Genomic DNA, 102,701 nt, shown 5'->3' on the forward strand with positions numbered 1-102,701 from the left:
TCAGTAGTTCAAGCGCTATCATTATAAAGGTTATGAGATTCGAAACTTTGCCACCGTGGGGCGCTAGTGAGCATAGAATTTTTGTTTTGCGGATAGCTCAGGATCCTGACCACTTAGAAAGATGGCGCCTTCGGCAAAGTTGTTCAGTAGCTCAAGGACTATCATTATTCTTCGGCAAAGTTGTTCAGTAGCTCAAGGACTAACATTCTAGTCAAGAGATTCGAGATTTTGCCACCAGGCGGCGCTATTGGGCATAGAATTTTTGTTTTGCGGATATCTCAGGATCCTGACCACTTAGAGGGATGGCGTCTTCGACAAAGTTGTTCAGTAGCTCAAGGACTATCATTATAAACGCTATGAGGTTCAAAATTTTGCCACCAGGCGGCGCTAGTGAGCATGAAACTTTTGTTTTGCGGATATCTCAGGATCCTGACCACTTAGAAAGATGGCGTCTTCGGTAAAGTTATTCAGTAGCTCAAGGACTATCATTATTCTAGCTAAGAGATTCGAGATTTTGCCACCAGGCGGCGCTATTGGGCATAGAATTTTTGTTTTGCGGATAGCTCAGGATCCTGACCACTTAGAAAGATGGCGCCTTCGACAAAGTTGTTCAGTATTTCAAGCGCTATCATTATAAAGGTTATGAGATTCGAAACTTTGCCACCATGGGGCGCTAGTGAGCATAGAATTTTTGTTTTGCGGATAGCTCAGGATCCTGACCACTTAGAAAGATGGCGCCTTCGGCAAAGTTGTTCAGTAGCTCAAGGACTATCATTATTCTTCGGCAAAGTTGTTCAGTAGCTCAAGGACTAACATTATTCTAGCTAAGAGATTCGAGATTTTGCCACCAGGCGGCGCTATTGGGCATAGAATTTTTGTTTTGTGGATAGCTCAGGATCCTGACCACTTAGAAAGATGGCGCCTTCGGCAAAGTTGTTCAGTAGCTCAAGCGCTATCATTATAAAGGTTATGAGATTCGAAATTTTGCCACCATGGGGCGCTAGTGAGCATAGAATTTTTGTTTTGCGGATATCTCAGGATCCTGGCCACTTAGAAAGATGGCGTCTTCGGCAAAGTTGTTCAGTAGCTCAAGGACTATCATTATTCTAACCAAGAGATTCGAGATTTGGCCACCAGACGGCGCTAGTGAGCGGATTCTGATATACCTAAAATACAAAAGTTTCATGCTCACTAGTGCCGCCTGGTGACAAAATTTTAAATCTCATGGCTTTTATAATGATAGTCCTTGAGCTATTGAACAGTTCTGCCGAAGACGCTATCTTTCTAAGTGGTCAGGATCCTTAGATAACCGCAAAACAAAAGTTTCATGCTTACTAGCGCCCCATGGTGGCAAAATTTTGAATCTTATAGCTTTTATAATGATAGCGCTTGAGCTACTGAACAACTTTGCCGAAGGCGCCATCTTTCTAAGTGGTCAGGATCCTGAGCTATCCGCAAAACAAAAATTCTATGCCCAATAGCGCCGCCTGGTGGCAAAATCTCGAATCTCTTGACTAGAATAATGATAGCCCTTGAGCTACTGAATAACTTTGCCGAAGAATAATGATAGTCCTTGAGCTACTGAATAACTTTGCCGAAGACGCCATCTTTCTAAGTGGTCAGGATCCTGAGCTATCCGCAAAACAAAAATTCTATGCTCACTAGCGCCGCCTGGTGGCCAAATCTCGAATCTCTTGGCTAGAATAATGATAGTCTTTGAGCTACTGAACAACTTTGCCGAAGACGCCATCTTTCTAAGTGGCCAGGATCCTGAGCTATCCGCAAAACAAAAATTATATGCTCACTAGCGCCCCATGGTGGCAAAATTTCGAATCTCATAACCTTTATAATGATAGCGCTTGAGCTACTGAACAACTTTGCCGAAGACGCCATCTTTCTAAGTGGTCAGGATCCTGAGCTATCCGCAAAACAAAAATTCTATGCTCACTAGCGCCGCCTGGTGGCCAAATCTTGAATCTCTTGGCGAGAATAATGATAGTCCTTGAGCTACTGAACAACTTTGCCGAAGACGCCATCTTTCTAAATGGCCAGGATCCTGAGCGATCCGCAAAACAAAAATTCTATGCTCACTAGCGCCCCATGGTGGCAAAATTTCGAATCTCATAACCTTTATAATGATAGCGCTTGAGCTACTGAACAACTTTGCCGAAGACGCCATCCCTCTAAGTGGCCAGGATCCTGAGCTATTCGCAAAACAAAAACTCTATGCTCACTAGCTCCGCCTGGTGGCAAAATTCCGAATCTCTTAGTTAGAATAATGGTAGCGCTTGAGCTACTGAACAACTTTGCCGAAGACGCCATCTTTCTAAGTGGTCAGGATCCTGAGCTATCCGCAAAACAAAAATTCTATGCTCACTAGCGCCGCCTGGTGGCCAAATCTCGAATGTCTTGGCGAGAATAATGATAGTCCTTGAGCTACTGAACAACTTTGCCGAAGATGCCATCTCTCTAAGTGGTCAGGATCCTGAGCTATCCGCAAAACAAAAATTCTATGCTCACTTCTATGCTTTTATTCATGGGGCCCAGATAGCCGTAGCGGTAAACGCGCAGCTATTCAGCAAGACCAAGCTGAGGGTCGTGGGTTCGAATCCCACCGGTCGAGGATCTTTTCGGGTTGGAAATTTTCTCGACTTCCCAGGGCATAGAGTATCTTCGTACCTGCCACACGATATACGCATGCAAAAATGGTCATTGGCATAGTAAGCTCTCAGTTAATAACTGTGGAAGTGCTCATAAGAACACTAAGCTGAGTAGCAGGCTCAGTCCCAGTGGGGACGTAACGCCAGAAAGAAGAAGAAGAAGAACTTTTATAATGATAGTCCTTAAGCTACTGAACAACTTTGCCGAAGACGCCATCCCTCTAAATGGCCAGGATCCTGAGCTATTCGCAAAACTAAAATTCTATGCTCACTAGCTCCGCCTGGTGGCAAAATTCCGAATCTCTTAGTTAGAATAATGATAGTCCTTGAGCTACTGAACAACTTTGCCGAAGACGCCATCTCTCTAAGTGGTCAGGATCTTGAGCTATACGCAAAACAAAAACTCTATGCTCACTAGCGCCGCCTGGTGGCCAAATCTCGAATCTCTTGGCGAGAATAATGATAGTCCTTGGGCTACTGAACAACTTTGCCGAAGACGCCATCTTTCTAAGTGGTCAGGATCCTGAGCTATCCGCAAAACAAAAATTCTACGCTTACTAGCGCCGCCTGGTGGTAAAATCTCGAATCTCTTGGCGAGAATAATGATAGTCCTTGAGCTACTGAACAACTTTGCCGAAGACGCCACCTTTCTAAGTGGCCAGGATCCTGAGCTATCCGCAAAACAAAAATTCTATGCTCACTAGCGCCGCCTGGTGGCAAAATTTCGTATCTCATAACCTTTATAATGATAGCGCTTGAGCTACTGAACAACTTTGCCGAAGACGCCATCCCTCTAAGTGGCCAGGATCCTGAGCTATTCGCAAAACAAAAACTCTATGCTCACTAGCTCCGCCTGGTGGCAAAATTCCGAATCTCTTAGTTAGAATAATGGTAGCGCTTGAGCTACTGAACAACTTTGCCGAAGACGCCATCTCTCTAAGTGGTCAGGATCCTGAGCTATCCGCAAAACAAAAATTCTACGCTTACTAGCGCCGCCTGGTGGTAAAATCTCGAATCTCTTGGTGAGAATAATGATAGTCCTTGAGCTACTGAACAACTTTGCCGAAGACGCCATCTTTCTAAGTGGCCAGGATCCTGAGCTATCCGCAAAACAAAAATTCTATGCTCACTAGCGCCGCCTGGTGGCAAAATTTCGAATCTCATAACTTTTATAATGATAGTCCTTAAGCTACTGAACAACTTTGCCGAAGGCGCCATCCCTCTAAGTGGCTAGGATCCTAAGATAACCGCAAAACAAAATTTTCATGCTCACTAGCTCCACCTGGTGGCAAAATTTTGAATCTCATAGCTTTGATAATAAAAGTCCTTGAGCTACTGAACATCTTTGCCGAAGACGCCATCTTTCTAAGTGATCAGGATCCTGAGATATCCGCAACTGCCTGATGGCGCAATTTCACTTAAGCAGTGTTGCCAGCTACGAAAAAAAATGTTGAACCCTTCATGAAAAACTGGATTACAGATGAAGAGTATTGCTATGTTGCTAAGCATTATATATTTCTGTTCCGCTCAAGTTTGATGGTTTTGATCTTTACTTTATTCTCCCTAAACAGTGTTGCCAGCCACATGAACATTTGTGATTCGGCCGACTGTATAGCACGCAATACTTCCTTCAACTTTGGTGAACATTCGGTATCGTTATCTTTAAACTTTTTTGGTATTTGCATATTATACCCCCATAAAATTGGCTCTTTTGATAACAATCGATCAGTGTTGCCATCTATTACCAAAATATGAAAATTTGAATGGCCATTTTGGAAAGTTCTCAAACCATGCTTCAACTTTGCCGAATATGTCGAATCAGTATTTCCGCATCTAGACGTTGCATTTTTCAAAAACACAATTATAACCCTGATTTTTTTTACGACCGATTTTTTTTACGACCCCCCGATAACGGTCGTAAAAAGAGGCTGGGGTGTATCACGTTTCGGTATATCACTCCAAAATATTTTCGATCCGTGATATAAACGAGAAATTACTGTACTCTTTACAAGAGTATTCGACAGCAAGTACAAAAATGATAATGAAAATGCCGTTCAACGTCCAGATTTATTCGCGATCATGCTCCATCCACCACATCGCTCACAGCATAAGCAAAGCATGTTTATGTCATTTTTTTCCCTGAGCGACCCAATCTCTCGCTCTCTGAGTGCCCGGTGCCAAAATATTTATGTTGACATGTTGTCCTTTTTTGTGCCGAATGATAACATTGCTGCCTATTGATTTGTACAATGCATATTGCATTTTTAGTGTGATCGTTCACTTATCATATTGACTTGTAATCTGTATCGCCCTGACCACTGGATCCCAAGCGGCTTAAAAAGCTCGCTGTCACTGAACATGGTCAGCGAGGTGACGACAGCAAGACCACGAAGCAATGCTCTTATGATTGAATATATGATCGTAATCATTGACAAAAGTTTATTAATTTGCATTCATGAATGTGTTAAAACATATTAAAATTTTTGCTTAACAAGAATGATACAAGACACCATACCGGGAGCGACACCACTCAAAAACGGTCGCTCAAACTCTCGCATTCTCTTGCCTCACTCTTGTGTGACTCTGAGGCGGTCGATTTCCGAACCGCTGACACTGCGAAGTCTTCCGTTCCGTCGCTCTGCCATCAGTCTAGTGAGTCGATTACTGGAGTAAGCATCTGGCGCGACGTTGTTTTATCGGCATAGTCGTTGTTTTCCCCGTACCAAAGAAAAAAGGTGTCAAAAAATAGTGAAATTGATTGCTGTTTTGATTTCACTTCAGTGTGCACAGACCTGTGCAGGCGTGTCAAAACGTTGTCGTTTAGTGTCGCACTCCGCAGGTTGCTTCGATTGATCGAATTAGCATCTTCCGTCGTGCGAAAAGTGTGAAAATTAGCATTTGGAGTGAACTGCTCCGGGTTTTTTGCTCACGGAACGAATGAATGGACGGATGCATGGCGTGTTGACTTGAACTGATACCTACCTACCTGGCCACATAATTTCGATTCTACATGCGTAGTCGGTATCGGTCCGGTCCGGTCGACGTCGGGTGTGCCGTCAGGATTTTCGTAAACCAGCGGTTTTTAGTGGTCTGGTTTGATGATGTATAAGTGAACAACGAGAGGAAAGAAGGTGGAAATTTTTCGCCCATCGCACTAGTGCAGCGTTTCTCAATTCGACAATGGATTTCATTCATGTTTTTTTTAAAGTTATACTTAGCGCCAAAAATTTGATAAAAAAAATAATCATGCGCGTTTCTTACAAAAATCGCCATGTATTGAGGTGAATTTAAATCAGAGCCACATCTCAAATCTTTAGAAGCACAGTTCTGAAGAACCAAACATCCATTCCATTGACATGACTTAAAGTTGCAAATACTAACATGTTCTCGTTTTGCCAATAAATTACAATTACAATTCAAGCTGAAAACTTTATCGATTGGTCACTTGCTAGTGATGACAAATCGATCCAAATTTCAGCTTGATCCGCTGTATTGTTCATGAAAATGTGAAGTATTGCTTAGATGCATCTTTACCATATTTTTTTGTGATATTCATTTAAATGTAAAAGTGGCATTGAGAGGCCCATTTTGATTTTTTTCTGTTTTGACAAAACTTAAACTTCGCAGGTCAAAACCAAAAATTAATCCAAATATATTGAAAAACTGAAAATAACACTTGTTTTTAATTATGAATCGTGGTTTACGGCCAACCAGCCGAGTGGAAGTTTAACAACTACCGAAAAGCTAAACATTACATATAATTTGCAATTGGATTAGATGGACATATTGATGTGAATCAATTCACATAAATTTGTCCATCTAATCCAATTGAAAATTATATGTAATGTTTAGCTTTTCGGTAGTTGAAAATAACAGTTGTTTCAAATTGAGCAAAAACCTCATAGTTTTGAAATATAAAAATAACTATATTATGTAGCTTATTGTCATTAAAAAACCAAAGAATTGCAGAAAATGAGCTTTTTCTCTTTGATGAGGTAGTTTTTTGGACTGTTCTCCAGCACGCCAATTCGTCATGTGACACTTTCTTTACTACACTCTATTATTGTATCATAAAAGTGCATTACGCATCTGACAATAGAGTCCTAAAGCCCTGTCCCAATTTTAGTGCCAAACGCTTAAGTTTAGACCAAAAACACATGTTTACTCAATTTTTTAATGTTTTCTGTTTGTTTAAGCCCAATAAACATTATTTTTATGTTATGTTAGATTTTGTCACACCCCTTGGCTTAAACTCAAATTTTGGGTGTATTTTGTTTTCCGTGTCCCTTCCGAAATGTCAGATAGGAACAACCCCACTGTTGAAACTAAAACCCCTGTGGTGTTTTTGTCGACTAAGTGAACGTCAAACATGATCAAAAGTGTCAAGGTTCATTTATGGACCCAATGTTCAAATTAATGTTTAAAGTTGCAGTAACTTGCACTTTCGTGTTATTGAATAAAAACAAGATTTCATTAAACATTTTAGGACCCTATTTCGTAAAAAAATATTACGCGAACTAGCGATTTGATAGCGTAGCTCACTTGAGTTACGAAATCATTTATTACACAATGATTTCCAGAAATTCAAAAAAAATTTTTACCCTGCTTGATATAATTTCTGATATTTTTTATAGGGCACTTTAAAAATTGAAAAATACATTGTACGCAACAAGCTGCAGAACTCGAATTTTACAACTCTTGGCAAGCCTCGTCCGATAAATATAAGACTCGTTCTCAGAGTTGGTAACGACAAAGTGTCTTAAATATAGGATCTTTAGCTATCTCAATCCTGAAAAAAAAATCCAAAGAGACTAAATACAAAACAGAAAGAGGCATGACAGGACCAGGAAATCAAAAAGGAATCTTATTTCATTAGGTGTTCATAATGACTCTCCAGATAATCTTACCAGACATGCGTCCAATCATATTTCTAATTATTTTTTGGAAATATCTTGTGACATTACGTGTGAGTTTTTTTTCGCGATTTTGTCCAAGTTTAATTCATTCATTGATTTTATGGACTTCATAAGGATTTTCTCTAACGTTGAAGACATCTCCAGGAATTTAACCTGTTTTTTTTTTTCTAATGCTAACGTCAGAAATTACTTGAGAGAATTGTAATTTTTGGAATACTTACAAAGATTTTTCTAGAAACTTTTCAAGCAACTCCTGAATTGTCCAGGAATTCATCCAGTGATTCTTACATCGATGTCCCTAGGATTCAATCCAAAATTTCCGTTTAGATTTTCTGCAACATTTCAACCAGTTATTTTTCTAGGGATTGAAATTATCCCAGATATGCCACCAGGAATGCTTTAGATTACCTCCAGGAATACTTCAGAGATTCCTCCTGTGATTCCTTCAGAAATTATTTTTTGCAATGAGGAGGTAGTCCTCAAAGATTATTTAAGAACTGTTAATTTTTTTTGCAATACTTTGTGAAAAATTGCTCAAACATTTCGAAATGTATTCCTAGAGGAAATACTAAAGTTGTCCCTGGTGGAACTAATGTAGAAATACTCTATTAACTCCTTGGAGGACCTCAGAAAAGATCTCCTTGCAGATGTAATCTAAATTTGAAAAACTCCAAAAGAAATTTCAGAAAGAACTTCATGAGAGGTCTCTGATCGAATTTATTTTAGAAATGTTTTTAATAGATTTCCAACAATAATCCCACAGGAGATTTAGGAGTAACTCCTGGGACAAACCATGCATGCATTCTCGTAGGAATCCTTGTGAAAATGGCTGGAATAATAACTGATCAAATCATGTGGAAATCATCGATTTAAATGTGCTGTAGGATTTTTCAAAGCAAATTATCCCTCTAAGTATTCCTGAGGAAATCTCTAGAGGAACTTTTGAGGGTATTTAGAGACTTCTTAAAATTATTCCAGAAGAAATTTTTGGCAAGACAACTTGAAAATTTCTGAAATGTTTCCTTAAGGAATCTAAGAAGATATTTTTGTCGAACCTATTGATTAGTTACGCAAGGATTTCTGAAGCTATTTCCACAGTCTCTAAAATTTTGAATTAGGATACACTATATAAAACAACATAAAAGTGACTTTGAAGACCGTTATGAAAATAAAAAAAAGGTGTTTATTAAAATGATTTTTGAGATTCAGATGAGATTGTGATGAGATAGTTTAAATAGTGTCCATGTTTCTGAAAAGAGACCAGCTACCATCCCTAGAAGTGTTTTACGAATTCGAGTTTTGCAACTACTATAGTAGTACTTATAGGTACAAGAGTTTGCGTATAACTCGTTTTTTGTAATTTCGTCAAATGTTTCTTGAGACTACCTGAAACAGTGTTGTTAAATATCCAAACTTTGGAAGAATGACATGTTTAGTGGGCTTCGTAGCCGTGCGGTTAGCGGCGTCAGTCGTTAAGGCGTATTGTGCTACGGAGTATGGGTTCGATTCCCGCCCCAGCCGAAGAAAACTTTTCGTCAAACGAAAAATTCTTCACTGGTCCACTGGTCGTTCCGTGTGTCCGTTGTCTAATTAGTTATGTTCAGTCTGTGCAGCCTATGGCTGAAGACGGTGTAAATTGTTATGTCTTTATAGCACGTTTTCAAGCGAAATATGTCATTCCATCAGCTAGTGTAACCAATAGATAGTAATGAAGAATTGGTCACGAAAACAGGAATATTTCGATGACGATTTCCACGATGAGGAATAATATTACATAGCAATATTCAGCTGTCAAAGTGACGTGATATTCATGACATTTAACAGCACTGATTCAGAAATCATATTGAGTTACGCAAATGATGAGTTAGCAAATGGTTATAAGCTTGATAAATAGCAGGGGCGAAGGAGCGCCCCAAAGAGGGAGCGATGATAAAACCCATTTTTTGCACTTATTTACCATTAGGGGTAGGTGTTCTGCTTTACTGGCATGATAAACAATCTCCGAACATTCTATATATCAATACTGCCCCCAGGTTTGAAACTTGTTTAGATGGGTTTTATCATGCATTCCTCCTGTTATCCTTCCGATATAATCAGAGCTGTAGTAGTAGACGAGAAACAGATTGTCATGGATGTCTTGTGGATCAAGATTGTAATAGTGAGCGATACGTGAGAGATACTCCAGGAAGATTTCCCCGTGTAAAATATCATAGGAAAATATTTTTCTGTGACTATTTAATTGTTTGCTGATTATATATTCCGCATAGCAAATAATTGTTACCCATTTTTTTTTTTCAAAAGTTTGATTTTTAACAACATTGATCATGACATCAACTGAAATCAGTTGCATAATGAACTGTCCATGACGAATTGGTGTGATGGAAATCAGATAAAAGCTGTAGGTACTAAGTTTTGTAAGCTCGCTACCAACTACCGATTGACAACCGCTGCACTAGTGCATACCTACAACTACAACACCTACACTTAGCGGATGACTATTATTGCATCGTCTTCGTAAAGCACTGTGTGCTGCGCTGAGCTGAAACGAACCACCCGCAGCATCCCCTATTGTCGCCGTCGGCGTCGTTTGCCGTTTTCATCGCAATCATCACTACATCATCAATATGGATCGAGCAGTGGAAACATCAGGAGTGCGTTTCAAGTTTCTATCGGTGGTGTTTTAGAAAATAGTGCTTCCCTATAACGAATGGATCTATGGTGCTGGCAAAAATAAAATAAAAATAGTTGATCCAATCAGTTCATATTCGCGAATAAGAAAGTGATTGTGAAATCTTCGATACTGCATCCTGTTTCGAGCAACGAATAGAAAGTGAAAAATTCGCAACTCATCACGCTGTAAATACAACACATGCCTATTTGCCCCTGGTGAAACATTAGAGTGAAAGCAAGAAAAAGAGGATATTGCGCTCTTGCTGGTGCATGGGGTTACAGGAAAAAAAAAGACCAAAGTAACAGTGCAGGAGAATCCGGAAAAGTTGGTGGCGTTTTTCTATCCATAATCTTGTATTGATTTTTCCTTCCTCGGCACAACAGTGCAGAACACTTTTATGATGTAGATTTCGCTGCATGGTTCGTAGCATGGTTTTGTTATGATACATAGCCCCTCTCCATATATCCCTGGCCCCCCTTCTATATGGCCTTGCCACTTTTGCTTATGCGTCGTCGTCGTTGTCCCCTATTCCATGCATGGTGACCTTGTGCTTTTCTCTCTCGTGTGACGCGGCGCAGGCAACGCGCCTAATTGGAAAGCACTCAGTAGTGAAGCAATAACATGAAAGTAGTTCCGGTTAATTGCATGAACTTTCATTGCAGTCATGAAGCAATCGAGGGAATGGGCTAAAAATTGTGCAATTATCTGTTACACTATGCAAAGTCGTATCAAATCGTTTTTAGTTAAAAATAGTTTGACTAAGATCAAAGAGGTGATCTGGATTGTGTAATGTATTTTTGTAGTAAATAGCTGCATAGCTTGTTTCAGCATGTGAATTGCAGTGCGTAGTTGAAGATCTTCGCACAAAAGAGTATTTTGTATTCCCTTCAAAACATGAAACATGAGGTTCCAAACAAACTGAGTGAATTTTGAAACTATTAACACAAAGTACCTACACCATTATGAAATTTCAATGCTCTCAAATTCAAATTTCTGTGAAGTGATTTCTAGAATGTGCCCATAATTGAACGTGATTAAATAACATATTCTTCTTCTTAGTCCTGTCACTAGTGTCCGTAATGGGACAGAGCCTGCTTCTCAGCTTATTGTTCTTATGAGCACCTCCACAGTTTTTAACAGAGAGCTTTATTCACCAATGACCATTTTTGCATGTGTATAGCATGTGGCAAGTACAAAAAACTGTATGCCCTGGGAAATCGTAAACATTTTCATTACGAAAAGATCTTTTACCGGCGGGGATTCCAACCCACGATCCTCAGCTTTGTCTTGCTGAATAGCTGCGCGTTTACCGGTTATTTGGGTCTCCGATATTGCACTTCCATCCCACGAGATAACTTAACTCAAAATGGTCTATTAGCAGTCGTCTCCCGGTAAAAACACTGATCGAACAAACTGATTTTCGATATTTTTGGATTTTTTTTATTGATTATTTATATGTAATCAGATTTACGTGCAAAAGAATCCTAAATATCGTAAAAACGAAGTGGGGCGTTTGCCCCGTTGGGGCGTATTACACCAAGTTACCTTACATACGGAGACGAACCTAACTCGTGTTGAAAATGTCGTGTATGAAGTTGATAATAACGGTAGTACATATTTAAATTATGTCAGAAATTCCCCATTATCAATATTTTATTATTTTTAAATTGCCATGAACATGAGTATTCCTGATTTCATGAATAATTTTCGTGGTTTCAGGAACAAATTTTCACCCGTGTAGAGCATTACGTAATTTGTGGACGGCGCCTTTAGTTTTGATGGCAAGAATTTGGTCCAATGGTACCGGAGTTATTCCGGATTCCGTTATATCATTTATAGATAGATTATTTTGGATTACATAATTTTGATTGTCAATTCCATGATGTATACCTTTTTGAATCTGTTCATTGTTCCAAAATGCGTGTAAAATAATTGAATGTATATGTTAGAAATCAAGAAAATTGTTGTGAATGTCGTAGCTTACTTTGGCATCACCTGGGTTAGCTCACGGATTTCGTGACCCGGGGAAGTGGCCACTTGTCGCCCTGAAACAAAACCTAGTATGCGACCCATCGAATTTCATGAATTTTTGCGCCAATTCTTTGGTGATCAACACAACTACATTTTCCCATACTTGGAACCACCTGGCCATGTTACAAATTTGAGCACCCAAGAAAGTAGCTAATTGTCAACATGTGGCCCTTCAAATTTCATAAATTATCAGTGCCAATTTATTGGTGATCAAAGCAATCACTTTTCTTTCATACTTGGAACCACCCGGTCATGTCACGGATTCGTTGCTCTCAGGGAAAGGGACCACTTGTAGACCCATCCAATTTCATGAATTTTCAGCGCCAATCCATTGGTGATCGTGGCACACATATCTTTTCATACTTGGAATCACTTGGCTATGTCACGGATTCGATGCCCCAGAGATGTGGCTTCCTACCGTAACGGCCAAAAACTTTATTGAGTGGCTCATCAAATGTCATTCATGAATTTACAGGACCGGTTCACTAGTGATCAAATCAAATACACCTTTTCGTACTTTGAATCACCTGGTTATGCCACGGATGCCCTCAGAGATGTGGCCATTTATCGACCTGGGCAAAGCCCTAGCATGTGACACATCAAATTTCACGAATTCTCAGCGCCAATTCATCGGTGATAATAGAAAAGATATTTTCATACTTGGAACCACCTGGGTCATGTCACAGATTCGATGTCCCCAGGAAAGTGGCAAATTATGGACTTGGAGCAAACCCTACCATGTGACGCACTATGTTTAATGAATTTTCCTAGCCTAAGCCTAGTGTTAACGTCTACGACTACAAAGCGAAACCATGCTAAAAGTGTCTGGGCTCATTTTCCGGTCAGTCCAGGATCGTAATGAAAAGTTCCTGAACTTTTCGTGGAATGAACTATTACTATTATACACAGATATATTTGAAAATATATTATAAATATTTGAATTTCAATGTGTAAACTGAAGAATATAGTAAAAACGAACCAAATTCATCTATTGTTACAGCATCATGTTAAATTTTCAACTAAAATGCTTGAATGTCACATTATCGTGTAAATTTAAACTGCATTCGATTGAAAAAGAAGAGATTGACCGTTGACATTTTAGTTTATTTTGATGCTCCAAATATGTACACTAAAAAACTGAAATTTACATCATGTTTTAGTTGTGTAGTTCCTGCCACATGATATACGAATGCGAAAGTGGTAAATTTGGCAAGGAATGATCTCAGTTAACTGTGTAAGAGCTCTTGGAAAACTAAGCAGAGAAGCAGGCTCTGTCGCAGTTAGGACGTTATGTTAGGACGCAGTTAGGATGTTTTCATACATGGAACAACTCTGCAACTATTTGAATAAAAAATATCGACAGTGAGCAATGTTTTTATTTCATAAATTTTTATATCAAAGACAAACATTTGCAACTTTGTGTGAATCCATATAGAAAGTAGCTTATTCCAACAGTTAACAATGTTTCCCATTAATCTAAATCAGAGAGATTTTTAACGAATAATTTATGGTAGTGCTCATTTTGGTGCAATTCTTGGAGAAATTCTGAATTGATGTAATGCCCTAATAAATTCCTGATTTGAATTTTAGAAGAACCATTGAATAAGTACTTGGTAGAATTTCGGTTAAAGTAACAACATCACTCTGATCAATGCCTGAAGGTTTCATATGTAAATCTCTGTTGAAAGTGTTTTCAATATTTTTCTCTGAAACGCATGGAGTACTACTCTTTTAAGAATTTTCTATAAAGAAAAATCTGACACAATTGTAGTTTCGTTGATCACCAATGAACTGGCGTTGAAAATTCATGAAATTTGATAGGTTACATGTTAGGGTTTGCTTAAGATCTACAAGTGGCCACTCTCTCGGAGCATGCATACCTGGAACCACGATATTATCGATTTTATGAACCTTATATTTGCCTTCGCAGGGTCTTAGTTTATGGACTAACCTTTCGAAGTACCATTGGCTCAAAATATTTTATCGGTGAGACATTAAAAAATCTAATTTTAATGATACAGGTCGGACTCGATTATCCGGAGTATCGTTTTTTTTCACTCCGGATAATCGAATCCTCCGGATAATCGAATCACTTAAAGAAAAATTAAAATTAACAATAAAAGAACTTAAATATTATCTTTTATTGTTGTTTGATTTATGTGATGCAGTGGCGTAGCCAGAAATTATTTCTAGGAACGTTTGGGGAATTGAGAAAAAAAAATTGTTTTGACCGGCATACACAAAAACCCTTTTTAGGCCCCCTTTTTCTTACCTACGTCCAAAACTGCAAAACCATTCACATTGTATATTGCAATACCAAATTATCTTCAATTTATGCATAAAAACTGAAAAACATGAATATCAAAAATCAAATTCCGGATAATCGAGTCTAAAATTCCGGATAATCGAATCCCGGATAATCGAGTTGCCGGATAATCGAGTCTCCGGATAATCGAGTCCGACCTGTAATAAAGTACAAAAGATCTTAAAAGAAAGGAAACGAATATTACTTTTTTTCTTTAAGAGTCATCGTTCATGCAGCATATGACATAGAATCTATATATAAATAAAAATGGAATGGTGTTTGTATGCCACGAAATGGCTTACGAACGGGTCAACGAATTTGAATGATTCTTTATCCGTTTTGTTCGTCAAGGGTTCCGACGTGTTTGTGTGTATAAAAATCCCAGGATATTCACCAGGACAGTTGGAAAAACAAGAGTGCACGGAACTGTCATTTTGTATTGCGATCCATAGCGTTTTTCAACAGCCTACTTGATGGCAAGACGAAGTTTGCCGGGACCTGCGAGGGAGAAACCGATACAAAATTTCTGTACGTCATAGTGAGCCGGGATTCCGCTGTCACGAACTGTCACTGTGAGCCCACATCTCAAACATTGGACTAACATGGAAAAAGCGCGTAACTGATTAAAACACATTTTCGCATTTCATCAAAAATGACAAAAATCGAATGAAAATCAATTCATGCACATAATTCAAGTAATGTCACGTGAGCACCTTTCAATCTGATTGAAAATAAAGCATTGAAAAACGCATCGTTTTCCTTTTTTCAATTAAAATGCATATTGTACGGAGATTTCCAGATTAGACACGGTGGTTCTAAACCGCCGTTCCTCAAATCGCCGTCCAAATCGTCGGTCGATGAAAGAAAGAGATGTATTCGAAATCGACTGATTCTCTGACATTTTTGTATACACCGTTGCCGTTGGTGCAACACTGCAAGGCTGGTAGCGAGTCACTTTTTAGTGACTTGGTCACTTTTTTTGAGCCAGTCACTTTAAAGTCTCTTTTTCGAAGCCATTTCCACTAAAGTCACTTTTTTCGTCGAAAAGTCTCTTTTTTTCAACTATTTTGAGCTAAATTTTTGGAAGAAAATTATGAAAAGACCTTTTTTAATTAAGGCTAAGTTTTATGTTAGGTCATCACCAGAACAACTTCATGTTAATATCAAAATATGGTTCATGGTTTTCGCGTGGTATTAAAGTATTTTTTATTACGTAGTTTATAACAATTCGACCAACTATAACCCTCTATGTCAAGTAAATTATGAAAGTATCCTAGCAATTTTGATTGAAATATAAGAAGCTTAGTACCAATAACTACTACTTTAATAGCATAACTCAGAAGAACAGCCTATTAGGCCTGTCGTCTTTATGTTAAATATCTATTCGGCCAAACGTACCTCCCATTAAACTTACTGATGGAAAATAGAAATGTCGCTCAGGCTTATATCAACTATTTTTTCTCTCTTAGTAGGCGTCTGTGATATATTGGTTTTGAACAGTATTTCAATCATATTCGAGCTTCTATCATTATTTTAATTTAAAATATTTATTAATGTCCAAGTATAACATTTTCCTTAATCTTGATCTAGTTACACAAAATAGAAAGAAGAAACGTTAAAGTAGAATCTAATCAAGCTAAATAGAAAGTATTCTTCTGTAAATATTAGATTTGACGGAACTTCATCTATACGCTTTTAATGATTCTAGACTGAATCTTTAACTCTTATTAACTTGAATTAATGTAAACATTTTGGGATCTACACAGTTTACAATGAATTCAATTTTAGTGAAGACATTTTTTAAGAGTTTGGATGAAAATGTGAAATGACAATTTTTTTGATTTTACGGGAATTTGGAAAGATAGGAAATCTGCTAAGAAAAGGATTATTTGCCTAAATGTTATTTCGTCTGTTTGAAAAATATGTTAGTAATAGGAAAAGTGTACCAGTTATGGCCATAGTGGTTCCCTATTTGGCCATATGCATTATTTCGATAACTTTCACATTTTCAATGTTTTTGAATGTTTCAACATCAAGATATATCCTATATCTTACTGCTAAAACACACAAAACTTTTTAAAATGTGTAGACATTCAAGTTATCACGTATGGCGAAATAGGGAACCACTATGGCCATAACTGGTACACTCACCCTATCTTCAAATTTTGGAATTACAATATTTTTTTTAAATATGATAGTCAATTAGACCTACTATCTGCAGTAGATAATATTGAATATTCTCTATTATATTGATCGTAAAACAGTGTAGTAGAATTGAAATAAAACTGATTACGGTTTGATTTTCAAGTCACTTTTATTCACTTTTTCGAGAATCGAAAGTCACTTTTTAGTCACTTATTTCTCAAATCTGATCACTAAAATAACTTTTTTTCGGTACCGCTTCTTGCTACCAGCCCTGAACACGTACGTTAGATTGCCTTTTCACTGCCACGATTTTTGTGTGGTTTGTTTTGATTCCTTTTGACAATTTTTTTATGTTGCTTATGCTACGAGCTGGAGGAAAGCATATTTTAAGGGGTGTTTTGATGCATATTTGGAAAATTTTATTTTGGTAAAGTTTTCAATTACTTAAATTTCAGTCAAATATTTAGAAATGTGTTCGAAACTGGACTTCAATGTAATGGATATATCTAGAATTGTCTATTAACAGATGTTTTATGTGAATTGTGAGTAACTGCGAGCCACAATCCTATTGAGTTAGAGGATTATCATACCACCTAAATGTATTGGAGTGCCCCTTGAAATTTACCGCTGATTTCATACCAGCTGAAGCAATATCGCTTCAAATCCATCTTCCAAGAAAATTCACAATATTTAGTGCATAGAAAACTGTGGCCCTTTTTCCATGTTTGTCAGGAAAGATCGAAAGTACACAACAAAAGAAAACTAGCGATTTTCCCCAAGTTTGCCTTGATTGTTGTTGGCAAGCTGGAGTTTTCTTGCAGTTCAAACCAACGTTGTTTTATATTTCGTGTGTAGTATCTGTGGCTCCCTCCCAGGCCGGGACCACTAGTTTATAAATAATTTATCATGATAACATTGTAACTTTGACGATAATATTGGGAATCTATTCACAGTCGACTCCCACATCTCGATGCAACATCTATTATCACAATGTTCTATATCTCTACTTTACAAAAAGTACTCAAAATGCGCTAGTATCCATACTCTGGGTGATACTAGTGCACCTAAAATACAATGATATGAATCAAAAATATCTGATTCCTTAAAAAACAAAATCATAAATAGCATAATAATAATAAATTATTTAGCAATGTTTACACTGCGGAACACGTTTTTGTCTCAAGCATCAAAATACCGCTATTTACTTAATTAAGGGTTGCTGAATCCATTGCCGCTTTCAAAAATATCATAGCACGTCTAGTTTTTGAGATATTGGCTGTTGAAAATGCTAAATTTATAAGCCAACTTGCATACAAGTTTGCCAGCTTGTAAGGCAATATGTTAGCTTAATTTGTCGCTGTATTCAAACTTTATGTGTATAACAAATACTTATCAACAAAGTTCATAATACTTTCGATGCTCAAAAGTTAGTTTTTAGTGTTTTAGAAAAGTATTGTATTTTGCCATATAAGAGAAACGAAGAGTTATGTATAGAGACTGCATGCATCTTGAAACAATAGGTTTATTCTTAATTTTATCATGAAATTTCAACCAAATTATATCTGAAACGAAAGTTGAAGTCCTATTTGGTATGTTTGGTGGATTAGATCACAAAAAAGTTTGATAAATTACACCTTAAATTTTTTGTAAATATCAATAAAACCACTGTTTTATACAACTTTGACGATCTGTAGCTAAAAATTGTGACGTGCAGGGACATTTCTGAGAACGACATCAGATTCAGCGACCCCAAATCTACTGGAGACACATAATTTGATCCTTGAGACACGCAAAAATGTCATTTTTGTTGCGCTGTGTTATCCAACACTTAATGTATTCGAAGCAGCACCAAACAAGGTAGTTTGTGTGTTGATAATCAATATTATAACTGAAATTATTGCTGTTTTTGATTCCTATACAATAAAAATACGAGGCTGGAGAACGCTGAATAAACACAAATCGAAACATAATTGAAGGTAGAGGGATGATGGGTTATTACATGTTTTTCAAACAAATAGTTATAGTAATTGCCGAAATAAAAGTTTAAGTTATAATGTGTCACAACATAAATAAGAATCATGGTTCCCATCATGATTGAAAATATAAATATAACAATATAATTGGGCTCTGAAAGCCGTAGTTGTAAACGCGCAGCTATTTAGCAAAGCCATGCTAAGGGTTCAAATCCCACCGGTCGAGAATCTCTTCGTAATGGAAATTTTCACGACATCCCAAAGCATAGACTATCTTCGTGCTTGTCATACGATAAACGGATGCAAAAATGGTCAGTTGGACAAGAAAACTCTCAGTTTTGAAGGTAGCCCAAAGGCATTGAAGGTTTATCTGAAAAATTTAAATGAAGAAACTAAAATAATACTTCTAACAGCAGTAGAAGGATTGTACCCATGTTGATGCTAGTACATAAGAATTATCAAACATTATTATTTAAACTTTATTGAAGAATGAAAAGAAGCCCTTTTTACTTAATTTTGTTAGATATTTTTGCAGAAGTTTAACGGACTATAATCCCACTTGAAGCTAAAATAGCGAACAAACTTATGAATATCTATTCACCCTTTATTCAAAAAACTTCCTTTGTTATGCTTTTAACAATGAATTTTCCTTTTGAAATGATAAGTTTGTAAATCACTAACAAAAATTCTGAACAAGTCATGCAGCACTATTTATATAGAAGCATTATTAAGAAGATGTGGGAGATTGGATTTTCAACCCTTTTTTGTTTTTTGGATCACCCTAGTCATTCATAATTATGCAAATTAGTGATCATATAAGAACACTTAGTCTAATGATAACTTAAATATGGAGAAGTCGAACCGATTTCCATTCGCTGATCAATAATGCCCGGTTTTACAGTAGCTACTTATCTTATTAGTGCCTAAGTGCTTTGCGTATCCTCCAACTTTCAGTCGCTTAACCGCTTTCCTCTATCCACTAACCACTAACAAAAATACGACCTGATCTAACAAACCGCCCCCACAAAAACCTTCCAGTTGATGTGCGAAATCCTAAGCCGCCTCCGCTAGAGTCGCCGAGTGCGCCCTTCTCGTAGAAAGCAGCATGGATGAACCGATCCACGACCCAGATGATGGAACAGCCTCAGCGAACGACAGTGAACAATTTCTCAGAGCATCGTCGCCAACTTTTCTACTGCCGGTCACCACCGCCAACTCTGCCGGCAGAAACAGCCCCCCTTCAGCAGGATCGCTGGGGTCTATCGCGCCAACGAAAGCGAAAGCGCACTCCATCTGTGACCTAGATTTGCACTCGCCGGTGATCGGCCCCTATCACCACCATCTGCTGGTAAAACACCACCACCAACACCATTACCACCACCTGCAGCTTAGCGGCTCTGTCAAAAACGGCAGCATTAGTAAATCTCCCACCGTCACCAAAGCCAGTATCGAAATGCGGGACAACTACTGCTTCTACCGGTTGCAGCGGTTCGTATCGCGCAATCCAGTGCTCAACTACCTGCTGCCGCTGTGTGCGATAGCGGTGCTAGTGTTTGTGATCTATGCCTTCCGGGACTATGCCAAAACCATGCTTTACTGGATCGAGACGCAAAACTCGTGGATCATCTTCTGCATCTTCCTGTGTTTGTTCACGATCGTCAGCTTTCCGGTAACGGTTGGCTACCTGGTGCTGATCATCACCAGCGGCTATCTGTTCGGCTTCATCAAGGGCCTGCTGACGGTGGTCATCGGCGCTAACCTGGGGGTGGCCATCGCGCACAACACCATCAAGGGGATGCAGTCGAAGCTGCCGTTGCATAAGTGAGTATTAACCAATGTCTTTATCATTTTCTTTGCTGTTATCATTCTCGATGTTATCTATAATTTGACCAACGGTTTAGTAACAGCATTGCCTTCTTACAATCAAACTGAAAAGACAGGATTGAACAAATGCAAGATATTTGAGGACACAATAAGGTTCAATGAACTCGTCGTTGCTTTGTTGTTATTGTTTAATTACCTTAAAATTTAAAAGAGGAAAAAGGCCCTTTTTTGTTTATTTTTAATCTATCTCAAACCAATATTAACATGTATGGTAAGAAATTGGTTTCCCAAAACATCACGAACAGACACAAGAATAACTAACTCTAAACTATGATGTTAAAAAAATATTAAAGCGAGAACATTTCAAAACAATATGATCAGTGCTTTCAAAAGTTTCATTGCATTCACAAATATTTGAATCAATGATATTCATCTGGATCAAATAACTATTACAAATATAATGGTTGGACATCAATCTAGAAAAGAAACAAACGAAAGTATGTCCAATATAAAAGTATTTGAAGCAGGGAACAATCTTTATCTTCGGGCAAATAGTGTAGCAATAACGTTTTTGGATACTTGTATTCCATAAATGTTGTCAATAATAGTCAACGATTTTTTTTTTTTTTCGAATGTTGATTGAATATTATTCATATTACGAGAAACACCCAATTTTGTCAGTAAATCAGCCCATTCATTACCATAAATATTACAATAAGCTGGAACCCAAACGGATTTCATTACATATTATCGAGAATATAAATTATGTCATGAGCCTCAAAAACAGTATGATGTGTTTTAAATGAAAGTTATTGGAATTCAAACATGAAGACAACATGAAGGCTTTCAGAATACATCATGCTGGAAGTAGAGTTTTCAATTAAACTGCATGCAAAATGCAGAGCAGCTAAATCAGATGCGAGAAAACTCCTGTAAATAATCAAAGATTTTTCACGGCATTTATGAAAGTATTTATTGATGACGTCACAGCTGAAAGATTTTTTACGAAATTCTTGCAAACATGTCGCAATTTGATGCATTACTATTTAGTCAATCAATTAAATCCATTGAAACCTCTATTTATTAATGAATTTCTAATGCATATCTGGTAGCAATTGTCGTGAGATTGCAACCAATCTGGCAGAATTGGTTTCCTGGCAGAACACCTACAAGACATTCTGTATGGATACTGAGAAAAGATAATTTCAGTTAAATAAATATAATTACACTCGTCAAAATTTCACAATTTTAGCTATGTATGTATAATTACCGATCATATTTGAAATGTATTTCAAACATTATTCGTTTAAAAGTTCAAGGCGGAATAGATTGGGCATACTTGAATAGATTAATAGATATATTCATGGTGCTTTGGTAAAAGATTGAGTGTTCCCTGACCTAATTTGTGGTGTACATTTGAAAAAAATATGAAGGAAGTTCTAGAGAAATTTGTGAAAGCAGTTCGAAGTACTGTAGCAAGTAATTTCATCTAGAACTGCCTGTAGAATACATTAATGGATACTCGGCAGAATTCCTAGTAGATAGCCTGATTGGATTTCTGATAGAATTCTGGTGAGTTTCCCTTATGAATTCTTGGAAATTTGTATCTTGTTTTTTTTTTTGTTTTAGTTAATTTTTAGATTTACTGACGGAATTCCAGGAGGAATTTTAGGAAAAATGATCCTGAAGAATAAAATCAAAATGTTGAATGTATAGAATAACACCCTACAATTATGCAGTTCAGGTATTATAAATGTTTAAAACAAACTATCAAATTAAAAAATTTAATTACCGCGCTTTTAACTTTTTCACAACAAAATGTTAAAAAGCCCTCACTAAAAAATTCGCGAACAGTGACAATGAAGTGGCAATTTATATTTTTAACCTCCTAATTCAACACTTAAAATTGTAGTCTACATGACTAAACTAATGCCATGTACTTTGGAACCAATCATTATATTTTCTCGTTTTCAAAATCATGAAAATTTCAGGAGGCGGCCTACAGGGTTCTAGGGGGAGGAATTGTATAATAATTATGAATGTCGACGTACTTTTTTAATCCTATGCCAATCTCTATGAATATATTTTCACCATGAGACAAAAACGCAAAACTAGTTTTATGTATGAGTCGTATTTTATCTCTTTATTCGTGCATCGCATCACCGATCAAAGGTAATCAACACTCTCCACGTGGAAATGCAGAGGTATTCTCGGTCTCTAGTGTCGCTACTACCCGAGGAGGAAAGAATAACTCACAATAACTTATGCATACCATATTTTGGTATCATACCATAATTAGGTATTGTTCAGTTGTTAATACCTCATTTTGGTATAATAATGGTATTTGAAAAAAAAAAATGTTTAAAACAATTAAAAATACTTCATTTTGGTATTCGATAGGTATTGAGGACTGCTGGAGGTATTGAACTATTATTGAAAAAATCACTTTTATATGAAAATCCATCATGTTTTTTTTTCTATCTTTATTAACGAGATTTTTAGCCCTGGGCTAGTTCATCTCGGGAAATCCATCATGTATTATTTAGGTATCACAATACCTGATCTAAGTATCAGCTTGGTATTTGTAGAATATGCAGAAGGTATTATTTGAGGTATTTCACCTCTTATGCAGGGCTCATTCATACCTCCTTCAGATTGTAAGTATTGGAAATTATCTGGTATGGAATACCTCAATTTGGTACTCAGTAGTTATTTTCTTCTGCTCGGGTAGTGACGCACACCAGTTTGTTTCAACTCAAGACAAAAAATATCTCTTGAAACTAATTACCTAAACTAATCAATTGTTGAAAATATGACTTACAACTCAACAAACAATTGACTTACCTTACCAGTCAGGCTAAGGCCTGGGTGGCCTCTGCTGTACGTAGGAGACGTCTCCATTCGACTCGGTCCATGGCTGCCCGTTGCCAGCCACGCATTCTGCGAAGGGTCCGCAGATCGTCCTCAACTTGATCGACCCATCTTGCTCGCTGCGCACCACGTCGTCTTGTGCCGGTCGGATTGTTTTCGAGAACCATTTTCACCGGGTTGGTATCCGACATTCTGGTGACATGCCCGGCCCACCACAGCCTCCCAATTTTTGCGAGGTGGACAATGGTTGGTTCTCCCAGCAGCTGGTGCAATTCATGGTTCATCCGCCTTCTCCACGTTCCGTCTTCCATCTGCACTCCGCCGTAGATGGTCCGCAACACCTTCCGTTCGAAAACACCAAGGGCGCGTTGATCCTCTGCACGTAGGGTCCATGTTTCGTGCCCATAGAGGAGTACCGGTCTAATCAGCGTCTTGTAGATGGTCAACTTCGTGCGATGGCGAACTTTGCTCGATCGGAGCGTTCTGCGGAGTCCAAAGTAGGCACGATTTCCAGCAACGATGCGTCTCTGGATTTCTCTGCTGGTGTCGTTGTCGGCGGTCACCAGTGAGCCCAAGTACACGAATTCTTCGACAACCTCGATTTCATCACCGTCAATATGAACTCGAGGTGGGGGGCGTGCCGTGTCTTCTCTTGAGCCCCTCGCTATCATGTACTTCGTCTTTGACACATTGATGTTCAGTCCGATTCGCCTAGCTTCAGCCCTTAGTCGGATGTACGTATCCGCCATCGTCTCAAAGTTCCGTGCTACGATATCAATGTCGTCGGCGAAACCAAGTAACTGAACGGACTTTCTGAAAATCGTGCCACTCGTGTCTATCCCCGCTCTTCTTATCACACCCTCTAAAGCAATGTTGAACAGTAAACACGAAAGGCCATCACCTTGCCGTAACCCTCTGCGAGATTCGAAGGGACTCGAGAGTGTCCCTGATACTCGGACTACGCACATCACTCGCTCCATCGTCGCCTTGATCAATCTTATCAGTTTGTCCGGGAAACCGTATTCGTGCATAATCTGCCATAGCTGTTCTCGATCGATTGTATCATAGGCCGATTTAAAATCGATGAATAAATGATGTGTGGGTACATTGTATTCGCGGCATTTCTGCAACACCTGGCGGATGGCGAATATCTGGTCCGTTGTTGCTCGTTCGCCCATAAATCCTGCCTGATATTGTCCAACGAATTCTCTAGCAATTGGTGATAGACGGCGGCATAGAATTTGGGAGAGTACCTTGTAGGCGGCGCTCAAAATTGTGATCGCACGATAATTGGCGCAATCCAACTTGTCGCCCTTTTTGTAGATGGGACACACGACACCTTCCATCCACTCCTCCGGCAATACTTCCTCCTCCCAAATCTTGGAAATAACCCAGTGCAGCGCTCTTGCCAGTGCATCACCACCGTATTTTAGCAACTCGCTAGGAAGTTGGTCCACTCCAGCGGCTTTGTTGTTTTTCAACCGTCTAATCTCCGTTTCTACCTCTTGGAGATCTGGAGGCGGAAGTCTTTCGTCGTCCGCGCGTGCTCCCAAAGTTATTTCCGTGCCACCTCCGCTACTGGCCACATCACCATTAAGGTGCTCGTCGTAGTGCTGCCGCCACCTTTCGACCACCTCACGTTCGTTCGTGAGAAGATTTCCGTCAAAGTCTCTGCACATGTCGGCTTGTGGCACAAAGCCTTTGCGCGAACGGTTAAGCTTCTCGTAGAACTTCCGTGTGTCTTTAGCGCGGAACAGCTCTTCCATCGCTTCGCGATCTCGTTCTTCTTGATGGCGCTTTTTTCTTCGGAAGATCGAGTTTTGTCTGTTCCGCGCCTGTTTATACCGTGCCTCGTTCGCTCTCGTGCGGTGTTGCAGCATTCTCTCCCATGCTGCATTCTTCTCATTCTTCAACCGCTCGCATTCGCCGTCGTACCAGTCATTTCTCTGATTCGGGGCCGCTGGACCTAGTGCTGCTGTTGCGGTGCTACCTATGGCGGATCTTATGTGCCTCCAGCCATCTTCAAGAGTGGCGGCGCCGAGCTGCTCTTCCGTTGGTAGGGCCACTTCCAACTGCTGCGCGTATTCTTGGGCTACTTCTGAGTCCCGTAGCCGCTCGATGTTAAGCCGCGGCGTTCGGCTTCGACGCGAGTTTGTCACCGTCGAAAGTTTTGAGCGCATGCATATAGCAACTAGGTAGTGATCCGAATCTATATTCGCACTGCGGTATGTGCGAACATTGGTAATGTCAGAGAAGAATTTTCCGTCGATTAGAACGTGGTCGATTTGGTTCTCGGTTAGGTTATCGGGTGATCTCCAGGTGGTCTTATGGATATCTTTACGGGGGAAGAAGGTGCTTCAGACTACCATACCACGAGAGGCTGCAAAGTTGACGCATCGTTGGCCGTTGTCGTTAGATACGGCGTGCAGACTGTTCCGCCCGATCACCGGTCTGTACATCTCCTCTCGTCCTACCTGTGCGTTCATGTCGCCAACAACGATTTTCACGTCACGCGGCGAGCATCCGTCATAAATCTGCTCCAGCTGTGCGTAAAACGTCTCCTTCTCGTCGTCGGGTCTCCCTTCGTGTGGGCAGTGTACGTTGATGATGCTGTAGTTGAAGAAACGGCCTTTTATCCTCATCTTGCACATCCTTGCGTTGATCGGCTGCCACCCGATAACGCGTTGTCGCATCTTGCCCAACACTATGAAGCCAGTTCCTAGCTCATTTGTGGTGCCACAGCTTTGGTAGAAGGTAGCCGCTCGATGCCCGCTTTTCCACACCTTCTGTCCAGTCCAACAAAGTTCCTGCAGCACTACGATATCGAAGTTACGGGGATGTAGTTCGTCATAGATTATCCTGTCGCAACCTGCGAAACCAAGTGACTTGCAGTTCCATGTTCCAAGTTTCCAATCGTAATCCTTATTTCGTCGCTTGGGTCTTTGCCGATTGTTCCGGGTCGTATTATCTCCTATGTTATTCGCAATAAGGTTTTTTACGGGTGGCTTATTGGGCCTACGCCAACACTCCTGTCTCGCCGGAGCGCCATCGTGCCAGCTCTGTTTAACGTCCCAACTAACACTAGGACGATCGCGCTGATGGGGCTACCACCTTGGATTTAGCTGTGCGCGATTCAGCATTTCTTGCTCAGCCGCTGGATACCAGAACAGACGCTGTTTGAGCCGCACCTCCTGGTGAACAGACGCTCGAGACATACCTCCTCAATCTAGCTGATGTCAGAAGGACAACAGTGCCCAGGCTGCACTACCAGCTATGTTCGCAACTCTTAGCTGGCGGTCTTTGTCATCGTTTGACCCGTGGAAGCGTGAGGTAGGAACTTGTGAGGACCAGAGCTGTGTTGAACGCTCCTTCCTTGTTGTCGACTCACCGTTTTGCAGCCCAAAACAAACAATTGAAGGCGATTAATAAACTTGTCTGCTCAATTAAAGCTTCACAACAGCCATGACAGTTCAACAAAGGTATAAGTTGTATAAAGTGATGATCAAATGTTGCATATATTCTTAGCTGCGCTTTTGTTCCTCACTTTCATGGCATTTTAATAGCAAGTAAAACCAGAAGTTGTAGCAGCGTTGGTTGATAATTTAGTTTGGTTGTCTAACAGCCTCTCTATAAAAATTGAAGATGACTTTGGTGTTCCATATGCGACATACAATTGAATAACAAGCTTTTACAATTTTTAGCAACACTTGTTTCGTCACTTTTTCAACAATACTTAAACGGGTCAAAACGGCAGTGAAGATATGTTTGCTTTGAAAAGCTTTGAATTCAAGTTTTCAACCTTTCATAATATAAAAGCTCTTAAACATAGTTGTAGGTAAATTGTTGTTCAAAAATTGCAGAAGTGTGGTAGTAACCATTATTACCGATTAAGATTAAAATTCCCAATCACAAGTTTTCAACTTCCCAAGAAACAATTGCTTCCTTGAGAAAAGTTTCTGAGAGCTATGTTTCAGCTATTTGTTGTTTAATAGTTGCCTTAGTAAAAATAAAACTATTATTCAAGTTTTGTTTGCGCAGAAATAGAGAATTTATTCAATAATAAACCATTTGAGTAACGTAATATAGTACGTGTTTATTCAATATTGTTACCTTGGCTTTTAAACATTAAAAACATCTTTAAACAATGATCTTTATCTGCTGATCTATATAACCAAGGTTGGAACATTTGTGAAGCATGCGCCTGTAAGTCGGAAGGTCCTGAGTTCAAGCCTCGGCATCGCAACAATGTTTGATTAATTGAAATTTTATAATGAAGCGTCAAATTCCTAGGCATCCAGATATGAGTATTTGACGAAGTGCACAAATAACTAAGGTAACCCGGGGCAAATGGGACATAAAAAACGATAGTTCAAACAGATTGTTCAATATAATTTAAAAATGACAATATTTTGCAAATCCAACTATATGGTCACATTTTGGCAACATATTTGCTGGTGTGTGCATGAATTTTATCTAATAATTTCGAAATTGTGAAAACCTTAGTAGAAGGATGGACAATGAGCCATTAGACGCAGTTACCTCGCTAAACGGGGCAAGTGGGACACATCCAGTTTCATGCGTCAAACCACATCAGTGAGTCAACCATTGCAATAATAGTATTGATAAGTCATAGATTTTCAATTTTGAGTACATATTTGATGTTCATAAGGGATCAACCATAAAATACGTACCGTTTCAGGAAAAAAGCGTAAATGTAAGGTTATGTCACACCGCTTTTAATGTTAACTGAAAATTCCTCACTAAAAGCGTAAAGAGGTATAAAACATGTTCCAAATATATTATTTATAAGTTATCAATCGAAATGCAGCACGTAAATTATCAATAATTGACGAACTTTTAAATACTTTATTATTATTTGTTATTACTGTTATGCATGGCGGAAAACCACTTATTGGGATGGAACTGTTTTCCGTAACTACTGAATTTGGTAGAAATATCAAATAAAAATAGTATAGTCAACGGTCTCATGATTTATTTTATATTTTATCTCTGTTTTCGTTCAATTTTAAAATCATATTTCAAAAATAAAAATAGAAATAAATATTTAGGTAAATTAGTTTTTTTTCCCAATTCAACAATTACGTAATCAAAGATTGATTTCTTTGATAAAAAACATTCGTTTGAATGTTTTAGTGCTACTCGCTAGGAAAATGTTTGAAACGTGTAGGAAAAGTTTTGATTCTGGTGCTTGTTTCGATAGGTCCCACTTACCCCGGATATAAAAATATTTTGGGGTAAGTTAGACCATAGAAATTTTCATATGATATAAAAACAAAATACCTGTTTATCGTAAGCAGTTTGCAAAAATATTTTATGTTGTAGCTTTCCGATGGTAATTTGATTTACAGCACAATTATTTTTGCAAGCCAATGAAGAACGTGGAACGTGTCACAATTTATCATGCAAATGGTGCTGTGCTGACAGCTATTACATGGAGCACATGGTATTGAAAATAACAATAATTTTTGTACTAAATAATTTCCTTATTATTGTATCTTCAACTTTCTAGAAGAATACCCCCTTGAAAAAATTTCCTAATTGAGCTATGACGGAATAACCCACTTACTCCTGATTCTCACTTGCCCCGGGGTGCTTTACCAATGTTTTTGTTGTTTCCATTATAAAATAAATGTTGAAGAAACATCGAACAAATCTCTTTTTGTACGTTTATACAAATAATTATATAAATAAATATGATGTCTACTTCAATTGGTCGGGGTTCTGCTAAACCGCACCAAACACCATTTTTTTCAAAAATGAGTTATTTACACTAGAGGATTCAGATTATCATAACCTATCTACATTTAAGATATCGAATAATTTGAACCATCCCTCGTTGAGTAAATTCAAAATTTTTCTCTAGCAGGATATGTAAAACTGAAATTGTATCCAACCAGAGCGAACCATAAACCTCAGCTTGTCATTGGAGGTTATTTAGTATTCTGATTAAAGACGGCATTTTTTTAAATTCTTCCTTTAATATTGCTAAGTGGCCGTTCCGGACAACATAAAGTAACAACACCAAAGGATTTTAGTATGTCATGTAAGTTAACGGCTTTGTAAAATACAGTATTGTTTCGGTGGTGCTGATATCATTGAAACTTTGTTCAGCCACACCGCACCAAGTACCATTTATATAAAAATCGTGTTTTTGTATGAAGAAAAGATATCAACATTCGCAAGACGCTTACACACTCAATCTGTTCGGTAAAAATAACTGGGTTTTGGAACTACCGAAAAAGTCAGTAAACTAAAAATATATGTCAAAAATCGAAAAACAAAGATTTTTCACTGAAATTTTGTAGAGAGCTTTCTTTTTATATCATATATCGATAAAAAATAAAACATGGTGAAATTTGCTTTTCAATTACCCGTGGCGACAGTTTTCATTTTACTGACTTTTTCGGTAGTTCCAAAACCCAGTAAAATTTTACCGACCCCAGTAATTTAATCTAAGTGTGTACCTTCGCTTTATATATAATATATCGATGGGTCCATGCAGGTGTCGTGATGAAATAACAAGACCTTTAAATTTGATGTTGTCTGAATAATTTGGAAACACTTGGTGCGCTTTAGCTGTTCAGAAAATGACGTTTTCATCTGTTTTCATCATCAAGCCTTGTAGATCAGATCGCGCACAGCTTGTTTCGAGTTATTCGCTCTCAATTCAACAGTTCTAAATGACCGAGAGCTAGCACGCCTTATCACCACTCGAAGGACACGAGTTCGAATCCCGATTAATATTTTTTTACGTTTTCCCTAACAGGGAGTCATATAAAATTAATCAACTTTCAGCTTTTATGACTATTTTTGAACAATAAAACACAAGCAGTTTCATGTACAACGGGAATGATGAAACGCATGCCATTCTTGGTATCCACTTCACATAAAATTTAATAATCGTGAACTTGTTCAGCCAAAGTGTATTAAATGCGAGTAACTTGGTGCGCTCTGGCAGAACTGATTCATGGTTTTCTTCGATCGGCACATTCTATATCATTATTGTCTTTTTCGAATCTTCGAATGCGTGAGGGACTTGGTTCGATAACTCTTCTGTTGAAATAGATAACCCATCAAGAGAAAGTCGGTAGAATTGGCTTGTACCAGTTCATATCACTACATTGTGGACAGATCGATGGAAAATTACAAATCTTTTCTGTTCACAGTGCATAAACATTTGTGACAAACATTCCAACATGCATGGCGATGATACGAACCCTTTTTATTTCTTTCTTTATCCTGTGTTCCTGGAAATCATGAAACACATTCAGCCATACCGAACTGAAAACCATTTTCTTCAATTTTTGGTCAGCCAGAGTGAACTGAGTACATCTTGATTTCAAATTAAATCTAATTAAATGGAAAATATTTGACGATTTTTTTGAATATTCTATCTTGAGTTACTTCTTGGACGCTGTTAGTCATTTGTGAACGGTGAAATTTTCAAAAGAGTTATTTGCGATTTACTCGCAGATGAGTGAACTTTAAAGTTAAATATCTCCAAATAATGCTTTTGGCACTTGGTGCGGTTTAGCAGAACCCCGACCAATTGAACCAAACACTTAAACGTACTGTGTTCAGCATGTGTTTTTGTTGAACTAATGGTGAACAAAGCCTACTATTTTTATCATAACAATGCAGTATAAAAACGACCACATTGTCTATTAATCAAAGCTTGTTGCTTATAAGCAATTAACTTTATAACTATAAGTTATAACTTTACTGAACCCTCCGGAATACAAGCTTACTACTGACGAATTAAGGCCTGAAAAAATCTAAAGTTTTTGCAAAAAACTTTCGCGTAAAACATGAGAAAAACTTAATGAACTTTTGGTATTAATATGCAACCGAACTAGAACTAGGTAAGTTACACATGCTTTTATTGATACGTGGTTGAAACCTTTTTTGGAAAGCATCTCTTTGGAAGATGTTTCGCGTGCTACTTGGGCACTTACATTCCTTCCCCATCCCAACTGACCGTAAGGACCTGATCAGCGTATATTTCGAGAGTAACCGAAAAGTCCCATCCCTCATCCATTTGGGTCGAAGTGCAATTCTTAGCAGTTCCGATCAATCACGGAGTAGCAATCATTGACTTGTACAGTCAGTCTCAATTTTAACAAATAGATAGTCAGATATACAATTTTAACAAATAGATAAATCACTACCGCCGTGCGAGGTGACATTGGTCCTAGGGGGTGACTTTGACCGCCCTTTTCGATGCATCTCTTGACTAGCACGGGAGGCAAAAAACTAATCCATGACCATCCAGTGGCTATTTATAACGTATTCTTGAAGCTTGCCACATTGTTTTCATTATTCTGGTTTTAGTTTGCTGTAAAAATCTTGGCCCAAAGTCACCCTTATGGACCAATGTCACCTCGCACGACGGTACCTAAATGACAGGCAGCCTTCTCATCAAGGTATCTAGAAGGGAACAAACATTGAACAAACCTTGCTTCTCATAAACGATCCAACATTCAAAATAATAAAATTTTAATTTAAATGTCGGTCTATAATTATAGATCCTGTACCATTGGTTATATAACGTCACCAAGAGTATAAAATGGAGAAGGAACAGTGTTCAAGATAGTTTGAAGTTCCTGTAGAGAAAATCTTGTTTGGGGAGGAAAAACAAGCAAGAATCTAAGAAAGAACAAACAAAAATCGAAAATTCATTTCGTCGTTTGTGCTTCAGAATGTTTATGTTTTAATGCAACTTATAAACGCATTTTCAGATCTGTATTTGATTGCAAAGATGAAACTTCATTTATCTGAATTTCTGTAGCCTCAATCTATCGCATTTATCCTAAAATAACCGCAACTCGTGCGAATATGAGATTCTATCTCCCTCAGTGCTTCTCAATTAAGCTCAATCAAAAATTCAACTTAACCAACAGACCGTTTATTGGAGCTACACTATCAGCTGATTTAGGTTGCGATATAGGGGAAGTTGTGCTGTTTATGGCTGTTCTCTTCCCTTCGACATGGTACTTTTATGCAAAAGTCTAATACAGTACTGTATTCATATAAACTACAACCATCCTTTGACAGATACGCATTATTCGACGTAAACTGTCGTGTACTTGACTCGACTTGGTCATATGCAGTTATGGCTACATGGTGTATATATGCACTTAATCACTTGGACTCCTCATATCATGTGCTGTATCAATTGCTTCATGCCCTCTCCATTACCACTGTAGAAGAAAAGTGAGCCCATTGAGACTAAATGCCGATTGATTGAAGTCAATCAAGAGCACTGATGTTAATATTGCCTTCTTCGTTCTAATTCTTCTTAATATTGCCTTATCGGTGGTTTTAACGTCATCGTAAGTTTGTTAAAACTAAAATAAGAAGGGAATAGAGCCAGAAATTCGGTCAAGGCTAGTTTGGGCTTAATAATCACGTCAATTCAGACTAGGATTCAAATTGTTTAAAATCTACCCGTTTCATACGAACATTGTAAATAATTCGCTGAAGCTGTTATTTAGTCAATTGAGTAATTAAGTATTATTTCTGATCACAGTATATGATTGACAGGTTTTTGAGATTTTAATACTTTACGTAACTAATATCTTGGACAACGCTGTTTTCCACATTGATAAAATAAATCTTTTTACTTTGCAAATTTCGATTGCCCGCACATGAGGGTTGGCAAATTATTTCGGCACGTCGTAAATGTGAAACACGTTTTCGCGGTCCACATGCGAACGCAAATGAAAAAAAAACGAGAGCAACGTCGCGAGGAAGAAAACTCCCGTATACCGATCGGAAGTTCATGTCAGGAGGTTGTTTACCATTTGGGTCGATGTTCGGTGCTCGGTTCGGCACTTTCGGTATATGTTTATTGATCCAAGGATGAATCGAAGCTATGCGATAAGCAGAATTCAAACTGAAAAACCTTGAATGTTTGTTGTTTTGGAATACACAGAGTAGAATGATGTTTGGTAACGGTCTGTTCAAGCGACCAAACAACGTTTTTTTGTCTAAGATATATAGTGATACATCTTAGGTAACAACAAGTTTATTCATTCCAAATCTAAGTGGGCCACACCTTATCGACTTACAGAACACAAAACTAGTGTAACTGCGTTCCAAGGGACCATCGAGTTATCCAAGGAAACCAACTTTTTTAGTTCTCTAACCAGATATCGTGATACGGAATATCGAGTAAGGGGAAGTCGACTGTAACTGAATAGTACATGAATGCACAATATTAAACTATGAAAGTAACGATAGGATGTGTCAACCTGAAAAACGATTCAGAATCTTTATGTCGTATTGTGTATTTTCAATAATTCTCTATAATAATAGACTAACTAGTTACATCTGCTTCTATTGAGAAATATCGGATCCAGTGTGGTCCAATTAAATATAAACCAAAATCAATCCAACAGGACGTCGCGACGCCACCATCTGCCACGCGTATCCAGCCAGTCAAGAGATCTTACCCTTGTAACGGTGCCAATTCGAACGAAGCAATCGGAATGCATCGAAAATTGTTCGCCACTAGTTTTGGATCGAAGCCAAACAGTCGGGAAGCGCTGATTGACGCTATGCATGCTGATTTTCCGGCGGTACGTTGTACCTAAACGGTATTAGGGTGATTAATTTTCATTTGAGAATTACAGTCAAATATCTCTTACTCGATATTCCGTAACTCGATACTTTTCTTAACTCGATGAAATATGCGGTCCCTCCGATTTAGCATACTCTGATCCCCCTGTATGTCGTTACCTTCTTAATTCGATGTTCCAGTTGCCTATGCAAGTTTGCCTCTCTAACCCGATATTTTCATAAACAGTTTCCAGGAAATTCAAATTTAATTTTTTTTGAACAGTTTTCTAAAAGTGTCACTATATTTCGATACCTTCCTTACCCGAAACTCGATGGTCCATTCAACATTAGGGAGAGCTGACTGTATTCTAATGGATAGTATCACTAGGGCGTATCGTAAAGCTCTATTCCTAAGCATTCTTTTTTAAAAGGGTCATGTTTTTGGTAAGGCCCTCTCTCGTCTTTTATCTCTGTACTGCATTTGATAATCGTGTTGTAAATGCAATTTTAGTCAACTGTTGGCATTTTTGATAAAGGTTATAATTGAATTGTGTTCTGTCAATTGGAAATAGATGTTGACGTTGTCAGTACTGGAGCCGATCAGATCACAATAATTAATTTTGAATCATGGCGTCAGCTCAAGTTGTGACCAAGGTTGAAAATTTGTTGCAACTTTCCAACTCAACGCAGGTGAAATGAAGGTATCTTTCTCCCTATTTGCTGCTGAGCTGAGCAGGCTGAGATCGTTTTATTATGCACCGCCGACTTTGATTCGAATTGAATTAGGTACAGTTTTCCTCGTTCGGTTCAGTTGCTTTCCGCAATCGAAGAATCAGCCTACGTTGTTGCGGACAGTGCTCGAATTGATAATTAGCTTTACGCTGCACTGCCTGTATGCTGTACTCCACTTGCCTTGCGTTGTTTGCCCGAGTCAGGAATTGACCATGAAAGCATATCAAGTTCAGTAGCTAGCTACTGACGATGACGAGCCGGCAGGTGGGTATGCGAGTTCAAGGCAATAGTCACTTGTTTTGTTTCTACGTCATATGTGGGTCATAGTGTGGTCTCATAGCACCGTTCATCTTGTTTCCATTACCTAAACAGGGTCTTATCCATTCAACTTGAACATCTGCTATCGGTGACACAGAGATTGATATCTATTGTCTGAATGCTTAGTACTTGTCACCTGTCGTTTCACAAGGAAGTAAACTGCCTTGAACCCAGAAATATATAAAAGTTGAAAGCTGTGATTGGTAGAAATACCGGTTTTGCGCATTGGAACGGTGTTCCCTAATACTGTTTTCCGATTTACCGTAAAGAATCTTTGACAGCTTACTCATACATAATTGGATTAGTAGATGTAGAACTTGTATGTTATAATAAAAGCAAATGACTCACTGGTGATTTTTGAGCTTTACTCTGTGTTTTAATTTAATTGTGTAAATGAAAGATATCGCTTTCATTTGGGCTTATTTCAGTACAATTTTGTATTTATTTTTTCATCATTCTCATTATCATTAGTTAGATTATGGAACTGTTTTTCACACAAAATTTATAATTCATTCGATAAAATGTTGAGTCGAACATATTTTTATTTGAAGGCTAACTAACATTTTTATTGAATTCATTACGAAATTTTGTGGATTTGATAATTCAAGCGTGTGTGAATCAAATAGTGATCGTAAAACAGCTTGTTTTTTTTTTTTTTTTTTTTTTTTTTTTTTTTTTTTTTTTTTTTTTTTTTTTTTTTTTTTTTTTTTTTTGGGGGCACTCCGTGCTCGTGGCCACTACTGTGCCGGAATCAGTTTATCTGTATCTTCCTTACCGATACAGTTCTATTTTTAACTAATCTATATTTACATCTGCTTTCACTCTCTTCTGCTCTTTTGCTCTCACACCGAGCAGGTAGGAGAGTGCTCTGCTGTTGGTCCAATCGATTTCCATAAGCCATAGTCCATTTTGCTCTCGCGGTGGTTCGTTTTGCCGTGTTCCTGAGTCGTTTGAGGCTAGCTGCCTGCGAAGTGGGTCAGTTTGTCTCAGTCACCATCTGAAACTGACGGAGGATGGATGTGCTCCCCTCCTAAGCACGGTCCTCCGTGCGGCGTCTTCTGGTGGCTGGACGGGTTATTTTTTGGAGGGGCTGGGAATTGAATCCATGACCTTCCGCTTATGAAGCGAAAGCGTAACCTCAAGGCTACGGACCCCCCTAAAAAACAGCTTGTTAAACGTTTCAAAAATACTGAAATCTCATCAATTTTCAATATTCGAATATAAAGCATTAAATTTTTTCGCTTTCAACGAAAATTGCTCTGATATGAAGTGTCATACGAATACTCTTCACTTTTGCATTCTTTTTGTTTTTTATTCACAAAATCACGAAGTTTATTTTTTTTATATTTTCCGTTTTGTATCCCGAACACTTGAAGATTACAGTGACTTTAAATATATGTAGTGGGCATGAGTAAGCTTAAAAATTGTTATCTCTTTGCAAAATCAAACGGTAAATTATTGAGTTTGCTGAGGAAAATAATGTTTTATCATGTTTTCCGGTTATTTCTACCCAAAAGTATGGAGCAACATTTTCTTTCAAATGCCGAACACTGTTCTTATTCTGTCTAATATTCCGAACACCTTGATTAAAGCTCCGAATGGCATGAATAATTATAATGCAAATTATTAAAATCACAAATAAATTCATTCGTACTAGTTGTTACAATCTAGATTTAAAAGCTTTAAACTTGGGGTGAAAATTACCGTCCTTTCCAGGAAATTCGATGAAATGTTTCAACGAAGTCAATAAAAATTTTGATTGTTCGGATATGAGTCTGCACGGAATTTGAGACAAAACAGTATCATAAAACTAAGCATGAGACAAATTTTACTGAATAAAATTGTGTATTGTTGATTGATGGCTATGGCTCTAGATGATAACTTTTTGAAGTTTATTCGTTTTCTCTCTTGATGGTGAGCTCCTTATCTGCGTCTTCGTGAAAAGATTTATTAGTTCCAACACTTTCTGAGATGGAAGACTTACTCATGAGTCATTTATGAAAGTCGACTCATTAAAATGAGAGAATGAATCACGATTCTTTTGAAAATACAGTTTACTCTCCCTTACTCGATATTCTGTATCTCGATATCGAGTTAGATAACCATAGTGAAAATTGATTTTCATGGCTAACTCGATGGTCCCTTGCATCGCAGTTGCACTGGTTTTGTGTTCTGTAACTCGATGGTCCCTTCAATATCGAGTTATGGAGAGTTGACTGTAATCACGATTCACGAGCATCGTAATTTTCGGAAGAGAGCTTACATATTTTTTGAAGAATATTTTTCTTGAGTTGTATTTATCATAGTTAATTACGTGTATCTATAAGAAAATATAACCTTCCAAAATCTGAATTATTTTCCGTTTTTTATGAGAGATTATTGATTTATTTTTGATTTATTGAATTTGATATGCATTGATCAAAAGAGTCGAAATAGTGTAAACCACGATTTGAAAGAGTTTATGATTCTATCCCAAAATGAGACCAATTTGACCATCTGTACTAATTTATACGCATAAAAGAATCAATATAAAATTCTTCGCTTTCAACTGTTTACCGTTGCGCAACCGTTGCGAAAAGATCCTGGACTGATCGGGAATCGAACTCAGACACCTTCAGCATAGCTTTGCTTTGTAGCCGCGGACTCTAAGCATGCGTCCAAGGAAGGTTCCTTTAGGTTTATATGTAAGTTACGATGTTCTATATCACCATAACCCTTCCTTATGTCGATGCTTTCTTCGGTCCCTCCCATTCTACATACAATTTCACTCTCCGTAATTCGATATCTCCCTATATCATGGTTTCTCAACCGGTGGTCCGCGGACCCCTAGGGTGCGTGACGAATTTTCAGGGGGCCCGCGAAGAAATTGAGAGTAAGTGCCGTTTTTCTTGATTGATGAATAAATATAAGATATCTCATACTGATCTTGTTACAAGAAAGCATTTGATATAGGGCACCATGCTTCGGAACCATGCGACTATTATCGGCAACCAAATTTCAAACGCCAAATACACAGTATTTTTCTATCAAAACACACCAAACATTCAGATGATTCCTTCTTCTGTCAGCTGACGAGATTTTCGAGACGACACAAACAATTTCGCCAGAGATGTCATCAAATCAAATGAACACGCCTTAAAATGCGACTGATTTGGAGCTGCCGAACAGATTCACCTGCAGCGCTTATGGGAAAGTTGCCGAAGAGAATGAGGCTGCCGACAATAGTCACACTGACAAGAGATGTTCGCAGCGTTGCAAAAACATTTCCAGAAAGTTGTTAACAAGTCTGTCGGTGTGAATCGATAGAGGATTGAGCAGCGCATAAATATAAACTAACAAACACGTAATTTGTCTGCTGATGTCCGAGAAAATTACAAAAGAAGCGGCTTAGACTGCCCAGAATACGTAAGTTCCCCTATCAAATATTATTGAAACATAACTTATTTGTTCTTTTATAACTACGCAAATATTGACAAACTACTTTTGATGTCATCCTATCATTTGAAAGCTTTCAAAGGGAGATTGCACATGAAAGTTCATTGTTCTGCTTACAGTCATTGTTATTCTATTTTACAGATGTTGCTAAATTTTTCTGCTATGTGAGCTTGAAAGTGAAACTGGGATCGTTACTAAAGGTACCCTTAGGAAATTTTTGAAATATTGGCTGCTTATTTCTTGTCAGTTATAATTTTGCAATTTTACTGATGAGATCATCGAAAAATTTCTCCGTACCCGTAGTTATCGGCTGGACTAAAAAAACATTTACTTTTCCGTTGAAAAAAAAAAAATAAAAACACATCGATTGATATTTTTAATAGTGATCCTTGGTAGGTTTCTCCGAAGTTACTTAACGGATAAGTGACAAGCTTTTCAGAGAGTCCATTGAAAAATTGCTCTCGAATTGATCCCACGACCGATAAGTTACCCCAGAAGCCAAAAAGAAAGTCCTTTAAAATATCAACTAAAAAACTAATTGATACAGATCAGGGGGGTGGCATGAGCCAATATTTACCAACCCAACATAAATTCAACATGGCGTCCAGTGTTCTTGTTTTGATTATTTTGGTAGGGACAAAACATATGTTTTTATGGGTAGGAGACATCAATGATGCCTCGCTGATGCGTAAAGCATTAAACAAAATGATGAACTAATGAAAAGCGTCAGCAAATACGACGATTCAATGCGATTTGTTTAATTGCCAGAATCTAGCACTAGCAGCGTATGAGCCGTATACTCGAAAATCAGGAGCAAGCTTAGGGCAAACTGACCAGAAAGTGGGTACCAAAACGCGAAGTACCAAAACGATGTGAGGAAGAGCCGAAATGTATGCAGGATGACAGCCGTGTCAGTCCCCTGATACAGATAACATGTTTTGCGCCATCTTCTTGAGCTTCTAATGAAGTCCTTGAGTTAATCTTGAGAAAATTTTCAGACAATTAGACAAATGAAACTCGAGCCAATTTTTAATGGACTGCTGTGAATATCTTATTTCCGGCATTTTTGATTTTCTTTGGCTGGTGATTTTTTGAAAGCTACAGCGGTGGTGGAAAAGTTCACATCACGCAACAGCTCACGAAACCAAACCAACGTAAACCAACGCATAACAAACATGACAGACTCGCCAAGAGTCTGCTCGGAAGAACATGTCAAAAGAAGTAGCAACAAGTTCGGGAACGTTTACTCGCGAGTAACCGAACAAGGTGTGATTTATTATGATTTCGACAGACAAATTAACTGTATAACCTTCAAATCGACAGTAAACTACCAGTTTGTAGTCAGAAAAACCTTGAAAACCAGAAATCTTGGAAGGGAAGTAGCTTTTTTCCCAAAAACACAGCTCCGAACGCGTTCACGAATCACTTTTGCTTCTGTTACTCGGGAGCACGACAGAAGCCAGTAAATCAACACTCTGACGCTCGAGTGCTACAGGGCTCATATTTTGCAAATATATGTACTGTTTGATCCAATTGTTAAGTTTCAAACTATTTTACCGAGAAAACCAAAATGAATTATGAAGGTAACTAAAAACTGTCCAATTGCTATCGATGTGTGGATAAATTTCTGTTCGATTGATACTACAATTGATATTGTTTGTACATAAACAACTGAGTTATTAACGTTTAAAATCTTCTCCAATTTTATAACACGTCCCAATCTCCGTACTCTCAAAGTGCACCCCAATTCTTTGCCCCAATATAGTAATCAATGACTTGGCCCTACGTCAAAAGATACTCAATGAATCATAACAGAATGGTGAATTTCAAACGTGATTTTTAGTACGCCTGCCAATTGAAAAAATATATCTGACAAATCATTCTGAGATCTTTGGGAGGTTTGTTGAACATTGATTTGAAAAGCATCCATTTCTGGAGGTCCGCGGGTTATTTATAAAACTTTGAAGGGGGTCGCAGTTTCAAAAAGGTTGAGAACCACTGCCCTATCTCGATGTGTTCCTGGTTGATTTTGGTTCCCGATTTCCTCTCCGTATGTCGATAAGTCCATTATCAAAGGTTACTAGACCCGATTGCACCCGAATCAACACAGTTTGAGAACACGAAGCGACGTCTGTTTATTTATTATTTTTCTAGTAACGGAGTGATTTTCAATCTATTATTCAATTCATTAATAGTGGTAAGCTCCATCGAAGTTGATACGCGATCGGCGTATTAACTTCGATGGAGCTTACCACCATAAGAGTGTTTTGTTTGTCTCGATCTCTCGCTTTCTCGATGGTCTCTTCAATATCGAGATGTAGAGAGCCGATATAGTTTGTCAAACTGTCGCCTAAAATTACATCAAGCATCTCGACAGAAACTACCAACAGGAATCCTTTTAAAATCTACTAAAGGTCTCTATATCCATTTATCTCTTTAGTCTAGGAAATCTCGCCAACAATGTATCGATGATTTTAAAAGAAATCTGCAAAGTCATATTCAAAAGTATATTTCATAGAATCTAAAAAAAACATTTGAAATCTACTTGAAGTTTTTTCAGAGATTTATCAAAGATCATACTAGGAAATATCGCTTGGATTCTTTGAATTATGGTTTCTAAAGAGAAATCTGGCAAAAATCTTCACTAGAAACCGACAGCTTTTCCAACACGATTCTAAGAGTCATTTGTTTAGTATCTATCCAGAAACTCACGGAGTGTTCACCTAGTTTAATTTTGTAGTTTCGGCCATGGTTTTAATTAATAGTAACTTGAGATGATAGCTTTTGTGTTGGTTCTAGCTTAAATGATTCTATTAATAACATATCGTCAAACATTGACTGAATTTGGAGGTGTTGTGATACAGCATGAATCACATCCCTAACTTTCTATGTGGCAAAAGTCGATTTCTGAATTACAAAACTCAACATAGATTTTGGGATAGATTCTATTTAAAGATTCTTGCTGTTTTTTGGTATTAGGATAGCTTTTCCTAATTCGAAATAATTATGTCATTCCACGGTGTTCGCCAAGCAAGAAAAATCATAACAAAATTTGAAATATGAAATATAACCCAGAACGCCTTAAAAGAATCTTAACAGCAGGACATGTCCAGCTAAAAAAGGACGGATGGTAACCCTAATTGATGCTCTTCATTTATGAAAACTTCATGTTACTTGATAATATTGCAGATACTGCAGCATCCAACATTATGAAACCTTTTAAATGCTTTTAGAACTCTTTTTTATGTATTCGATGTATTTTTCATGAGCATAGATGACCATTAGAGTGATGCAAATTTTGAAATTTGAGCTCCCCTATGCTTAAACGATTTATATTATGGTAAATAGCATCCTCCCAAAGTTTGAAATGAATCGGAAGAAATTTGACTGTGCACAGGCCATTTGAAGTTTATATGGAGATTACTATGGAAAATGCCAACCTCTTGTGTTCAGCCCTATATCTCTTCGTCATAATGTTATATGGAAAAGTGAACACAACCTTCTCATGTGAAATCCTTTCGGCTACAACTTTGCCGAAGACCACATTTTGATTGGACGTCAGGATAAATTGCTATTCATAATCATAAACTGGGTATGCATTTTGCATGCTGAACCAACTGCCCGGCAGGCAACAGTGGTGCTCCTGGTGGGTAGCATAGATCAAAGTAGTCCAGGCTACTATGTTCTACAGCAAAAAAGCAGTGTTGCTCTGAAAGTAAGTGAATGATCATCTCAGCATGGTTTGGACTTCAATAATAACAAATTATCCTTATGTCCCATCAAAATGTGGTCTTCGGCAAAGTTGTAGCTGGGAAGATTACACATGAGAAGAGTTTGTTCATTTTTCCATAGATTGTTATTTCGAGCAGTTAGAGGACTGAACATAAAAGCTTTGTCTTTTCCATAGTAATTTCCATATAAACTTCAAATGGCGTGTGCACAACCAAATTTCTCCCAAATCACTTCAAATTTTGGGAGAATGATTTTTATCATAATTGACACCGTTTAAGCATAGAGGAACAAAAATTTCCAAATTTGCATCTGTCTAATGACCATACAATTCGTAGTTGCTACTCTGTGATTGACCAGAGCAATCGAAGTTGCACATAGATTTAATGAATGGGGCTAGCTTACCAATGTGCTTAATGTGCACAAATCGAGAGCTCAAATTTCAAAAGTCTATAACGGCGCCCACCACGTCCTTACGGTCATCGGGGAAAGGAGAGAATGTTAGTTAGACAACCGTTGTTACTAGAGACCGAGTATACCTCTGCATCTCCACAGTTGTCGTGGAAAGGATATTGGGTTAGTGGGATAAGGTAAAGATGTTAGAGTTACCAATGGTGATGCGATCCATGATATAATCACGCCTAATCAGATTCGCGATATAATTGGATAATCGCATTGTACGCCGGACAAGTGTTCATCCCTCGCCCACGCTAGAGCAAGCAACGCGATCAATAGATCACTACTCAACCGACGCGCGACATGTTTGATCATGCCCTCATTATCATGATCTAATTATGCTTTTGGCCTATTAGCAGTTCGTTGATCAAATTGACGAAGCTCCATCAACCTTGGGCTCAAGTAACGCTAATGGTATGGTTTGAAAACCTTCCGATGAATATGCGAATCGCATAATCTACTGGTAACAACATGTCGTGTATTGGAGCATCCGTACGATAATTGTGCCATATTTAGACTATACTGTTGACACAAGTGTTCGCAAATACAATTCAACGTACAAATGATTATCGACACATCGCCAGGCGCAAACAATTTTTGCTCGAGTGTATTGCACTACTGTAGTGCTAAATGCCTTAATAAACTTACAGTCACAGTACAATGCTCTTCTCCTTCAATTCTTATCCTTCTTGGTGAATTTCGGGTTAACTTTTAGCAAAATGGAAACGCAATCAAGCTTGTTCTGCCTAAGTAACGTCGTGACATCATTTTTTTTTATCTGAGCCGCCACTGAGTACTGACGTCGTAAGACACTTTGTCTACACCCAACAGCTAAGTATAATTCAACCGACATGGCACACAGCCTTCGGGGTAAACGGAAAAAAATAAAGCACTTGCGAACATAGCCGACACCGTGCACATTTCGTGCTAGCGGGCAATTACATCAATAGTCAGAAGTAGTTTTTAGACGAATTCATTCCAACACCATCATTCCAAGTTGAAGTGCGACGTTGTTTTCTCCGGTCGGATAGAGAAGCGCACTCACCAACGACAGCGAGTTGGGTATTAAGAAATTACTAAAGTATGAAAAGGGGTACCCGAGCAGTACCCTAGCAGAAGAAAATTGCTGCTGGATGCAAAACTAAGGTATTTCATACCAGTTAATTTCCAATGTTTACTACCTGAATAAAACATAAGAGGAAAAGAACCTCAACAAAATAGTTCATACATGTTCTACAAACAACAAACTGATAATTGAACCAGGTATTGCAATATCTCAAAAATTATGAATGAATTTTAATATACAGTGATGAATTCACTGTACCACTGTCAACTCTCTCTAACTTGGTATTGAAGGGACGAGTTGGGGAGGTATCGAGTTACAGAACACAAAATAATTAATCAAATTATTTAATCCAAAAATATTGAATTGCGCTTGAAAATGACTCCGACCCATCTTGCCCTCTGACTCATCTTGTTCCTTCTTACCCTACATGGAAAGTATAAAAATAGCCGAAGTCGATGCATTGCCTCTCCATATGTTGCAAGAGAGATTAAAAATTTAAGGGCGTCTGCTGCCACTTAGCTTAGAGATAAGACACAAGGTCTGGTTAAGCAGTCGATGATGATTCACTTATGCTACTCGAAGCCATAGCCATTGATATCCAGCCATTGAAGGGTTCCCAATATTCCATCAGGTATCAAACTAGGCGGCGCACTCGACTAAATTGTTATTTTTTTTCGTTTCTTTCTTGTAGGTTGATAAAAAATGAGACTGGCCGTGCCATCCTGCGGGTGATATCAGGACCACGAGCATTTAAAATAGTATTATTCGCGAGACTGACACCCATTCCGTTCGGACTGCAGAACACCATCTTCGGGGTAAGTTACTGTTTGATTTGATACGTATCCATCTACAAACAATCTGAATATATACTCCCGTGCAAAAGTTTGGGGTCACCCCCTAAAAACATACAAAAGTGTTCTGTCCAGAGCCGCACGCACATCATTTTTGTCTTCAACCGATTTTAATAGTTTAAAGCTTTTTTGAGCGCAAATAATGGCGCGTACATGATTGGTTTGAGATTTCACAGATTTAAGTAAGTTCAGGTGTACCCAAACTTTTGCACGATACACCATACTGAGGGGTGAACCCAAACTTTTGCACGATGACTTGACTGACTGTTTCATTGATTTTGAATACTTTTCAGATTTTTCCGCCAAAATTTCGCGGGGTCTCTTCAAACAATATAAGATTACGATTCTAATGACGCTTTGATTTAAAATTTTGGTCGATCCAATGCTGAAAAATGTCACAACTGTTAGTAAAAATTTAGTATACAAAATTCCAAAAATGTTTTTGGAAAAATACATACGGAGTAAGAATAACTCTTTGCCTTTCGAATGCGGCTTAAAGAGTTTCAATTGGACGTGTAATCACAGAGATATGGACTGAACACTTTTGCATGTTTTTAAGGGGGTGAACCCAAACTTATGCACGGGAGTGTATGCTTCCGTATTCAAATGAGCCGGTGCTTTGCCGCAAAACCGGATTACAAGGAAAAAAGCTCCAAATATTAGACGGCATGGCACAAATCCTTCTTTTCGCTACACTTTCGTGCAAAAGTTTGGAGCCACGCCGTAAAATCATATAAAAGTGTTTTGTCCATATCTCTGTGAATTCATATCTAATTAAAACTCATGACTCTCTACGGACAAAACACTTTTGTGCAAGTAAATTAAAAACCGAATTTAATAATATACCATTTAATTCCACTGGTATTTGTATCCTTTCACAGATACGCGTGTTTTGACCTCAACTGTAAGGCCGTCTTCAGTGTCGTGTACTAAACTCGACACTGAAGACGGCCTTACAGATGAAGTCTCTAGTGAAATTAAATGGTGTAGTACTAACTAAACTCTATTTTCATTTACTTATTGGCATTCCACTAAAAAGCTCGATGATTTATTTTCACCTTTACTTGTTTTATGGGGTGGCCCCAAACTTATGCCCGGGAGTGTATGTCGAATGCATGTCATAGCATTGCGTAAAACAACCAGATGAGCTATTAGTGGTTTTGGTTGTGCGAGTCGTACGATCCATGTTACACAACGTTGTTTAGCATTTTGCAATTGTGTTCGACGAGCGATTCCAAATTAGAACAAGGCTTGAAGACATAACGGGCTAGTAGTACTTGTCCTCAAACCCATATGTCTACTAAAGAACTCACGTGGGGATACCTTTGTCGCGTTTCTTATCGGTATTGATTGGTCACCCGCCATGTGGCCATGAATCTTACCGTGGAACGAGGAAAAGAAACTGCTTCCAAAACATCGTAAGACGACGCCACGTTATTCATCGTCACATTGGAGGTGTTGAGTTGAGACATCGTTTAGTGAGTGAACAATGTATTTTCACGGTTGATCCGACCCACTTTCGAACACAATCCGCGGCGGGGCGGCGGGGAATGTTTGGCGTATTTCACTTGGCGGCATCAAACGTTGCGGATTTATTGCACGTTTTTTGTTGCTCAGACTGGGCAGCGTGCTCAAAAGCAGACGCCGAGTTGAACGCAGCGTGATGTCGTTTTTTTTTTCTTGAGGGAGAACAGTACAAAGCAAACAAAAAATGATATATGCTAACTTCTATTCCTCCTAATTGATTTGGATATATGATATGATTTTATAAATTAAATTGAGCAGAAATCAGCGCAAAAGTGATTATCGAAGATGTGTTAAAATTAAACACATAGCTGTTGGTAAAGAAGGGCCCAATTTTGTGAAACATTGTTTTAGATATTAAGAATTGGATGCTTGTCTCCGATTCATGTCTATCTTAAGGATAAAGATAGTTAAGGTACCGCGGGGCAAGTGAGAATACGGGGTAAGTGGGACATTTCGTCATAGCTCAACGAGGAAAAGTTTTTCATGGGGGTATTCCTATAGAAAGTTGAAGATACAATGACAAGGAATGTATTTAGCACTAAACATATTGTTATTTTTATTACCATGTGGTTCATGTAACAGTTGTCAGTTCAGCGCCATTTTCAACTTGCATGACAAATTGTGACACGTTCCACGTCTTGCATTGACTCGCAAAAAATAAATGTGTTTTAAATCAAATTTCCATCAGTATGCTATAATTTTGAGTATTATTACAAGCTGCTAACGATAAACCAGTATTTTGTTTTCATTTCATATGAAATTTTCGATGGTCTATCTTACCCCAGAATATATTTGTACCTGGGGTAAGTGGGACCTATCAAAACAAAAACCAGAATCAAAACTTTTCGTACACGTTTCATACATTCTCCTAGAGAGTAGCACTAAAACATTCAAACAAATGATTTTTATCAAAAAATATCAACCTCAAATTACGTAATTGCATAGGAGGGAGAAGAAAAGTGTTATTATTCTTTATTTTTTAATTTATTTTTTATTTTTGAAATACGACTTCAAAATTGAACAAACACACAGCTGAAATTTGAAATGCATCATGAGAACGATTACTTTTCTATTTTATTTGAACTTTATTTGTTATTTCTACCAAATTAAGTAGAGATGGAAAACAATTCCACCCCATAAGGTGGTTCTCTGCCATGCATATAAATAATAACAAAACATATTTATAATTTCGTCAATTATTGATTGTTTATGTTCTACATTTTAATTAACAACTTATAAATGATATATTTTGAACATGTTTAATACCTCTTTACGCTTTTATTGAGGAAGTTTCAGTTAATATTAAATGTGAGGTGACATACTATTAAATAAAGGGTTTCTTCTTAAAACGTAACGTATTTTATGGTTGATCCCTTATGTACATCAAAAAAACTTAAAATTAAAAATCTATGAATTATCAATCCTATTATTCTAATGGTTGACTTACTGATGTGGATTGACGCATGAAACTGGACGCTTAGCGAGGCAAGTGGGACCAATGGCTCATTCTAAAACTTTCTTCCAAGGTTTTCACAATTTCGAAATTATTCGATTAGTTTCATGCACACACCAGCAAATATGTTGCCAAAACGTGATTGTGTTGTTGGATTTGAAAAATATTGACATTTGAAAATTTGATTGAACAATTTGTTTGAACTATCGTTTTTTTCGTTCCCACTTGCCCCGCGGTACCTTATTAGAAAAAAACCTTAATGAAACGACAAAAGGAAGAAAACGATACCTAAGTTCCTTCTATCGATCAAAAAGTAATCATCGAAAACCGTACCTTATGCAATCTGTTACACCCTCCCCCATTTCGCTATTTCAGAATGAAAAACATTTCACCGCTTTTCATTCGGTCATGCTGCGGTGCAAAGCGAAGATGTAAACAATTCGATAAAAGTCGCTCTGGTTTTCACGCGATCTTTAAGCCACAAATGAGCCGAAAACAGCGCCTCGTCTGTTTGGATTTGATTTGTTTTCGCTGAAAACAGATTATAAATCTATAAACGGATTCTGTTTATTCAAGTGTAAACGATTACGCAAGGGTTACAATGACCTAAAATAAGGAAAAACATGTTGATTGTGATGAATCGAGATTTTCATTTATATTTTAGTGGGGATAATGTGCCTATTTTAGTTGTAAGTATCTCCTATAATCTTCTTCTTTAATACGTCCGAACCGAGAGTCTTATTATCCGCTTAGTGATCTACGACCACTTTCACAGTGTTTAAACGAGATACTTCTTCGTCAATTAGGATGTTTAGAAGAATATAGTTTTGAAATATATGTTAAATCTGACTTAAAAAAACAAACTAGAACCCAGGTTTCCATAATTGTTCGGAAATTCCAAACTTTACTGCTAAAATCCCATTTTCAACAAAAATGAAAAATAAGCTCTCGTCAACTTTTCGATGATATCTTTGTACCATCTATGTAAGTATGAGGAAAATACGAAACAAAAGAGACATTCATATTATGAGCAAAAACTATCTTTTTAAACCTCCCATGAATTTTATTGAACAAACTTGTCGTGATATAGTTATTTAAGCTATAAGATGCGAAATGATGATTTTAGCACGAGTCGAGTCTAGTACACGACACTGAAGACGGCCTTACAGTTGAGGTCGAAATACGCGTATCTGTCAAAGGATACAAACTCTAGTGGAATTAAATGGTATAGTACTAAATTCGGTTTTTTCATCTACTTACGAGTCTTATGTTTATACAACGATGAGTGCTGAAAACAACACAGTTTTGCAATGAAATGCATACATTTGTTGCTATTACGAAAATTATCGTTGCAATTGGATTATTTATAGAAGCATTTCTATAGGGATGATACAAAACATTTGTCAATTTTAGACCCCCTCCCTCCCCCACGTGACAGCTTGCTAACAGTGAATTTGTTCACATCCATTTTACAACAATATTCTGCTCAAAACGTGAACGGTTTCGATCGACGAAAATGCCAAGAAACTTGTAGCAAACTTCTTTAGCATGATGAGATGACAGTGAGATGTCGGACGCGGCTTTTATTCGCTAGATCATGGTTCAAATCCCACTCAAACTTTACAACTTTATTTTCAATATGTTTTGCAACATATTTCATAGAGAACTTTAAATGCCTTACAATTCTTTAAGCAACCTTTTTATCCACACCTGATAGGACTCTGAATTGCGAAAGGATAAAACCTAACTCCTTCTGTTATTTCGGTTCAAATTATTGCTTTATAAGAAAATTCTAAACTTTTTTTTTCATTTTTTTTGTCTTTAAAACGAAATGATGATGATGATGATGATTTCCCTTATAAGATTATACTAAAGAAATTCATACATTAACTATACTGCCCATAACTGCATATTTGTCACATTCGACATTTTTGAAGAATTCGAGTTAATACCGTGAAACATCATCAAATCATCAATACTTTCGACTAACTGAATAAAATCTGTGAAATTGTTCTAGAAAGTTCGGAAAAATTACCGAGCTGTTTTGTTACTTTGTTTAATATAACCGCATAACAGGTACATTGAGATTATACATGGGCCTCGTAATGTTGTGGCAAAGATATTCCTATCAGAATTATTTTCAGACTATACACTCAATATGTGAGATGAGCTGTACAAAATTTCAGCTTCATATGAGCATTGTTGAGTTCTCGGTATTTTTTTGAAATTTTGGGGCCTTTCCATACTGACGAGAAATTCACACTTGGTACTCCATTTACTCAGTGCCTACTTTTGTCGAATGTTACAAATATGCAGTTATGGGCAGTATATAACTTGTATAATATTCAGTAAAATTAAAAAATAAGCGGAATCACTAAAGGAATTCCTTAAACAATAAGTATCAGGAATTTTTGGAAGGCTTAACTTATAACAGATCTCGCTTATCTGCAGTGATTGATTTCTCTTCGCCAATTTTCTCTTTGCTTTGGTACACAAAGTTCAATCGATATACGCAATATTTTGCGATGTAGCCTGATGAAGGACGAAAAGTACTTTTTTCTGTATCAAACATACCAGCCGAAAACATGTACCCGGCAAACTTATTTGTTAAAGAGAAAATCGACGAAGATCACTACAGTTATGCCCTTATGAAATTGTACACGAGAGATCTTTTCAAGTATTTAAAACCTGACTATGTTTCCTTCAGATGGATAGCAGATCTTTAACCTGGTGCGAAAAAGTCCTATAATTTATTTTTTAAGTAATTTCGCATGAATAAATTTATTGCTTACACACTAAACTATTTATGTTTTTTCATGAAAATGTATGTGTAATTTCCAACAAATTTGTAGCAAAATTTGTGATGCTTCCCTTTGATATTCCTTGAAGAATTTAGAATAAACAAACTCCTCAAAGAAAATTGGAGGGTGGCTTCAGAATTTCAGCTACAAATCTCTTGGAAATTAGTCAAATAATATTGCGAGATTTGTTTATACCTTCAACATGAACTCTTCCTGGAGGACAGCCATTCCTTCTATGTACTTTCTATCCACAAATTAATTCCGGAATATGTTCCCGAACTCAATTAAAAAAATACTTTACTTTTCAAAAGTTAAACGTTTACCCTCGCAATTCCTCCAAAAAATCATAGATTCTGTCAAATCTACTGCTGAAATATTTAACTGAAAGTTTTCCCAGAAATTTCTCGGTGAGTTCCTCTGAATATTTTTCAAAAGATTTTACTCCAATTTTTTCACTAAGTGCATCAAAAGTCCTTTAAATAATTTACCCTGGATTATACAAGAATTATCTACGAAAATTGTTTTCGAAACGTCTTTTGCTTTCGAAATCTTTCGAATACTTTTGTTTCCGTCAAAGGAGGAGTCAAATCTAAATAACAGGGAAGGTGAAAGGAATTTTTCAAGGATCAAAGGATCTTCCTCAAAACTTTCCACACTCTGGGATTGAATTTTTGGACAATAGGGTCCTAAAGCCCTGTCCCAATTTTGGTGCCAAACGCTTAAGTTTAGTTCAAAAACATATGTTTACTCAATTTTCTAATGTTTTCCGATGGTTTAAGTCCAAAAAACATTTTTTTAAGTTTTTTTTTAAATTTTGTCACACCCCTTGGTTTAAACTCAAATTTTGGGTGTATTTTGTTTTCCGTGTCCCTTCCGAAATGTCAGAAAGGAACAACCCCGGTGTTAAAAAGTTGAACCCCTGTGGCATTTTTGTCGACTAAGCGAACGTCAAACATGATCTCAAATGTCAAGGTTCATTTATGGATCAAATTTTTGAATTAAAGTTTCAATATGATATATCCGTTATTTGAGCTGGAAAAAATGCTAAAGTAGTTGCAGTAACATGCTCTTTCGTGATATTAAATGAAAACAAGATTTCATTAAACATTTTAGGACCCTATTCCAGGGTTGCCTGCTTCAACATTTTGTTGTTTCTCCTTCCTTCGCATGACGCTTTCTTGAGGAACTTCGTACAAACATGTTTTCATACTCATTCATTTAAGCTGAATTTTTATCCAATATATTTCATTAGAAGTTCTTCAAAAAATTGTTTGTGTGTGTCTAGAAATCTGATACGAATGGTATATGGATATGCAGTGATTCGTAGAGTCATTTGCAAAGAAACCAGGATTAGTTCTTGAACTAATGTGGATGTTATTTATGGAAGAATCCCGGAGTTCACATTATGAATAATTTATGGATCAATTTCTAGTACCTGAAGCATACCTGATGGATTTGCTGGAGAATAGTATGTAAAGTTCAAGAAAGAACTTATTTAAAAAAAAAATCCAGTAGAATCGCTAGTACTGTTCAAAGAAAAAAAATCTATGAAAAAAACTTGCATGAATCTCTGTACAATTTTAAGGAAGAATTGTAGGACGATATTCCAGAGGAAAAATAATTTAATGATTCAAAGAAAATGTTTTTGAATATTTTTTTTTAAATTTATTTTAGCAATATGATAGAGATCCATTGTGAAATTTTCTGCTAAGATCAGAAAACCCAATAAAGCTTAAGGAAAATCGGTTTAATAATCCTGCAAATGATTTTTCGTGGGAATCCCAGGAGAACTGGTAAAGGAGCACTTGGAGAAAACACTGAAAAAATAACGGATGGATTCTTAGAAGAATCAATATCTTAAAAGCACATGGTTAAATAGCTAAAAAGTAAGTGAAAGAATTACTAGCTACGCCAATGCTTAATTGACTTACAATCAGGTATCAGGTATCAGAAGGCCGGCTCCAAAGGCACGTTCCCCACCAGTTGGGAGATTTGTGCCATCGCCATATTTGAGCCTATTTCATCATCTACCCGATGGGAGAGGAAAGGGAAGGGAAAGATGGGAGGAAATAGGAGTGGGGTCCCTTGAAGAGGGAAGATCGCATAAGCGAAATGAGAGCATGTAGCTCCATACCACAATGGGTTCGAACAGCGCCCTAAAAAGGGCACTGCAAAACGCATGAGCGTAAAGAGAGCCTATAGCTCATTACCACAGCGGGTTAAGAATAACAGAATGTCCTGAAGATTCAGGCTTCTGAATTCAGTTTCACTTAATAAGTATTTACCAAGTAATTGGAATCGCATTTGCGCAAAAACTGGACAGTTACATATCAGGTGATACGAAGTTCCATAATCGGAGTCACAACTATCACACACAAATGAGTCAGCACGCTGAATATTTGCCATGTGATAGTTGAGTCGGCAGTGGCCTGTCAACGCTCTGACCAAGAGACTGCAATTCTGCTTTGACAGATTTGTTAAATACTTCGCCACCTTTGGAGATGGCTCAGTAATATACAATTTTGTTTGACGACACGACTCCAAACTATTCCAATATTGCTTGTGCTGAGTTGCCGCCCAAGAGTTTATCTGAAGCATCACCCAGCACTTCGAAATTGGAATAGCCGGCTCAGGGCCAATGAAGTCATGCGATGCTCCATCGCGAGCTAGCTCATCAGCCAATTCATTTCCAGCGATGGAAGAATGGCCTGGTACCCATACAAGGTTTACAGAGTTGACTGAATTCAGTTCCTCAATTTGAGTTCGACATGCGATAACAAGCTTCGACCTTGAGTTGGCCGAAGCGAGAGCTTTTATAGCAGCCTGACTATCTGAACAGAAGTATATGACTTTACCCATTACGCGCTGTTGGAGTGCTGATTGCACTCCACACATAAGAGCAAATATTTCCGCCTGAAAAACGGTGCAGTTTCTACCAAGTGAGTAAAACTGATTCAGCCTTAGCTCACGAGAATATACTCCTGCACCAGCTCTACCTTCAAGAAGGGAGCCATCAGTGTAACATACTATATTGCTTGATATACTTCTTTCCAAATAGCCAGACGTCCACTCTTCCCGTGAAGGGAATTGTGTGGTAAATGTCCTGTAAGGAAAGTTACAAGCAATTGTGAGATCACTTGGAGCAAGGACAATTTTGTCCCAATTCACCAAAAGTGGAAACAACGAAGTGTGTGTAGATCTACGATTCACTGGATTTTTCTCCAGTAGATCCAGTACCCATAAACGGTAAGAGCAAGAAAGTGCTTCTTGTTTAAGATATATGTGTAGTGGCGCAACGTCGAAAAGGGCCTCGAGCGCTGCTGTGGGAGTTGTAGAGAACGCACCAGACATCGCCATCAAGCACATCCTTTGGAGATGGCCCAATTTTGATTGGATTGTTCTCACTTCGCCCTTTTGCCACCACACAAGACATCCATATGCCAATATTGGCCGAACAACTGTTGTGTAAATCCATTTGATATATTTGGGTTTGAGGCCCCAAGTTTTACCAAAGGTTCGCCGGCATTGACCGAAGGCCATGCAAGCTTTTTTGACTCTGAAATCAATGTGAGGTGTCCATGAAAGTTTGGAATCTAGAATGACTCCAACATACTTTACTTGATCAGTCACATTAATCTCAGTGCCAAAAAGACGTAAAGGTCGAATTCCATCGCGGTTTCGTCTTTCCGTAAAAAGAACAATAGATGTTTTATTCGGGTTAACCGAAAGGCCATATTGGCGACACCAACTCTCGACTACCTGAAGAGCACTTTGCATCAGGTCGAATAGGGTGCTTATGCACATACCAACTATCAGAGCTAGATAGTCGTCGGCAAATCCATAAGTTGGAAAACCGCAATTATTGAGTTGCCTCAATAGCGTATCTGCTACGAGATTCCACAAAAGTGGTGACAAGACTCCCCCTTGGGGGCATCCGCAAACACTCAATTTTCGAATCGCTGCTTGACGCAATGTCGAGAAGAGATGTCGGTTTTTGAGCATTTGATGAATCCAATTGGTAATCATTGTAGGTAGCCCATGGTTTCGTGCGGCTTCCAATATGGCATCGAAAGACACGTTATCAAAGGCACCCTCAATATCCAAGAAAACACCCAAGCAGGATTGCTTCTGAGCGAATGCTTTCTCGATATCGTATACAACTTTGTGTAAGAGAGTCACAGTGGACTTTCCAGATTGGTAAGCATGTTGATTCACATGAAGAGGCATGTTTGCCAAATAAACAACACGGATGTGATGATCGATAATGCGTTCCAGACATTTCAGAAGAAAAGAGGTCAGACTGATTGGTCTAAAACTCTTCGCTTCCTCATACGACGCACGTCCTCCTTTTGGGATAAACTTTACAGTAATATCACGCCAGGATTTGGGAATGTACCCGGTAGCAAAACTGCTTACAAGTAGCTTTTTCAAAACATGTTTGATAGACTCAAATCCCTTTTGGAGCAGAACAGGATAAATCCCATCCGCTCCTGGAGATTTGAAAGGAGCAAAACTATTAAGTGCCCATTGAATCGATTCAGTAGTTACGATACTGCGAGCCGAGGCCAGAGACTCGTAACTACATGAAAAGACATTTGGTTCATCCGTAGATGCTTTGTCCACACATCCGGGGAAGTGTGTATTGAATAAACATTCTAAAACTTCTTCATCGGAAGAAGTAAAGTCACCATTAGGTAAGCGAATTTCGTTCACTTGGAAATCCTTAGATTTTGCAAGAATTTTGTTCAACCGACTGACTTCACTCAAACTGGAAACCTTTGTACAAAGGTTTTTCCAGCCGGATCGTTCAGCAGAATGAAGAGCCTTCTTGTAAGCCTTGCGAGCTGACTTGAACGACTCTGATCCAGCTGAACGGCGTCTGTTCCAACTCCTTCTACATTGTTTCCTGAGTCTAGTCAGATCGGAATTCCACCATGGGGTCCCTCTTGTAGTCTTTACAGACCGCAGAGGACATGCTTCTTCAAAAGCTTCCATAATGTAGGATGTTGTAGTATCAACGGCATCATCCAGATCACTTGGATTTTCAATGGACGGAGAATATCCATGAAATTTGGTCGCAACCAATTCAATGTAGAGTTCCCAGTTTGTTGACCGGGGATTCCTAAAACGCAAAGTCTGCGCAGTTACATTTGAATGTTCAAAGAAGATGTAGCGATGATCAGATAATGATTCCTCATCTGATACATGCCAATTCGTCAACTCGTGACTGATTCTATTCGAGCAGAGCGTTATGTCTAACACTTCTTCTCTATTAGAAACTATGAAGGTTGGGCGATTGCCTATGTTAAGTAATCCAAGGTCTGTACTACTTAAGTATTCCATCAGACTGGAGCCTCTCAAATTGATATCCGAGCTGCCCCAGATGATGTGATGAGCATTGGCATCACTGCCCACAATCAGCGGAAGGCCTTTTGTTACGCAGTGTACGACAACTCGTTTGAAGTCATCCGTTGGGGATGGTTCATCATGTGGTAAATATACCGAACAATAGACGTATTTCCTGTTGAGGTCACCAACAGAAACATCGATTGTGACAGCACATACATCTCTGGTAGTTAACTCAGAAATGAGTGTAGCAACGATTGCTTTATTAACGAGCACGCATGCGCGGGGCATGGAGCGCGAGTTTGCCATTTCAAGTTTGCTAAAAGTAGCAAAAACTGGGTCCACAAGGTTACCTAGATAGAAGTTCCCTCTACGAAAGTAGGGTTCTTGAACTAGCGCCACTTGGGCTGCACCATTTTGCATGAGTCTGCAAAGATTGATCGTTGCTGTTCTTTTATGCTGAAGATTGATCTGAGCTAACCTAACCGTAGCCACTACCCAAACTAGGCAGGATTAAGCTTTTTGCAATCTCAGCACGAAAAAGACCAGCAACGAAAAAACCAGATCGGTATCTATTTAAAGTCGCCAAAGGCGAAAGAGCACAGAATACACTGTGTAAAACGCATAATGCGAATCCATATAGGTGATAATTTAAATTAAATGTCAACATATTCATAATCCCACCCTTATTAAGCCTCAGGATAGAGACTGAAGAAGGGCAGCCGATTATCTCGGAGAAACACAAGGTCACCTGCACCATTGCTCCGGGTAGCACAGGAAGGACTCAATACTGTGGAGGGCGCCCTGGTACCCCACAGGCTCCGTTTGCGGTTAGGTTTTATTTAGACCCCCCTAACCATTCATTCTTAGGCACGGTACGCATCACACCATAAATTAGGGGTCACCTGTGAGGTGGACTTTTACCACCGGAACAGGCAGTCCGTAGTGTTAATTCTTAGCCAGTTGAAACAACCGCTACCGACACTACGCGGCTATCTAGGCTGCTCGGGAAAAGGAGGTTAATATTGATGATTAACTCCTGACGTGCCCAAGCAGCCATTAAATGAAAACAAGATTTCATTAAACATTTTAGGACCCTATTCCAGGGTTGCCTGCTTCAACATTTTGTTGTTTCTCCTTCCTTCGCATGACGCTTTCTTGAGGAACTTCGTACAAACATGTTTTCATACTCATTCATTTAAGCTGAATTTTTATCCAATATATTTCATTAGAAGTTCTTCAAAAAATTGTTTGTGTGTGTCTAGAAATCTGATACGAATGGTATATGGATATGCAGTGATTCGTAGAGTCATTTGCAAAGAAACCAGGATTAGTTCTTGAACTAATGTGGATGTTATTTATGGAAGAATCCCGGAGTTCACATTATGAATAATTTATGGATCAATTTCTAGTACCTGAAGCATACCTGATGGATTTGCTGGAGAATAGTATGTAAAGTTCAAGAAAGAACTTATTTAAAAAAAAATCCAGTAGAATCGCTAGTACTGTTCAAAGAAAAAAATCTATGAAAAAAACTTGCATGAATCTCTGTACAATTTTAAGGAAGAATTGTAGGACGATATTCCAGAGGAAAAATAATTTAATGATTCAAAGAAAATGTTTTTGAATATTTTTTTTTAAATTTATTTTAGCAATATGATAGAGATCCATTGTGAAATTTTCTGCTAAGATCAGAAAACCCAATAAAGCTTAAGGAAAATCGGTTTAATAATCCTGCAAATGATTTTTCGTGGGAATCCCAGGAGAACTGGTAAAGGAGCACTTGGAGAAAACACTGAAAAAATAACGGATGGATTCTTAGAAGAATCAATATCTTAAAAGCACATGGTTAAATAGCTAAAAAGTAAGTGAAAGAATTACTAGCTACGCCAATGCTTAATTGACTTACAAACAAGAAGTAGTCAAAATGTCACCGAGTACGAAGGATAAATGTCGAGTTACAGAAAGATAGTTAAGCGTACCATAATATCGACTTGAAGTTACCTGGAGTTATGAAAATATCGACTTATGGAGAGCATGATGAATTCGAAGGGACTAAAATCCATACAATAATAAGACATATCGAGTTGTGAAGAGTCGATTTTATGGTGCAATGAATAGGTGGATGGGATTTAATATAATTTAATTTTAATCTGAAAAAGATTTTTATTTTTTATTTGTAAAAGGTGTATTTAAAAAAACATTTATAACGGATGTTCGTTAAAAAATGAGAATATTTTCAGTCGTATAGCAAAAAAATCAACGAATTCAGTATTTTTTATTAAAAACATAATGCTTATTCTTCAAAAAATGCCGTAGGACGAAACTTAGTCGCGATGCTCTTACAAGAGCGCTGGACGGCACTGACGTCCATCCTACGGATACAATTTCGAATCCTCGTGGTCAACTGCTTCGAATCCTTGGCCCGCCAATTATTTTTGTACTCTAGAGCACTGAGGGAGCCGAAAAAGTTGGACGGGTTCCTTTCTTTCGGCACTTAGGGCGTTTAGAAAAAACCGTACAACACGCTCGCGGAGTGCTTGCTGTTTCGACGCCATCTTCAATTGAACTGACAGCACCCGAGCGAAAAGAAACATGCCACCCATTTTTAGGGAGTCCACAGAGCAATTCTCTTTTAGAGAAAAAAATACGCTCTTCACTTTAATTGCAGAACGGTATTGAAATCATTCTCATTTTTACTGAACACCCATTATAATCAATTTTTGATGCTCTGCCAAATACATCCCAATGATATAGAGTGCCATTTTCTGCTTACGTTATACTTTATAATTAGAGAAAAGTGGGCAAAAGTTCGAGTGGGATTTTCGTGATTGCTCGCTTAATTCAATACAGTAAGTTGAACGTTGAAAAAAGTTGAAATTGAGCGTGACATAATTTGTGTGCTATCCCTTAACCCTTTTTTTGAGCAAAATTTGGTGTGTATTTTTATGCAAACATAATTTTACTATTAGCCAATGACATTCTTGATACAAAAGTATCAATGTTTTATGTTTCAGTCAGCGAACTTTTGCCCCACCCTTGATCCAAACTCTTATCCCACCGGTGGGTCAAAAGTTCGTTTAAAGTAATCAATTCTGAAACTGTTATAATTAGAAATGGGGAAATATTTTGAGCTCGGGTTTGTTTAGAAAAATTGTAGCCAATATGTTGAAGATGCACTGTGTGGTATTTATTACTTTTAAACTGTTATGTGTTTTTTTTTATTTGAAATGATTGATTATACCACTAAGGCCCCACCTTACTCTATGTACAGAAACATTTCCAATCAAAAACATATTTTTACTTCATTAGAAGTAGGAGTATTTTGTTAGTGATGGATGAAAAAATCGACCGTATTAGGATACCACCACTTGTGGTAAGCAGTTAAGTCGATTCATTCAATTCTAGCGATAGATTGAACTGATGATGTTTGATGTCATTATCAAGGATGACGTAGCGACATATCTATTCGGAAGAATGTTACAAACATGTGAAATGGACGGGCCTGGGATTGAACCCACGACCATCTTCTTGGGAAGCATAAGCGGTAGGCATTAGACTACCAAACCCCGTCTTCCAGTCGATATTGCCATTCACGTGTATAAACATAATATCAATAAACTAGGTCCTTACAAATCCGTTTTTTTTCAATGCTATCGAATGCTTATTAATTACTTTTTTTCAACACTTCAGTCACAGACAAACAGACGTAACACATTTTCATCATACAGCAGAATAACACCCAATTCAAATATTTGGTAGTTGGCCGACGCGATGGGCCACTCGTGGCGTTTGCATCACTTTTGTTCGAGTTTGACGTTTGCTCACTACCGCCATCTATTTCACGGTTGGCCAAATGAAGTATTTTTAGCATTGGACGTAAATGTTTACGTGACTATATTTAAATTGATAATTGTTCTAGCTGTTACGTCTGTTTGTCTGTGCTTCAGTCGTCGCGCTGTTGTATTTTGTACAACAGTGGTGAAAAAACCACGCTTATTGTACACAATATCAGCGTGATGGTTTTGACGGCCATAGTAACGCGTCCGCGTTCGCGAACGCGATGCGATCAAAGGGATTCCTGTTGTTGATATTCTGCTTTGCGGGCTCGCACACGCGCACGCATCGCTCGACGCGTTTACTATGGCAGCGCCCTGACGGTGGCAAACCACGCGACGACTGAAAGGTTAATTTTTTTTTCACGATGTCATGAGAAATGTGCCAAAGAATATAATAGCACAAAATTTCACACATATTTTTACATATCAATTTTTTGAAAGGTGTGCAAAATTTTCAAAGCCATCTGTTAGTTATTTGAAAAATTTTAATACATTACATACCTGTTACATAAGCGTGCATATAATGAAGAAGTATTTTCTTACCATATGATCTCATCAAAACCTCTCTAAAACAAAGCAAAAAATCAAAGGGTGAATCAAATGAACAGTTTATAAGAAAATCATCAATCATCAGATTATTTCTGAGTTATCGATCAATGTTAAATTAATGAAAATTATAAAACTACCGTGCCCTGATATAATCGAACAACATAAGGTGGGATAAAAATAAGCAGTGATAAAATCGAGAAATTGCTGTACTTCCTCTAAGAGCTAGTGTTGCTCAAAGCAACAATATGGAACGAATATTGTACAATATTGTCCATCTGATTTTCCTGTGTTACATCTGAGATATAAAAATATTTGTTTGTGGATAACACAGGCCTCTTCACCAAAGCTTGCTTATCATCTGTACTAGATTGCAAAAAATACATTTATGCTTCCAGAACTTAACTTATAATATTCTCACATAAACCAAAAGCTCTTAATTTGAAACCTTTAAGTAGATATGTTGTCACGATGAGAGGTGTTTCAATAAATTGATCATGTGTAGTAAAGTGAAGTACAACTACTGAATGATTCATATCCAATGTTGAAACACTTGAGCAAAAAATATTACTACATTGTGACAAGAGTCTTCTGTTGTCACGATAAGTGCTTTGTGGGATTATAATATGAACTACACTGGATGTAAAAACGAAATGTTGAAGACAACGAGTTATATGACAAAAAAGCGAAAATATTTAGAATTATCTGCCCTTTCGGAAACTTTTCCTCTTAAAAATGTAGGCGACCATTGAGGCGTTCCTCCATTTTTCTGCTTAAAGTTTTTACCGTTTTGACCTCTTGAATTGCGTTCAGTTTGTTTGTGATTTAGTCACAAACTTGACAAAATCATCAATAACTTTTAGTTAAAATGCCTTTTTGTATCAATTCATTATCGTTTATCTATATTAGACCCCTCAGTTGTACTCATTCCCATTTTCGCCTTATCTTCCTAACCGCAGATCAGCGCTGTGAATTCTCGCAGTTACCACACCGGTACGGTGATAGGTCTGCTACCGGCACAAACAATCAACGTCTATCTGGGATCCAAGCTGCGCTCGATCCACGAAGTGCTGAATGATCACAACGCTGCCCTTGGACTCGCTGGCTACGGAGTGTTTGTTGTAGAGGTAAGTAAACGCTGATCGTTCGTTTCATGCATACATATCGACGTGTTTAATTTTTGTTTGGACTGTCGTTGTCCATAATTAGTCGAGTAATCAACTGTTTTTTTTCTTCGATTGCCAATCTGGTGTTTACCCGACCGTAGGTTGTGGTTGGTGCAGCTTTAATGGTATGGGTCATACAGAAGGCCCGGACGGAACTATCAGCGGCTTTGCTGTCCGATATGGACTCAGACGAGAAGATCCTGATCGAAGTGGAAGCGTAGGATCGAAAAGATTTTCGTCAAAGTCGAAAGTCTGGCTACATCAGCATTCGTTGTGAGAATAATAGGTATTTATTCGTTAACCATTTGTATAGAAAGTAGATTAAGTATAGGGAACGAAAAAAAAAAAAACAAAGAACGAATCAAGTCGTATATTTTAAGAATGTTTTGATGGTTAGATGTATCCAAAAACTTGAGAGAACTATTTTAGGAAAGAAAACGGTTTAAAGATGGTGTTTTGTTCCTATGAAACAAACAAGCTGAGAGAATGGTAAATCAGCAGTAGAATCTTTTAATTAATATCAATCAATTGATCCACTGTCTATTGTTATGTTATAACCTGAAAACCGTCCATAAATCAAGAATTACTCCGAATCTACTACAGTCAAACCAGAATGAATCGAAAAAAAGGTAATCTTTGCGTAGGGTCATGCAGAAAAACAGTCTTCAGTCCCGGCAGCTAACACATGAGGTCATATAACTTTAACTTAACTGATTTCTTCCAGCAGGAACGTTCACTTAAGGCGTGTTGAAGGTGTGCCCTGGCGTTATCGAAACCACACAAAGTGAAATAATTGCGAGTAATTGCGATAAGTTGTGTACTTATGGTATTGCATATACTTGTTCAATGCATTATGTATGGTTTTGAAGACTCTCGGTCTATACATAAGGGAGCGTCGTTACATCATGTCAAGAACGTTGCTTAAATACATCAAAAGTTGACACGCTTCACGCTATGTCTGAACCAGACGATTATGAATATCGAATGTACATCAGGTTTTTTCACGCTAGAGAGCAGCATTTGGACTATATTTTTATATTCGGAAAGTTTTAGAATATTCTATCGGTGAATTTTTTTCCATACATTTTGTTTGTGCTGAAATACGTTGATAAATGGGATTTTCATGAGTTGTAGTATGAAAAATAGCTAAAAAGTAGAAAAAATCAAAATTTCACTGATAGAATATTTTTAAACATTCCGGGATCCTCGAAATGCTAACTTAACTTCCGAGCTTTCGAGCCAATACTTACAATTCATCATTTGCACATTAGGTACTACTTAGTCAGGCAACCACCACGAGGCAAGATGAAGCGATAAGAACGATTGACTTATTCTAACCACCACCGACGATTAAAACGTATAGGGAATTCCCCTCGACACGACCAATTCCAAATGCTTCGCGATAATTCACATCATTCATACGATAGCCGTATAAACTGAGGTGAAAATACTTCGGTTTTCCATAAATAGTGACCTATGAACCAGTCAAATTATGGTTTAATTGAACACTTGACCTTTTCGGAAATGAAATCATAAGTTTCATAAGTGAGATCTATAATTTAAATAATTATATCTATAATTTAAAGAGCATGTTCTAACATAACTGCTCCGTTATCGAACATGGGTTCAACGAATTCTATATGATTAGAAACATGACAATTTTTGTAGTTGCCTGACATACTGCCCATAAAAGCATAACTGTCCCATATTGATTTTCGAACCAACACCTTTTTTAATCACAACATTTATGTTGTAATATGCACTTCATTAGGCATATGAAAATTTACACACTTTGTTTGAAAATGTTGTGGAAAAATATGAAGTTGATGCAGTCCCATATTGAAAATAAAGGCATGACAGTCTCTACATGAACTTTGAACCCCAATAGCAACTGCAAAATTGGAATTATTTAAATTAACTTTATATTTTTTACTGATCAATATTAGCAAACTGAGTATTCTGTGGAGTGGAGCTAAATAAATATTGCATTCAAAAATTTACTAGAAAATTATAAACATTTGTATGGAAATGCAAACTTCAAACTTTGAGCACTGTTTTCTCAATGCCTACTAATTCCATATGGGACAGTTATGCCTTTATGGGCAGCATAATAGACACACGTTCACAGCTATCACCTAGATCAGCTACTGATTTTTATGGTGTTTGGTTGAGCAAATCATAGAGTGACTTATGAAATTAAAAGTAAAATTTACAACTTTCAACAATAATCATTGTGACGACAAATTGTAATTATTTCTTCTGAAATTGTTGAGTATTTGTTCCTCAGTGTACTATTTTGACGATTAATAGCTTGAATGTGGAACCTTCCTTTACAATAAAACCTTTCAGAAAGAGTGGGTTAGGCAACGTACCTATGTTGACACTTTTTTGTATAGAAATGCTAAAATTACAAAGCTACGCCATTCATAGCTTTTTTTTTGGCTATATTGTGTTATGCCAGGATGTGAAACATTATGACAAAAATAGATTTCTGACAATTTTTTTGCATTTTCGGTGATGATTTAAAAATGATTCGAGAACTGTGTAGATGAAGGAAATTACTATGGAGAAATTCAGAAAAAAAAAATTGTAAATACGGTGATACTTTAATGTGAGTGCAAACTTATCAACTATAAGTGAAACTAATTCTTCAAACCATAATAAAGGATGTTGTTGAAAAGAGCAATTCAATTTGATGGATAGGGAAGCATAAGTCTATCAATAAACTTGGCCCCGTATAAGATTACGACCCTGGGATCTTCTGCAAAAACCGTAGATAAATTATTACTAAATGGATTTGTTTGTTGAGCACTTTTCTTCACCAAAGCCAGAGTAATAGTTTTATACTTGCATCATTTTGAATATGATAGTTCTACCGAAGGTAAAAGTGTTTTATTAAATCATCTTTAAATCCTCACCTAAATGTATGCAAATTTGGTAGAACTCTACTTTCATCAAATGAACGGAAAAATAGGCATGGGGTATAGAATTTCCTAACTCTAGAAGCAACTAACGACATCAACCAACGAAAAACATCCTTCAAAAGTGAATCTTATGTTATAGAGCAAGATGATATTTTTACAAACAAATCCCCATTCGCCCAAAGGCGCTACAACACTTTGTTTACAGTAAAATAAAACACTACACTACAATACAGTATCTTAATCAGGAGGTAGGGATAGTACAAAACCAACAGCCACACATATTTGAGCAATTTGTTTTATACGCCAGTTATATTTTCATGAAAAAATGAGAAATTTTTAAACAAATCTTTCCACGGGCATTTTTAACATGTATGCAACTTATACACTATATTTTGCCGGCACTACTTCTATTGCGAATGTATACAAGTGATGTGATAACAGTAATGTTCGTCAGTTTTGTTATAAATTTATATTATCGTACGGTAGAAAGCGATGATGCTAGAAGAAAGTACGTTTTAAATGTTCCCTTCCTTTATGGATTATTTATTGTTTTGTATGATATAATACGGTAACTATCCAAGAGTAGGTGTATATTTTGTTCTGTAGAAGATAATTAGGTACCTTAAGGCACTGAAAAGACTATGAATCTGATTAAAAATGTTAATGATGAAGCAATTTGTCTTTATTACCATTGCATATCCGATAGCCATTGCAAGGAAGAATCGAAACTCATTGTACGAAACATTGCACGCTGTCGCCACCTAGCGGACAGTAGATTGAATAGTACTTGCATGCAAGTGAATACATGGTCTTATCCACTGGTGTACTAAACTGACTCGGTCGAAGAATTTTGACACTAGAGCGGGTCCAGATCCCGTGGAGATCATACGGGAGCGTGCCCCGCTCAAGTGTCACAATTCTCAGACTGAGTGAATTTAGTACCCCGGTGGATTAGACCATAGCCCAAATAGAAATTTAGATTCAGTGAACATTAGCCGGCTCAACCATCATAATTCATTTACACTGAAACCTCTATTTACGTATTGGCTCGATGGCTCGATGATTTATTAAAATCTACTTACGTTAATGTAATTCTCGTCATCGGAATGAAGTTTTATTGAGCATGAGCATTAACATAGATAACCGCTTCGTAGTTGCACTCCATGATTGACCAGAACAATCGAAGTTGCATAGAGATTTAATGAATAGGGATTGGGATTAGCTAACCATTCTCAAAGTGCACAAATCAAGAGCTTAAAGTTTAAAAGTCAAGAATGGCGTCGGCCACGCCCAATGCGGTTATTGGGGAAGGGAAGGAATGTTAGTTAAACAACCATTATTACTAGAGACCGATTACAACTCTGCATCTCCGCAGTTGTCATGCAAAGAATATCTGGTTAGTGGGATAAGGTGGTGATAATGGTGATGCGATCCCTGATATAATTATGCCTAACCGGATTCCCGACATTACTCAATTACGCATTGCGTGTCAAACTAATGTATTCTCGGTCCCATCGCTGGAGCAAGGGACACAATCGATGGACCAAAAAAAAATGCTTGAAGCTAAGTTAGCTACATACCCATTTACTTTAGTACTCACGAAAGCCATGGACTTCATGAAATACAAGCCTGCGAATCTATTCGTTCCCAATACGACAATTCGTCCGGTGGGGTGTGCTGCTGTCGTCATGATGATGGTTGACGAGAGCAATGTCAAACTCATTCATGGTTTCAAAACATTCGGAACAAAATATTTATTTTCTCCGCTTACTTCACTTATGTATGAAATTGAATGAGATCCAATGGTAGAGAACTCATTTATCTACCCAATGGTATTTTTAGGGGCAGCGGAGAATGTCCCGAAGCGTGTTTTATTCAAGCGCAAAAATCGCTCAGGCGAAAGTTCCAATGAAACTAACCTCACATATCCTGGTTTTCCAACCTCAAACTAGTGCTCCTACCAGCCGGATCTCATTTTTTATGAAACTAGTGCAATAATACAAAAAACAAACGTATGTAGAACATAGAGAATGGATATTCCTACCTTTGCCGCCTAACTGTTTCACTGTGAACCGTCTTATATCAGGAAAATAAAACATTTTTCCCCACAGCGGCATGTAATGGATGCGTGAAAAATCAAATCTCTCATCATCTGACAAGTTGCGCTACCAAAGTATAGATGGCTAACAGTATGTTGCGTTTTGCGATTGGAAGCGTATATACGTTACCGATGAGCTCTGAAATGTGTTTGCACCGCAACGTCCTTATATAGGGTGGTACAAAGTTGGCTGCGTTCGTGGGAGCTTCTTGGACGTTCTATTTTTATCTTTATTCCTCGCATACTCTGAGATAACGCCCTAAAAGCCATTGGTAGCCACGTGTGTAGCTCTTTGTTTCTGAGCAAATGAAAAAATAAGCATCCAAACCAACATCACGGGCAGGTAGATAATGATCCTTTCTTCCCCATAGCGTTGTTAAATAACATGAAAATCCATTCAAATGCTCAGAAACAACGAGCTACACACATGGTTACCAATGGCTTTTAGGGCGAGATCAGAAGTTATGCGAAATTTAAGCGTTTTCTTTTTGCTTCACACATGATTTATGAACTACACACGACAAATCTCATCAACACTAGACATCGCACTGACACTGGTTACAAAGATCTTGAAGCGTAATAAATGATCTTATGATAGATTGTGAACAAGAATAATACGCATACAGCTTACGTACACTCTTAAAAATAATGGAAATTACTGTGGACGTAATTCATAGTATGACTGAATGACACATGATGATGTAAATGATAAAACAACACAAAAAGTTGTCCTTGAATATGTATTGAACAAAAAATGTAATTTTACACGATAATGGACGCGAAAACGATGGCACTATGATCGGCATTTCCCGAATCAGACGCTATGGTATTTGAAATGTGACATAAATTCACGTCAATCGGCTCGCTTCTTTTATGTGCATCCAAAAGACGTAAAATCACATGATTTTTTTTGGAGTGTGTAACTACTGATTCTTTTTAGGTTAAAGGCTTAGGTTTATAGGTTAATGCATAAGATGTTTCATTTCATTCATTTAATTTGTTTTGTTAACATCTAAACAGATAACACTGAATCAACAATTTCACGTCATAATACTCGGTTCGTGCCCCATGCTCGACAAATCGACGCGCACTTGATCCGCCCACTTAACTCGCTGCGCTCCACGCCTTCTTGTACCAACCGAATCCGAAGTAATCACCATCTTTTCAGGATTGCTGTCCGGCATTCTTGCAACATGCCCTGGCCATCGTTTCCTTCAGGCTTAGGCCACCTTCTGGATACTGGATTCGCCGTAGAGTTGGGCGAGCTCGTGGTACATCCTTCACCGCCACACATCGTTTTTTCTGCACACCACCAAAGATTGTCCTAAGCATCCGGCGTTCGAAGACTCCAAGTGCTTGTAGGTCCACGAGCATCGTCAACGTTTCATACCCGTAGAGGACTACCGGTCATATGAGCGTTTTGTACATGGTACATTTGGTGCGGGTGTGAATCTTTTTTGACCGCAGCTTCTTGTGGAGGCCATAGTCGGCCCGACTTCCACTGATGATGCGCCTTCGTATTTCACGGCTAACGTTATTGTCAAGCAGTCGGCAAGGATCCAAGGTAGACGAACTCGTCGACCACCTCGGACGCATCCCCGTCTATCGTAACACTGCTTCCTAGGCGAGCCCTGTCGCGCTCGGCCCCACCAGCTAGCATGTACTTTGTCTTGGCCGCATTCACCACAGTCCAGCGTTTGCTGCCTCGCGTTTCAGGCGGGTGTACAGGTCTGCCACTTTTTCAAATGTTCGGCCGACAATGTCCATATCATCCGCGAAGCAAACAAATTGACTGGATCTACTAAAAATCGTACCTCGGCTGTTGCTTAAGCCCGGTTCTCCGCATAACGCCTTCTAGCGCAATATTGAACAACAGGCACGAAAGTCCATCACCTTGTCGTAGTCCCCGGCGGAATCCAAACGAACTGAAGTGTTCGCCTGAAACCTTCACACAATTTTGCACACCTTCCATCGTTGCTCTTATCAGTCTCGTGAGCTTCCCGGGAAAGCTGTTCTCGTCCATGTCGATCGGCCATCAACGAAGCTAGCTTGATAACTTCCCACGAACTCGTTTATTACAGGTGACAGATAAAGGATGATGATCTGGGATAATAGTTTGCAGGCCGCATTAAGAAAGGGGTTCGCTCGGAAGTTCGCACAATCTAACTTGTCAGCTTTCTTATAGATGGGGCATATTACCCCTTGCTTCCACTCCTCCGTTAGCTGTTCTGTTTTCCAGATTGTGCCTATCAGCTGATGTAGACAAAAGCTTCTCCGAGCCCATCTTTATGAGCTCAGCTCCGATACCATCTTTACCAGCAGCTTTATTGTTCTTGAGCTGGTGAATGACATCCTTAACCTCCCTCAAAGTGACTGACGAAGGCATTTCATTCGTTGTCTCGATCTTCATTGCCTGTGCATTCAACGCCATTCAGGTGTTCGTCGAAGTGCTGCTTCCACCTTTCGTTCACCTCACGCTCGTCCATCAAGACGCTCCCATCCCAGCATATCTCGGCTCGTGGCACGAAGCCATTGCGGGATGAGTTTGAGCTTTTGATAGAACTTGCGGATAGAACGGTACTGGATGCAGTCCATCGGGGATAATGTTTAATTTGAACTTCTAGTCACACTACGAACAACAGAAAATTGTGCTTCTAGTCATCCCTTGATGTCTTCTTGATGTTTTGATTCTGCGTTCCGTTCCACAGCGTTCCATTTCAATTTACTCTGTTCCATGAGCTAAATCACGTTTGAACCATTTTTAATCCGAACGATGTGCAAATAGACCATTTCCGTCAGATCTAACCCCCAGTTTTTGTATTTTTCTTCGAAAGACAATAATTTTTAATGAATATTAACGCTTTCCGATTTTGTTTATATGCACTCCTAATTTTATTATGAATTTTTGAAAACATGGTTACTCACCACATTTTGAAAAATAATTCGGCAGATGCGGCACAGTTGGTTCAACCCTATGGGTATCAGCGTAGGGGCCCAGATAGCCGTAGCGGTAAACGCGTAGCTATTCAGCAAGACCAAGCTGAGGGTCGTGGGTTCGAATCCCACCGGTCGAGGATCTTTTCGAGTTGGAAATTTTATCGACTTTCCAGGGCATAGAGTATCTTCGTACCTGCCACACGTTATACGCATGCAAAAATAGTCATTGGCACAGTAGGCTCTCAGTTAATAACTGTGGAAGCTGAGAAGCAGGCTCTGTCCCAGTGGGGACGTAATGCCAGAAAGATGCTGGTGATTTTTCAACAGATTTTCGATTCCACCCCTGCATTGGAATGCTTGTTTAAATTTGGAAACGCAAATCAGATGCGCGCTCAAACTGACCGTGATCCCGGTCAGGGAGCCCCACACAGAAGCGCCAACGCCAACTAACCTCGAATTACTGAAACAAATGTTTTTGAACCAGGTTGGAACTGGCACAACCCGTTCTGAATCACAGTTTTAACCCCAACCCGTTTCAGGTTTTCTTGTAGGAAAATATATTTTCCTCCATAGATTCAAAATTCAAAACCACCCCCCTAACAACAAATCTCTAATCCACCCAACAGGTACAGTATCGCTAGTTCTATTAGAGACTATTTTTTACTATTCATGCCAACAAATGACTAAATGTTGGCAGTTGATCCGGAAGATTCCCGCCTTGAGGCAGCAACAGCCGCGCAAGGAAATTTTGAGCAGCTGTTGCTGCCTCATGTCGGGAATCTTCCGGCTTATTCAAACCTCGTCAGCACAAAGATCAGGCATCAGAGAGATCAGGCATCTGTTGACTACAATCCTTGCGTTGCAGAACCGCGGTTCTACACTACACGCGTGTAGTGTTCGCCGCGTGCAGGATTCTACCCCATTACCCCGTATCCCATTACTCCGAATGCCATTAACCCGAACGCCATTACCCCGAATGACATTACCCCGAATTCCAATATGATGGGGAAATGTCATCAATATCCTTATGTCAAGATAATTGTGAATTCGGGGAAATAGCATTCGGGGTGATGGAATTCGAGGTAATCGTACATTCGGGGTAATGGAATTCGGGATGATGGCATTCGGGGAAATGGCATTCGGGGAAATGGCATTCGGGGTAATGGGGTAGAATCGCGGAGCCCATTATGATGAATGAAAACATAAACATAAATCATCTGGTCATGAGCCTATGCATGCTATAAAACGTTTGACTTTTACTGTGCGCAGCACTGAACGAAAGCTTCTGCCGTTAAATGAATGATTTGTAATTCACATTGATCCCAAACTCCATATTCTTCAATTTGAATGAATATGAAGGAATATGCTGCATCCATCGTCAATTGAATAAAAATCATCCAATTCTAAGATGAAGTCCAATCTATTTTCGTATGACTATAATCAGGTAGTTGAGTTATGCTAATCAAAATGAATAACATCAGACTTTTGACGGATTGTAATTTCTGCTACGACCCAAATCGAAAATCATTCAATTATTGTCTTAACTATCATACAGAAGATTAATGATCCTAGATAGAAAATCATCCTTGTTGACAGTTTTAGTTTAATGGCGGCAGCAGCGTGATCACTTCGAAACTTCTTCGTGAATTCTACAGCTAATTGCACTTTACGATGGTATAATCAACATTTATATCGTTTCATAGCATTTGTTCAACCGCTTAAGTTCGAGGATTTCGGTTCCAGAATCAACAACTCTTAGCATGTACGCTTCAGCATTGTTTTTTTTTTTTTTTTTTTTTTTTTTTTTTTTCATTCATTTCTTATATCTAGGTGTTCTGTGTTATTAGACAACACTATCATCCTAATTTGGTAAAACAAATTTAAGATTTAATTAACATTTTGTTAACAACATATTACATTTCATTTGCCGTAGCAGTTCAGTTTTTTTTTACAGGTGAGTTGATTTCACCTGCTTATAAGAGAAAAAAAAAACGTTTTTAATATACTTAACCTAACTTAACCTAAACATATAACGCATTAATCGTGGCAATAGAAGATTGTAACGATTTTTGCCTGAAATTATTGATTATTTTATTTGACATTTGTTCCAATGTTTCAACATTGGATATTCTATGTAACTCATTGGTACTATACCAGGGAGGAAGCTTCAGAATCATTTTCAAAATTTTATTTTGAATTCTCTGCAGAGCTTTCTTCCTGGTATTACAACAGCTAGTCCATATTGGTACAGCATACAACATGGCTGGCCTGAAAATTTGTTTGAATATCAAAAGCTTGTTCTTAAGACAAAGTTTTGATTTTCTATTAATAAGGGGATAGAGACATTTTACATATTTATTACATTTGGCTTGAATGCCCTCAATGTGATTTTTAAAAGTTAAATTCTTATCTAGCATGAGCCCTAGATACTTAACTTCATCTGACCAATTTATTGGAACCCCTCTCATCGTGACAACATGTCTACTTGAAGGTTTCAAATAAAAAGCTTTTGGTTTATGTGGGAATATTATTAGTTGAGTTTTGGAAGCATTAGGAGAAATCTTCCATTTTTGCAAGTATGAAGAAAAAATATCCAAACTTTTTTGCAATCGACTACAGATGACACGCAGGCTTCGTCCTTTGGCGGAGAGGCCTGTGTCATCCGCAAACAAAGATTTTTGACATCCCTGAGGTAGCTCAGGTAAGTCAGATGTGAAAATATTGTATAATATTATTATTATTATTATTATTATTATTTTATTATTATTATTATTATTTAGTATTATTATTACGCTTCAGCATCTTTTCCAGCAACTAAGAACAGTTATTGTGTTATGACCACTTATTTGTTACAGTGCCAATAAAACTGCATAGAAATGGGGAAAATTCGACTATCTGTTTTATTTATTTGTTTTAAATTATAAACTACCATGCAATGAGGTTTGTTTACATCATTGAATGATAATCATTCGATTTTTTGCAGCTTCTAGAGGGATTGAAATCATATCAAGATTGGATGATTTTCATTCGGGGCGATATGTAAACAGATGATTTCAACGCAGATGAAAATCATCCTGAATGTGTCTGAAAATAGGTATGGTGCTCGGATGAGGCAGAAATCATTCAATTTGTTGCGGGAGATTTCGTTCAGTGAGTGAATCAAATTATCATCAAAATAGACGAAAAACAAACAACAAAGCAAGCTCGCTCACAACCGTTTGTCACAACTGTTGCGGATAAGGACACAATTAGAAGCAGAATTGATTGAATTGAAGGTGATGACAAACTCATGTTGCGGAATAAAATTGTTGCAACAAGAATAGGAGGTTACAATGTCTTTGTTGCTGCGTGTTGGGTGACAATTTATTCACTGACTGTGCGCCCTGTTTTCAAATTGCCCGTGAGAGAGAACGAAACAGCACCAACACACGGCGCACAGTAAAAGTCAAAAGAACAAAAGGATTTATGGCACGTACAGAGGCTCATACCAGCTGATCATAAATTCACCACAACGTGGTGGCAAAACCATAGGGGGAAAAGGGGTCTGCATTTTTTCGAGGTGAAACAAATTGTAGGGGACCGAGGGGTGAACTAACGTGCCGCAAGTTTTTCATTGTTTTCTAATAGTTAAAGGCTCCAAAACATATCGGTTCCTTTGGAAAGTTTGTTCAGTAAATTGACAGAAAGCATCCCGAGCAAAGTCGAATAACAACCGCATAACATAGTGATAACAAGATGTACATCATGATTTCATTTAGTTATTTTTTGTTATCAATACGAAGACTCTGGTTATCAACGAATTTTGAGCTGTCAGATCGAGGATGTCACCGACTGGTGAATGATGTCAAATGTGTGTTATCATAATTCGATCTTTGTAACTAATTGATAACATAATGAGTTATCAATTAGGAAAACTGGCTGGATAACAAAACTTGTTATCAATGTGTTTCAAATGATAACACAATGAGATATTTATATGATATCTTTAGTATAAACTTTTGTTATCGCGTTTGTTATGTTGCCTGCTTATTCAACCAAAATGAAAACAAACTTTGTTATCAAATGCTTGCTATCCGATAACACAACTTATTATCTTTTTGTTACCCAACTTTGCTCGGGATATAAGCCAACAATTTTTTTTTTCACGGAAATGGTCTATTAGCAGGGTACAAATTTAATGTGGTCAAACCAACGGGGGTCCCCGGCATTCTTCTCCTCCAGAACCTGCGTACGTTCCTCGTCGAACCAATCGTTCCGTTCACTTCATCCCACGTACCCGACGTTGCTTTCAGCTGCATCGTTGATGGCTGCTTTCACCGGTGCTTTCATCGGTACCGTACGTTATTAAAGACGGAGAGTTTTGGGCACAGTTTGATTATCACCAGATAGTGGTCAGAGTCGATGTTAGCGCCACGATAAGTCCTGACGTCGATAATATCGGAGAAGTGCCGTCCAGCAATAGGCCTTTTCATGTGACAGATCCGTCTATGCATTTGTTTACATCGGTGGAGGACCGGTGCTAACACGGGCCTGTCATTTTCATAGAAGAAATGTCAAAGTGCTTCCCGATCAGCTGATTTGAGACGTCATGTGAATAGGCCTATCAGAACGTGGTCGATTTGTGATTCATAGAGCCGTTTTATTTCGTCAGCCGGTGGGCGGTGAACTTTCCAATTTTAACGTCATGGCTTGGGCAGCTGTCGTACTCGCATTCGAGCTGCGTGTAAAAACCGTATTTATGATCATCAATGCTTCCGGAGTGAAGGCTGTGCACGTTTATTATGCTGAAATTGAAGAACCGGCATTTGATCCTCAAGATGTACATTCTCTCATTGATCGACCCTCACCCGATCACGAGCCACCTATAAAAGCTGTTCCCAGCTCGTGTGTGTTGCCGCAGCTCTTGTAGATGGTATGGTTACCTTTAAACGATCGCAACAATCCTCAGAATGATAAAACTATGGCTCGCGAACACTTAATCGCTAGCCCACATGCAGAACGATGGATTAATCGCGGAGCGTAGTTTGTTGTGATATCTTAACGACAAAAGGTTAATCGTTGTTGCTATGATCGCACGATAAAGAACAACCGGGATGCATCGTGGATTTTGTCATGATCACTAGATTTCCATCCCTGACGATGCCGAATCCGCGGTCCTTCAGCACATCGGCGAGTATGCGTGTGGTCCCGATGAAGTTGAGAGATTTACAGGGTGTTCGTAAATTATCCGAACAACAATATATGGGAAAGATGATCTCACATTTAAAACAATAAAAAATCAATGTCCATGTATCATTTTTAATACATCCATATGTTGACGCAAAAAAAAATTTCAAATAGTTTAGAAATTATTGCTTTCTTCTGAGATAGGCAAATTTTAATTTTTCGGAGATGTTATTCCTGAGGGCCGCTAGGGGACCGTTCAAATATTACGTAACGCAACAGGGTGAGGGAGGGGGTCTGGCATTGTTTTACGGTTCATACAAAAAAATAAAATTTCCCATACAAAAGCTGTTACGTGGGGGTGGGAGGGGGTCTAAAATTGACCAATTTTGCGTTACGTAATATTTGAATGAACCCTAGGCATTTAAGAGATGTTTTCTCTCTGAAATCTGAAACAGATTAATTCAAATTTTCTATTATTGTTTGAAGTAACCTACAGATCCTTGGCTTCAAGTAAGGCTGGAAATAGAAAATTAATCGGTTCAAATCTTGTGAGTTCTATGGACTTTTATCTTCCGTCAAAAAGCTCGAAAAACGGCTCTCTCTAAGACCTTTCAACACTTTTGGCTTGGTTTCACAAATATTTGAAATCGGAGATGTGTGAAACTTACTGCTAAAGAATATAATAGGTCAATGTATAATACCATGCAAGAATACTGAAATTATTCCGCTCGATTGCATAGAGCCATGCCTTCAAAGTTTGTACGGATAATTTGCGGACACCCTGTACAGTTCCACGTACCGAGCTTCCAATAGCTAGTCCCTTTACGTCGCTGTGGTCTTCACCGATTGTCCCGGTTAGTATTATTCCATTGATTATTTGTTGCTTGATCTTTTACGGCTGGCTTGCTGGGCCTGACAACAACACCTTAGATTTCCGGAGGACCATTCCCCCTAAATGTTCGGAGGGCCATAGTGTACAGTTAAGCTTAGAGCCCTTCTCTGGCACGACGACGATGATCAGCCGCCCCTGACATAGAGAACAGACGCTGTTGTGAGCCGCTCCTAACATGTAGTACAGACGCTCTAGGTTTGCAGAAGCAAAAGCAAACCCCACCCCCCCCTTCCCTGTCAGCATACGACCAAAGTTTCCACCGGGGTTGATTACCCGATCTTTCCTAAGGTTCTTGTTCCCCGACCAGTACAACGAAGAGATAGGGATAGGAATTGCTGAGCAGGAGGATAAGGACCACAAAAGGGGTCTATTTTATTCCTGCAGGTACGCGAGACCCAATGGTACGCCATGGCCAGCATTTACCGTGCCATATTTCATCATTAGCCATAAATGTTTTGGATCGCGGTACGAAGTTTTTTTTTTCGAGAAGCTTGAGCAGAGATGATCAATCTCTGGAGCAGTAGCGCTAGTGCTTTGTTCAACAAGTGAACTTTTCCGTGCGCCTATATTGAGGTTAGTAGCGGATAGTTGCGTCACAGTTTTGGACCCGTGGCTAAATCACGACATACCATTTTATCAGAGAAGTACCGTCCTTAAATCAAAACGTAATCGGCTTTTGAATTTACGAAACAAATTTTCAAATTTTTCAAAGATTTTTGCTATTGTTTGCTGAATTATTGGATATTGCTGGAATAACTTTCGGATCTCATGAAAATTTTATACTACGCATATTCAAAAGGTTAAAATCATATTTTTGTTGTATTCTAAATGGAATGCATTTGTTACGTTTCAGAATGATAGATTGCACTGCTTGAACTTTATAGCTTATGTCTGACCATTGTGGCCAATAAAATGATGGTCATATCTTAGGCTCTTCGACGATTCACATTTTCCATAAATTGTATTGGCAATATGTGCGAATCGCCGTTTATAGTTACTCTATTATCATGAATCACAGTACTAGTCGAAGAATGGAATGACTTCTTACATCTACTATATGTACTTATAAACTAGAAATTTTCCATTCATTTTTTTTTAAATCACAGAGCTTCCGGAATGCACACAACGATGTTTTCTAAACTAACTCTTTCTGCAGCCACGTTTCCGCTTATTCTGGTAGGCTTGGCAGGCATAGTCAAACACGGTTAGGGCGTATTCTGCATCGGACATATTGACGCACATGGGGGGTTTCAGTCTTATAACCTGAAATGGAAATCGTAGTTTAGAGCCATAGTTATTTAGTTTGGGTGAGTGGCCATCGGGGTTAGTTTCAAACAGTGGTAATGGATTAGGACCGCGTTGGTGAAGTGGGGTGAGGTGGTACTGAAGAAAACATATCGCGAAAGCCGACATTGGACATTTCACTGGATGTTCAGACTTTTTGATATATTACCTTCAACCGTACAGACAAACACACACACAAACTACACTTATACTATTGGATACCGCCATTTTGTTTGTTCAGGATTGATTAGCAGCTACACTACTCTGACGCAGGTTGGAAGATGTCTAGGGCCATAGGACTTTGTCTATAGGTTTTAGGATGTTTCAGATAACCGAAGCAAATAATTTTTCGTGTTTTTTTTTTCTGGTATCTTATATTTGTGCCAATTTCCGAAATGTGTTTGACTCTAACAATTTAGCTTTGGTGCTCTGAAGTGGTGTGGTGTGTTAGTTCAAAGTTTATCCGAATAACGTTTTTTGGTCAGTTTCAGATTAGTTTTTGAGCACTCTCAGAGTGGCGCTCGAGTGCAGCGTCAAGCACTTGCAAGGCAAAGTCGACATCTTCTTTAGTTAAACACATCGGTGGTTTAATTCTAAGTACCTGTTGGAAGCACCACGGTGCAAAAAAAAATACAGAAGGAGTTAAAGGATGCACCAACCAAAGGGATACGAGCTTAACATAGAGAAAGAATAGCGTAGGACAGTAGTTAAATTTTAGTTTCGTATCGGGACGGTTTTAGCTTAACCACAGACAAACTGACACTCATCATAATCGAAAGTGTTTCACGCGAATCGATCAACAGATGACAATATGTTCGCTAGAAAGTGATGTTCCATATACTTACTAAGGAGAGTAACATCTGTTTGTCTGTGGCTTAAACTTTGTAGTACGTATTTAATATTAGGCTAAACAGCTTAATTCTGAAATGACATTAGTTTTACACAGAATTTTTAAAATGGTATAGTCATTTTGTATTCAAACGGATTTGACCAATCAATGATTTTTTTAAGTCTCAGTTTTAAGAATATTTCCTTAGACTATTTTTCTCTTGAGAAACAATTGAACATATGTCCCACTCAAACGCTAAACTGTGTTGGTACGTGGTTTCAAAGGATTTATCTTTTTTATTGGGAATAAAAGTACTTACGTTGGCATTCAAACCGCCTCTTCCGAACAAGACGCCCATGTCTTTGCACATCTCCCAAATTTCCACAAAGTGTGGTGCACTGAGATGTTGTCGTGTTTCCTTATCCGCTACCAGCTCAACACCGATCATCAGTCCCTATAATGTTATAGAGATTAGCATCAGCTGAGTATGAAATCATTCTTAAAATCTTATAAGCTAGAGTATAAAAATAGTTGTTCGTTTTCTTTATCAATAAAATGTTTTTTTTTTTCTAGAATAATTCAATAGTTTTCTTTCCGAAAATACAATTTTTTTTATGCAATCTTCTTCGTATCCGTGCGCTTAGTGTCACCAGGCATCAGGCCGCATCGGTTTTTAAGGAGTGTGGATTTGATTCCCGCCTCAGACCAGAAACTTTCCGTCAGGGATGTTTTTCGACTGTACCACTGGGCGTTGCATGCTATTTCGTAGTCTAGTGTGCTGCTTCCTTCAAAGGACAAAATGTCCACTGAAAGCATCAACGTATCGTGTCTTTTTTTGGTAATTTTACCGAAAATAGTGTTAATTTAATTACGACAACAGCCATGGCTGCTCGATTATTTGTGAAGTTCGATAGAGATTCTACTGAGGGCTAAAATTTAATTGTTTTATGAATTTCTTCTATGTGTTTGGCCAGGAAGTCAGCTAAAATTTCAAATAAAAACTCTTTATTCAATTTTCTTGGATTGTTTCTAAGTGTTCATTCAGCAAAGCATAACATAATTTCACCAAAAATAAGCAACAAATGCGGAAGAAATATGTCAACTATTCCAAGAAAATAGTTTGGATTTTATCGTTTTGTTTAAATTCCTAACATGGCTCATATTCCGAACTCTGAACATGTAATAGCGATTTTCAAAGTAAATCACTAATTTTTTTCACAGAATGATCATTTAATTTACGTTACACTTCTACCATATTGAAAATTTGAGAATATTCCATTTTTCCTTCCAAATTGCCACTGTTTGGAATGTGAGTCATGTTCGGAATATAAGACAAAACGGTATTTAAGCAGTGAACTTCAAAGCTCAATTTTGGTACTTATGTATCTAGTTCCAGTGATTTTTTTTGCTGATTGACAACGCTACAGACATTACCAGAGTTTGATTCTCGAAAGAGTAATTCATGAACTCATGGAAAACTAGAAAGTTTAGAATAACTTCAATTCGAACTTATTTCTTACTTGAAGGCATATATCATCCACTATAAGTAACATAAAGTACTTTATATGAACTGAAGTTGATTAAAAGTGAGCGGATTAAGATAAACATGCCCTTTGATCTGAGCTATTGATTACTTGCATCAACGATTTGTTCAAGAATATCAATATTTGTTCTAGGTACCCCATCCCGCGGAAAAGGTTGTTGAATTATTCAACTTCGCTGTTAATGCTGTTGATCGCAACTAATGCTGTTGATTTGCACTACTTCGGGGTCTGAGTTGTCAACTCGTCGAACAAATTCCTTAACCTTTCCGTTACCTAGGGGGGTTGGAAAAAACACGTTTATGGACGTAACTTTTTTGTTTTACTATATTTTTAAATCAAATTTAGAGATAAGAAGCGGATTCTTCTAGTTTGAGGGCTTGGTCAGAATTTTAGGATTAGCCACCTGGTTCCGGAGTTATTCCGGAATCAAACTGGGTGTTTCAAAAATACCAATTTTTAAAAAAAGTGGATTTGCAATGTGCTATTATCTGAGTTCTTACAATTATTGAATCTACAACGATGGGGAAGGATGTCTAGAAGTCCATCATGATCACTACACTACGCGGTTGTCCTGGGAACCGGCTGCGGGGCCATTTTTTGGAAGCAAGTAAATGATCATGCGACACACTAAACTTAATGATTTGTCAAATGATTGCATTCTATTACTAAGTTGCACAGCATAGAACCCATTTGGGCACATTGGAACCGATATTCGGATTTCTGAGGGAACGGTTCCGGGCTCAATTATTGAAAACCAGTAAACATTGTCATGCGACTCATCAGACTTCGTGATTTTAAAAGTTATCACCTTCTATGGATAAGCTGCAATGCCTGGGACTTATTTGGCCACTTTGGAACCGAGATCCAGGTTTCCAAGGAACCAGTTCCAGGGCCAATCTGCGAAGGTGACCAAATACCATCTCGCAACACATCAAACTTCATCATTTTGCAAATGATTTCATTCTATGATTGATCTACTCTCACAGTACAGAAACCCATTTGGCCAGTCTGGAATTCTGGTTTCCGGGTAACCGGTGCCAGGGTCAATCTTCGAAGTTGAGTAAATACTGTCATGTAACAAATCGAACTTCATGATTTTTTAACGTTCAACGCTCCGTCATCGTAATCATCGTCATCATCGAAACTTCAAAAGCAGTTTTTCTGTTCAAAAGTCAAAATAATTCGATGAAAATATGTTCACTGTGTTTCGGTTGGAGAATAGAATACAGTGAACACATTTTCCTGTAAATTTTATTGATTTTGAACGAAAAAACTGCTTTTGAAAATTCCGAAATCAATGACGGATCCTGCCCCCTTAAATGATTGCATTCTTTGATTGAGCTGCACAGTACAAAATCCATTTGGCCTGTATGGAACCGGTGTCCGGGTTTCCGAGGAACTGTGGTCAATTATTGAGGGACTTATTTTGTAAATCGAGTAGATTCATGTGACTCGTCTGTATTCATTGTCGATCAAAGCAAGCATGCATATTTCAGATGTCACCCGTCGACTCCCATACTAATCCAGTCACATAGAGTGACAACTGTCGAAAAAATCGAATGACAAAGCTGAGTCGAGTGATTTTTTCGGTCGACAGTGACTCCAGTCGAATCATTTTGATCGACTCGACTTATAAAATAGACCCCTGAAAATCAGTAAACATTGTCATGCGACATCTCAAACTTCGTGATTTTTAAAGATCTAACATTCTATGAATGCAACGCCCGGGACCTATTTGACCACTTTGGAACGTATATTATGGTTTTCGAGTAACCGTTCCCGGTGTCAATCTTCGAGTGTGATTGAATAATATTCAATGAATATTGTCACACTTCATGATTTTGAAAATATCGCATTCCACGGCTGAACTGCATAGCGTAGAACCCATGTGGTTATTTTTGGAATCAGTACCCGACTTTCTGGGGAATCGGTTGCGAAGTCAATGTTTGAAGATGAGTAAATACTGTCATTGGGGACATCAAAATTGATGCTTTTAAAAGACACTTTATGAGTGAGATGCAATGTGTGGGATGTATTTGACTACTTTGGAACCGGTATCCGGGTTTTCGTAAATCCTGGACGGTATGAATAAAATGTAGTAAAGTTAAGTTTACTACATTCTCGGTAGTAAATGCTACATGTGGAACACGAGTGGAAGATGTTTGTGTCATTTTACTTCGCTACAGGTTTCGAACATATTACAAACAACGCGTTGGTATGGTTTACTACAAAGCTACTGGTAATTAGCTTTGGAGCTTGCTACTTTGAGATTGTTGAATTGAATAGAATAATTAAACTTTGCTCATAAGAACACTAAGCTGAGAATCAGGTTCTGTCCCAGTGGGGACGTAACGCCAGAGAGAAGAAGAAGAATTAAACTTTGAGTAAAGATCATGGGAAACCATGTGAGGTTTGATATGGTGTAGGATATTTTAAGACTTCCGTAGAAATTCTGAAATTTTAAAAACCATTTTGAGATTCCAAAATAAAATTCTGAGATTCCGGTTAGATTTCCGTAGAACTACGTTCACATGTGAATCCTGGCATTACGATAATTATGTTGTTTACTAGGAATCCTTTGGGGTTCGGATAGGCGTTTTGGATTTGTTATAAAAATTTGCGATTCTGAAACCCATTCTGAGATTCTTGTGGAAATATTAGAAATCCGGTATTTAATCGGGTTATAAATATTTTGGAATTATTTGCATATATTTGAGACGTTATTTCTGAGATTTCTCTGGGCTGCCTGAAAATTGTGGTGCAATTCTTTGAAATTCTGATGTCAATCTTTGGAATTGTAAATCTCCTGAGATTCCGTTGATTTTCAGTTCCGGTGTGATTGCAGAGGTAATCTTTAGACCTGGTATAAACCTTTAGAATTTTCGATGGGATTTTTTTTGTGATATTGGTAAGGATCTATATAATTTTGATGGGAACCCTCAATCTCAATCTCAGCATGCCCACCGGATAAAATTTAATACAAGATTATAACGAATCCAAGGAAATTCTTCTTCTTCAGACGCCTTCAGCATGGTATTTTTTGTAGCCGTGGACTCTAACCACTCAGCTAAGGTAGGCCCGAATGAAACACAAGGGTTTAATAAGAACTCAACAATCTTACTGGACTCATAAGCATTTTAAACGGAGTTTTTAGAGATTACTACCAGAGTCCCGAAAAAAAACCCTTCCTCAATGTAACCACTATTGTGAGAATTAATTTTATAATTCTAGAAGCAGGGATACTACCAGAAGTCCAACCGTAATAGCGAGAATACCACAGATATACTTAGAATCCCATATCTATCACCGGAATTCAACATGCCATTATAAAATCTCAGAGGAAGTTTGGATTCCTCACAATTCTACCGCAATTTCATTAGAATATCGGTACTAAATCTTAAAAAATGCTAGGAATTTGAAATTTTTCTGATTGCTGTAATTCTAAGATTAAGATATCTTACATATTTCATGTTCAAATTCCAAAATTCATTAAACACAAGAGTTAGCGAAGACGGAAAAGCATACAGAAAAATTATTTGGTGCCAAATCATTATAAAATTATTAACAAAAAGGAAATGCCAGATTTATCGTAAACTTATACTAAAAATTGTGTGCTCTTTCGATCGAAAACCGTTTTGCATTCCCGTCTACGTCAGCAAAATCAAGTGGATTCGAACAAGAACGAGGATGAATACGTGAAGAAATCCTCAAAGAGTCACATTCAAAGTTCATCTCAAATTTCGTCAAAACTATGAATTCATGATGTTTGAATTTTTAAAATTTATTTAGTTTTGTTGAAAATAAGTTTCATTGAGTTTTAATCAATATTACATCAAAGAAAAACTAATACGCTGGGGACGGACCTGGTGTAGTGGTTAGAACACACGCCTGTCACGCCGAGGACTTGGGATCGAATCCCATCCCCGAGATAGTCACAAACAAAAAATTAGTGACGACTTCCTTCGGAAGGGAAGTAAGGCCGTTGGTCCCGAGATGAACTAGCCCAGGGCTAAAAATCTCGTTAATAAAGATAGAAAAAAAAAACGAATACGCTTTTTTAAAAGCTTCAGTATGGATTTTTTTTTATGTTTTCGGCTGCCATTTTCCCACAACAATAATTTTTAGGAAGATTGGTCATTTGGATATAATGTTGTTTAAATTCTTCGAGCTTCTTTTCTGTTATATTTATTGGAAGAATCGTGGAAAATATGAATCTATCTAGGCCTTAGCAATGGTTTCCAGCAAACATATTTTGCTTATTTATTTCTGGCCACATAAACAGTAATTTTCTGTGGAAAGTAATAAAAATAATTCTCTCGTATGAGCTCCAATAGCCTTCCAAAAATTCTCTCTAAGAAAATGTTTCAATTGTTTTTCATGTTTTGAATCTATTCGGACGAGTAAATGAATGTAGCTCTATCATGTAAATGTAATCTATTGAACACAACAGGTTTCATGCTGATTAGCTATGTAAAACGATGTATAATTCACCATGGCTACAACTGGCGTATGGCCAAAACCGATGCTTCTACCCTATTAATATTTTAATCCTAACTGAAAAACTGCGTAAATGATGCAAAACTTCATTACTTTGCAGGTTGTTCTTCTCATGCAAAAATACAAATCATGAATGGGTTACATGCGCTAGTGTCTATACGCGAAAAATCGCTAAAAGGTATCGCGAAAAATATTTGTATGGCGAAACACATCTAACGAATTATTTCTCAAAATTGGGAACTATTTTCGAAAAAATATTTGGTACCGGTTGTACTATAATGACTATCACGCCTACCAAATATTTTTTCGATTAATGCTTTTATTTACGAGAAATTTGTAGTTAGATGCCTTTTCCCATACAAAATGAAACGAGAAAACTTCTGCTGATCAACTGTGGACAGAGCAAAGCAGGTAATCCATTGATCCGGATAAAGTGCATCTTTTTCTTCCTCGCTAGCTTACTCTGCAGATACGTGCCGCTTATACACAAGCGCTAATCATCTTGCTATCACTTTAAATATACGCCCCCTTCTAGCTTAGCTAACACACTACTAGAATGAGCAGTATTACTCAGTAAGTCACGATGATCACATCCAATCTATTACTAAGCTTTGCTAGTTCCTGTCCATCTATCTATCGGAACGAAACTATGGCGGAATAATCTGGAGTTCAACGCTGCATCCAATTGGCAGTCCAACGAACTGCCCAAATTCGGCCAGCCAATCCAATATCCGGCGAAACTAAACGCACTGGTGGAACTTCCCACCAGTCTCAGTGTGGAGTACATGATTCTGCCCAGCACCGGTGCAATTCTCGTCCCTGAAACGGACTTTTCGCTGCACTTCGACAGTGACCGAAAGCAGCGCGAAGCGGCTGTATTCAGAACTCCGGTCAGGAAGCCCGTACTATTCAACTGCCAACTGGCAAACGGTGGATTGCTTCCGGGAAAGTTGTCCCGGAACCAAATAGTGCCACGCCACATCTGGAGCGCATTCCGTGTCAGTATGAATCTGTGGCGTTTGGAAAAGTCCATCGCGATCGACATGCCAGTACCATTCGGCGATTGAGGTGAAAGATGTCAGCTATGGGAGGAACGACGGGCTTGGATGAGTTTCGTTCGCTTTTTTGGTCTCTGACTTGGGTCAGTATGTTTTCTACAACGGGGAAGAAACACTGGTTACGGAGGGTAAATGTGGTAGTCCAGAAAAGTGTCCTTGCCAATCGACTTGGGTCCTTTGATGCAGTTTGTTCCAATGAAGTGTGTCCTGTACCGCTCTGTTTGAACCCCGTCATACCGAAAGGCCCACTGTTGTGCCATATGCGGAAGTGTGCTCTTCGTGGATTTGAGCAATTTGGAGGATAATTTGGATTTAGGTGATTTCTCGCGGAAATTGAATCGGAAAATCACATCATCAGACGTAGATCAATCCGAGGTTAGAGTATCACATTAGTGTTGAAAACCATGCGCTGCAGTTGGTGATCGTGGCATAAAGGGAGTATGCTGAGCAGAGCGTTCAGTTGATGAAAAATTTGGAGCCCTATTTCGCGCTTCGATTTCGAAATGGTATGTGATATTGTTTGTATATTAAGGTGGCCCATGATTATCAAAGGGCAAAAAATCTTTAGTTACATCCCAAAGTTGATAGTATGGACCAACAGGAGCTATTCTAAAGGTTTGAGCAGAATAGATGAAGTCTAAGGAATGGCTAAAAGATCTTGAACTTTGTATGAGAAAATCGCCCAAATATAATTACATTTTTGGCCATAAATGGCGCTGTATCCGTAATTATGACTGGGATAACTCAAAATTCGTGTTGCCCCCGGGTGGAACCGGACAACTTTACAGATTTTTTCAGTCTCTTCTCCATTTTTGAATGCGTATATCGTGTGTGAACATACTTAACATCCCCCTTAAAAATCAATGGATTCTGCCCATACTTCCACATTATGTAGTTTCTGCAGGGCCAAATTAAGGGATTATAACTTAGGATATTTAAATTACTTTTTTTTCTATAATAATGGGCCACCTTATTGGAGTATGGTAACACCTTAAAACATTATACTTTTTTCCAGGTCATTAAAGTTCTCCATGCAGGTCATCCCCACATCCCGTATCAAAGCGGTCAACTGTTCCTAGTTATGTTCATTTCCCTGCTGGTTGTATCAATGTTCTTCACCATCCTATATGCATTCTACTACGACGATAAAATTGTTCCCCATCTGACGGCTATGGTTCGAAACAGAACGTTCTTCACTTCCACCTTCGTATTTGCCCGGTTTGCCGATCCCAACAACGCCAATGATGACTCAACTGTGGATATAAACTTCAATCCATCGGGAATCGAATACACTGGGAACTCATCTTTCAATAATCCAATTTTCGCAAGAAATATGCATAAAGATGCAGCATCCAGCATCACATCCAATGCCAGCAGAAATTACTATCGAAGAGGGAATCCTACGTCGATGTAGAATTAGATGTGACACAAGGTGAATTCTGGAATGGTTTTTAATAAATAAAAATATCTTCAGGTAAATTAAAATTAAACTTTGTACTAGGGAAAGTGTACCAGTTATGGCCATAGTGGTTCCCTATTTGGCCATACGAGAAATTTAGATAACTTTCACATTTGAAATGTTTTTGAATGTTTAAACATCAAGATATATCTTAAATCTTACTACTACAACACACAAAATTTTTCAAAATGTGAAAACATTCAAACAATCCCGGATGGCGAAATAGGGAACCAGTATGTCCATAACTGGTACACCTACCCTATATCATTTAATTATACTAGAGTTTGTATTCCTTGACGGATACGCGTATTTTAATCTTAACTGTAAGGTCGTATTTTAGTGTCGTGTACTAGATTCGGTTGAGGTCTTGAATACGCATATCTGTCAAAGGATACAAACTCTAGTGGAATAAAAAGGTATAGTACTAAATTCGGTTTTCATTTACTCACAGAAATTCTACTAAAATAGCTCGAAGATTTATTTTAACAAACATATCTCACCTTTCCTCGTACATCTCCGATGACATCGTATTTATCCCGTAGTTTCTCTAGTCCTTTAAGCAGATACGTGCCAACATCACGAGCATTCCGTTGCAATCCTTCTTCCTCAATAACCTAGAGAGCCAAAACCAAATAATAAAACTTCGAATCCCACCTCCCTGAAGTCCTATCTACTCACATCCAACACGGCAATGCCAACAGCACTGGCCAGAGGATTCCCTCCATAAGTATAAAATGCAACGCTTGTGACAATGTTTCAGCCACCTTCCGCGAGTCACCACCGCCCCAATTGGGAATCCATTTCCAATACCCTTCGCCATTCGTGACTATATCGGGCACAATATCATGCCCCTCAAAGCCCCAATAGTGCTCACCGGTCCTAGCGAAACCCGTCTGAACCTCATCTGCCACGAACAGTCCTCCATTCGCGCGAACCAGTTCCGCCGCCTTCTTGATGTATCCTTTGGGGAACTGAACGGTTCCACCGACTCCCTGAATCGACTCGGCAAACATAGCTGCCACCTTACCACGCGGTAAGGAATATTTGAAGATCTGTTCCAACTGTTCATAGTACGCCCACTGGCCAGGCACTGATCCGCGGGGCAGCGCAGTGACGCGTGGTTTGAACCGGTGAATCTCTACAGTTCTTACCACCCCAAATGCCCGTATATGGATCAGGGTTCATAGCGTGGATTATTCCATTTGCTAACTCCCGACAAAGGATACCTCCACGTTGAATGTGCAGTCAAACCCATAGTGTAAGGTTGATGCTCCATGGTACGCATTGCGGAAACTGATGATCTCAGCTATTTCCGGTGTAGAGTCGAGCAATCATCAATTGCTAGATCGTTAGCCCTCCGAGCCGGAGTTGACGAAGTAACACGTTGTTCAAATCGGCTGGGAGCTTCGATAGCAGCTTTTCAGCGTACTCGTGAATCTTCGGGTGCATGTAAATGTTGGTAGTGTGCCAAAGGGTGTTCATCTGTTCTTCCAAGCGGCATGACTTTCCTGAAATTAAAATTACATAATTTTAGATATTGGATCTACGGTGATCTAAGGAGTGTCCTCACGGGTGACAGTGTCCAACTGAAACGGTGACTATTCCACCGAACATGTCCAGATAGCGGCGTCCTTCGTTGATCGAAACAGCCATTGCATGCTACCCTTGTGGATCAGCAGTGGCTTTTTGTTAGTACGAGGTTACATTTGGGGTGAGATGCTGCTTGCGCATGGTGGTAATCTTTTCATAGCTGTGCTTTTGTACGCAAGGGATTCCTTGCTAGATTGGGCTGTTCGGAACTTTAACGCTCAAACTGGTACTGGCCTGTGCAGACAGACATCTCCTGATGGTAGCAACTGAGGAGGGAGCTGAAGTTGAAGATAAAATTTAAATTATATGGTATCATAGTTTAGTAGCGATATTGTTGAGTAAGAAATGTGTGCGGCCACCTATGATGGTCTTCGGACAACAATGCCAGAATGAACCAGATATAGGTTTCAAGGATGGCGTAGGGCAGTTATTGTGAATATAGGATAAAATTAAATTCCGTTACTGTAATTCTATATTCGAAACGACGAGGTTATACCATGACCACAAACTTATTCGTGTTTGGTTTTGCAAATCTGGAGCATTCTGTATCAATGCAACCAAGCGGTTTACAACAGTGTCTGTTTTCCATGTCAGGTCGGATGATCATGCCACTGAGGGACTCTAAGCTAGACTGCGTACTATTGGTCCTCCGGGAAATTTAGGGGCCATGGCTTCGTGCCGCGAAGCCAAGACGTGCAGGGATAAGGACGGGAGCATTTTGACGGGACGAGCGAGATGTGATCGAAAGGTGGAAGCAGAAGAAGATGGCGCCGGAGAGGCTAGCCATTTGTTGCACCGGCTGATAGTCTCAAATCTGGGAAAAAGAATAGCTACCGTAGGAGTGCAAGGAAGAAGTGATATGCCCCATCTACAAGAATGGCGACAAGTTAGATTTGTGAGAACTTTCGAACGATCACCATTCTAAATGCGGCCTACAAAGTATATCCCAGATCATCTTCCGTCGTCTGCCACTGTAGTAAACGAGTCGTAGGCCGGCTTTGTTGACGCCCGATCGACAACGGACCAGATCTTTTACTGTACGGCGAATCCTCCAGAATGTCGTGAATACCAGGTCCCAACGCATCACCTTTTCATCGATTTCAATGCGGCATACGATAGTATCGAACGCGTAGAGCTATGGAAATCATGGACGAGAACAGCTTTCTTCGGGAAGCTCGCGAGACTGATAAGAGCGATGGAAGAAGGTGTGCAAAATTGTGTGAAGGTTTCTGGCGAACATTCCAGTTCGTTTGGATCCCGCCGGGGACTACGACAAGGTGATGGAACTTTCGTGCCTGTTGTACGAGATCCTGTCAATTGGTTTTGCTTCGCGGATGATATGGACGATTTCGGCCGAACATTTGAAAAGTTAGCCGTTGAAATACGGAGGCGCATATCAGTTGAAGTCGGGCCTACTTTGGCCTCCACAAAGAAGCTGCGGTTAAAAAAAGATTCCACCCGCACCAATGTATCATGTACAAAACGCTCATAAGGCCGGTAGTCCTCTACGGGCATGAAACGTGGACGATGCTCGAGGAGGACTTGCAAGAACTTGGAGACTTCGAACGTCGGGTGCTTAGGACGATCCTTGGCGGTGTGCAGGAAAACGGTGTGTGGCGGCGAAGGATGAACCACGAGCTCGCTCAAACTCTACGGCGAACCCAGTATCCAGAAGGTGGCCAAAGCTGGAAGGATACGATGGGCAAGGCATGTTGCAAGAATGCTGGAAAACAACCATGCAAAGATGGTTTTCGCGGCGTATCCGGTTGGTAGAAGAAGGCGTGGAGCGCAGCGAGCTTGGTGGGCGGATCAAGTGCGTATCGATTTGGCGAGCGTGGGGCAGAACCGAGGATGGAGAGATGCGGCCACGAACCGAGTATTGTGGCATTAAATTGTTGATTCAGTGTTATCTGTTTAGATTTTAACTAAATAAATGAAAAAAATGAAATGAATGGTCCTCCTGAAACCGACTTCAACCTGGGCTCTTTAAGCCAACCGTAAAAACACATCACCACATGTAAATACATTATTAGACAGAATCAAGTACGCATTGAACGTTGTTCGTACAAAATGATCAAGTTTCAAGCCTGGAGCTTGGACGCAAGTACGACCACTGTCCAAATGACGAAGCTAAAATCATCATATAATATTCAATCGCTCAGGACAAAAAAGGAATTTAGAGCCTCAATTGGAAGTGTTTCTTTTAGTACATCACCAGTAAATCTAGACCGAACCTCAAAAAAAACACACTTTTAACACTGGGCAGCACTTTTCGACATACCGTAAATTCGGGTGAAATTGATCAGGAGGGTGAAATTGATCACAGTGCCACTCGATTTTATATCTTCCTAATGGAGCACAAATATCAATGTAACATGTAGTGAATAAACGTTGTTTGTCGTAAGTATTGTCAAATTGTATGTTGTGAAGTTTTTTGCGTTAAAGAATGTGTATTTCTATGAAAATAATGTAAAATTTCAATATCATGTACGGTGCAGTATTGACAAATATCTATAAACTTCTAGTTCTAGACAGGGATTTGAACACGGTATAATCCTGAAAGTTTGTGAGAATACTTAGGATATATCCCGAAACAAGATTTCATAACCAAAACACGTACCAATTCGCTCATTTGGTTGAAATAATTGAATTTCTATTGGATATCAGGAAATTCCTTAGGAAATTGCATACATTTAGGTGTTTTCTGCGTAATTCTTGAAATTTTACTATTCATTATTTCTATAAATATTGTATTGTTAAGAATTTAACAAGCATATTCGGATTCAGGAAGCTCAAATTTATTGTGTAGAATTGTTTTGTAAACTAACAGTAATTGCATTGATAAGTGATCAATTTCACCCCGAAATGGCAACACCCGATTTTTTATTTTAGAGATATTTTTTAGCACTAAAATAACTTTTGTTAGAAAATTTCGGTACTTGAGCCAATGAGACTTACCTTCGTACTTGTTTTCAGTTTTTTGGAATTTCCAACATTATAGAAATCAAACAAGAAAAACCGTGAAAAATGATCAATTTCACCCGAAATTACGGTAACTAATATTGACTTGGATCACATCCTGGTGGTGGTAAAAGTGAGGCCAAAATTATCCGCCATCAACGATGTACGGTACCGACGCCCACCATGGCACAATCTAATGCTATTTAAACAACCAGGTGTAGCGAATGTATACGAGTAGCACTGCCTAAGGACTGCTGGAAAACAATGGTTCGAAGAGAAACGCTAGGAAGTTTTGAGCACATCAGATATTTATTTGAAGTTGTTGAAAGAGCATAAGATATTTCTTCGAACTTATCTTAGCTGATTGATCGCATTGAAGGTCTAATGAAGTTACGTTTCTTCTATGAATGGTTGAAGGCCGGACCAAAAATATGTATCTAAGATGTTTGCAACTTTGGTGAACTGTAGCTAAAATTGTGACGTGCTGGAACATTTCTGAGAATGGCATCAGATTCAGCAACCCTAAATCTACTAGAGACACATAATTTGATCCTTGATTGCGTGTCTCAACTCGTCATTTTTGTTGCGCTGTGTTATTTTTACGAAATTATTAATTGTTAGTAAAAATTTTACGATTTTCTCCAAAATATTTTCCCCTCTTCCGTGAGGCCACCCCAAGTTATCAAAAGTCCGAATAAAAGGGCCTGTTTTGTCTTAATCAGCTCCCTTACTAAGTATAAGACCAAACTTCAGTTTACATAAAGTTCGTTTAAGTTTCTGATAGTGGATGAAGCGTTTTAGAATGGTAGAATGAGTGTTTTTCCATAGACAAATCGATCATTTTGACTCAAGAAGAAGTTCTAGTGAACCGTTTGGACTACACAAATAAAATATAGACCAGAAAAATATTATTTTTTTTCCATTAAAAATTCAAAAAATGAAATTTAAATTGTAAATTACACAATAACCCCATTCTGATTATTTTTTAAATTTACAACATAGAATTCTGAAATTAAACAGATGTTTATGACAAAGTTTCATGATGGAGAATTTTTTAACGAGCAACTTTTGGTCGATTTCCATTTTTTTTTGTCAAAATAAATACGTTCTGATGATTCAACAAAAATATTGAAATTATTGTAAACCATAATGATGATATGAACAACTTCTATAGAAGTAGCCATTTTTGAATTATATCAACTTTAAAGCAAAAAAAAAATTAAATAAAGTCCATTCTAGTACACGACACTGAAAACGACCTTACAGTTGAGGTCAAAATACGCGAATCTGTCAAAGGATACAAACTCTAGTGGAATTAAATGTAATAGTGCTAAATTCGGTTATTTCATCTACTTTCATTAGTTATTCGCGGTTCTCCAAACAGTACGTACGATAATATATCCATCCTACCAGGTATTATAGAACAGAACCGCTCAAATGTGATCAACTTCACTCAAATTTACGGTACCAAAACCTTACGCACCACTGGATGAACCACATCGATAAACATAATTATGCTTGAAGAGATCATGCGGAGCGCCAAATTGACAGTCGAGTTACGAATTTCAGGAGATCCAATTGTTTTGTTAGCTCCGCGAGTGACGTCATTTCGGAAAAAATATGGAACGGTGGCAGACTCGTCTGGAACGTAAACTAATGAAAGTTGGACGCAGTAAAGACATAATACCTGTCTAGATCTAGAAGGTGTTCGAAGCTGGACAGGTATGGGCAAGAAATGGTTGCCAAATTTCCGGATAACAACCCGGCGAACAGATGGTGTTTGCGTCAAATCTGGTCAAAACAAGAAGATGTAGAGCTCAGTTAAAAAAACTAAAATGTTGGTTCATCGCAATAGGGAGTCTAATTCGACCACTTTTTAGCGACAGACCTATTTTCAGAGCAATAAATACCCATTTCGCATTTATTTTGTATTTTTAAATCTATCAACAACGTTGACCGTTGGCCTGCACGATCCTATCTCATTTCGAGCGAAATTCTGCCGTAACAATGCTGGTGGTATATGGTGACGCACAATATTTATGTTTCACTTCAAGTGGAGTCTATACGATTCTCACATTTATCAGCACCGTGGGGTCAAAGTTTTACATACTCTTCAGACTTTATTTACACAAGCGTTGCACAGGTTTCATCGGTAGGTTCGAGCTTCTTCATTTTTGGTTTGCTGGCACTCCAGCAGCAGCTTATCGCTATCGGTACTACGATTAAGGTGAAATATGTCGGAATCCAATCATAACGGTCACAATGGCCGAATTGTGCCCATACTCACGATTTCTGCACAAATAATGAACGTACGAAGTCGATCATCTTCTCTTAAACTTTCTGCTGTTCTACGAAGCTAGAATAGAAATAACACTATCCTTAGATGCTTCTTTCGCGAGATTTGTACCTTCAAAGTTCAGTACATTATGGAATTTGGAAGCCAAGCTGTTTCACCTTAACGCGTTGTTTTACCATCGGATTTGATATTGGATCAGCCAGAGTCATCACCAAGTACGCTTCATCCACTATCAAAAATCTAATTTGCAAGTGAATTATCGCTTATTTGAAATGTACTTAATCGTATACACATTGATTGATTTGTTTCTGTTTATGGTGACTCAGCTATTACATCGAATTCACACAATATTAACATTTGCTATCTCTATATAGAAACAATCAAGTTTTGATCAGCATTCGTTTAGAAGAGCATGCAGTGGGAATATATTCTCATTTCGCTGATGGAAATCGATACCGGTTCGGTTGGTGTAGATGCACCGCTTACTACGATTCACGGGTAAGGTCAATTTTGTTTACATCCAAGCAAGCGCGCCGAGCGTAGGTGTGATCGTACGAAGTTGACTTAGAGTGAATGCGTCTCCATGTGCGCCTCACTACCTCGTCAATGACCAGATGCACGCTGATCAACAATCTTTTTTGCGGATGACAGGAAAAATGGCCAAAACAGAGGATGATAACAGTTGCCGTTGCATTGCACTCGTGGAGTTGCTATAAATAGATCGATATGGCGCACAGTGCTTCGTCCCTTGGACAAAAGTCAAAAAATCAACTTTCATATTCGAAAAAATCAAGTAGGCCATGATGTTGACATATATTTTGAGCGTGTAATACAGATACTAGAACATCCGTGCACTTATCAAAACAACCAAAACACCAGGTGTTGACAAGTTGTTTCATCGTTATATATAATTTATTGTTTTTTGTGTCAATCCAATCCCGTTTTAATTTGCTTTATTCCCATACTAATCACATTTTCAAAGTGAAAGTCGTTAAGGATCGTGTTGAAACAAGTAAGTAGGAGTCATTCCATTAAATTTTCTGTGATATATTTTATAAATTGTAGAAAAATATGCTTCTGAACATAAGCTCTTTAATACAGAAGAAAATTAAAACTCCTATCTTCTTCTAGCCCATACAAAAAAGTACCTCAAAGTACCTTTCTGAAATCCACATTAAAATAAAATTTGAAGTATTTTTCAAATTCTGAAAGTGATTCCAGCTGCAATATGTTTGCCGATTGTATGTCATTTTATGATTTTTAAGTTATGCTGCCACAATCATCAATAAAGATTGTTTCAAGCCATGGTATTCTGCCAATCCACGTATTCGAAAAAATCATGTTGTGGATTTCATGTACGGTTGTTATAGCACTGATTCTTTCTCCTAGATATTTTAAAACAAGTGAAATACGTTTAGCAAATTTTATTGCTGCAAAATACACCAAAAATGGGGTAAATATAGAGATCTTACGATACTTTTGTGAAGCAGAACTCCGACTGATTAGCAAAGCCAGTTTTGCTTCCGCGCCAACAGAAATTGGCGATGCAGAGTTTTCCTATTCGGCTTTAAAGCTGCATGGGAAGGCCTTTCATACCGTTCAATGAATGTTCAAGAAAAACCTATATATATATCTTATCAACAATAATGAACCTGAAGAGCTCGCGTTCGTAGCCTAGGTATCAATTGTTTCTAATAATCATCAAACAGAAACCCACGACATTTCAACTATCTTTTGTAGAAAAGAAGATAATGATTCGATTGATATGTTTTTGGATGATTAATAGCTGGTAAATTAATTGTATTGCTAATAAAAATAAATTTATATAACCTTTTTTATTGGGTTTGATTTTAGTCGTTGGGAATAATCCGTGCTTTAATATGTTTATAAAAATTTGGTTATTGAGACACTTTTACATTTACGCATATCACATACATCGTTTATGCAAACGACCAAGTACGTTTTCATGCGTTTTTATTTTGAAACATTTATTTGAAATCGAGCACTGTTCTATGGTGTCAAATGTAAAACGTGACGTATAAGCCACTTATGCCATTACTGATGTAATATGTGTCATTCATGCCAATAATGAGATTTTTTGGTATAACGACTTTCTCCTCAACTTCGTAGGGCAAAAACCGCATTAAACATCAAGTTCTGACTTTTGTCCCCAAGGGCCATACGTTCGAAGCACTGTGTGGCGCTGCGTCGTCTTTCGTTTGTATGGAATGCAACCGGTTCACACATTTATAGGAAGGGTTGTTTACACACTTTATTGATGAAGTTTTTTCAATGGCAGCCAAATAAGAAGGAGAAAAACTCTGTGTTTTATCGAAAAGTAATCAACAAAACAATTAGTCATAACTAATAGTTTGAACATTTTTAGCAATACATGTAAAACTAAAAATTAAAAATCGCTAGAAAATATGTTGTTTAACGGTAAGTCGATAGAAATAAGCAATAAAAATAGAAAACTAACATAAAAATAACAATCGATATTGCTAAAAAAATTAAAATAATAAAAGAAAAATAAGGCCTGAAATAAACCCATAGCTTTTAGAGATTTGTCTAGGAATTCTTCATTGAAAAGCATAAGCAATTATTCATAAATTTAACCCGGAATTTTAGCAGAGCTTCCTCCATGGAATACTAACTTATTTCTCCACGAATATCGGAAGAATCCTGCACAGCATTCACCAAAGACACTTTTTAATTATGATTTATCGTTCACGGCTAACCAGCCGAGATTAAAAACTAAAAAAACTTAACATTAAATAATTTGTCCATTTAAGGCCCAAGTAAAATGGCGCAAAAGTCAAAACTGAAAAAGCAGTTTTCTCTTTTTAAATAGACAAATCGAAGAAAATTAAAACAAACAGCTCTTTTGTTTGCCAAATAAAAAGGCTGTGTGTTGTTATTTTCATCAATTTATTGTTTTAAAATGAGAAAACTGCTTTTAAGTTCTGACTTTTGAGCCATTTTTCTTACACCTTAATCCAATTTCAAAGAATGTGTAATGTTTAGTTTTATTGTAGTTTTGATAGTCATCTACGAACTTCACATATGTCTTCTCCGAAAATATTTCAACAGATACTTTCCTCGGTATTTCCTCCTGATTTTTTCCTCTGGAGGTTTTTATCAGGGATACTGCCCTATTTTTTAAATAATCAATTCGATGTTTATGAGTATCGCCAAAACATCAACCAACACCTCTTTTGAGATCCTTTTTTATTCTTCTTATTCTTTTTGGTAATACGCCCCAACTGGGACAGAGCCTGCTTCTCAGCTTAGTGTTTTCATGAGCACTTTCACAGTTATTAGAGCTTGCTTTGCCAATCTACTTTTTTGATTATCTTTATTGAAATTCTGTTAAGAGGGCTCAAATACATAAAATAATCGTCCTGATATTTCTTCTACGATTTTTGCTTTGAATCACTACATGAATTCTACCATATAATCCTCAACTGATTCCTTCCCTGAGGGTTTTCCTCAAGAGATTTTTAACGAAAAGCTCCCAAGGATTAATCCAAACGTTAGTCTTGAGATTATAAACTCATTAAATACAGTGACCCCACGCAGTTGAATCACCAACAATTTATGAATCAGCTGATTTCAAAAGACAAAATTATTGTCAAACTTGTCACAAAACATCACAGAATTACTTTTACACTTAGTTTCTTATCAGTAAAAATAATTCTGTAATGTTTTGTGACAAGTTTGATAATAATTTTGTCTTTTGGAGTCTGCTGATTCATAAATTGTGGGTGATTCAACTGCGTGGGGTCACTGTATTTCTTTCTTGAATTATTTTAGAATTAACAGCGGTGAGGTATTTCAGTACTTTGGACCCTTATATTTTCAACAATAAAACTCCTTCAAAAAATCATTCGAAAATTTCTTCAAGGAAAGCTTTGAAGTTATGCGAACATTCCTCAAAAGCTTATTTGTAATACCTTTGAGCAAACTTAAAAAAATCGATCAAAAGTTCATTCAAAGATTCCTACATTAATTTGCACACTTTTGTGGATTAAATGGTTGCGCGTAGCACGCATTACTTTAAATTAGAGATAGTAAATTGAAACTTTAAATTGATATCTCAAAGTGTAAATGTCAAAGATATACGTATAAAAAAAATACTGGTTTGGACTTTTTTTTAACATTTTTTCACTTCACACAACCAAAAACATACCAATTTTCTACATTTTCCTGTTGAACGAAAACATCACTCAAGAGAAATCCACAAAACAGGACTTCACTAACACCCCTTTGCTTTTGGGCTTCTCAATAATATTTGATCCACCAAATAATTCGAAATAAAAAAACTTATTGCAAACAGCAGAATCGCTACCATTCAGCAATATAGAAGTCATTTCTAAATGGTTGCGATTTTATCAATTTAGTCACGAGATGTCATTGTTTTTTCTCAGATGGAGTGCTAACAAAAGTACGTGCCAACATAGAAAAAAACTTATATAATAAAGAAGAAGATACCGTAATCCGAGGTAACATTGATCAGTATTTTGGATATTCATTGAAAATTTCATTTGAAAACGCAAATGTTGCTAGTTTTATATTTTTAGAACAAGTACTTGCATCCATCGTTCGTGACTATATACTGTAGGGGGAGATCCCCCAACGCCGGACAGCACCCAATACCAGACAAAGTCAAACATTGAGAAATCATGGTCCAATCAAGGTGGTGTGTTAGTAGAAAAGAAAGCTTTTATGTAGACTAAAGTTTGCGTAGAATATCACATCCTTGAATATGCATGCCATTTTAAATAAATTAGAAAAGTTTGAAAATCTTAAAAAAATTAACCTTTTTTCTTAATTTTGAGCCTTTTTAGTAATTATTTTGAATATGAACAAATACTTTTGATCACGCAAGCATGATCGAACATAATCCTAATTTGATAGTATGAATGTATTTTGTACCATAATTGAACTAAATATGGACAAATTACAATTTTCGTTAAGCACCTCCTGTCCCTCAGTTTCGGACAGCTTGATTTCTTATATGATATCTCTGTAATTATTGCGTCAGTGTCTCAAAAAACTTTCATTTTGCATGGGTTCCGTCGATCATGGTTTAAATAAATTAAGAAGAATGAACATTCAGAACAACATCGTAAAATGTGCTATTTTTCATCATATATGGAAGAGGTTTTTGAAAGGCATCTTGCAAACTAAGAGAGACTCAAATTATTCTTGTAAATGTTGCAAATGCATTGAATTGGTAATTATAAACTATTCCTATAGTGTACACATTGAATGATGATTAATTTGCAGAATTCGAAGCATTTCCAGATCGTGTCCGGTATTGGGTGCCACCTTTCAAGATCGATCAATTTGGTACTAAAATACATCATCAAAATGCATTGTCAAAATTCATATTTATATTTTCAAATTTATTTTTGTACACTATAAAAATGATAATATTTATCATAAATGGTTAACACGAGCCCATACAATCAATAGTTTTCAAATTATGAATTTAGTGGCTTAAGTGTCCGGTACTGGGGGATCTCCCTCTATTTAGTTTTTTGAAAGATTTAAGCATGGCTAAAAAAAATGTTTGTGAGATTTTTTGATTTAGCTGATATGGGGTAACTTGGGTGATCAAGTAAACAAGGATCGGTATAATTGAAAATGACGTTACTTACTTAAATTATGGCCCCTAAAGCCGAATATGAAGGTCAAACTCTTTCAGGTAATTTACTTTTTAAGTTATTTAAAAAATAAAAACACATCGAGCCGCGGTATACGCCTACATATAGTCAATTGCCTAAAGAATTCTACATTCTTCATAGTAAATTGTCAATGTTGGTTATTTGAAAATACTTATGAAAATTTCGACAATGGAATCGTTTCCGGCAATGTCATAATTAGTAAACACCACATTTTCCTTACTTTCATAATTTACAGAACTCATGTGAGATATGAATCTTGGTTAGTGTCATCCATCATAAAAATGGAAATTATTGTTCTGAAAAGTTGAAAAATTTACGCATGAATGAAACTTAATTTTTATAAAAAGTTTAATTTACTAGCTCATGAATATATTACTGAGAAGCACCATACGTGCATTGAAAATATTCCATCGATAAGTGATAATTCGAACTTCTTACTAGGAGAGACACTCCGATCAATGTTACTTCGTTAGTACCGTAGTACCGCATTTCGGTACTATCTTTTGAGGAAATTCACGCTGACAAGATACGTTGCCTAAATAATATTCAATTTGTAAGTACTAGTATTGATCGTCTCCTTTTTGGATTGAATGTATTTAATAAGTATTTTTGACATAGTATACACAACTTGACAAAACAATAAATTCCTGAAATCCATTTAGCTTCTTAAGAGAACTTCAAGGAAAAAAATCAAATTAGATTCCTAAGATTGTCCTAAGGAGAACAACTGTAAGATTATTATTAGCTTTATTATATGTGATGGTTGTTTGTCCTTCGCTTACTTTCCAGGATTCAAACGATTTCCAAAAGTTAAATAAATGGAATAAAAAGAAAATTGCGTCATAGTACACGTTTTGGAAAATTCTTGGTGTTCGACTTTAAATCAGCCTTCTGTTCACCTCCGAAATTAATCTTGAGTTTGAATTGCACAAAAAATACCTTCAGAATCTATTTTTATAAAACAATTGCATACTGATTGATTTCTTGAGAATTTTTGAAGTTTACTTAGTTATGTAATAAACCTCACAAGGTTTATGCCAAGTTCATGCTAAGCATCAGCCAAGCTATCTAAATCGAATTGACCCCAGAAACGCGTTTAAAGGTAGTATCACATAATCTCCAGGAATTCTATCTAGAATTCCTCTAGCTGTTTCTGTTTCAAAAGAATTTCTTCTGCGGTTGTTTTCAGAAGTTGTTTGTCGGAGTACTTCAAATTTCGTCATCGGTAGTCGTTAGCAATACCTCCAATGTGTTTTTAATGCATATTTGTCAGAAAACTATTGGATTTTACAAGAGGAGGTTTTTACAATAATTTAAACTGTTTTTTTGCAGTTCTCTTGAGGACTTCTGAAAACCATCACCGCTAGTCTTTAAGAAACTTCCAATGCTTCAAATAAATAATAATTAATATGAAGTACCTGAAGTGACATAATTTGATTTTCTTCAATATTTACATTCAATATGTATCTCATTGTTTTGTCCAAGGAATAAATCCCAAGGAATTATTTTTCTCATGATTCCCCCATGAATATTCCATGAGAATATATTTTAAATATGCATAAGGATTGAATTCTTATTGAATCAGAGATTTTTTCAGGACCTCGTCTAATGCTTACATCAGGATTTACTTCTATTTATCTATAACAACACCAACACCAAAAACATCTGCACAAGTTTCTGCAAGAGATTAAAACCCTCGATAAATTTTTGGAGGGCTTCCTAAAAGAATTCTAGAGTTTCTCTTGGAGGAATTTCTTATGAAGAACCTGAATAAATTTTCGAAGCATTCTTGGAAAAATTTATGTAAAAATCTCTAGATGAAATTTTGTAGGTATTTATTTTAAGTACACTCCAATGGATCTCAAGACGGACTGGTGTGAAATTTAATGCTACTATTTCAAAGGAGTTTGCATAAAAAATATTGGGTAAATTCGTGCATAGATTTCTGTAAGAATCTTGGTGATATGGAATTTTTAAATTCTTGGTTTAGTTATTGGTGTTGATTTTTTAAAAAATATCAGAAAGTTTGCCTTGAAGAATCATTGTATGAAATACTAAAAGAATATAGTATAGTGAAATATACAGTAATAAGGAATACAGTTATTCTTGAACATTCTTGAACGAAATTGTAAGACGAAATCCGCGTGTTATTCCTGTAGGAATTTAAAAGTAAATATTGTTGTGAAGTCTTCGAAAGTAGAGAGCATTCTCTGCAGCAAATTATAGAAAAACACTCATGAGGTCATATACTGTATCTTTGAAGCAATAAATTTGATAGAATACATTGAGGTTGCTTTCCCCTCCATGATGAAAATCCTGGCAACGCCCATGTGCATATTCTGACAAATTCTAATGTTGGACATAACTCAACAAATTGTAGGAATAGCTTCATGGTTGATGAACAATTTTGCCTACGATATTTTTTGTTTAAGACTTTGGATATTTTCAGATAAAATGATTATATTTTTAATTGATAACTCCACTTTATAAAATTTTTTATCACTCTACTCGGATTAAGATTTGAAAAAAAAATTTTTTTTTTTTTGTCAGGTTTGGGTTTGGGTCAGACTCGGTGAGCATTGTGATCAGAATGACATCCTAAAAGCTTTCTTATTCATCAGAAAATATTAATTTACCATATTTTCAATCTCAGGTTACATTCGGGGGTTTCACACCTTTTTATTGGGTTTTTAATTGGATTCGGGTTTGAGCAACATTTTTTTCTCTGGTTCGAGTTTTGTATTAAATTATTATCTCGGGGTCAGGTCCGGGTTTAAAAAAAACTAAAACAAGTTGAGTTCGGGTCGGGTTTAGGTTTTTAAAATGTGACACCCGACCATCTCTAGTAAATCGGTCCATAAAAAAAAAACTTGAGATCTAGTCCAATAAGGTTGATTATTTTGTATGAAAGTGCCATTAGTGGAATTGCCAGACGAACAAAAAAATCCTTTAAAAAATTAAATTGATTCGACGAAAATTTCATAGAACTGAAGAGATTCATGAAGTAACATTTTTTGTTTTTAAACAAATTTTATCAAGGATTTGACAGATGAGTTTTAGGAGGATTGTGTTGATAGGAGATAATCAACACAATCCTCCTAAAACAGAGTGATTTTTTTGGGAATATGTTCACCAAAAAAATTCTTGGAGAAATTCAAGAAAAGTTTTCTGAATGAGTTGTTTGAGGAATTCTTGTAAAAATATTGGAAAGAATCACAGACGACAGAAATCAGTAAAAATTGCTGGATGAATTCCTAGAAAAATCTTAAGCAAAACATTTGGAACCCTTTGAGAGACTCTAAACAAGCCCATCATTCGTCCTCACTTGATGGGTTTTGGCTGAAATCAATATTAGTTGTACTGGTAAGGTATGCCTTCAAAACATTTTTAAAATCTCTTCAGAGAATTCTTATTATTTACATGCAAAAAATCCTGGAGAAATTTCTGAAAAGCGTATTTTTTTTAGAAATCTCTACCTAGACAAGTGCTTAGAGATGTGCAATTCCAAGTCGAATGTTTATAAGATTCTCGCACCTGAAATTCATAAAAAATATTTTCGACAAATAACTTGCAAGACCCAAGCTTGATGAAATCTTTGAATGATCTTAGGTATGTTTTAGTTAGACCAGAAGAAATTAATCATGATGCAATTTTGCGTAACTAAGAATGCTGGTGAAAAGTTTTAACAAATTATTAACCTTCGTAGCAAATCATTCATATAAGGTACAGTGGGGAACTGTACCAGTGGGGTTAGTGGATCATTTGTCCAAATTTAGCATAAATACTTGAGTATGTGGAATGTTTTCACACCATTTCTTCGTTTTAGGTTATATTCTTACGTTCACACTGATACTATTTCAAAACTGGTACTACACGTACACTAACACAAGCAAATAGTTATTTTTCGGTTCCTCGATCAATACATTTCAAGCAGATGTTGACGTCATAAACCCGGTATTTCAACGATCCAACTCATTTGTACTTTCGTGAGATGTTTCTATAATATGAAAACACTAATAAATAATTGAATTTAAGAAAAAAAAATCCATTTGATACAATTTTATGATGTTGCTGCGCACGAAACACAGTTGCTGGTTTGAGAAGTTGTCAAAATGCGTAGCATTGCTATTCAATGCACGGAATCCTCAAGCAGACTTGTTTGATGTTTCAGAGATGCTGTATTTAGAAAGAATAAACACATCTTGATGAGGAATAAGAACACCCGGCACCGCAA

The 102,701-nt window shown here is 37.8% G+C and overlaps 2 protein-coding genes and 1 long non-coding RNA gene across 9 annotated transcripts; 2 read left to right on the plus strand and 1 right to left on the minus strand.

Moving 5' to 3' along the window:
• Positions 1-5,296: 5,296 nt before the first annotated feature.
• On the plus strand, positions 5,297-61,835 carry LOC5565417 (transmembrane protein 64). 7 transcript variants are annotated; one of them, XM_021854853.1, is made up of 6 exons: positions 5,297-5,395; positions 10,065-10,571; positions 19,740-20,522; positions 44,405-44,528; positions 61,036-61,203; positions 61,344-61,835. In XM_021854853.1, the coding sequence occupies exons 3-6, from the start codon at positions 19,807-19,809 to the stop codon at positions 61,461-61,463; spliced, it is 1,128 nt and encodes a 375-aa protein (XP_021710545.1). In that variant the 5' UTR covers positions 5,297-5,395; positions 10,065-10,571; positions 19,740-19,806; the 3' UTR covers positions 61,464-61,835. The 7 variants fall into 7 exon arrangements, with proteins under 7 accessions (XP_021710545.1, XP_021710547.1, XP_021710548.1 ...); XM_021854855.1 differs by having other exon boundaries at positions 10,065-10,432; XM_021854856.1 differs by having other exon boundaries at positions 10,065-10,227.
• A 14,224-nt stretch (positions 61,836-76,059) lies between these two features.
• LOC5565436 (alanine--glyoxylate aminotransferase 2, mitochondrial) lies at positions 76,060-87,583 on the minus strand. The gene is given in 15 exon segments (XM_021850905.1): positions 76,060-76,522; positions 77,692-77,826; positions 86,431-86,544; positions 86,609-86,661; positions 86,664-86,702; positions 86,705-86,750; positions 86,752-87,016; positions 87,018-87,136; positions 87,138-87,194; positions 87,196-87,234; positions 87,236-87,268; positions 87,270-87,284; positions 87,286-87,309; positions 87,311-87,438; positions 87,538-87,583. Coding segments are annotated over 15 exon segments (1,236 nt in total). The 3' UTR covers positions 76,060-76,399.
• Positions 83,773-85,612, plus strand: LOC5565416. The gene is made up of 2 exons (XR_002502637.1): positions 83,773-84,977; positions 85,487-85,612. It is a non-coding gene; the product is annotated as an uncharacterized LOC5565416 (long non-coding RNA).
• Positions 87,584-102,701: the final 15,118 nt, after the last annotated feature.

Source organism: Aedes aegypti, chromosome 3 (assembly GCF_002204515.2).
Source record: "Aedes aegypti strain LVP_AGWG chromosome 3, AaegL5.0 Primary Assembly, whole genome shotgun sequence".
Classification (NCBI taxonomy): domain Eukaryota; kingdom Metazoa; phylum Arthropoda; class Insecta; order Diptera; family Culicidae; genus Aedes; species Aedes aegypti.

Bases quoted from the DNA above. Each gene is read 5' to 3' on its own strand.
- LOC5565417 (XM_021854853.1), top strand. From the start codon at position 19,807: ATGGATGAACCGATCCACGACCCAGATGATGGAACAGCCTCAGCGAAC. The intron at 44,529-61,035 runs GTAAGTTACTGT...TCCTAACCGCAG, and splicing joins TGCAGAACACCATCTTCGGG to ATCAGCGCTGTGAATTCTCG. The intron at 61,204-61,343 runs GTAAGTAAACGC...ACCCGACCGTAG, and splicing joins ACGGAGTGTTTGTTGTAGAG to GTTGTGGTTGGTGCAGCTTT.